Source organism: Triturus cristatus, chromosome 5_1, assembly GCF_964204655.1.
Source record: "Triturus cristatus chromosome 5_1, aTriCri1.1, whole genome shotgun sequence".
NCBI classification, from domain to species: Eukaryota; Metazoa; Chordata; class Amphibia; order Caudata; family Salamandridae; genus Triturus; species Triturus cristatus.
In genome coordinates, this window is record NC_140587.1 from 455,247,891 (window position 1) to 455,392,069 (window position 144,179).

Here is a 144,179-nt window from a genome sequence, read left to right on the forward strand (position 1 = left end):
GCGCTAGCTCCTGCCCTATACCAAAATCATTTTTTGATGGGATGATGAGACACCTCATCATGAGATCACATTAAAATCAATTCCTCAACCGTAGAGGCAATACCCAATAAAAAATGTAGCTAAAAAACAAGTTAGGGAAATCCTAGAAAAACTTGAATACCAAGGTATAACAGAAATGTGCACCTCATCAATGAATGATTTCTTGTTTCCCGTAATGAAACCAGAAAATTCATACCATCTAGCTTTAGACTACCGGCATTAAAACACATCTACTCACACATTCACAGTGCACAATGCACACAGTGCTGCACTACTGAATAACATTATGCGCCAAAAATACAAAACAACACTAGATATCTCAAATGGATTCTTCGGCCAGAATACAGCACCTGAAAGCGGATATTTGACAGCATTTTCAGTGCTAGGTTCACAGAGGCAATACAGAGTTACTTCAAAATTTTGATGAGGAGACATTGTCCTATGTAGATGATATTTATTTGACCAATGATGGATTAGTGGAACACTTGGACAGAGTAGACCGTATAATTCTAGAGATTGCTCACCTGGTATACAAATTTTATTTAAACAAATCAAAAATTTACCATCTCATTGTCGTTTTTTGGGGATATGAGTTGTCAAGTTAAGGTAAAAGCCTGGCGAACCATTTTCTAGAAACATGCACATTGCTCCAACCTCCAACGACTCTGAAAAGACTACAATCCATGTTAGGAATTTAAAATTTTGGCAGAACATACATTTTGGATTACGCAGAACGAGTAAACCCTTTCTATGATGTAATTAGACCTGATTTTTCAATTGACCATTGGGCACAGGAACATACAAACATTTTACGTTCTGTAGAAGCTGATATGATAGCTTCCAAGCATTTACACACACGTGTTAAACACAACCAACCTGGTAATCCGCATAGTCGCTGGACCAACCAGGTACATCTTTATCACTTTCAACGAAGGTGAACAGTACCTATAGCATACAAATCGCATTTGTACACAAACTCAGGACAAACACATTATAGTTGTCACCCCAATACCGACCTTAGGGGACATTACAAAAGCGAGTATTCCAAATACCAAAGCATTACATCCACAATGGATACAATGGACTAACTCTCTTACTGCAACAGATGTAGATTACAGATTTGATTCTACATTACAAGCATTCTTGCAGTATGAGGAAGAATATCCTCTGCCGAATGAAACAATGCCTTTAGATTGATATGATAACATTATCTACACTGATGGATCCGCTCTGCCTGCTGTAGGCACAAGACACCAATATTCTGCGGTATGCACAATCATAAAGGGGCGCAGGTATTACAGAAAGTTTTGTCCTGAAAAAATGCACACACAGTCCCTAAGGGACTGTACAGCACAGCTGGCAGAACTAAAAGCCCTGATACTGGCACTACAAAATACGGATCATGGATTCCCCACACTTATAGTGTGTGATTCATATTACTGTGTCCAGTCCTATAACAAATACCTTCACTATTGGGACCAGAATGGATTTCGAGATTCCAAGAGTTGCACACTAAAGTACAAGCTGCTTTGGGAACAGGTGGAAAAGCTGAAAGAATGTTTACCACAGGCTCATGTTATCCTTACATTAAGTCATCAACATGTTGGCGTTCACATTGCAGGGAGTTTGATGGCTGATGAAGCCGCTAAGGCTACAGTTCTCACTGCTGCTGTTGCTGCAATCACTCGTTCTAGTACAAGATTAGACAGAGACATCATGGTGGCTGTTATTGCTGCTCGCAATGACACACACCTGCTGAAAGGCTTTACACTCAAGCACTCCCACAGCTAGATCCATAGAATATTTCCATATGCTCAGATTCTAGGAGAGGGGGATAGAGTTATACCAAACACTGATCGCAGATTGAGTTTAACACTAGCTTCACATGAGGGTCTGCGTTCAGCACACACATAGATTTCTGCTACAATTTCATTATTAAAGCATCGCTATTAGTGGCTGGTCTAACCAAACAGCCCAAGGACTTCATTCTCAAATGTGACATCTGCCAGCAGATGAAGGGTTCTACCATAGCACGTCCTCTATAGACACCTCTGTTGATTTCAGACAGGCTACTGGCAGTTGGCTATTTGGATCACTGCGGCCCCTTACACTCAGACGGGGCTTACAAGTACATCTTGGTGGCAGTGAATTCATGTTCCAGATTCCTGTGGGTTTGACCACAGTGTCTGGCTGAAGACCAAACTGTTTTAAAGGATTTGCAAGTCTTCAATGGGACATACTCAATTGACAGGCTACATTCTGACCAGGGTCTGGCATTTAGCTCTCAGGCTCACAAAGAAGCCATGGGAAGTTTAGGTGTGACCTTGCAATACTCTTCCCCTATCATCCAGAGGGAAATTCAATTGTTGAAAAGAAAAATCATTACTTGAAGCAGTTCTGAACAGCAAGGGTATTAGGCTTGATTCGCAGTTGGGTCAAACACCTATATGGGGTCAAGCGGGCACGCAATAACTTGCCAAGAAAATTCCTGAGTGGTCGTACTCCATGTGAAATCATGTTTGGAGTGAGAATGTGGGTCTCAGACCTCGATTATGTCAACACAGTGGTGGCGGAAGCACCATTTGACATCAATGAATGATTGGCTGTTTTACAGGAACTCAGTGAATTCCAGGGTGCACAAAACAACGTCCAAGCAAAACACACCGCCACTGGGGAAGTGAAGGTTGTTCCTGCAAGACCTAGCTGGGTCCGCAATATTGGGGATCTGGTCAGGGAAAAAATTGTGAACAAGAAAGAATTTGTGCCATCTTACAGAGCCTGTACCTGTCCTGGCTGTGGAAGGTACCAGAACTGTACTTCTTCTGCCTCTTGCCAGCTGCCAAGACAAAAGATTTGTCTCAAATAATCTGATCAAACCACATTATGTGGCTGATTCTCAACAGTAGGCCGCATGGGCTCCTGGGTAGCCACTGCACACCGCTCGCTATTGTCCATGAAGTTCAGTTGGAAGTTTTAAAAACTAAAGAAGATTCCCCTCTACAAAGAGAAACTGTAAACAACAATAATGTATTTCTTCTTCATGTTGAAACAGCTACAACTGTTTAGTCAATGAGTACAGAAACATAAACTTTAATTCCAAATATTGATGACAGCCATGTGAACATGCCACAGATTGAGTAATTTCCCAGTTCTACAAAACCTGCAGAGCTGCCAAAAATAGACCAAATGGTGTCTTGCTACTATGTGGACTATGACGATTCTCATCAGATTCAACTGAACCTGAGATTCTATTGCCGCCCCCTCTTCCTTTCAAGCTACAAATGTGTGCTCTCTATCTTTTGCTAAAAAAGACATACTTTCTTGCTCCTTGGTTACACCTCTGGATTACAATCGGATTACTATTCCTGTTCCTTTGGATTGGTTTGGTGACTGTCTTTTTCCTGCTTCTGAATGGACACTTTCTCCCAGAAAGGTCTGCAGTACAATTTATGAACTTGGTACTGAAACCACATGCATTATTGCACTGTAAACAAAGGGACTTGCCCTTGGTGAACATTACAGCGGTTCCAGTTCCATAAGGAATTGTGTGGTACAGGGTATTTCATGATGTCTATGGTCCTGCTGATCTTTTAGAAATACCATATTTGTTTAAAATTTCCTTAAATGATATCATCACCTCTAGTACTTTCTCTGATGACTGGGACATTGAAACAGTGCGCAATTTGCTTGGAGATTTAGAACAATCGTCTGCATTTTCTTCTGATGAATTGCATGATTGAACATCTAATTATGGTGATATGTTCTGTTATCAACAGAATGGTCACCGTTTTTTACACAAAGCTGGTATCTAATGTGCTGTTTATAATAACACCCAAAGGGAACACTGCAAAACACCGCCTAAAGGCATATCAAAAACATTTGTGCAAAATTGTGGTTATTTTTCTGGTTTTGACACATCAGATCCATCTTCTTACTACTATAGGCTTGCACCTACACCTGCAAAGAAAAGTATGCTAACAAACACCAAGCTGATATACTCTGCTTCCTTTCTTTCCCAGCTGTCTGTACAGGATTTCAACTTTTGGAAATTCACCATATAAATAAGATCTGTCTGGGGGACTGGGAACTGTGGCATTGTTTAGAGCATGGCTCATAACACATCAAATTATTTTCCTGAATAAAACAGTGCAACAGAATTTCTGTTTTGGAATACCCAAGATGAAGGATTTGAACACACCTTGTATTCCAGCATTATCACGCTTTGAGAACTGGCAGCATTTCACACAATACAGTGAGGATACACTAGATACCTTTAAAAGAAATGGTTCTTACAATTCATCAGACCACAATTGGAAGGGATGATCGGTTTGGCCTGTGGAAACTAATGGGTGTCAGTCTAGATTCCTGGGCAATGCCGAAGGGTTTAGGACCAATAGACCTGACCAGCGATATGTACACTCGGAGGTGGTGACATCATATAGTGTTGAGATGTTGTGCCTTGATTGGCTAAAAACTTCAGCACTTTTTCAAGTGACGCAATACTTGTCCCTTCTTTCTGGTGACATGGATCTCAGGGATTTTTTGTTATGTGCCCAGAACCCACATCAAAAGCGCTTCTTGTATGTAATATACAGCGAGCTGTCAAAAGTTTCTCAACAGGAAGCTGCCGAGAGACTGTGTGAGATTGCTAGTGTTCATCTAGAAAAGGCTTTGGCATTGGCTGACCATGGTATGACCATATTAATATCCAGAATATATTCACTGGGCAACATAGTATCTACTGCAATATACATAATACAAGAGGATATGTCTATCTTAAAGCATGGACAATCACAACTATGGTCCATTGTATTACTAAGCTAGACATTTCCAATGTTACGTTCTGGCCACATGCAGTGGCATTATATCAACAGCACCAGCCTGTTTTCAGCATACGAGCTGACTGAAAGACAGATGTTAATGGCATGAAAAGATGCTAAGTCTACCATGTTGCACATTGAAAAGTTAGATCAATTGCCTTTCACCGTGGCTGCGACACTATCCACACACTGGATTATCCATGGTTACATCACGCTACCGTTCATGACTTTCCAGTTCCAATATTGTCTACAATACCAAGTTGGTAAATATGAAGTGCTAGGGGAAGGTTATGTGCATGAATACTTGGTAATTACCTTTCAGGTTTCAATGCAGGAATGGGGACATATATGTTTTGCTTTGTGGTTCCGAATGGGAGGATGCTTTGATCGGGTCTTTAGTATGCAAGGACATTTCACTTCATGGGGCATGCAATGCTTCAGTTGCGACCATGTCCTGTTATCTGAAGGGTTCTCCGGTTGCTGCAATTCATTTGGTTTTCAAGCTGTTCTCTAATGGGAGCTATTTGATGCTGCATGATCAAGATTGCTGCGGAATGGAACCGGGCATCTCTTATCTGGTAACGGTTAATTCCATAGTCACTTGTTGCACACAAGTACTGTTTCCTCCTGCCCGCACAGTTACGGAGGCAACTCTGTGGCCTTTAATACATGTTTCCACCATACACTTTGATTCTCTGAGCAAATTGAAAGCCAAGCTTTTTCAAACAGATGTGTCCTTACATCAGCCATGGAGATGTTTGATCTGCAGTTTGCAAGTTCCTCGTCTGAGATACAGACGCTAATTTATACTAACTTCCTGCTGTATTTTGGGGAGCTGGTCCACCGTATCTCTAATATGTCTGATACGAAGGGAATAGCACACTTTTAAAAATATATTGTCTCTGGTTGGTTTGCACCTTTACGATAATTTTCGGAGTTATACCATCCTTCATACACTCTGTTTTGGGAAGCGTTTTTTGAGGTCTCCCGCTTGTCCTGCTACTTGTGGTGTGAATTCTGATTTAAAATATTTTCTGCTTTGCAATGGCATCCCAATTCAATCGGGAATGGAGACAGCACTGGCTGTGCTGTGATGCCGTGAGCACATGATACACTGCTTTTGGACATCTCGGCTTTGACAGCTGAATGAGCACTGGCTCTTTTTTTCCAGGCCTGTTAGGCTTCATTACATACAACCTGTATTCCTCTCCCTGCTTTGCAGCCATGAATGAATATTGGATCTATGTCTCAGGTCACAATCGGTTGCGTCACCGGACATTGAAGTACTAATGGACCCCTTAAAGGCCCATGGGTACTGTTGTCCCCAGTGTATTCCATTTCTGATTAATGCATTTTTCGAGCCACCCTGGGATTCTTTGGCTCCTAGTGAACTGGATACCAGCTCTGCAATACGCGTACAGGATGCAGTCCCTCCATCAGCAGCTGCTGTGGGAACTGGCTGGAACCACCTTTGCTCCATAAAGCTGCTTCAAGGTGCACCCCTGAGAACGTCGTCTGGGGTTCCTAGCGACAGCAATGTTGTGACTATCACTCGGAACACATAAACAATTGCCTTTTCCTTTTGGTGGGAACGATTTGGCCTATTTTCTTTTAACAAAATGACTAAAAAACTATATTTTTCTGCTTTTCTAGAAACCATGGCTTTTTGAGTGCTTGGAGTTTTAAACGGTATAATGACTTTTAATTGCTTTTTAAGACTATTTTAAAGGTAAGCTTGCTTTGAGATGATTTTAAAAGTGGTTTTAGACCTTTTTAGTATGAATATTGTTATGGCACGCTGCCCTTTTAGATATCTTTTATAATATCGACCCTTAGTAGGAGTGGGTGTTGTGTGCCTGGGTTAGGCCCATGTAGCAAAGCTGCATGTTTTCTTACATTGTCCTCTTTTGCACAATAACAACAACTGCTGTGACCTTTTGCACATATTTGCGTGTGTGACAATGTTGGATTAGTTTCTTCTAAACTACTTCCGTTTACACATGTGGCTTGCCATGTCATTATCACAATGCCTCAAACACCAAGCACAAGGCCTTTGCGCACAAATATCGTTCTATCTTCATCCACGGGGCGACAGGGCTATCTACATATCCATAACATTGCTAATGTCTACGTACATCACAAGGATGTTTTTTATTATAAATAATCAGCATCTAATAGGATTAGTAGAGGAGGCACTTCAGCTGACACCGAGGGTCCCTGCATGCTGAAACTTCACTACGCAGTGATCTGACATCTCCGTGAGGGGTGTCCAGTTCACGACCAGGACGGGGTCCTACATTGTCTCCCACCAGGTAGTGGGGCTGAAATGCCCCTTGGGGGATTCTTGGCATCACACCTACACACACTCTATGTATACACAGAGTAGGGTTGCATAGTAGCAGTGTGTCTGTTTACTACCTTGTTTTATATGCCTGCATATATACACTGTTTTAGCACCATGGTTAAACTGTATCTACTATTTACTCTTTTGGTGCTTGTAATCACTTTTATCTGCTTCTGTCTACTGATTTTCGCAGCACATGTATTTTATAGAAGAATAACTGTTCAATAAATATATTGAAAACGTCCCAGTGTGTATTCTCTGTATATTTCTCTGAGAACAAAAGAGTATGAGTGACTGAACGAGAGGTTCTGATCTGTTACCACGACGCCTGAGGGGTCAGGGTTGTCATATCCAGTGGTTGCCGGAAACCATTCACTCCCTGGTAGGATTAGGGGAGCTTATGGTGGCACTGTGAGCTAGCTGGTCACTAGGTCAATGTATCTTGTGGGGGTGCTTTGAATTAGTCTAGGCACCTCACCCAAAGTTTATGTTCTCCAACAAACGTGCAGATCGCACAGACTAGTGGGAACTACACAACACCATTTGACATTAAATAGATAGTGTATATAATCATGTATCCCTCTAGTCGAGTTTCCCTCCCTTTTTTCCCTATGTCCTTTTGACTCCAATTGCAAGGCCAGCTGAGTTCCTACCTGGAATGTTGGAGTGCTTATTTGATTCCTTCAATGTCTACGCTACACAAATTCTAGTCCATTTCCTGGTGGTGCAAAGTTTGTTGTGGGAAAATATCTGGGTACTGCTCATTGCTTGAGTAGCTTTACTACTGGATAGTGAGGCACGTTATGCTGAAGGCAGAGTTTGGTTCCTCTTAAGGAAGCAGATTGCTCTATTTACAAAGTGTGACTTAGCACATGTTTGCAATGGATACTTGTAGCCCAATTTGTTTTTTTTTCTTGCCACTGGGATGTGCTTCGTGTGCACCAGTCCCACAGACTGTTGCTGATAAGCAGTGGATACATAGTGTCTGTTTGCCTTTTTGCAGTTACTTTGTTGAATTGAAAGCCTCAAATGTGCTGGGGAAGTTTAGGAAAGCACAAGTACTCTTTTCTATTAGAAAGTGTACTTTCGGGCCCTGTGAGAATTATTTCACTATTTCTTTAGGATTTATTCACAGTATATTTGTATATAATTTTTTCTATTTACAATTAATATTTCTTTTTTAATTGCTTTATCCACATTTACATTTATTTCTTAGGATGTGGAAGTTTGTTACCTCATTTAAAGGAGGTAGTTCTCTCAGAATTATTTTAAGAAATATATTGAATTTGAAATATATTTGGAGTGGGTTCAATCCCCTGAAAAACTTGAGCAAACAGGTCATTATGGAGAATACTAGTGGCAATGGCTAGTGGCGACTGCTCCAGATGCGACTAGGTAGGGTGGTAAAGGGGGGGGCGTCATAAATAAATAAAAAAATATATATATTAAAAAAAGCATGACTTACATGTCTTCCTCCTCTGCTGATCCATGACTGGCACACACTGCACAGGCTCCCAGATGCCAATCTCAGTGCTGCTCTCATACTGGGAATACTATTCTCATTTTCTTCCCCATTATCTGAATGGCCGTTGCCTGCGGCGACTCCTCTGCTATGGCGGAGGAGCATCACCCCTCTGCTGCTACCCAGCAGTGGCTACACTGAAAAAGAAAATGATAATAAAATATTTGTATTTTCATTTTGTTTTTCACCGTTGCCTTTGATGCATAGCCAAGTCACTGGGTGGGGCCGGGCCATTCTCTTGAGGAGGAAGAGTTTTGGGCATAAAACGCCCAACCAAACCATCATGCACACTTAGTAGTGCCCACAACTCCTTCTTCTGAAGCTTAAGAGGATGGCCCAGCCCTGCCCCATGACTTAGCTACCCAGCAAAGGCAATGATGGAAAAGAAAATGATAATAAAATGATTGTATTATTATTTTCTTTTTCAATGTTGCTGCTGCTGGGTAGCAGCAGAAGTGTGATGCTCCTCCACCATAGCGGAGGAGCCGCCCCTGGCAACGGCCATTCAGATAATGAGGAAGATAATGAGAGGACTTGTTAAAGAGAAAGTTATGCAAATTCCTTGATAATCCTGTTTCTAGCTTTATTACTAATGCAGTATTCTCCTCTTTTAAAAATGTGGCCTCTGAGATAGGCAGGTCAAAAAGTAAAGTAAGCACCTAGTACATGATAGGCAAGAGCTTGAAATGTTTGATGATGGTTCAATTCTGAGAGGTACTGCGTACCCCTGGTCAAGCTGAATAGACCTTTTTGGCGGTCAAGTAAGGGTATGGGGAACTCAAGATAAGAATCTATTCACTCCCTGTGCAATTGCTGTGGGCAGGTTGGCTCTCTTTTTACAGGAATGGGAAATATTTCCAAGGATACCTGGGTTCTGCAAACTGTGAGAGGTTTTCAAGTAAACTTTTATGCAAATCCTTTCCATTGCAGTCTTCCCAATCCAAAGAGATTTTTCAAAGGGTACAGAACTTAGGGGCATATGTATCAAACTCCCCTCTAGCGAATCCTAATTTGCGATATTTTGCGATTCGCAAATTCAGATTCGCTAAACGGGATGTAAAAAATAAATCGCTAATCATTTGCGATTACTTAAAAGTCGCAAATAAATCGCAGAATCCCGTATTGCGATTTCTTAATAGTGAAATTTGCAAATTAAGAAATCGCAAAAACGGGAATCTGCAAGCCTGGTGCAGGCTGATGACATCACAAACAGGAAACTGGAGTGATTGCCTGCACCTGCTCACCTGAGCCACACCCAGAGGCTGCTTGTGGAGTGTGAGGAGGCTTTCCTGGAGACAGCAACCAGCAATGGATCCCAAACAACAACAGCAGAGCAAGGCTGCTGAGAAAAGAAAGCGAAAACACAAGTTTTCTGAAAAGGAGCAGGAGGTCCTCATTGAGGAGATGGTCTCCAGCCATGAGCTCCTCTTTGGGAAGAAGGCACTCAAAGTCCCAGAGGCCAGGAAGAGGTAAATCTGGCTCGAAATACAGAGCAAGGTGAATGCTGTTGGAGTCACCACACGTACCATCGAGGAGCTGCGCAAGCGGTGGTACGATATGTGCCAGAGGTCCAAGGAGAGGGTGGCAGCCAGACTCAAGGATGCCAATCAGACTGGAGGGGGACCATCCACTGCAGAGCAGCCAACCCCCCATGAGGAGCTCGTGGAGTCTACCCTCCTGCCTGAGAGCGTTGGTGGTGTGGCTGCAATAGACAGCTCCGACCCCTCATCCAGCAGACAAGGTAAGATGCATGCAAAATCAACCTGCACTCCTCCCCATCCCTTGCACACTCCCCCAAATGCGCATAGTAAACTCCCAAAATGTCAATCCAGGCCAGGTCTTACAGCACACACAGCAATGCATCATGGGACTCGTAGTACTGTGTCTGACTGTGTGTCCATGACACCATCAAAATTAAATGCAACATATGTGTTTTGGGGATCATTGAATGAAAATGTGTCAGAGGTTAGCCGTCAAAGAATTGTAACTTTATTGAGTGCCACATGCAGACAGTAACACAAACTCATGTAGTCCCCTTTACATCCACAGCACATGGCATGCCACAAGAAGACAGCGCAGAGGGAGAGGAGCCTGCAGACCCTGCGGACTCCAGCGATAACACAGACCAGCAGCCAATTCAGTGCAGGAAGCGCGCACATGTGCCCCCACTGCCTCCATTTGACGAGGAATTCCCAGCACCAGGCGATGACACCGATAGGAGAGAGGGGAGTCGGGGTGTGACAGAAATGCCCTGTCATGACGCACAAACATCAAGGCAAAGGGCACAGGCCACATCCAGATCAAGGCCCAGGAGCAGCACTGCAACAGAAGGAGAAGGGTCCGTGTTCTCCAGCTTGGAACAGTGCATGCTGCAGGAACAGCGCCTGCAAAGCAAGGCAATGCGGTCAATAAATCGCCAGCTATGCCGCATACACCAGGACAATAGGAACATGGTAGCGGCAATATATGAGCTCTGTGCCACTTTGAGGGACACCCAAGCTGCCAATGACAGGGCTGGACGACGTGCCAATGCACGCCTACACAATTATACAAAGGCAGTCAACCGCCTCTGCACCACCACCAGCGCACTCACACGCAGAAGCGTAACAATGCAGGTGGACATGGCACATTGCTGCCAGGACATTGCACGAGGGCTTGCGCAGGTAACCACTGCTGTGGAACAGCTGCAGACAGCCAATGCTGGTGGCAGCGCACTAATGGCCTCTGCTGAGAGTGAGGACACATCAAGTCGCAGCAGCATCACTCCAACCTTGCCAGGTGAAAGACGCCACAGTGGCGGACAGGTAGCAGGCCAAGGGAGCACCATGGGGGGCACTCACCCTGGACGGCACCGACGGAGGTGATCATCTGCGGGGACACTGCCTGCAACACGGGTGCATTAACCCGAAAAGGCTGTTTGCCCTATTACTTGTGCCTTCTCTGCACTGTGTGTACAACATGTGCTGGGGACAATTACTATTTCTTGCATGTGAAGTGTGATTAAACACTTGACACATCATCAGGCTTTGTTGTCTCATTTCATCCATACTCACCTAAAAGTAGTTTGTGTGATCTCAGTCCGTCTCTGGCGTCCAGCAGCTGCCCCAACTCCTGGTGCTGGTCTGGCAGGGGCAGCAGGGCGCTCGTCATCCGATGTGTCTGTATCGGTCACATCAATTGTGGTGCCTTTCCTCATTGCCATGTTATGTAGCATTGCACAGCTTGCCACGATTTTACAGCAGGTCTCAGGGCTGTATTGCAGTGCGCCTCCACTTTTATGCAGGCACCTGAAGCGGCTCTTCAGGATTCCAAAGGTTCGCTCAATGACGCAGCGTGTAGATCTGTGTGCCCTGTTGTAGCTCCTCTCACTTGCATTTGCAGGATCCAGGTATGGGATCAGGATGAAGTCGCGCACTGCATAGGCACTGTCACCTGCATGGAAAAAAACACAATAGGTAAGTCAATGTCCCCCTCCTCAAGTGATGTAGTGGATGTATTGATGTGTGCAATGTATTTACCAAGCAGGTACCCCTCCCCAAAGTCTCCAGCACTCAGACGTCTGTGTATTCCACTGTGTCTGAAGATGAAGGAGTCATGTGTACTGCCGGGGTATTTGGCTACGATGTCTGTGATGAGATACTTAGCGTTGCACACAATCTGTATGTTGAGGGAATGGTAGCATTTCTGATTCCTGTAGACATATTCAGTTTCTGCTGGGGGTGTGATGGCCACATGGGTCCCGTCAATGCAGCCAATGACGTGGGGGAAACGTGCAATCTGGTAGAAGTCCAGTATCGTTTGCTGTAATGCCTGTTGGGTGGTGGGGAAGTAAATGTGATGTGAGAGCCTCAGTAGCATTGCATCTAGGAAGGCATGGAAGAAGCGCGAAAGTGCACTCTGTGACACCCCACCAACCTCCGCTATGACCCGTTGAAAACTCCCTGACGCCAGGAGGTGCAGGGAGCACAGGACCTGCACATGTGTGGGAATTGTTTGTGTCCTGCGTGTAGGGTGCTCCAAGTGGGGTTTCAGCTCCTCAATCAGGTCCATTATGGTCTGTGGGTGCAGTCTGTACTTGTCATAGATGTCCTCTTCAGTGTTCTGGAACAGGGTGATGCGCAGCCTGAACATACGTTCCTGTCTCATTCTCCTGTGAGCAAGGGCCCGAATACGCAGCCTCCTGGCTATCACGTACATTGCAGCCATTGTGGGTGTGTTTGTTGCATTGTGGGCTGGTTTATGTACCTTGCACCAGTTTACCACCTGCAAGCAATTGGTGTTAATAGCGATTTCTTAAATTGCGAATTTAGTAAAATCGCAATTAGCGAAATTTTCATACATGTGTTTGCGATTTCTTAGCTTGCGATTTCTTGTTAGCGATCTTCGCTAAGCTAAGAAATCGCAAATTAAGTATTCGCAAGGAAATTCGCTATTTTCATGTTTCGCAGCCTAAGAAATCGCTAATTTAGCGATATCTTATTTTTTTGTGTGGAAGTGTGTCATACATATGAAATAGCGAAAAATCAGTCACAAACGCTGTTTTTTGCGATTTGCAGCGTTTGCGACTAATTTTTCCTTTCATACATATGCCCCTTAGTCTCTGCAGAGGTCAAGGAACCTCTTATGAAAAGTGCAATAGAACATTGTCCCAGAGGATTTGTCAGTAATATTTTTCTGGTCCGAAAGAAGAACAAAGATTCAGGCCAGCGATAAATCTGAAGGAGCTAAATCATTTTGTGTTTTACATCCATTTCAAGATGGAAACAGTGATTTCTTCTTTCGGGGGACTAGATAGCACATCTAAATTTAAGGGATGCCTATTTGACAGTTCCCATACTTCACAGGAAAGATCTCCAGTTCATGTAGCAAGGGGAAATGTACAGATTCAGTTCCTTCCTTTTGGTCTGCCTTCGGCACCTTGGTGTTTCACCAAGCTGCTAAAGCCAGTGGCAGCATTCTGCCTCAGCCGAACACTGTATTTAGTTATTATTTTCTGTTCTGTTCAAGGTTGCCTTCTAACTTAATAATGAATAGGCCATTCTGCCTTTGCATACCTATCCGTATCTCTGCTCCCACGTTAGGAGACACTAAGACCCAGCACGGCAACCTTGAGACTGTGATAGCGTGTAACCATCTAGCAGGTGGTAGCCCATCCTTCTGTGCCTCCTTTGCTCATGTTCGGCCTAAGCCGGTAACTTTCCACTGTGGGCGTGGTTGGAGGTTCCTGGGAGGAATGGTTATGCGTTGCAGACTGTTGGGGGGTCAGTCCCTCGGCAGACATCTTAGGGTGCTGGTCAGATTGGACTCCTCTGCAGAGTATCGCTATAAACAACTGTTTGCATTCTCTGCTGTCTGACTCTTCATTTTTGTAGAAGGCGAGTAGGAGGTTGTAGATAACACTGGTGGCCCTTAAGGGCCACTTCCTTCAATTCCTCAGATTAAAGGGTCTGAGAATGATGATCTATCTAGATGATGTATTTTCCTGAATCAGGAAAGAATTCTATTAGATCAAGGGAAAGAGGCAGTGAACCTAGTTCAAAGATGTAGCAGTTAATAATAAACAAAGAGAAATCAAAATTAACGCCACCAGGAAAGATGTTTTTTTGGGGGTTCCTGGTAGATTCAAAGAAAAGTGTGTTCACTGCATACGCTTACAGAAGCAAAGTTGAAGGTAATCAGAAAGGAGTCAAAAGTAGTTTTAGCCTCTTCACAGGCACCCCCTCTAGCATACTGGGTCACTGGATTGCACATTGCAAATGGGCAACAGCCCCATCCACAGAGCAAACTTCATGGTGGCCATCTTTGGTACACAAGGCCACAAACTTACACAACGTACATGGAAGACGGCCAGATCAGCAAACTTCATAGCAGCCCCCTTTGTCATACGGGTGGCTGATTTACACACTGCACTCGGATGATGGCCTAATTGGCAAGCAAACCTCATGGTTGCCGACTTACTCATCGTACATGGGTGAGAGCCCGCTTGGCATGGCAAACTTCATGGCAATCCCCACAGGTATACGAGATCACCAATTTACACACCGTACATGAGCGCCTCCCTTTGGCATATGGGGTCACCTACCTGCACTCTGCACGTGATCTGAGGCCTAATTGGCATGGCAGTGATGATGACCACAGCTAACTTCACGGGGGCCCCCACTAGCATACTGGGTCACCGATTTGAACCTATACACGAGCAACACCCTGATAGGTGCAGCAGCCGTTTTCTTACACCTCGCTAAAGGTATCCACTCACCAGGATCCCTGACTGGACCTCACTCCCAGCAATGTCCTCTTCCTCACAGGGCAGACTCATCTTGGTAAGTAAGCAGTTACTGGTGCTTCAGGCTCCAGGGGCAAGTGGTCCTGGATGTCCCTGGGTGCTATCCTCTCACCCAGCTAGGACATTGGAAGGCCTTAACTTCCAGCCCTGCTCACCGGCAGAAGTCTTACAGAGCACTCCCTGCTCACACAGCCCGTGTGGCTGCTTGCCATGTTTGAATTTAGGCGCCTCTGCCTCCCCTTCTTATAGCCCATTTCCAGATACTAATAGTGATTTAGGGTCTGAGACTTTGAAGTTTGTGTTAGGAAGATGCTTCCTTTTGAAGTGTCCACTCCTCTGCCCTACCCTTCCTCCAGAAATCAATCTGTCAAAGCAGGAGTGAATTCAAATCTTGTAGCCCCATGACACAGGCCAAGGGAGTGACTAGAGGGCCGCACCTGGATGTCAGTCCCAATGGCATGTGTATTAAAAGTTTACTACAGGGAGTCAGCCCTCTTGTTTATGATTCCCTCATCAGCCTCACCTCTTTCCTGAGACATGTCCATGGCCCCTTCCAGTGTCCTCTCTCTGAATCAAAAAGTCTGGCTCGCCTTCGTCCAGCGTGTTTCCCTCCTAGCTCACAGGAATGCAGCAATACACAGATCTGTCTAGTGGGATGCCTCTAAGGCCTCATGCTTTTCTAGTCAACCCTGGGTCTCCCAAAATGGAACTCAGAATTGCTCATGTATTGTACCATGTACAGGCTCACATACACCCAGCACATTCATACAGCACACATACACTGCACAGCACTACATCCTAATTTGATGTAGGCCAAGGTTCAGTTAAGACCACAGCAGCGGAACTTTACATGAATGAGCCTGTAGTCCGCACTCCAGTGGCGGAGGAAAAAAAGAGCCTGTTCACTTCATGGTATGGTGCATCCACTGCTTAACTCCTGGCAAAGGCAGTAACCTTTAACACATATGAGAGTAGAGTTGTGAGTGCCCCTCCAGGTCCGACAAGACTGAAATACCTGATACAGATATATGTCATGGCGCACACGCATAATCTATAAACATAATATTACATGTATATTTGTAAAGAGCACACTCACCCCTGGGCATCTTGGCACTGAATAACAGATGTTTATTGTTATCCAACTCAATGGTACTCATTGTATTGACCTCAGAAGGACAAAAGGCTGAGTGGATCCACTGGGATTTGAACCTGTGATCAGGAGGTCAAACACAGGCCCCTACAGTGGATGCATTAGTCCACTAAGCCACTAGACCCGGCATACCTGTGTTAGCCCAATGCAATAAAAATCAGATTCAGGACTCCTGACTGTGGTGCAGGTAGAGCATTCAGGGTAGGGGTACACATCCGTCATAGCACTTTGCTGTCCCAACAGTCAGTTTAGAATTTATTCTTTTGACAGTGCAGTCACAGGAAAGAGTGCAGTCACAGGATGCAGTCTCCACTATTGAAAACAAAAGATGAAACAAGTAATTAAATGATAGGATATTATTTATAAAGCGCACTTATACCCGAGGGTGTCAAGGCGCTATAGCAGACAAACGATGAGAAAAGAAAGAAGCACACCTGTAGCAACCTAACATGAGAAAAGCCAGGTTTTCAGATGCTTTTTAAAAATTGAGTTGGAGTCCGCGTTAGAGGTGGGTAGGGAATTCCATAGCTTGGCGGCCACTACCAAAAAGGAGCGGCCGCCCCATCCGGTCCTGCGAAATCTGGGAATCACAAGTTTTTTCTGTGAGGAGGATCTCAGGAGCCTCCCAGGGGTGTACCATTGAAAAAGAGATTTCAGATGTGGCATACCCTTATTATGCATGGCCTTGAATACCATGCTCATAGCCTTAAAGCAGATACGCTTCCTGATGGGGAGCCAATGCAGGGAACGAATCCCATTCCTGGCTGACTGGCGCTTAGGAATTTTAAGAATCAGCCACGCCGCTGCATTCGGTACCACCTGGAGCTTATTAAGGGAGACTCCATTGATGTTCAGGTACAGAGCGTTGCAATAGTCCAGCCGAGAGGTGACTAGAGGGATGATGGTCGACTGGTGTAGTTTGGACAGAATAAAAGGCAAAGTCTTTCTCAGAATCCTCAGAATATAAAAACAAGTACTAACCGTGTGGCTGACCTGTGCGTCAAAGCTCAAACCAGCGTCAAAGATGACCTCCAGATTTTTTGTTGTCCTAACCGGGACAGGGAGGGGACCACAGACTGCCGACCACCAAGTGTTTGACCAGATGGAATTCTGTGAGCCAAATACCAGATCTTTAGTGAGTTGTCCTTCTTCCAACAGATAATGCTGGACATACACTGATTCAACCTGTTTGAAACGGATTGCTGGTCATTCGAGATGAAGATGATAATTTGTGTGCAACAGGATAATTTGAGCATTTTTCTGAAGTGACCAAGCATGAAGAAATGTCTCACCAATACACGAATGAACATATATTGTTGTAAGAGTTAATTGCCTTGAGACAAAGTACACCCAAGTCCCCTGGTCTAATTCTATGGACTGATGAGAATATTTGCCTTTATATAAGTGTTGAATAGCTATATATGTCACCTATACTGGTTTACATAAGAATTATTGCGGTTTGTGGTACGTATACAGGTGTGGGATGAGTGAGATTGCCTGGTTGAGGATTGAGCGAATGAGTATGAAAGTTATGGGGTAAGAGAGAGAATAGCAAGGAGACAAAAGAGAAAAAAAGAAAAGCCAAAAAAAAAAAAGAGGAAATCTAATATATGTTTTTTGTGCATTTACTGTTCTATAAATTATTTATATTTTTGATATGATATTTAAATGATCCAAAAAATTGCAATAGGACTAACAATATGGTGAAGTGTATTATTGAATTCTCGATCCATTCCGGGTTTGTCAAACCGTTTATATTGTAGTGAGACATTTCTGCTTTCATAAAAGTAATGGCAGGTAGCAAGTTGTCCCCCTGTGTAGGGTGTTTCTTTTGGTTTCATGATAATTTGTTTGTCGTCCGCATAAGAGAGCACCTGAAATCCGAAGGACTGCTCCAGATCGGCCAAGGGAGTCACATAGAGATTGAAAAGGGTGGGGCTCAAAGATTAGCCTTGGGGCACCCCACAAAGAAGACTAACGATCTTGGTTCTAAAGCTTCCACAGCTGATGATATGGGCCCGATTTGACATAAAAGAATGGAGACACTGCAAGGCATTCCCAGTGATTCCTACTTGCCGTAAGCGCTGAATCATATGTACTGGGGAAACAGTGTTGAGTGCTGCCGATAGGTCGAGCATTATCTAAACCGCTGCCACACCCTGATCAACCTGCACACTGATACAGTCAGTAGCCGCAACAAGAGAGATCCAAGATCTCCTGGGATTCAAAATATTTCATCAGGTCTTTATTGATAAATTTCTCCAGGATCTTAGCATGGGCATGGAGAAGAGAAATTGGGTGAAAATCTTTCAGATCCATGGAGCCAGCATTAGGTTTTTTGAGAAGCGGTGGAACAATGGATTCCTTCCAGATGGCTGGATAACTATCAGATTGGAGTGTGTTGTTAAACACAATGCACAAGAATTTGGGCATTGGGTCTGGAGCCAATTTAACTATGGAGGCGTATAAGGGCCCGATTGAGCACCCAATTTTAGGCCCAGCAAAAGTTCCTTCATTTGCTGAACCATGATCTGTGGAAAGGTGGTGAGGAGATTCTTCCCGGAATCCTGAATTAAGTCTACAAAGACCGGTTCCTCCCCTTCAGAGTGGATGAGGTCTTGAACAATCTCAAGGACCTTGTCCTGAAAATAGACTGCAAGCTTTTTTCTTTTTTTAAAAACCTTTATTTTCCATTTTTTAACAACAACTGAGCGGGTGAGCATACATGAAAACAGCATTTGATCCATATAAGTTTCATCAGCCGGAATACACCAGTGACACATGAATTACCAATCTCTGTAAATGTCAACATACAGTACCATACACTTACAGTTCAATCGGCCACCAAGGAGGCACGCCCTCAGAGGTATCATACTTCAACGCAGCCCCTACTACTTATCTCGCTATCACTTGCATTTGATTCACTTTGTTCGGTTTTAATTACGTCTGTGTTGAGAAGCTCCCTACATAATTCTCTCCAGTTACTAATATTATCTTCCAGTTTCTCATCTTTTCTACTTGCTTTCATGTGTATCTCTTCTGCCAGAGACCACTCACACATATCTCTCAATCAGCTATCTACAGTCATTTTAGGCTTCTTGGGCCTGGGTACTTGGCCCAGCAGAGCTAGCCTCCACTGGTATGCCAGTTCCCGCACTCACTGTCTCAATCACTCGTAACAAGTATTGATGTACCTCCGCATATCCCCATGCTAAATGCATAAAACCAGCTTAACCCCTGTTACATCTAGGGCATTCTTGTGGGCGGTTGGGGTCAATACGATGTAATCTCACAGGGGTCAAATACACCCGCTGTAGGAAGTTAAAATGGATTAGTTTTAGATGAGCATTACAGGACACAGTGCATGTTAAGGTGCATGCCCCCTTCCAAGTCTTATCCCCCATGGGTGTCTACAGATCTTCATCATATTCAGCCCGCACTTTAAGAGGAGGAGACCCTGAATCCGCCCTCATGGCCTTGTATAATAATTACACCAATCGTCGCCCACTCCCACATGTAGGCAATACATCCAGTGTTTCAGTTGTCTGCGGAGCGTTTGGATACATAGGCCACGTTGTTCTGACCAGTTCTTTGAGGCCGGTATATTGGAGATACTGCCCTTGTCCCAAATTAAACCCATCACATGCCCGTTCAAATGTGATGAAGGTGTCGTTAGAGTACAGGTCCGCCAATACCCGGCAGCCACCCTCTTTCCAAGACTAATATGTAATGTTTTCAACCAATGTTTGTACTGGGCTAGAATTCAAATGCATAATTACCGATGAAATGGTGCATACTAGAGTATGCTCTCTATGAACGTTTGCCAATGAAATGCTGTCTGTTTAACGACAAATGGTAAGTCTGTGGGCCCGTCGCTTGCATCAGGATTTCTGGTAGGCTATCTGGCTGTACTCCTCCACTGAGTAAACGCTTTTCCCAATTATTCCCCTCATCCAGCCACCGAGCTGCATGTTGCAGCTGTGCCGCAAGATAGTATAGGTCTAGTTTGGGTGCCTATGGGCCCCCCTCCTCATATGACCTGGACAGGACCTGCAACACCACCCTACTATGCTTGCCTGCTCAGTACAGAGATACCAACACTGAGTTCAGTTGTCTGAAGACTGTCATGGGTATATTACACAACGAGTGTTGCAGCATATAGAGACACTGAGGCAATACCACCATTTTGGCCACGGCACTCTTACCCATGAGGGATAGCGGCAGAGTGTTTCAAAAGGCCACAGTATTCTTCAGTGATTCAAGTACCCTATTCATATTTAAGTGTAATACTTGTGCGTCCCTGTGGGTCATCTGTATGCCCAGGTAACTGAAGTTACCTGTCTCCCACCGCAAACCAAGCCTCTGCAGGTCTTCAGTATTTCACGCAGCCAGCCCTGCCAACTGGAAGATTAAGGCACAAACCAGAATAATTAACAAACTCATCTAAGAGCCGGAGGAGTTTGGGGATCGCTATTTGGGGAGACGCAATATAGAACAGCACATCATCTGCATATAACGATACTAGATGAGTACCATTCCCTGCCCGTGCTCTCCTGTGCATAAGATCTCACCTGGCCCACACCACCATGGGCTCTATAGTCAGGGCAACTAGTAGCAGCAAAAGGGGGCATCTATATCGAGTGGCATGCTCCAGTATCAATTTTTTTGATCTACTTTGGCCCAACCGAAACCGAACACTCAGTTCCGTATAGAGGATTTGGACCCATCTACAGAATTGCGTTCCGAACCCTGTCACCCTCAGCACCTCCTGCAGGTAACCCCGATCCACCGTATCGAAAGCTTTTTTGAGATAGATGGTGACCAAAGCCATTTCCTCAGCAGCGGCCTGTGTCTCTTGAATAATGTACGTTAAGCGTCAGATCTTCATGCCTGTGCTGTGACCTGGTATAAACCCACACTGATCGTCGTGGACGAAGTAGTTCATGTGTGGGCCCAGCTGCTTAGCTAACACCTTGCATAGTATTTTGACATCAGAGTTTATCATTGTGAGTGGGCGATACGCTGCAGGGTCCCGATAGTCTCCCCCGGTTTTAGGAGCATGCAGAATTCTCCCTCTTGCATGGATGTGGGCAACTCTCCCGTTTCAAATGCCTCTCTAAATGTTTGCAGCAGGGGCTGCACCAGCTTGTCTGAGTATACCTGATAATTCTCAATTGGAATTCCATCCCTCCCTAGGCTTTGGCTTTAGGTATTTCAGTTATTGCCGCTAGTACCTCCTCTGCAGTCAGCGGCGCCTCTAGTGCCTTCCGAGTCTCCAAGGAGAGTCTCCTCAGTTGGAGCCCCTCCAGGAATGGGATATAGTGTTCCGCCCGAACTGTTGGGTCAGCCGTATACACTTTCTGTAAATGTTGCTGGAATTTCTCCAGTAGTCCCACTCTAGAATACACCATGTTTCCCGCCGTACTACACATACAAGTAATCAATATGGGTATTTGCTCCCTACGTAAAATTCAGGCCAATAGTTGACCGGACTTGTCACCTTCCGCATGTAGCTGCTGCCCAGATTGGGTAATTGTATTTGTCCAGTCTGTCCTAAGTGCCACTAATCTGCTCACGCAGTGTGCGCTCTCATCCCTGTGCATCAGGCAGTCCATGGGTGTCTGTCTGGAGTTCAGCCAGCCTGTCTTCCCTGTGTTGCAGCTCACTCTGCAACTGTCTCCGCACTCTGTATGTTAGTCCCATTCCTGCCCCGTGGATTACCGCCTCCATGGCTTCCCATACTGTACCTCTATTGCCCGTCGTGTTCCAGTTATGGGACAAATACTCAGTAAAGGACCGGGAAAGTGATGTTCTGCCCTCTTGATCTTCTAAGAGATCCATCGACATTCGCCAGTAACGGACTCTCGTCTCCTTGACATTCCACCATACCACGCAGCACATCGGAGCATGGTCCGACAAGAATCTTGCTAAGTGGGTTATCTTGACAGGCAGAAAAGCAGGCAATTCAGTCATTAAGATTCTGTCAGCCTACTGTATGTGTTGTATGTGGGTGTGAAACATGTGCAGATATTCTGTGTCGGGTGTTGCATCCGCCAGACATCCCGTAGCCCCAGATCCCTCATCACACTCTGCAATTGTTTAGTCATATGCGGTTTAGTGCCCGCTCTGGGCGGGTGTCGGTCCTTGTCAGGATGAATGCTACAATTAAAATCACTCAGCCATATGAGCGGTACTTCCAGCTCTGCTGTGATTAGATCCTGCAGCGCTGGGTAAAAGGCAGGCTCATCCATGTTCGGGCATATATGTATTCAGGATGGCTATATATCTGCCATCCAATTTACCACACAGCAGCACATAGCGACCCCCCATATCGGCTTCCATGTACTGGAGTGTGAATGGAGTACCCAGTGCCACCCAAATCAGCGTGCCTCTAGCATATGCAGAGTAGGAGGAGTGGAATACCTGGGCCGCCCTTTTTCACCACCCTTGCAGCCCCTGTGTCATCGAAGTGAGTTTCCTGCAGACATGCAAATTTTATGTTATGTCTTTTTAAAAAGGAAAGGACTCTATGTTGTTTAGTAGAGGTGCCTTGCCCCCGGACCTTCCAGCTAAGAAACGTTACCTCCCGTGCCATGATATCTCTTCTGGTTTCTCTCTCCACCTGTGCCACTTTTTTCACTGCTCAAGTGTCTCTGTCACCCCGCTTTTATACAACCTAGACAAGGACCCAAACTTTCTCTCCCCCCACCCATGGACAATACTCTGCAAACATCATAGTCGATACTGCCCACCTCATGGTCATACCAGGATGTGCACAGCACCTCAATTAGCCCAACAGGGGCAAACACGTAACATTACAGCCCCAGTCTGCCTACCCATTACTGGTCATCAGCTGCTCTTCAAATCTGGGGGAGCCGCAGTTATGCATGCCCCCCTCACAGACATCCGATGCACTTCTTTGAAGGTTCCCACTCATATCCAATCACTCCCATTGACGGCCTGTCTCACACTTCATCATTCACTCTGATCACACTTCGATTGCCTCCTTGTCCCATCAGATCCACTTCACAACTTTACCGTACACAGGTCCGGTTCACAGGCCACAATCTATTCTTCCACAGCTAGTGTCCATCATTTAGTCCCCCCATGTTCAGAAGGCTCATCTATCAATGTTTCTGGTACAGTGTCAATCGTTGGGCCCAAGACCTGAGCCCTCGGCTCCAACTCAGCAGGGGTTACCACCTGTAGGGAGTCCAGAGTTCTGGCAACCCCAGATGTATCTAGCTGAAGCGAACCATCTTCCCCCACTGTAATTCTATGCTTTGTTTGTTTATGCAAATCCTGTGTTCTCGCCTGATCTGTAAGTTGTCGAAGACCTCTGCCATGTCGAGCTCCCCATCCTTGCTTCTGTCCTTGTGGCTCTCATGGCAGGAGACTGTCTCCACGCATTTCCAACCACTCCCAGACTACCTCCGGGGAATAGAAGAAGTGTGCTCTGCCCCCTGTTAGTATCTTCAATTTGTGCCACTCAATAGGGATGTCCCCTTTTGCTGCATGTACTGTAGTTGCAACTCCCGGAGCTTGCGCTTGACACCTAAGAAGGATTTCCGAAGTTCCTGCACCTGCCTTGTGTAGTCTGGGAAGACAGAAACTTTATTATTCTCGTCCTGAAGGTTTTGGTGTTCCCTTGCTGTGCGCAGTATGCAGTCTCTAGCTCGGTAGTTGAGCACTTTAGCTATCATTGCACAGGGCTGCGTACAAGGAGGCAGAGGCGGCACCAGGGCCCTATGAGACCTTTCTATTGTGAACAATGCAGATAGGCCCTTAGGACAAAGTTGCGTTCGGATCCAATGTTCTAGAAATTGCTCAGCCGACCTTGCTCTGCTTTTTCAAGTATACCCAAAATGCAGATGTTACTGCGCCTGGCTCTCCCTTCTGCATCCTCTGATGCCGCTCCAACACCTTTGTGACCATGGTCATCTGTGCTTCTTAATAACGTCCCCCTGCAGATCCACTATATCTGCCTCGGCTGTCGTTACAGCTACTTTCTGGAGATCCACCCTCAGAAAGATGACATCTATAGAGACGGTCTGTATACGATCCTCAAGCGCCTTCCTGGACCCCTGTGTAGCAGCCATGAGTTCCGCTCTGGTGGGCTCAGGACTTACATCTTCTGCTTCCAGCCCTGCTCCCCCGGTTTGCCTGGTCAGACTCTGAGGGGGATGCCTTGGGGTAGTGTACTGGGTAATTGTGTTGGCCCCTGCTGCTTTCATTGCCTTATCTTCGACCATCCTGCCCACTGTTCAGGTTACCCGGTGTGCGTGGTTGCTTGTTGCAAAGTGTGTTGGCTGTCCCCCCTCCATGTCTGGATAATGACTAATTTTGCCTCCAAACCCAGGTGAAGCTCCACTAATGGTGTAACCTCAGTTCTCAATGCCCACAATACGGCAGGGGAGCTCCACAACACACTTCTTCTGCTACTCCCTCTGGGGCCGAGGAGTCTGTCCCTATTCAGGCTGGCTCCGCACTCTGATGCATGGGAGCCCTATCGACCCCTCCAATCACTACAGCCCAGATGTATTGAAGAGTGATGCGGTCCCCGCTCCTGCTGCAACAGTGTGCCCCAGTTGTGACCCGAGCTCCACTCATATCTGCTCACGTTGTGGCACCTGATTTCCAGCGGCACCTGCTTCAGCAGTGCACCAGAGACCTCTGTCCCTATGGTACCGGGTGTGCTCAGTTCAGAGGCCCGACCGCACCGCCTCAGTTCCCCGATCACTGGAGGTCCCTCCGGGATCTGGTGGGGACCGCAGGATTAAGAAGCACAGCTCACTTCGCATACTCCCAGAGAGGCCTCCTCGCTGCCCTCCTATTTTCTTTGTCGAGGAGGCTGTGTATCTCCGACTTAGGGCGGGTCCCACCACCCACCTTATGTGCGGCAGTCAAAGGCTTGCCAACACTGGTCGTTGCAGATTTCGCCTCTGAGGTAAGAGGAGGGGGGAAAGAAGGGGCTCAGCTTCTCCACACTACCCTGATAGCCGTACCCTCTCAGCTAGTGGGTGGATCGTGCACTAGCCTCTGCCCCAGGCCACGCTCACCCACAGGCCTGAGCCGCCACTCCTCGATGCGGCCCAGTTCGCTTAATTCGCTACGGGCTCTCGCTGCTCATTGTATGTCCCAGGATGACTCCGCCACTGCAGGGATCCAGTTCATTACAGTGACACTCGTTTTCAGATGATGGAAGGAGGTGTATGCAGGATCTTGCAGGATGTGCGGGCGAACGGACTGGAAGCTCAAGAGGATCACGTCCTGTCAGCCATGTTGCTTGGCCATGCCCCCCATACTGCAAACTTATCACAGAATTCTTGGTAGGGGTTCAGCAACTGTGTACTCAGTGGCTCAGATATCTCCTTTATGACTTTAAACAGCATACTTGAGGAATTGTCATCCGTCTTGAACTTTTTAGTGAAAAAGCATGATTTGGCCTGGAAAATAGCTTGTTTATATTTCTGCTTTCCTTTTTCACTTGGGCAGGCGCTAGTATGTCATTTCTGTTCTTGTCTTCGGCATTCCCGCTTAAGGGATATGAGCTTTTCCAAGAACCAAGGGTCCGAGTGTTTCATTTTTTTAATTACACAGTTTTTATAGGGAACAACAATGTCTAAGGCCTCATTAATCCATTCACGAAAGCTCTCTGCAGTGGGGGGGGGGGGGGGTGCTATTCCTCAAGTTGGATACCATAGCCAGAGGTGTCTCCCAGTTTCCAGCTGTGATTTCATTCATACCCCTGCAGCGTATATTCTTGGGAGAGGGACCCTTTGCACCACTGATACGGCTTGGTAGAAGAACTTTGAACTCAATCAGCCAGTGATAAGCCCAACTAAGGGCCTGACCTGCCTCAATAACCAGATTCTTGTGGTTAGTGAAAATGCTGTCCAGAGTGTGACCGGATGTATGGGTTGGAGAAAGAACCAACTGCTTCTAACCAAAGGTAGTCATAAGATCTAAAAAGAGAGCTGAATAATTATCTTGACTATTATCAAAATGAAAATTGAAGTCCCCTAGGATGGTATAGTGAGCAATGGTTGCAAACAGTTTCAAGGTTTTACACCAAGTCTCCGCAAACTTAGATCGTGGACCGGGCAAGCGGTATATCAAAATGCCTGAAAAGGTGCAGTTCTCAGATACCTTAATCCCAAACAAGGCTGCCTCCAATAGGATGACTGGGTCATTCTCCACGGGGCTAAGGGTACAATTAAGGCCACTAGGGCCAGACCCCCTCCTCTTTGACCTAAACGGTCCCATCTGAGAATGATATAACCAGGAGGAACTGCGTCTACCAAGTCAGGGCCAGAGTCCTCCCTAGCCCACATCTCAGTGATAAAAGAGCAGTCCAGGTTAAGTGTTTGAATGGTCAAGGCAATTTCAACTCTATGTTTGTGCATGGAACGAGCGTTAATTAAAGCGCCCCGAATAAAGCTAGCCTCAGGCCTCACTTTGGTCTCAGCCCCTGTCAACTCTCTATCCCTGGCCCCTGGGCCCTACTGAAAGAGCCCGGGCAGTGACCACACCATTGATAGGGCTGAGTTGACACAGCTGACAATACTCAGCCTACCCTGTAAGCAAGTCAAACTTCTCAACATATGCCTCATGCTGTGTCTCAAGGCACAGCTGAAGAAGTTGGGCCCTTGAGTAAGTTCTTGTCAAAGCGCCCTTGTCCCCAGAGTTGAAACGGGCAGCATAGCTGACCCCTAGCGCCGTCAAGGCGCAGATGGGAGCAGACGGGCTTGCCTTTGGCATGCCTTTGGCGTGTCAGCGGGGCGCCCAGGATTCCATCGGCTTAAGTGCCCCAAACCCGGAAGTACAGACAAGCTAGACCGCCAACCACCAAAATTGCAGCCAGTTAGGAGGCAAAGTGCGAGTAGAGAGGAACTCTCTCCGCTCAAATGAGAAGAACCCGCAGCAGACCAGAGAGTCGTGAAAAGCAAAGAAGGTAAGATTGCCCCAAGAAGCTAGGAGAATAGAATCACACACCAGCACAATGTAGGAAAAATGAAAGAAGAAATAGAACTGCTGCCAGTCTCAGATGTCAACTAACAAAGTGTTGACCTGAGACGGCTAGAATGTGCTTAAAATATATTTAAAAATGCAAGTGAAAGCTTGTCTTACTCCTGCATGTGTCTGCACTAAAGTAAGCCCACACTACTTTACAGTTTACTGCTTCAAAGACTTTGTTTATTTAATTACTCCCCTCAACATTGCTGTCTCTTTGGACTACCTGAAAATGTAATACTGGAATTATAATATGAATGTGTAACCCTGCATGTACAGAGATTTTGGGAACTTATGAGGGCCCAAATGAGAAGAAGGGCTGGGACAGAAAAAATCAATTCTGCCTGTTGAGTTGGAAGAATTGAGGAACTCCGAGCTATGCGTGTAACACGTAGTTCCCGCTAAATTGTGCCATGTGTTGGAATGTATTTCCTGATGCCATGCGCGAGGCTTGGTTTGGTGCATGCTGGCTAGCGCTACAAGACTTGCTGGCTGCTGACAAGCACGTGCAAGATTTGCTGACTGCTAGTACAACTTTCAGTCGTGAAGGTGCATTCTGGCTCAATTCTAATGATGCTGCCGAGCGCGACAACTGCGGCTGGACCTCAAGCAGATTCTGTACTAGGGAAGCAGCTAAATCTACTCTAAAAGACGTGTTCGAGTGAATATTCTACTCTAACGAACTGTTCAAGTTGTTTTTTAGTTTAAGCAGCCTTTTTTTATGTTGCTTTTTTTTTTCAACAAGAAGGAAGTGCGCCAGAGACGCCAGCTTCCTATTCCCATCCAGGAGGCTCCTCCCACTGCATTGTCCATCTCCTGGTCACTTTTTTGGGGGATTTCGAGGTGGAAGTATCACTATCTTTGTCTGCTGCATATATACCTTTGGATTTTAGGACTTTGTTTTTGTGATATCACAAGTAAGTTCAAAAACGTTTGTGGAAAGTGGTGTTTGTTTGATAGAGGGCATGCACCAATATTTATTTGTACTTTATTCAATTTTTTTATTTTATTGTGGTGGGTGGCCTGAAGTTTCAATAGGGGCCTAGTTATTTATTTGCATGTAATCTTTCTATATTTTGTAAAGGAAAAAGGTTGCGCAGCACATTTTCTCCATGTTTTAAAACATCATCTAGGCCAGGGATGGCACTGGATTAAATAGAAAATGGGGGGTTTATTTTTTGTATTTAATGTTTTTTTTCTGCAAACAGTGTATTTTGGTGGGGTAATATTTGATGCCTTGGGAGAATATGTGTTGTCAAAGTTTTATAACTCAACTTACACCGGTTGTCAAATCGATTCCTGGGACCAATTCCAGAATGTATCCCAATATGTCCTATTTAACAGATGTTATCCTAAAACATAACCATTCCGAATGTTTTGAATATCCAAAGATATTGGAGAAGGCGCCCCACTCACTAAATAGTGACATGCTTCATCATAGGCGTCTTTCCACACCCAGGTAAAATGGTACTACCTGGGTGGACTCAACCAAAAGATGTCATGGGAGTTCTTATATAAATGTTTTCTGGTTATGCAGGGAACCAGTTCAAAAAGAATTTAAAAATACCTACAGGTATACCCCAATGTTTCACTTTATTCGTGGGGTACCTGGGGTATCAGATAAAAATGTATTTAATAGGGTTATTTTGAACTTTTTTGGTTTCAAATATACCCACTTGTAATTGCCAACATGTTTTGGCCCGCGCTATGAGTCCTTACGGATCTGGGGCCTTCTTCAGGGCTATACTATCTGTTCAATGGTTTCCCTGACTATAGTTTAATGTTGAGCTACATCTAAACTTTAATTGGAATGAGGCCTATTGCACTCACCTATCCATTCGGCTTCCAGTAGATTTTCTACTGGTTGGTGCAATTTTGCACCATGCGGGTCTCGTGAGTTAAGGTGTCGTCTTGTAGTCACACATTCGTCAAAGATCCGACACCGTATTTCCACCTGAAAAAATCACTGGGCGGTGTTTTTTCAGGTGGAAATACGGTGTCAGATCTTTACAATGTGTGACTACAAGACGACACCTTAAGTCACGAGACCCGCATGGTGCAAAATTGCACCAACCAGTAGAAAATCTACTGGCCTCATTCCAATTAAAGTTTAGATGTAGCTCAACATTAAACTATAGTCAGGGAAACCATTGAACAGATAGTATAGCCCTGAAGAAGGCCTCAGATCCGTAAGGACTCGTAGCGCGGGCCGAAACATGTTGGCATTTACAAGTGGGTATATTTGAAACCAAAAAATTTCAAAATAACCCTATTAAATATATTTTTATCTGATACCCCAGGTACCCCGCGAATAAAGTGAAACATTGGGGTATACCTGTAGGTATTTTTAAATTCTTTTTGAACTGGTTCCCTGCATAACCAGAAAAAATTTACATAGGAACTCCCATAACATCTTTTGGTTGAGTCCGCCCAGGTAGTACCATCTTACCTGGGTGTGAAAAGACGCCTATGATGAAGCATGTCACTATTTAGTGAGTGAGGCGTCTTCTCCAATATCTTTGGATATTCAAAACATTCGGAATGGTTATGTTTTAGGATAACATCTGTTAAATAGGACATATTGGGATACATTCTGGAATTGTTCCCAGGAATCGATGTGACAACCGGTGTAAGTTGAGGATAACAGTTGCTCTTTGTGTAAACATGATATCTGGGAGACTGCAACTGTTTTGCTTCTCTCACTCTCTTTAGTGATATAAAGTTTTATAACTGACTACATTTTCTTTTTTGGCATTGGTGAATTAATGGTAGCGTTCAGCGTTACCATGCCTCCTTTGTCTCGTAAGTGTGTGTGTGTATGTGTGTGCTTTCCATAGGCCACCATGTGTCTTTGTTCTCCATGCCACATGGCCTGGGCCATTTTGTGTAGTCAGTGTCCATAGGTCTGCATGTCTTCTTTGTTGTGGCCATGCCTCCTTGCTTGCTGTTGTTGTTTGACCATGTGGTCGGTGGCCATTTTGTGTAGTCAGCCAGCCAGTGTCATTTTGCCATATGCCTGCATGTGTTCTTTGTTGTGGCCATGCCTCCTTGTTTGCCGTTGCTGTTTGGCCATGTAATTCATGGTCATTTTGTGTAGCCAGCAAGTGTGCTTTTGCCATAGCCATGCATTTGTTCTTTGTTGTGGTCATACCTATTTGCTTGCTGTTTTTGTTTGACCATGTGGGGGTGGCCATTTTGTGCAGCCAGCCAGTGTGCTTTTGCCATAAGCCTGCGTTTGTTCTTTGTTGTGGCCATGCCTCCTTGCTTCTTGTTGTTGGTTGACCATGTGTATTGCAGCCATTTTGTGAAGCTACCCTTTTTCCAGGTTTCAAAGTCATTTTCTACTGAGATTGATAGGAGCGGGCTATGCCTTTTTGGTTTTGTTCATGTGTTTTACTTTTCTCTGATAGAAGTTTAATAATATGCTTGAGGATCATTGTAGTATATGTATATTATGAAGAGTGTTTTATATTTATGCATTTTTTGCATTTCTCCCCTGCACCTCCATGCCTGCCCAACATGTTTCTCATAGTCCCCTAGTACACCAGCAATTAATGTATTTTAATCTATTTTTTTTATTTTTATTATTATTTGTAATTTATTGCAATTGTTTTTTAAATATTTGTTTTAATTGTTTTTCAACATTTTCCCTCCATCTATCCATCCCCTGCCTGCCAAAGGTGCCTGCTGCACACCAGTATTCATTATTTTATGTATTATTATTCCATTTTCCCCTTGACCCCCTGCCTGCCATAAGTGCACAGTCCATACAACAGCATTCATTTTTAAGGATTATTCAATTTCTCCCTGGAATCCCTGCCTGTCATAAGTGCACACACACCAGCATTCATTTTTTTAAGGATTATTCCATTTCCTCCTGGACTTCCTTGCCTGCCATAGGCGCACAACAGCATTAACCCTTTAGGGATTATTCAAATTTCCCTGCATCTCCCTGACTGCCACAGGTGTCTCCCTTGGATGCACATAAAGCAGACTGAATGTTGTTGTTTGTCTGATTGAAAATGAAATGTTATGTTATGGCTGTGGTGTGGTTTGCTTTACAATGGATACACTATTGTTGTTAATTATTTAGGATAATAACCTAAGTATCCACACTAAATTATATTGTCTTTGTACTAATTCAAACTGCAACAATGCCACATTTCACTAAATGTTTTTCTTGCTTGTTTGCTTTTAAAAGCACAAGAGACATATCCACAGTACTGCCAGACAGAAGGCCTGTACAAAGTTGAGTGACCACACAACTTGTGACGTAAACCCTCCAATCTCTTCCACTTGTGCAGCTAAGTGCCATTGCCAACTGACAGCTTCAAGATGGTCCCACAGAAAGGTGTTGCCAAGAAAGTGGCCAGTGAGGGGAAGAAGAAGCAGATTACCACCACTAGCATTCCGACCAAAACCATTTTCGGTATTCGTGTGCCTGCAGCCCCGGCCTCCTGGGTGCAAGCTTGTCGCATCACTCCAACATCAATGGCACCACCCCACCCCAACCTAAGGCCAATTCCTTGTCTCTCAGTGAGGCAGCTATTGCCATCATGGCGACGCCGAAGAGAAGTTATTATGAATTGGATTTGTCTCTTTCACAAAGCAGTACCCAATCATCATAGGAAATTGAGCCAAGTGGACAAAAGCAGCCGCCTGCAATATTAGATCTTCCTAAATATGGAGCAGAACAGGCGATTGAGCTTCCTGCTGAGCAAGAATCTCCTCTTTTAGAACCACTGGCTTCCAGTTTTTCAACAAGAAAAAGAAAGGGCACACTGCCATCTTCTCCAAGCCCCCGTCTGATGATTTGGATATGGATTTGACCCTGGCTGAGTCCGAGACACACCAGGAGAGACAAGGGAAAAGGAAAGTTCCTGAAAAACCTTACAGTTATGGAGGGGGATGAGGACGGCGAGCCAATCATTGTCATAGATGCTGTCGTACTTTAATATTCGGGACCACGTAGGGGACAGGGCCCTACCCCTGTCTATCTTGGTATTAGCGAACCGCAAATGGTAAATGCGGCATGTACGAGTGCTTTATATATCGTTCTAGCTATGAATGCACTGTGTACACGTTATTCTGCTTCACTACGCGGGTTCCATTTTGGAAGCAGTGGCCATCTTGTCATTGCCCTCACATAGGCTATAATGGAGTAAATACGGGCCTCACAGTACATGGGCTTTCCCTCTGACTTCTCTGTGACCTGGGCAGCTGGCTCTGCTGCCCCAGGTCAGACCGGTCTCACGAGCTCCCCTTCCTCCGTCCACCTGTGATTAGCATCAGGGCTTGACCCGTCATAAAACCCTTTCATTCTACACAATCCCCCGGCTAATCTCTTCCACACCTGCTTGTTCCTGCTTTATGACTTGTTTCCCAAAACAGGAGATGCTCATGTTTATTGGGGGGTCTATTGACATACGATGTGGGATCTGAACCTTACTGTGTAAATCATTGTGGGCTGGCCGAACTGAAATGTGGGATGGTCATCATGACTCTGCTTTTTCGTTTGTAATGTATACCTTTATATGGCCATATCGTAAACCAAGGAATGTGTGCCTGGAGCATGATATTTTGTACTTAAGGAGAAGTCCGTTCCTATGATTTTCAGCAGTCTCCTGAGAACATACACGCTGTTGTACTTCTAGGATACCTGTCATTGGTCTGCAGCCAATAAACGATTCTTTGACTTCACCCAGAAGACTCTGTGTTTCTGTAGGTCCGGAACAGGGTGAACCCAGAAGTCATAGGGTGTGTGTCCCTGCACCGCTGGGTCTAAAATACCCAGTACTTCAGTTTGGCGCCCAACTCGGGACGATTTCAGCGGTACCAGTCCAAGCCAGAGGTTCGTGAGGAGCTTCGTGTGGAAATTCCGGAGGAAGGCCGCCACTTCATCGACCCCTGCATGTCGACGTGGTCCGAAAGTCTTTTCTGCGAGGTTCTCCGCGTCCCGACGGCTACGAAGGACTGCTGCCCTGATTAATCGACCTGTTTTGGACCCTTGACGAGTTTTGAGAGAGCGAAACAATCGAGAGAGTCTTCTGGTGACGCCATCGATCAGCAATATTCAGTTAAGTATAAGTGGAGCGTCTCCTATTTGTTTTTGGTATCCTTCGGGATCGTTTGATTTGGTAATTTGATACTTTGGAGTTTGCAAACGCCAAAACCAGAGGACTCGTGTATTCACGAGAATATCGTATTCGATAATCCTTTGACGTTTGGATCTAGACTAGTGAGCAAAGATGCCTGGTTCTGGACTATTTGGTAGAATATTCTGTTTGGGTTGTGGAAAAGATTTCCAGCTAGAGGAATCATGTCCGGTTCCTCCGGTTGGAACTCCAACTTATGAGCTCTATGTAAAACATGGCGTAGGCCCCATTGCATATAACAAAGTGTGGATCCACTACACCAGGAAAGATGGTGTTTTAAAATGGCCCCAAAATGGGAGTTTTGATACCGATATTTTAGATAATTTGGAAATTAAATTGTTTAAGAAGAAAGCCCGGCCGGCGATGTTTGACTCTTTCCGCTTATGGCGAAAGGAAGCCAAACAAAAGGAAATTAAGCTAGCAAAAAAGAATAAGAGAGAGAGGGGTATGTCAGTAATGCAAGCAGCTGTACAATTTAAAGACAATGAAGAGGAGCAAATGAGTGAGCAATTGCACAGGCAGCATAAGTTAGGGATTGACAAATGTTACCCAGCTTTACCACAGTCTAAGCAGAATGAGTTAGAAGAAAAGGAGAAAGATCCCCTGATGTCACATTTGTTGAGTTCGCCACCCCCGTATGCTCAAACTGCCACGGCGCCTCCCCAGCTTGTAAATATGCCGCCTCCAGTGCATATACTGCAAGCCTTGCCGCAACCGCCAGTTGCTTTGCAGCCGGTTCCTATTCCTGTAGCGCAGCCCTCTCAAGCGCCGCCAGTTGTGCTTCCAACTGCCCCCGCACTTCCTGCGACTTTGCCTAATACAGCAACTGCCTCCCCTCACACTCTTCTTTCCACCACTCCAGTACCCGTCTCTACATCCTCTTTTCTTCCCTCTGTTTTTCCCCCTGTTCTCGCCTCAGCTTCTCCTTCGGCGCGACAGCGCTTAGCTAATGTGGTTACTACATTAATGTCTCCTCTCTTTGAGTCATCTGGTGCGACTCCTGGTTTACAGCGTAAGCAATTGCGTAGTCAGTTGCCTAACCCCGATGAGAAAAAGGTAATAGATCGCATGGCGCGCAGATGGATTGTTTTCCCTTCCCTGTATGATGTGGAGTCAGTGGTTAATGTTTTCCATCAATGGGATGCCCCGAAACAGAGATATGTGTTTGAGAAAATGTGCGAAATTCTTTGTGAAGAATTGGAGGATAGTGGTAAAAATCCGAACCCGCAGGAATTGTGTAGAGTGAGGTTCGATTTTGGAACTGGTATAATTGTGGACCGCGAAGTAGATAAAGCAGTTGCGGTTGTATTGTCCTTAAGGAATGACGATTGCCAACAGTCATTGTTTGAACAAGAGGTCCTTGTGGGGAAAAAGGCAAAAGCGCGACAATACCCTATGAGAGAAGTTCCCCCGGTATGGAAGGAAGCGGTTGCAGCTGCCGGTGGTAACCCCGCTGTGGCAGCGCATTTCCAGCGTGTTTGGGTGCATGTTCCATGGAAGCGCTCTGAGGTGTTAGCGCTTAAGCAGTCCTTGCCTGATCCCCGTAAAAACCCAGCAGGTTACTATAAAGAGTTGTCACAGACGGCAGGGTCATGCATTATGAATCTGGCCGACATAGACATGTTGTTTGGTAATGTTGTTCCACAGCCTCTATGGGGATCAATTCGTAATGTAGATCACAATGCAGAATTAGGGGATACATGGGCTAACATTGTTGCTGCTGATGCTAGACAAACTGGTGGTGCGAAACCAGAACCTTTGGTAGCTGAACTGCCTGGTAGAATCATCACGTATATGAAGACAATAATGCCTGCGATGCGCGTAAATTGGGACAAGTTATCTGCATGCAAGCAGAAGAAAGATGAGACAGTGTCAGACTTCTTTACTAGGTTTGAAGAGACGTTTATTGACCACAGTGGGCAAGATATGAGTACTGAGGGTGGCCAACGGTTATTTGTGGATAAGTTTGTGCAGAATTTACTTCCTGACCTGTGTAAAAAGTTAAAAGATTCAGAAAGTTCTTGGGCTGTTTCTTCTTCAGCGCAAATACTGGCTACTGCACAGTATTATGAAAATAGAGATAAAGACGAGAAAGATAGAACAGAGAAAAAAACGAAGGAACTGAAGACAAAGGTCCTTTTACAGCAGGCCTATCCGCCACGTAGAGGTCAGAATAATTATAGGCAACCCCAAGGTGTCTATCACCAACCCCAACAGTTTCAGAACAACCAGCAAATGAACGGGTATTATCAACCACGTGTCCCTATAGGTCCCAACCAATGTTCATACTGCAAAGAGGAAGGTCATTTTAAATACAGTTGCCCTAAATTAATGCAGCGGAACGGTAATGCGTATGGCGCAAGAGGTAGAGGTGGTCAGCAAGCTCCCAGAGGCAGAGGGCATGGAAGTGTTCCCCAGAACGCGCGTCCTCTGCCGCCTCAAAGTACCATCAATAGGTTTGATCAGCAAGCTAACGCGATTAGTAATACGGCCCAGTATTATAATAATGATTATTATGCAGAGGACGGTGATGCAGAAAATAATGATTACTAGGACAGCCGTAGACAGAGAGAGGGAGTTGTTTCAGTGCCAGTGGATCAGAGTGGACCGTATGTTGAGGTGACTACAGCAAATGTAACGGAGCCTTTTCTGCTAGACACTGGTGCTGCAGAGAGTTCAATCATGCATTCAAAACTCCCTGGCGCACCTTTGTCTGGCGATATAAATGTTTCAGTAGGTTTTTCTGGCGCCCCGGTTAGGAACCCGATTTCCAGTCCCATGTCACTTTCTGTTGGACCTTGCGAGCTGAAAGCACCCCTGATTCTGACAACAGGTTGTGGTGAGAATTTGCTGGGATTAGATTTGTTGAAAAGATTGCACGCTACACTGTATTGTTCTCCTTCAGGAGTACAACTTACATTAGGCAAGAAAGTGATTTCCCCAATGTACTTGTCTAAAAATACAATGCCACCTGAATTGTCATCCCTTCCGGATGCCCTTTGGGCTACTGGTCCCAATGATGTGGGCCTCTTGGAGATACCGCCATACGTGGTGACTTTAAAGGCTAATGTCAGACTGCCACGTATTCCCCAGTACAAGATCTCTAATGAAGGGCAGAAAGCATTGTTAGACATTGTCAGTGACTTGATCAATAAGGGTGTGATTGAAGAGACAAGAGGCAACGTTTGCAATAGTCCGATTTTACCTGTCTTAAAACGAACGGATCCTTCACAGCCACCTGTTTACAGGTTTGTGATTGATCTCAGAGAGGTTAATAAGATTGTTGTGCCACAGTTTCCGGTTGTCCCTGATATAACTGCCTTGTTAACAATGATTCCAGCCTCTGCTGCATGGTTTTCAGTGATTGATTTAAAGAATGCTTTCTTTAGTATCCCAATTGCAGAAGAGAGCAGAGATATTTTTGGTTTTAGTTTGGGAGGCCGAAGCTTCCGCTTCAAACGCGCTCCACAGGGCTACTGTGAGAGTCCATCCATATACAGTCAGGCTTTGAAAGCGCAGCTTGATGCACTTGTTTTACCTAGTGGCGCTATCCTGATTCAGTACGTGGACGATTTACTGATCGCCGCGGATACTGAGAAGATCTGTAAAGAAGCCACATTGTCACTGTTGCGCCATTTATCCGCTTTCCATCACAAAGTGTCTCTCTCTAAGCTGCAATATTGTCGACAAGAAGTGACCTACTTAGGTCATCTCTTATCGAAGGAGGGAAGGAAACTGACCCCAGAAAGAATTCAAGCCATTGCACAGTTGAGTGTGCCAAAAACACAGAGAGAAGTACGTGCTTTCTTGGGCATCACTTCATACTGTAGGCATTGGATCCCTAGTTTTTCTTTATTGGCAAAACCTTTGTTAGCCTTAACATGCAAAGACACACCGAATCCTATCCCATGGTCTGAAGAGTGCCAGAAAAGTTTTGTGGAATTGCGTAATGCATTATGTTCAGCACCTGTGTTGGGTACCCCCGACTACAGTAAGCCTTTTACATTGTATGTTCACGAGAAAGATGGATGTGCGTTGTCAGTGTTAACACAGCCTTTTGGCGACAGACCGCGCCCATGCGCATATTTTTCATCAACCTTGGACCCTGTAGCGAGGGCATTGCTAAGCTGTCTGAGAGCGACAGCTGCTGCAGCGATGTCTATCCGACAATCTGCTGGTTTGGTAATGGACAACACATTGATTGTTATGGTTCCACACGCTGTAGACACATTATTAAATAGGACCAAGACGCAACACTTGACTAGTGCGCGGCTATCAGGTTATGAACTTACACTGTTAGCTAATCACATACACATAAAGAGATGCAACACGCTGAATCCAGCCACATTGTTGCCAATTCCAGCAGACTCAGATGAGATTGAGCAACATGACTGTCTGTTCAGGACAGAAGAAGAGACGAAAGGGAGAGTAGATCTAAAAGATACTCCCCTGACTGAGTGTGATGGCACTTTATGGGTAGATGGGTCATGTTTCAAGCTCCCTAATGGTGACACGACTGCTGCATATGCTATCACAACTTTGCACACGGTCGTGGAAACTGCACGAGTGCCACATAACTCGGCCCAAGCAGCAGAATTAATCGCCCTCACGAGAGCATGTGTGTTGTCTGAAGGAATGAGAGTGAATATATACACAGATAGCCAGTACGCCTTTGGCGTGGCTCATAATTTTGGGCGTTTGTGGAAAGAGCGTGGGTTCCTGACGTCGCATGGAGCTAAAATTCAGAATGGCAAGTTGGTGAATGATCTCCTTGAGTCACTGACCCTACCGTTGCAAGTTGCGATCATGAAATGCAGTGCGCACAGGAAAGTCACAGATGATGTTGGACGTGGGAATGCGTTTGCTGATGAGACCGCGAAAGAAACAGCACAGAATGTGAAGACTAGAATGTATGTTGCAGGTCCCGCAAGATGGGTTAATGATGTGGGAATGTGTGAGAACACAATAGAGAGTGTGAAGTCGCTTCAAGCTGAAGCCACAGAGGAAGAGTTAAGCAAGTGGAGAGAAAGTATGGGTAAGTTGGATGAGAATGGTTGTTGGATTGATCTGACAGAACATAGGCGATGGTTGTTGCCTGATGCATATGTGCTTCCAGTGGTTACTATGGCACATGGAATGGCACATATCAGTACGAAAGGTATATGTAAGTTGTTGGCTCCAGTATGGCAGAATGCTGGGATTCCCAAGTGTGCAGAGAATGTGGTCAAGAATTGCATAGTATGCTTGAAGTACAACCCTGGTAGGGGAACCCCAACTCCAGCTGGTCACTTTGCACCCCCATCATGTCCATTTGAAGTTTTGCAGCTGGACTTTATTCACATGGAAAGATGCAAAAACCTGAAATATGTACTGGTGGTTGTTTGTGCTTTCTCAAAATGGATAGAGGCTTATCCTCTGAAAGATAACACTGCCCTATCCACAGCCAAAGCCCTTGTGAAGGAGTTTTTCCCTAGGTTTGGGATGCCAAGAATGGTGTGGTGTGATAACGGAAGTGAGTTTGTGGGTAAAGTGATGAAGAATGTATGTGAAGGGCTAGGGATAAAGCAGAAGTTCCACGCTGCAAATCACCCCCAATCAGCTGGATTAGTAGAACGCTACAATGGAGCCTTAAAGCTCAAGCTGGCCAAAATCCAGGCGAGCACCGGTCTTAAATGGCCTGACGCTCTGCCTCTAGCACTCCTGTCCACCAGAATGACCATACACTCACGAGTGGGGCTTAGCCCTTATGAGGTCGTCTTTGGCCGCCCGGCTAATGTATGGGGCGTGCCAAGACCGGCGAAATTTAGTGAGATAGAGCATCCAGTACTGCTTGATTACCTGTATGATTTGACTGTTAAACTGCGTGTTTTGCACCAACAGGTACATGATACTCTTCCCCAAGCCTCTGAACCTCCTGGACACCCTATCAACCCTGGTACGTGGGTGCTAGTCCGAAATTTCCAGCGCAAGAGCAACGACGAGCCTCGCTGGATCGGCCCTCATCTTGTTCTTCTTTCGACAAGATCAGCAGTGCGAGTGAAAGGGAAGAAGCACTGGATTCATGGTACCCACTGCAAAGTAGTCCCCTTGCCTCTGCCATATGACCAGTGGGTCAAGGAGGGTATTGCCGACTCAGAGACAGACATTGTACCTCGCTTTGTACCATTCAGTGACGCACGCTTAAGAGGCACAGTTTCAGACCAAGAGAGTGACAATATTCTGCAGGAAGCTGTGCCGCCATCAAATCGACTGGACACCACTGAACCTGAACTTTTGTTTCAAGACCAAACAGCACCTGGCCGTCTCCGCTATAATTTGAGACCAAGGCCCATGGACAAATAAAGATTTTCTCACTATTTCCCTTTTGACATTTTTTGCTCTCCCATCTGAAGGACTTTCTTGATTTTTGTTTTTCGAACCACCATCCGGGTTCTGCCGCAGGGTCGCGGTGCCAAGACTTTGGGGTACAGGCCGAAGACGCTAGGTCAACGGTTCTGGTTGGTCTAGGGCGTTCCCCTGGACTGACAGGCGTACCCCTTAGCAGAAGAAACTCATCCACCGCGAGCGGCCCGAGTAGAGGATGGAGTTTTTTAAGATGGAGAGACCAATTGAGGAAATGAACTTTAACGCAAGGATGTGTAAAATTATGAAAAGTAAATGTTTTGTCTTTTTGTGTCTTTTTATACTGTGTAGTATCATAATGTTTATTGTAGGATTTGTGTTTTTCTCCGCTCAAAAGCCCATTGCACCCACTCAACAGCCTATACCTCTTTCTACTGCCTCCTCTCACTCTTTTCACCCTTTGCCTGAGCACGAACAGACCAGACGATCAGAGTTCGTAAATAACTCGTTTATCCAGCTCTTGCACCAGCACCAACTGGTAATGAATACGACCAATTGCTGGGTGTGTGGGTTAATGCCACATACCATTAACAAGGGTATTCCCTACCTGGTGCTGCCGTACAGTTACAATGGATCGTCATGGGCATTCCAAACCATGTTTCTCTATGCTCTAGATACATATTCCCCTCGCCAACCGCGTTCCATCAGACCTATCACCAATAATAAGGCTTTGATGAAAGGAGTTGCCGATATGAGTAGGGATATCAATGCATACTCATCCATTCCCAAAGAAGAGTTGAGACCTTATGTAGGATGGAACGCGACGGGGTATAGTATTAGTCTGGGTGAAAGACAGCGAAAAATCTCATCTCCAATCTGGGTCGTACCCCACATGGGTCGGTTCTGCTTACAGGGTAATGGTCAGAATCCTAGAGCTCAACTGGGAAGAAGTGACTGTACTGAAACGTACACCTTCCCGTCACAGTTTTCCCCTGCGTTTTTGGCTGCTAAGGGCACATATTTCATCTGTAATGACCGAGCATATACATGGCTGCCCCCTGATTTCTCGGGCACATGTTATATTGCGAACTTGCTACCGCCGACATTTACTGCTGCCTCTGACTATCACAAGACCAGAGTTGTGAGAGGTGTGATTAGTAAGGAGGACACTGCCGGTCAGGAAGCGGGAGACTTCTTCTTGGGTTTCCTGCCGTTTTGGGGACCTATGGTCAATAGTAGGAACCTGAGACAACTGACTCGTGTGGTTGAATCCACTGTCAATGTAACGGCTGGTGCCCTAAGTAATCTGACAGCTGAGCTCCAAGCGGATCGCCTTATGACTTTGCAGAACCGCATGGTTCTAGACGTTATTCTTGCAGACCGCGGTGGGGTATGCAAGGTCATCCAATCCAGTTGCTGCATTTTCATACCAGATAATGCTCCAACAGTGTATCAAGCCATCTCCAAACTCCATAAAATATCTGAATCCATACACGTGGATAAGGGAGATTGGTCACTGGTGGGGTGGTTCTGGGAATTGATATCTGCCTGGGGTTGGAAAGTTCTGATGGTCATTGGAATGATCTTAGCCATTCTTTTCCTGTTCTGTCTGTGTATACAGTGTGCTCCTGCAATATGTGGCCTCTGTGCTACCTTATGTGTAAGGAAACCTGTATCGAGGGACGAACTAAGTAATAGGATGATGCTACAGCAACATCTCCATGACTTTGCGGACATTGACCTAGACTCGGATTAAGATGAGTATAGTGATTGCCTATGTAAGGGCAAAAGGAGGGTCTGTCGTACTTTAATATTCGGGACCGCGTAGGGGACAGGGCCCTACCCCTGTCTATCTTGGTATTAGCGAACCGCAAATGGTAAATGCGGCATGTACGAGTGCTTTATATATCGTTCTAGCTATGAATGCACTGTGTACACGTTATTCTGCTTCACTACGCGGGTTCCATTTTGGAAGCAGTGGCCATCTTGTCATTGCCCTCACATAGGCTATAATGGAGTAAATACGGGCCTCACAGTACATGGGCTTTCCCTCTGACTTCTCTGTGACCTGGGCAGCTGGCTCTGCTGCCCCAGGTCAAACCGGTCTCACGAGCTCCCCTTCCTCCGTCCACCTGTGATTAGCATCAGGGCTTGACCCGTCATAAAACCCTTTCATTCTACACAATCCCCCGGCTAATCTCTTCCACACCTGCTTGTTCCTGCTTTATGACTTGTTTCCCAAAACAGGAGATGCTCATGTTTATTGGGGGGTCTATTGACATACGATGTGGGATCTGAACCTTACTGTGTAAATCATTGTGGGCTGGCCGAACTGAAATGTGGGATGGTCATCATGACTCTGCTTTTTCGTTTGTAATGTATACCTTTATATGGCCATATCGTAAACCAAGGAATGTGTGCCTGGAGCATGATATTTTGTACTTAAGGAGAAGTCCGTTCCTATGATTTTCAGCAGTCTCCTGAGAACATACACGCTGTTGTACTTCTAGGATACCTGTCATTGGTCTGCAGCCAATAAACGATTCTTTGACTTCACCCAGAAGACTCTGTGTTTCTGTAGGTCCGGAATAGGGTGAACCCAGAAGTCATAGGGTGTGTGTCCCTGCACCGCTGGGTCTAAAATACCCAGTACTTCAATGCCCGCTCAGAGGACACTGGTATGATCCCTCCTTTTCACCCAGGTCTGGGGCATGTGGCACGGATATCATCACCACCACCACCACCAGTTCCTACATTTGTTAGGCCCTCACAGAGACCTGCATCCACCACTACCTCAGTTTAAGTACGCACGGCAGAGAGGCAATCTACAACACGCACCTACCTCCTGTTCTTCTTCAGACATTGGCATTGACAGTGGCACACTAAGAAAGTTTTCCTCCCCAGTTTGGGACTTTTTCATGATTACCAAGCAGGAGGATAACATTGTAATATGCTTCATTTACCATCTGAGTGTTCATCAAAGTAAGCCTGGTTCACACTATTGTACTGGAGGTCAAATGACCCATATGAAAAATCATCAAGCAATCCGCTGGAAGGCGCACCTTTAAATAACTGCTGCAGGTGGTGTTGTCAAGGTGAGGAGAGCAGGGTATCAGCTCCAATCATGGTGGCACATGGAGGTGATGAAGAAGAAGAAGGTGGCAGCTGTAAGCAAAGCAGCCTTTGCCCCAGCAGTATGCCAGTATCATCCATTTCAGCAACCTCAAAATAGCACAAGTGTCAGATGGAGACACCACAGCATACGCTGACTGATGCAAGATGCACATAGAGTCTACCATCTACTAGTTCTCTCTGGAAGGCGCCTTAGTTAGTGGCACCATAAAAAAAAAATCTAGACTACTATTACGGTCATATTTAGGCAGGAAGGGCCCTATGCAACTATCCAACGGCACGTTTGTACAATGGGAAGCTGGCTAAAATGTTAGCACTGGACCTCCTTCCTTTTTCTTTTATGGAAAGTGTGGGATTTTTTTAATTTGTGGCAGCCATCTGCCTGAAATGGAAGGTTCCCAGCTGGACATATTTTGCCATAGTTGCTGTTTCAGGGCTCCATCACGATGTGCTGCAATTGGTTGGACAAGCTTTGCAGCAGAGTGCTGCTCACAATATCCATCTGATGACAGACCTGGACTAGTTGTCAAGCCACTGATTACATGTGTATCACTGAACACTGGATCTCTTTTGTGGGGAGGCACCAGCTATCTACGGGTCTCAGTGCTGAAGACACGCTTAAGGGCATTTGGCAGCATGCAACCGTAGCCATGTTTGCCATGGAGAAATCCCCAACAGCTGCAAACATCTTGGAAGACCTTAACAGCAAGGTGTTTGAATGACTGCAACACAGAGGTCTTAAAATTAGATTATGTTGCCATGGACAGTGGGAATACTATAGTTAAGGCCACGACAGATGGTGTCTATTTTAGAGTCCTGTGTTTGGCAAATTGCATCAACCTGATTGTTCAGGACTTAATCAGCAACTCACAGATCACTTGCAGAAACATCTGCGCTCAGCCATTCTTTTAAATCCAGAAGCAGCTCAGGATCATTCAGCATGCTAACAGAGTACCAATTAAAGCCCTCATGCAGGAGGTTCCAACACGTTGGAACTCAGCCTTTTACATGTTACAATGTCTGTTTTGGCAGCACAAATCAATCAATGACTTGTAATTCAAAGAGGATGGGATGCAACTGGGAAAAGCATGATCATTTATGTGGACAAATGGGGCCTAGTCAAATGCCTGACACAGACGCTACTTCCTTTTGAGGTTTTCACAAGAGAAGTCAAGAAGGAGGACAGTACAGGACCAATTAAAAAAAGAGTCTGAAAGGTTTGCAGATGTGAACAAAAACACAGAAGCATATGGCTTGGTGGAGAGATTAATCCTTTGGTTGGCTGTTAATACAAGGCTGCAAAGGGACATTGTGTCATTCAAAGTGTATATCTGTGCCACAGTACTTGATTCAAGGTACAAAATAATTCTGGCCACTTCCATTCCATTTTCAGAAGGGGACGCCTCAAAATACAAGACGTGGAATGTTGAGGAAGTCAGAGACCTGGAAGAAGAACGACTGGAAATTAGAGTCCCTCTCCAGTGCAGATGTTGTGGGGTGCTGCTTTCAAGATCCAGAAAGGGCATTGTGGTTGACTCACAGCTGCCAACATCAGCAACAAGAACACCGGAAACAACAAAAATAAGGAACAGAAAAATCGGCCCCAACCTCTGCATTGGCATGATTTCAAGTGGCAGGTCTTAAGTCCAGTGCAGAGCTGAAGGCAATAGAGGTCGTGCAAGTGGCAGCACCAATGACCATTTAGATGATGCTCCAGGATTATCTGGATGACCCAAGAGAGGTCTATGTGTATCAAAACCCATTACTGTATTGGCACAGGAAGATGCGCCAAAGGCCAGAGCTCAGCAGGCTGTCAATAAAGAATCAGGCCTGTCTGGTAGCCAGGGCATCTGCTGAGCATGTGTTCAGTGCAGATGGCACACTTGTGATAGTGAGAAGGACCACTCTGTCACCTCAAAATGTGGAGAGATTGACCATGATCAAAACACAATTATACTGTTCCTAAAATACCACAGGAGGAGGAGGAAGAGGATGATGAGGATGATTGGTCAGTCTCAAGTGTGTTAGCTGACCAACGTCTGGTTGAATTCCCTGAGTTTGAGGATGCACTCTAATTCCCTGACTGATTAGGCCACCATAGAACTTTTTAATTATTTATCATCAAACTGTTGGTGGAACATTAAGTTTGTGTCTGGCTTATGCAGCCCCACCATTTTTAGACATGTATATGGCTGTAATAGAGTTGGAATAGTGTGTAGTGAAGAAGCCTCCCCATTCACTTCAGCACATTGGAGACAATACCTTCCTCCCTCCCATGTCTATCCTTTATTTTTTTGTCACCTAGCAGAACAAACCCAGAAGATCATTTGATTTACCAGACTGCCAAATTCCAATGTGTTGCTTGCATTAAAGAAGAGATGCAATTGTTTACCTACCACCATGCTTGAATTGTAACTGGTAACTATTACACAAATGAGTGCTATATTATTGAGAATGATGATTGATAAATCATGTGGTGGCAGACAGTGAAGGACGGTGCTCAATAATTTGCAAAAGTTGATTTCGATGATTTGCAATGTTTTGGCCCCAATGAGTGATCATTTTTCCTGAAGGTCATTGGCCCTTTCACCCTTAGCAAGATTTACTTGCAGAGTCCACTCCTTTTTTCTGGTTCTTCATAGACCAGACAAGTCACTTTAGTTAATAAACACAAATCTACACAAAATTCTCAAATTCTGTTTCTCTTCTTGTTCATCAACAGCAGTGCACTACAGGTCTATCTCACTCGGGTCGGGATGGAGTTGGACTGAATCATTAATCAGTGTCAGGAGGAAGATAGAAGGGCTCAGGGAAAGACTATCTCAACAGACTAGAAGAAGAAAGTTATCGACTTCAAAGGGAAACCATGATTATGATGACTCTGAGGCCTACTCAGCTCTGTGGACTGGAGAGAGGTGCGTTGATTTAGGAAATGCTGCTGAGTGTGTGAAACTCCTCTTATGTGGTTGTGGTCGGGGGGCTGTTGCTTATAACTTGAGGAAATATGAATTTTGTGATCAGTTATGTCCCCTATCGTAGACCCCAACGGCTCCATGTGCATGCTATAAGTACATGTATCTTCCCTCCAGTTCCAGTTTTGAAGACGCAAATACATGTGCGTCCACCGTCAACATGTCCTCTTTCAGATCCGCCATGAATGGGTCAGATATTCCATTCCTAAGTATGAAAGGCCACCGACTTTATGTGGTTCACTTTCCACATTTTACAGATTCAGGCGAGTAGGCCCAGAATTCTGTCATCAAGCCTTTTCCTGCCTTCTGCCTCTGAAAGCTCCAGTCTGAGCCTGCATCTGTATCCATGAACTTTGTCCTACTCCCTGCGCGGCTAACGGTGCCTGATCCAGCCTGTTGCCTGCCAAAAACTGTATTTCACCTTCAAGATTATCTGTTCCGCTCCTCATCCGATGCATTCCTGTCTAGTAGTTTAGGTAAACATTCCTCCAGCTACCGTGCAAAGGGCCAGGCCTCGCTGTCCTCATGCAAATAATTCATAGCCCCCGTTACCATGGAATATTCCTACCCCCTCGCATCTCATGTAGACACTTAGACGCTTGTACACGCACTAACAGTCAGTATAGAATAGATTCTATCCTAGAGACCTTTCCTTTTGGATAACACAGTTCTTTAAACATAAGATATTAGATATGATTTAGGATTAGGTTGACATGACCCCCCAGACTTCTGTCTCCACATGTAGAGCTAAATGTCAAGTCCCCTTCACCCTCTAGTTGCACGTCAATCACACGTCATGCGGCTGCGCGCGCATCTCTGCCAAATATTTCTGCTGACATTGCAGGATTCTCTTATGGATCCACCCACTTGTGACATCATGTATAATGACGTTATCTAAGTTACGCCTATATGTCCGTCTCTATTAGTTACGTATGCACATTTTATCTGTATTATCAGCTGTTACGCCTCCTGCATCTGTTTCACTGTAATGCATTTCCTATAAAACTGATTATCTGTCAATAATGTATGCCCTTCCTTCCTGAACTTTCGTGGTGATGGAATAGAAGCCTGCAATTCGAATTGTATTCCTTTGTATAGGAATAAAGCCTTTTAGAACCTCTAATACCACGGATTCTGCCTCTTATATTGACTGAGTTATTCTTACTAGACTTTACCGCATAAAAAATAGTACCGGTAATGAAATATTTACCACATAAATTGGCGCCCGAATAGGGACACTTTCTCATCTCACGCGCCGGAGGTGCGTTGCAGGCCCGGTCTCCTGCCACAGCTGAACGGACAAAAACACGTACCTGCAGGATTTCCTGTATCTCCCTCCGGCCAAGCGGGGGCGACTGAGGCTGCGATCAACACCCAGACGAGGCGGTGAGAAGTGCGAAGTATCCCGACCAGAGCCTAGCTGAGAGAGCAAGATCCGAGGTATACAGAGGCCCACCAGGTTCCGAAGTTCCGAGTCCAATCGAGTCGAGTCCAGTCCGGTCCAGTTTCAGTTCCGTTCCGAGGCCTTCCGTTCCGAGCTACCCGGTGAGTACCATTACCGGGGAGGCATTTAACGTGCACATAGTCTGTGCCGGTCAAGACGGGTTTGGGTACACAAATCCGGTCTGCACTGTTTCAGCAGTGTATCTGTACTGTTTAGCAGTATATATAGTATGTCTTGCATATAAATAAGTATTATCTAGTGTCAGTATTATGTCAGTAACTAGTTTTCTATTAGTTATCATCATTCGTTAAACTGTTAAGTGTTAAATGTTTTAATACGTTTTATATATATTGTGGTGTGAATGACTGTTCATTATTGTGTTTATTGTATAAAGTGTGTTCTAGTAATAAGGTCTAAAAATGCCGCTCTTTTCGAAATTAAGACAGATCAAAACTAGAAAAGGGGTACTCGAAGAAGCTGTTCCCATCCCACCTAGGGACACTCCAGGGTACTTTATGTATCATAAGCATGGCCTAGATGCCGTATTATTTCTTGATTTATGGGTGGACTACACCAAGGATTTGCCAGAAAATCAGAGATGGCCCGCAGCGGGGACCTGGGATGCAGATTGCATCATGAGAGTAGAAGAAGAATTATGGAAAAAGAAAGCCAGACAGTCACAGAAAGATGCCATTGAATTATGGCGTAAAGAATCATATAGACGTACAGAAAAAGCGCTCAGACAGGAAGAGAAAGGTAGACAGAATTCAAATAAAACCCGAGAAAATCTATTAATTGAGGAAGGTACCCGAGTAAAATCAGAACAAGTAGATAGACAAAGAAACACTCTTATGAATGGTATGTATCCTCTTTTGGCCGAAGGGTTACCTAAGGCTACCCCGGAAATACCAAAAGACTTAACTCCTCCATTGCTCCCGATAAAAGCACATCCCAAAACACATCCCAAAACAGCAAAGGACGTTTTCCTTTCCTCCTATTTAGATGACGTAGCTCCCGAGTATGCTAATACCATACCACACACACCACTTGCCGATGGTGTTCAACACCAAGAGCATCCGTCTGTATCCCCGCAACTACAAACTCCTACACAAGTTCCCACAGGTCCGTCCGTTTCTACAGTTTTTCCCGCATCTACAATCTCTATCCTACGTCCAACGAATCCTTTCTTGCCCAGCACCTCAGATGGTGCTACAGGAGGTACGACAGACATGTTTGCCACACCGCCGCGAAATAAACAGACCCTTAGAGATTTAGCACTCCAACGTACACCTCAACTAGCGACATCCGACATGTTTAAAGAACAGCTTGTGGATTGTAGATACGATCCAGTGCCAGGTAGACAGGACAAATTGCTCATATCATCACTACGTATACGACGAGCTACATTGTATTTAATGACGATACCAGGAATGGTTGAACACCTGGACAATATATATCGCTTTGTCCAAACAGGGCGAGGTCCAGAAAGTATTAACGAAGCTATGGAATACCAGAAAGTGGATGTACAAAGACAACTACTACGTTTCTTCATAAATTGCGTGATTAGGAACCAAGACAGGCCTGGGGCAGATCATGATACCATGCAAAAACTTGCCAAATGGGGTCAGAACATATCAGAAGAGAAACATGATAGGCAGGCGTGTATAATCGCCATGTATCGAAAGATCCGCAAGGAAGTAGAACGAATACATAAAGAAAGACGAGAAGCAGACAGAGTTGAATCAGAGGAAGAGGAGGAGCAAGAATCAGAACAATTAGATACGATAGCTTATGTAGGTAGAGGAAGACCCCATAATAATACCAGAGGTTTTAATGACCCGATACGTCCGAGACGTCCAGAATATAATCGACATTTTCAAACCCCTATGTTGAATACAAGGTCCCCCGATCACCTATTCCAAGCCGCTGATAAATTACTCCGAGATCGAAGGGGGTACCACATGCTCGATTCCATGGACGAACAAGAATTAGCCAGGTCAGCAGTCCAATGGGCTGATAGTCCCAGCGAATACAATGATGATGCACTAGCACACACGTTTCTGAATCTTGACCCATACGAACAGCGTTTAGCTAGTATATACATGATTCAACACCTCCTTATATTATATAAAAGCCAACACTCTGATCCAGGACCCTTACCTGACATATTGACAGAACTATTCACGAATAAATGGAGAGGGTCAGGTACTGATTTAATTAATGAAATTCTAGAATTCCGAAACCAGTATATAACTTTCGTATGCCCAGAACACGTTCCAGTTCCCATTATGGGAAGAAAAATGTATCACATAGATAGACAGAATCCGTTACGCGAAGTACACCCAATCAGAGGTGAAGGTAATAACTTTACACGCGTGTTTGTGTACACGCCTATAACTAAAATTGAATTATTAGAAATGAAGAAAGTAGTACCCAGCCATGACAAGGATCCAGCAGGTTTCCACCGTGAGATAAAAGACATGTTACTCATGGGAGAGTATACCTACCCCGACATTATGAAAATATTAAAAGTCCTATTACCCGCCGGTGTTTACGAGAAACTGAAAGAAAAGGAATGGGAGGTGGGAGACCAAAAGATAGATTGGACAGCATTGGAAAACGAAGAAAGGGCCCGAGCTGCAGGAGCAGGGCTTGGGGAAAAGACTACAGCATTACCAGGATTACTAGTACAGGTACTGCCACGTTTATTAACTACGAAGAAGGAAGACTGGGGTGCAATATCAGCCTGTAAACAAAAGCAAGATGAAGACACTAGTGATTTCTATTCCCGATTTGAAAAATGTTTTGGTATAAATAGTGGCATAAAAGCAAGTAGCGAGTCATATCCACATCTGTTTGTGACAAAATTAGTTGAAAATTCCCTACCACAAGTCAAGAATAGAGTATTGAAATTCGAAAGTACCTGGCAAGGTAATACCCCGTCACAGATGTTACAGATGTTACAATATCACCACAATAGAATTAGAGAAGAACAAGAACACGAACAAAGACGTATGAAAGATACAAAAATGAAAATGCTTGTTGCTCAGTCAGTTCCAGCTGATGGTCATCAAAAGGGTGATTCCGCAGGTCCAACGAAAGGGACATGCAACTATTGTAAACAACAAGGTCATTATATACACGATTGTCCAGTCCTGAAACATAATATTGCCACAGGTAGAACCCAGGAAAGACCACGTCCCCCTAGACAGGATCAGAATCAACAACAAATCCCTCAGCATACACAACCTAGGTTAGCTCCGCAACAACTAGCTCCGCAACAGGCAGCTCCACAACAGACCGTAGCACCACCACAAGCGCAGCCTATTGCTGCAACACAAGCAACAACACAACAGATGTATCAGTATGCACAAGCAGATTATCCCGATTATCAGCGATATACATGAAATAGCCTAGAGAGGGAAGTTGGCTTACCCCTTATTGAGGTTCCTGTAGACCAAGAGGGACCTTATGTACATAGTGAACTATTAGGGGAAGACAGAAAGTTTTTACTTGATACAGGGGCAAGCAGAACAACTATAAGACGCAGTGAAGTTCCAGGGGCACCCCTCTCAGGCTCACAGAATATTTCCCTTGGATTCTCAGGAAAACCTATCATTAATGAAGTAACACAACCTCTTCCACTGACGGTTGGTCCATTGACACGTACTACAGATTTATTGCTTACTAAATCATGTCCAGAAAACTTGTTAGGTATAAAAACATTGAAAGCTCTAGGAGCTATAATATGTTGTTCTCCGGAAGGAGTACGATTATTTTTGCGTGACTTTAAAGGTCACTACGTGTCTAGAGACATAGATCACCGGCTGCAGAATTTACCTACACATTTATGGGCACAAGGCCCCACTGATGTTGGTTGCATGAACATTACACCATATCGAGTCACACTGAAAACAGGAGTAGTACTACCACGAATGCGACAATACAAGTTACCACCAGATGCTGTTGTGGCTTTGCTGCAAATCATTGACGAGCTCATTGCAGAAGGAGTGGTTGTCGAAACCGACTCCAATGTATGTAATTCCCCGATAATTCCGATTCTTAAAAGAACGGATCCAAAAGCACCACCAGTATATCGATTAGTTATTGATCTGCGCGAATTAAATAAATGTATTGTACCACAATACCCTGTGGTCCCAGATATCTCTTCATTACTAACAGCTATTGACTCGGAAGCAACGTTCTTCACTGTAATTGATCTCAAGAACGCTTTCTTTAGCGTCCCAATAGATCCGGAAAGTCAATATCTGTTCGGATTCAGTTTAAATGGACGAAGTTTTAAATTCACACGCGCACCTCAAGGATTTACAGAAAGCCCCAGCATCTATAGCCAAGCACTGAAACGAGAACTTGACAGTATCCACATGCCAGTTAACACTGCCTTGCTTCAATATGTCGATGATCTGCTGATCACCGCCCGAAGCGAACCTGAATGTGAAACAGCGTCACTGACGGTTTTGAAATTTCTGGCCGACAAGGGGCACAAGGTGTCCCCTTCTAAGCTGCAATTCTGTGTCCAGCGAGTTGTTTACCTTGGGCACTCGCTGTCCAAGGAGGGAAGGCAGCTTACACCCGACCGCATCCAGTTAATTGCTAACATGTCACCACCCAAGACACAAAAGGAGGTGCGGGCTTTTATAGGTCTCACTTCATACTGTAGGCAGTGGATCCCTCAATATGCATTTCTAGCAAAGCCACTCATCCAGTTGACAACACAGGAGGCAGCCACATCGACTGTCCTCCCTTGGACTCAAGAACATACACACGCCTTTGAAAGCTTAAAGAAAGCTTTATGCCAAGCACCTGTTTTAGCAACACCATGTTACAGTAAACAGTTTACACTCTTTGTTACAGAACGCGAAGGTACTGCCTTGTCAGTACTCACTCAGGAACAAGCAGGATCACACAAACCATGTGCTTATTTCTCTAGTACATTAGATCCAGTAGCTCAGGCTCTTCCTGCGTGCCTGAAATCGGTGGCAGCAACAGCTTTAGCAATCAGACAAAGCGATGCCATAGTGTTAGGACACCAATTGACAGTACAAGTACCACACGCAGTAGAGGTTCTCTTGAACCGCACACAAACACAACACTTGACTATAGCGAGACTCACTGGTTACGAATTGACATTGTTTCAGCCACACATAGAAATCAGACGTTGTAATACGTTAAATCCTGCCACACTGTTACCAGTGGGCGGAACAGATCCATTGGCACATGATTGTGTCGAAGTCATTACTATCACGACGAAACCCAGACAAGACTTGACAGATATCCCTTTGTCAGATCCAGACTTGACATTGTATGTAGATGGGTCATGTATGAGAACAAGTACAGGAGAGTTAGTGGCCGCTTACGCAGTCACAACAGACACTGAAGTCATTGAAACAAATTGTATTAACACTTTGTCAGCTCAAGCAGCAGAGCTCATCGCTCTGACACAAGCCTGTATTCAAGCCAAAAATAAGAAAGTCAACATATACACAGATTCACGTTATGCATTCGGAGTCGTCCATGACTTCGGCGTACTGTGGCGAGAGAGAGGTTATTTAACTTCTCACGGTGCCCACATCCAACACGGACCCCTCATTCAAGCCCTATTAGACGCGATTCATCTACCTACTGCAATATCGATTATGAAATGCAAAGCCCACACAAAAGTTACCGATATCATTTCTCAGGGTAATGACCTAGCTGACAGAACAGCTAAACAGACTGCTCAGAATCAGACTCACACAACTGACATGACAAAGACAATAGTTCCGACACCAACACATTACATGACAGTTAAGGATCCCACCCTTGATGTAATTGACATACAGACACATGCTACACCAGAAGAAATAAAGAAATGGACTGAATTAGGAGGGATCCAAACGGATCAAGGATGGATGACGAAGGAAAAATCTATATGGTTTCTTCCCGACTCCATGGTTCAAGTCATCATTAACACAATACATAGTCCAGCGCACCTAGGAGAAAAAGCTATGCTAGACAGCATTCAACACATTTGGTTCAACAAACACTTGCGAGCAGCAGCTAAACAAAAAGTTCGTACCTGTATGATATGTTGTCAGTTTAATCCAGGTAAAAGCATCCCCGTAGAGCAGGGTGGATTTCAACCTCCCGATCATGCTTTTGAAGTCCTCCAGATGGATTATATCCAGATGGAACGATGTCGAGGATTCAAATATGTTCTCGTAGTTGTCTGTGCTCTTTCCCGTTGGACAGAAGCCTACCCGGTTTCAGATTACACTGCCCCGACTACTGCCAAACAGTTAGTTCGAGAATTCTTCCCACGGTACGGTTTACCACGTGTTGTCTACTCAGATAACGGCCAGCCGTTCTCCTCCGAACTGATGAAACACGTTTCCCTTTTGTTAGGCTACCAATGGAAATTCCACTGTGTCCGACATCCCGAGGCAGCAGGTCTCGTGGAACGTCATAATCAAACCCTGAAAATTAGATTGTCCAAAATATGTAGAGAAAAAGGTGTCGATTGGATAGTAGCCTTACCAGTTGCGCTCTTTTACATGAGAATGGTAGCACATTCTCGAACAGGGCTATCCCCGTACGAGGTGATCTTCGGTAGACCACCAAATATGTGGGGGACGCCTATACCTCGCAAAATCACTGATGTTGACTGTAATATGCTGACAGATTACCTGGCTTCCTTGATGTCTGCACTACAATCTTGTCGTTCACAGGTAGCTGCAGCTTTTCCTGATAACACTGAGGTGAAGCCCCATGACGTGGTTCCAGGCGACCTGGTTCTGGTCCGGAATTTCGACCGGAAGACCCAACTGGAGCCTAGGTGGAAATCGCCAAAATTGGTTCTACTAACCACAAGGACAGCCGTGAAGATCGAGGGACGTAAAGGGTGGTTGCACTCGAGTCATATCAAGAAATTTTATGGACTACCATCTAGTGTGAACGCTCAGCCCTGCATTCCCTCACAGACAGACTCAAAGCTCCCCTTGGTTGAACCAACAAACACTGAACTTTATAAACTGAAGTTAAGGTCTAGTAAGTCAGACAATTTGATTGTTTAAGTCCTCTCCAAGGTGAATCGGTTGAATTTGTCTCTGACATGTATCCTCTAGACCAGAATAGAGAAAGAAATCAACAGATGCAGCTTAAAAAGCATGCGTATTGTAAATCACTTCGTAGTCACTGCACAGTAACATTATTAATTTTGTTTTTTCTAAGTCTTCTGATCATCATTTCCAGCATACTATTGCACATGTATTACCCTATTCTTAAGCGTGCTTACAATGTAACTGCAGAACATTCTTTTAGCGAATTACCTCCGCATGAGTTGTCCTATAGATTTGCGCTGCGCAACAACACATTCATTAGTATGTTACATCATTCCCATCAGACCAGCAATGCCACAAATTGTTGGATATGTGGCCGACTCCCTCCCTATCAGAACTATAAGGGAGTTTTGCCCCTCTTTCCCTATCCGTTCACACACAATGGCTCCTGTGGAGCATGGTTTAGTTTGATTAATTCCCTAGATTCAAATTCCGCAGTTTATCAAGAAAACTGGGTATGGGGAAACCTGAACCTAGTTTTGCTTAAAGTCTGCTACCCTAACAAGGAGGGACTTCCCAAAAGAACAGGAACTGATCTAGAAAATGAAGTATATGGATTAGGTAATTTTACACTTAACCTCATGATCCTGAACGTTGAATCTGAAGCTACACCAATCTTGCCCGCCATGTCAGTATTCCCAGTAAAAGGGGAATTATGTGTAAGGAAGAATGGTTCCATACACATGGGCCATAGTAAATGCACCACTGTAATAAAATTCAGTGATCAAGGCAAGTCTACATTTAGAGCTTCCCATCATTCCTACTTCATATGTGGCCAGACCGCATATATACGTCTACCTCTAGATTGGGATGGTACCTGTTACATAGCATTCCTTCTGCCACCTGTTTTTCTAGCCCCTCCTGATTATCACAGAAATACCCATTTAGTACACAATAGACAGCAGAGAGATCTCCCAATTGTCGATTACACTGAAACAGCATGGGAGCAATACACAGATTTCAATAAAGGTTTCTTTCCCTATATAGGTACAGTCACTAATAGTAAGCTGATACGTAGATTAACCAGAACCCTTGAAGCAGTAGTGAACGAGACTACTTCCGCTTTAGGCAATTTAACAGAAGAGCAGTCTGCTATGCGGATTGTTGTGCTTCAAAATCGTCTTGTCCTTGACGTCATCCTGGCCGATAGGGGCGGAGCTTGTAGGGTCATCGGATCAAGTTGCTGCGTTTTCATACCAGAAAATTCGCCGTCAGTATATAAAGCCATAACTCGCCTTCATAAGATTATGAGCCAGATACACCAGAGTCCAGGCACCTGGACTTGGTCCGGTTGGTTTTGGAGCGTATTGTCAGCCTGGGGATGGAGAATCCTATCCTTCCTAGGTATTGGCTTTCTCATACTATTCAGTTGCTGCTTATGTCTACAATGTGGGCCAGCGATTTGTGGTCTGTGTGCCACATCGTGTATCCCACATCCAAGTTTTCGTTCAAGATCCCGGAAGAAGAAAGAAGAACAAATGATGCTATATGAACAGATCGATGGATTGATGAAGATCGAGATTTCCTGAGGGTCCGTAGGGGACAAGGAGGGAATGAGGAAATATGAATTTTGTGATCAGTTATGTCCCCTATCGTAGACCCCAACGGCTCCATGTGCATGCTATAAGTACATGTATGTTCCCTCCAGTTCCAGTTTTGAAGACGCAAATACATGTGCGTCCACCGTCAACATGTCCTCTTTCAGATCCGCCATGAATGGGTCAGATATTCCATTCCTAAGTATGAAAGGCCACCGACTTTATGTGGTTCACTTTCCACATTTTACAGATTCAGGCGAGTAGGCCCAGAATTCTGTCATCAAGCCTTTTCCTGCCTTCTGCCTCTGAAAGCTCCAGTCTGAGCCTGCATCTGTATCCATGAACTTTGTCCTACTCCCTGCGCGGCTAATGGTGCCTGATCCAGCCTGTTGCCTGCCAAAAACTGTATTTCACCTTCAAGATTATCTGCTCCGCTCCTCATCCGATGCATTCCTGTCTAGTAGTTTAGGTAAACATTCCTCCAGCTACCGTGCAAAGGGCCAGGCCTCGCTGTCCTCATGCAAATAATTCATAGCCCCCGTTACCATGGAATATTCCTACCCCCTCGCATCTCATGTAGACACTTAGACGCTTGTACACGCACTAACAGTCAGTATAGAATAGATTCTATCCTAGAGACCTTTCCTTTTGGATAACACAGTTCTTTAAACATAAGATATTAGATATGATTTAGGATTAGGTTGACATGACCCCCCAGACTTCTGTCTCCACATGTAGAGCTAAATGTCAAGTCCCCTTCACCCTCTAGTTGCACGTCAATCACACGTCATGCGGCTGCGCGCGCATCTCTGCCAAATATTTCTGCTGACATTGCAGGATTCTCTTATGGATCCACCCACTTGTGACATCATGTATAATGACGTTATCTAAGTTACGCCTATATGTCCGCCTCTATTAGTTACGTATGCACATTTTATCTGTATTATCAGCTGTTACGCCTCCTGCATCTGTTTCACTGTAATGCATTTCCTATAAAACTGATTATCTGTCAATAATGTATGCCCTTCCTTCCTGAACTTTCGTGGTGATGGAATAGAAGCCTGCAATTCGAATTGTATTCCTTTGTATAGGAATAAAGCCTTTTAGAACCTCTAATACCACGGATTCTGCCTCTTATATTGACTGAGTTATTCTTACTAGACTTTACCGCATAAAAAATAGTACCGGTAATGAAATATTTATCACAAACTGGAGACAGACTTGTGAGATGCCACATCACATGATGCACCACTCGGCTAAATACTATGATGACAGTTGTGAGATTGATCAGCTCGGTACATGCAGTTATTTGTCCCTGATTGGTTGTAAATTTGTCTCACTTTTCAGTTAGTTGATCACACATGAGTCATAGAATGAAATGAATGATTTTAGCAGTCTGTGCTCATACTCTGAGGCTTCTTTGTATATTTCTCATGAAGCTTACTTTCTGTCCTTGACTCTACAATATAATTTCTGATTTACAATACGCAAGCCTTCGTGTCTCCTGCATGAAAGACGAAAGCTCAGTAACAGTCCTGCTTACCTTACCGAACCGGTTCAGCCAGGCACCAAATAAGGACATTAATTTCTGAGGAGAATCCAGACGCACTGCCCAATTTGGCAATATAGTATCATTTTTCTTTTAACAATCACAATTTTTAGAATATCTGGGTTCACTTCTTCATCATTTTCATTTTTTAAACCTAGATGACAGAACATTTAGATATAAAACAATGCGGGTATCTGGGGCTGAATGACTATTTGCAATGCATTTAACGGAACTTACTCATTCCTTCATTTCCTTCCACAACAGATTGATGATGATGTGATCCTCATCGCCTGATGAATATTGTTGTTATGTAGTTGTTTTTGTCACCCCTTTCCCCAACTCAACTTTCCCTCCATTCATCAAACCCCAAACCCTCTTTCCCCCAAGTTGTGTGATTTATTGAGTTGTGTGGCTTAATTTTACACCATAAATGGATCACCAACTTGGTGGAGTGGATGTAGTGAAAGCGACACTAACTCATTGTGAGATCTTCTTATCCGAACAATACAAGAGCCCACACCAGCCCCACTTACCCACCCAGGCATGAAATGGATAATGTAAGTGCAGAAGAGTGAGAACAGTATCTGGATCTGTTCCAGTGACCCACAATAGTGCAAACTAGTACCATAGTTTTACATTTTTGTTATTGAAGGTCTGGTGGTTAACCCACTAACCCTGTGTTTACTTTTCTTTCAGTGTAATTGCCAGTGATGAATAATCTTTCTGATGACTCTGACACTTGCAGTTCACCTCAGTGAAATAGGTGGGAGTGGGATCTGACTTTGATGTCTTCCCTGGTAGCAAAAGAAGAGAAGATAACACTAATATATCCACCATTAATAAGAAATCCCTCTTTTGAAATACTGCAATAAGGTTTTGGAAGATCTTTTAAAGGTACCATTCCCTAATCAATTCAGGTAAGGAAAAACTAGTTAACTTACTACTTAAGTTGTTCTTTGGAAGGGGAGATAAATTACAATTTGTATCATGTTCCAGACCCCTTACTGAGCAAATCGTTACAGACAGTAGGGAAAAGGATGTTAGTTATTATACTAACTACAACTATACTATACAGTAGAACCGATTGGTGGCTAGGTGCTGGAGAAAACCTCATCAAGTGAAATAGATTTAAATTAACCAGTTTTGTATTGGCAGACAGTGCCACACTGGTGGCGGGATATAACTTGACTGAAGGAAGAGGTAAATAACCTACTGAAGTATAACACGTCAGGAGACTTCAGGTAGGGAATGTTTAGGGGGAACAACAGTGCACTCGATAAAGCTATAATAAATTGTACTATGTCAACTAGCATTAGAAAGACAGATAGTGAAAGATGTCACAAAAAGGTAAAACCCATCTATGTTTACAAGAACACACAACACACTCTCTCCACCCACAACAGGCTCGCCCTCTCCCCAATCCAAAATCTCCCAAAAAGTCCAAAGTAAAGTCCAAAAGTCCAATGTAAGTAATAAACCCTTTCCCCAACTTGGTCCGCCCACCCTCTTCACCCACAATATGAGGGCATTAACTTCATGGGCCAGTTTCTGCTGACCTTACTGCAGCAGTGTCATCTCCATTGTCAGGTGAGTTAGCCATCGGAGGGCATGGTGGAAGAGGCGGTGTATGACAAAATCTATGGAGGAGAGGGTGGTGGTAGTACCAGTGGCAGAGGGTTCTAGCTGCAGGCTGTGATGTTGGCATGGTCTAGGTAGAGGCGGGCCTGGCTGGTGGCCTGAGGTCCCCTGCTGTTTCTGGGCCTCTACCTCCTGCTCCACAACTTCAAGGGCCACCAGTCAGTGATATTTGGCAGCCACTTCCCCCAACTTTTGCTGCCGCACCTGGGAAGCTATCTCTTGCTGGGTTGGTGGGTGATGATACCTGTCGGCATACACACCAGCAGGAGTAGCTATATCAAGAAAGAAAGAGAAGAACAAGATACAAAAACACAAAGTACGATGTTGCTCACCTCTAACACTGGTTTATACTGTAGTACAGTGTCAGAACATTGCTGTTCCTCTAGGGCCGTTAGAATTTTATTGGGGTGTGATCATTGATGATATTGGTCGTGGTATTAGTTAGGGGTGGGCGGAATTTGCATAATCGCGTTACGCAAATCTTTGCGAAACGGTAAAAAATCTCCGCGAACACGCAGATATTCCGTGAACACGCGGAATTGCTTGTTCGCGATGCTTTTTTCCTGTTCACGATCGCTGTTTGCGTGCTCGGGGAGAAATATCTCGCGAACACGCATTTTGAGAACGCGAACAAGCAAAAAATTTCGCGAAGTTGCGGAAAGCAGAATTTTGGCCAATTTCGCGTTCTCCGCGGAACGCGAAATTACCCAAATTCCGCAAATTCCGTGAGCGGAATGGAAGTTACTGCCCAGGCCTAGTATTAGTCAGTCACACACGACCTGGGCCAAGTCTTTTCCACCCAGGCATCACATCATAACTAGGTAATCATCAATCATAGCACTGACTGAAAGGAATAATTTTAAGCCAAAACACCAACACATAATCAAAAACAAACAAAGGAAATGTTATTTTTCAAAAGGCTTTAATTTCATAATGAAACAGAACACACACTTTGTGTGCTAAGACATTTGGATTATATTACCTGCCATTAATTAGCAAGGCATAGAAGTATGTATGCTGCACAATTAACACATTACTATGCAACATAACAGAGCCGTGCTGGCTGGTCTGGTTACTCTCTACTTCAGCATCTTGTGGGACAGCCCAGCTGTAGCACGTTATAGGAACTTATAATTCAAATGGCCCTGCTCTTCTCCAACTCCCTCCTCCATTCTACTACCCAAACTTTGGTAATAACTTATAGTATTAGGCTGATTGTTTGGCAGATGGGACACAATTGTAGGATAACGCCTATCCCATCCACTGTATTACAGTAGACAGTGCATAGAAGAATGTGATGGACTATTGTGAAGAGAGCTGGATATTTTATTTGTCACAGAGTATCACATCACCCAAAATCTAAATCGGTCCCCTAGTCCCACATTCAACACACAGGCCTCCAACACAGATTATTCTCAAGAAATACCTTCACTTGGCAGTGGGAGAAATGTAAATTAGTCTATAGGTAGGTAAGTTTAAGGATGGACTAGGTAGAGGTTTAGCTATGGAATGCTTGGTTGGGTGTCAATAAATGATCATGCACAATGGATTGATGGTTCAAATAGTTTTTCTCTGATCACTCAATGTGAAGAAGAAATTCAAAATCACATTGATTGAAGGGAGGTAAAATATTGGAGTGGTCAATCTGTAATGGAAGATAACTTAACTTGAGCAGAGAAATGTGACACAAAAATCATATGGTGAGATAGAATTCCCTTTTTTATGTAGGCTGGGTCAGAATGACTGAATGATGAAGTGAAGCACTAGTAGGTGACTGAGTGGGTACTGGCAAACATGCCTTGTCTTCGGTTTGTGCATTGCAGACTTAGTTCTTCTGTGCCGCTGTGCCACCGCAGGCACACATTAATTCAATCACTGCCTGCACTCACTGCAGCAGCAGCAGCACCAGAAGCACCAGAGATTACACTGAGCTGCAGTTTTAGGTGGTGAAATGGCAAGAGCAGAGACTGGACTCTGGAGGTGAGGTGATAGGCAGGATTAGGATATCTGTCTCACCTCACCAGTACAGTACTTTGTCAAAGCAAAGTGACTTGCCACTTGTCCCTGCCACTACTGGGACATGTCCCTCTCCCTCGTTCTTTCACCTCCACCGACATCTCAGCTTTCACAGCACTGCTGCTGGTGGTGGTCTCTGCGCCTAATGCAAAATATAATGCACCCTTTTTCGATACCAGATAGCCACCTAAGTATTTATTTTGCACAACAGCAATGCCTCACTACAGTCAGGTTAGCTATCTATCACCATCTTCTTTGTCTATCAAAAGTAATCAATTGGGGAGGTTTGATTTATTTATTGCATTAAACATTTTAACAACCAGGTATCCATTGTGTCAACCAGAAAAAAACTATTCTCCTAATGGAGTGATAGGTATTAGGAGGATTCAGGAATAAGGGAAGGGCATAAGGTATGGCTAGGGTACGATTCTACAAATGGATAAGGGGTAGAAGGGACTACAAAAGACATATGGTATTGATTGTGAATGCCATGGTTTCTCATTCCTGCCATGCTGCACAGTTTATTTGATGAATCTGTTTATTACAGTTTTTCCATTTGTGTATTACAATAGTAGAGTGAATGACAGGTATTACAGCAGACAATGGTGAATGTAAGGACATACAAAGCCAGCAGGATATTGTGGTAAGCATGGAATGTCTGCATCACAGTCATAGTAGTGAGTAAATCTCGAGAATCCCTTATGATTTGATAAACATTAGGCTTTAGTGCCAAGTTAGGACTACTGTCTGAGGGGCAAAGTTAATATGACATCTGCATGATAAAATAGCAGATAGGTGATACACTAGACAAATCCCAGCTGACAATGGGAACAGATTCAAATATTATGATAACCAGACAACAAAAAACTTGAACAGCAAAGAATTGTATATATCCTTATGTAGTTTCACAAATGCAGCAGTGAGATAGAAGAAATCTCATCAACAAAAGAGCATACCCGTCCCACTCGGGGTGTATGACATTGTTCTGCATTCTGTCCATCACTGTTTTTTTTGTATTTGTCACCCCGAGTGGGAAGGGTATCCCCAGACATGGGTCCCGTGCTCTCCATGCCACTGGAATCAAGCTATCCTGGCTGAAGAGGGGTGAAACCCCGAAACCGGTCCTAGGATGCTTGTTTCCAGTCCAGGGAGGACCTGGCTTGGCAGTTCGGGCTGAACTGTACCCATGAGGCACAGGGTCAAGACTGATTTGCACATGGCTGGGTTCTAGCTGGAACGGTATGGTGAGCAAAAAAACGATGGATTTAGGCCCAGATCTCTGTAGTGGGGTGAATGTATGACATTGTTCGGCATTCTGTCCATCACTGTTTTTTTTGTATTTGTCACCCCGAGTGGGAAGGGTATGCCCAGACGTGAGTCCCGTGCTCTCCATGCCACTGGAATCAAGCTATCCTGGCTGAAGAGGGGTGAAACCCTGTAACCGGTCCTAGGATGCTTGTTTCCAGTCCAGGGAGGACCAGGCTTGGCAGTTCGGGCTGGACTGTACCCATGAGGCACAGGGTCAAGACTGATTTGCATATGGCTGGGTTCAAGCTGGAACAGCATGGTGAGCAAAAAAATGATGGATTTAGGCCCAGATCTCTGTACTGGGGTTAATGTATGACATTGTTCAGCATTCTGTCCATCACAGTTTTTTTTGTATTTGTCACCCCGAGTGGGAAGGGTATGCCCAGACGTGGGTCCCGTGCTCTCCATGCCACTGGAATCAAGCTATCCTTGCTGAAGAGGGGTGAAACCCCGAAACCCGTCCTAGGATGCTTGTTTCCAGTCCAGGGAGGACCTGGCTTGGCAGTTCGAGCTGGACTGTACCCATGAGGCACAGGGTCAAGACTGATTTGCATATGGCTGGGTTCAAGCTGGAACAGCATGGTGAGCAAAAAAACAATGGATTTAGGCCCAGATCTCTGTACTGGGGTGAATGTATGACATTGTTCAGCATTCTGTCCATCACTGTTTTTTTTGTATTTGTCACCCCGAGTGGGAAGGGTATGCCCAGACGTGGGTCCCGTGCTCTCCATGCCACTGGAATCAAGCTATCCTGGCTGAAGAGGGGTGAAACCCCGAAACCCGTCCTAGGATGCTTGTTTCCAGTCCAGGGAGGACCTGGCTTGGCAGTTCGGGCTGGACTGTACCCATGAGGCACAGGGTCAAGACTGATTTGGATATGGCTGGGTTTAAGCTGGAACGGAAAGGTTAGCAAAAAAACGATGGATTTAGGCCCAGATCTCTGTACTGGGGTGAATGTATGACATTGTTCTGCATTCTGTCCATCACTGTTTTTTTTTGTATTTGTCACCCCGAGTGAGAAGGGTATGCCCAGACGTGGGTCCCGTGGTCTCCATGCCACTGGAATCAAGCTATCCTGGCTGAAGAGGGGTGAAACCCCGAAACCGGTCCTAGGATGCTTGTTTCCAGTCCAGGGAGGACCTGGCTTGGCAGTTCGGGCTGGACTGTACCCATGAGGCACAGGGTCAAGACTGATTTGCATATGGCTGGGTTCAAGCTGGAACGGCATGGTGCGCAAAAAAACGATGGATTTAGGCCCAGATATCTGTACTGGGGTGAATGTATGACATTGTTCTGCATTCTGTCCATCACTGTTTTTTTTGTATTTATCACCCGAGTGGGAAGGGTATGCCCAGATGTGGGTCCCGTGCTCTCCATGCCACTGGAATCAAGCTATCCTGGCTGAAGAGGGGTGAAACCCTGAAACCGGTCCTAGGATGCTTGTTTCCAGTCCAGGGAGGACCTGGCTTGGCAGTTCGAGCTGGACTGTACCCATGAGGCACAGGGTCAAGACTGATTTGCATATGGCTGGGTTCAAGCTGGAACAGCATGGTGAGCAAAAAAACAATGGATTTAGGCCCAGATCTCTGTACTGGGGTGAATGTATGACATTGTTCAGCATTCTGTCCATCACTGTTTTTTTTGTATTTGTCACCCCGAGTGGGAAGGGTATGCCCAGACGTGGGTCCCGTGCTCTCCATGCCACTGGAATCAAGCTATCCTGGCTGAAGAGGGGTGAAACCCCGAAACCCGTCCTAGGATGCTTGTTTCCAGTCCAGGGAGGACCTGGCTTGGCAGTTCGGGCTGGACTGTACCCATGAGGCACAGGGTCAAGACTGATTTGGATATGGCTGGGTTTAAGCTGGAACGGAAAGGTTAGCAAAAAAACGATGGATTTAGGCCCAGATCTCTGTACTGGGGTGAATGTATGACATTGTTCTGCATTCTGTCCATCACTGTTTTTTTTTGTATTTGTCACCCCGAGTGAGAAGGGTATGCCCAGACGTGGGTCCCGTGGTCTCCATGCCACTGGAATCAAGCTATCCTGGCTGAAGAGGGGTGAAACCCCGAAACCGGTCCTAGGATGCTTGTTTCCAGTCCAGGGAGGACCTGGCTTGGCAGTTCGGGCTGGACTGTACCCATGAGGCACAGGGTCAAGACTGATTTGCATATGGCTGGGTTCAAGCTGGAACGGCATGGTGCGCAAAAAAACGATGGATTTAGGCCCAGATCTCTGTACTGGGGTTAATGTATGACATTGTTCAGCATTCTGTCCATCACTGTTTTTTTTGTATTTGTCACCCCGAGTGGGAAGGGTATGCCCAGACGTGGGTCCCGTGCTCTCCATGCCACTGGAATCAAGCTGTCCTTGCTGAAGAGGGGTGAAACCCCGAAACCCGTCCTAGGATGCTTGTTTCCAGTCCAGGGAGGACCTGGCTTGGCAGTTCGAGCTGGACTGTACCCATGAGGCACAGGGTCAAGACTGATTTGCATATGGCTGGGTTCAAGCTGGAACAGCATGGTGAGCAAAAAAACAATGGATTTAGGCCCAGATCTCTGTACTGGGGTGAATGTATGACATTGTTCAGCATTCTGTCCATCACTGTTTTTTTTGTATTTGTCACCCCGAGTGGGAAGGGTATGCCCAGACGTGGGTCCCGTGCTCTCCATGCCACTGGAATCAAGCTATCCTGGCTGAAGAGGGGTGAAACCCCGAAACCCGTCCTAGGATGCTTGTTTCCAGTCCAGGGAGGACCTGGCTTGGCAGTTCGGGCTGGACTGTACCCATGAGGCACAGGGTCAAGACTGATTTGGATATGGCTGGGTTTAAGCTGGAACGGAAAGGTTAGCAAAAAAACGATGGATTTAGGCCCAGATCTCTGTACTGGGGTGAATGTATGACATTGTTCTGCATTCTGTCCATCACTGTTTTTTTTTGTATTTGTCACCCCGAGTGAGAAGGGTATGCCCAGACGTGGAAGCCGTGGTCTCCATGCCACTGGAATCAAGCTATCCTGGCTGAAGAGGGGTGAAACCCCGAAACCGGTCCTAGGATGCTTGTTTCCAGTCCAGGGAGGACCTGGCTTGGCAGTTCGGGCTGGACTGTACCCATGAGGCACAGGGTCAAGACTGATTTGCATATGGCTGGGTTCAAGCTGGAACGGCATGGTGCGCAAAAAAACGATGGATTTAGGCCCAGATATCTGTACTGGGGTGAATGTATGACATTGTTCTGCATTCTGTCCATCACTGTTTTTTTTGTATTTATCACACGAGTGGGAAGGGTATGCCCAGATGTGGGTCCCGTGCTCTCCATGCCACTGGAATCAAGCTATCCTGGCTGAAGAGGGGTGAAACCCTGAAACCGGTCCTAGGATGCTTGTTTCCAGTCCAGGGAGGACCTGGCTTGGCAGTTCGAGCTGGACTGTACCCATGAGGCACAGGGTCAAGACTGATTTGCATATGGCTGGGTTCAAGCTGGAACAGCATGGTGAGCAAAAAAACAATGGATTTAGGCCCAGATCTCTGTACTGGGGTGAATGTATGACATTGTTCAGCATTCTGTCCATCACTGTTTTTTTTGTATTTGTCACCCCGAGTGGGAAGGGTATGCCCAGACGTGGGTCCCGTGCTCTCCATGCCACTGGAATCAAGCTATCCTGGCTGAAGAGGGGTGAAACCCCGAAACCCGTCCTAGGATGCTTGTTTCCAGTCCAGGGAGGACCTGGCTTGGCAGTTCGGGCTGGACTGTACCCATGAGGCACAGGGTCAAGACTGATTTGGATATGGCTGGGTTTAAGCTGGAACGGAAAGGTTAGCAAAAAAACGATGGATTTAGGCCCAGATCTCTGTACTGGGGTGAATGTATGACATTGTTCTGCATTCTGTCCATCACTGTTTTTTTTTGTATTTGTCACCCCGAGTGAGAAGGGTATGCCCAGACGTGGGTCCCGTGGTCTCCATGCCACTGGAATCAAGCTATCCTGGCTGAAGAGGGGTGAAACCCCGAAACCGGTCCTAGGATGCTTGTTTCCAGTCCAGGGAGGACCTGGCTTGGCAGTTCGGGCTGGACTGTACCCATGAGGCACAGGGTCAAGACTGATTTGCATATGGCTGGGTTCAAGCTGGAACGGCATGGTGCGCAAAAAAACGATGGATTTAGGCCCAGATATCTGTACTGGGGTGAATGTATGACATTGTTCTGCATTCTGTCCATCACTGTTTTTTTTGTATTTATCACCCGTGTGGGAAGGGTATGCCCAGATGTGGGTCCCGTGCTCTCCATGCCACTGGAATCAAGCTATCCTGGCTGAAGAGGGGTGAAACCCTGAAACCGGTCCTAGGATGCTTGTTTCCAGTCCAGGGAGGACCTGGCTTGGCAGTTCGGGCTGGACTGTACCCATGAGGCACAGGGTCAAGACTGATTTGCATATGGCTGGGTTCAAGCTAGAACGGCATGGTGAGCAAAAAAACGATGGATTTAGGCCCAGATCTCTGTACTGGGGTGAATGTATGACATTGTTCTGCATTCTGTCCATCACTGTTTTTTTTTGTATTTGTCACCCCGAGTGGGAAGGGTAAGCCCAGATGTGGGTCCCGTGCTCTCCATGCCACTGGAATCAAGCTATCCTGGCTGAAGAGGGGTGAAACCTCGAAACCGGTCCTAGGATGCTTGTTTCCAGTCCAGGGAGGACCTGGCTTGGCAGTTCGGGCTGGACTGTACCCATGAGGCACAGGGTCAAGACTGATTTGCATATGGCTGGGTTCAAGCTGGAACAGCATGGTGAGCAAAAAAACGATGGATTTAGGCCCAGATCTCTGTACTGGGGTGAATGTATGACATTGTTCTGCATTCTGTCCATCACTGTTTTTTTTGTATTTGTCACCCTGAGTGGGAAGGGTATGCCCAGACGTGGGTCCCGTGCTCTCCATGCCACTGGAATCAAGCTATCCTGGCTGAAGAGGGGTGAAACCCTAAAACCGGTCCTAGCATGCTTGTTTCCAGTCCAGGGAGGACCTGGCTTGGCAGTTCGGGCTGGACTGTACCCTTGAGGCACAGGGTCAAGACTGATTTGCATATGGCTGGGTTCAAGCTGGAACGGCATGGTCAGCAAAAAAACGATGGATTTAGGCCCAGATCTCTGTACTGGGGTGAATGTATGACATTGTTCTGCATTCTGTTCATCACTGGTTTTTTTTGTATTTGTCACCCATAGTGGGAAGGGTATGCCCAGATGTGGGTCCCGTGCTCTCCATGCCACTGGACTCAAGCTATCCTGGCTGAAGAGGGATGAAACCCAGAAACCGGTCCTAGGCTGCTTGTTTCCAGTCCAGGGAGGACCTGGCTTGGCAGTTCGGGCTGGACTGTACCTATGAGGCACAGGGTCAAGACTGATTTGCATATGGCTGGGTTCAAGCTGGAACGGAAAGGTTAGCAAAAAAACGATGGATTTAGGCCCAGATCTCTGTACTGGGGTGAATGTATGACATTGTTCTGCATTCTGTCCATCACTGTTTTTTTGTATTTATCACCCCGAGTGGGAAGGGTATGCCCAGATGTGGGTCCCGTGCTCTCCATGCCACTGGAATCAAGCTATCCTGGCTGAAGAGGGGTGAAACCCTGAAACCGGTCCTAGGATGCTTGTTTCCAGTCCATGGAGGACCTGGCTTGGCAGTTCGGGCTGGACTGTACCCATGAGGCACAGGGTCAAGACTAATTTGCATATGGCTGGGTTCAAGCTAGAACGGCATGGTGCGCAAAAAAACGATGGATTTAGGCCCAGATATCTGTACTGGGGTGAATGTATGACATTGTTCTGCATTCTGTCCATCACTGTTGTTTTTTGTATTTATCACCCTGAGTGGGAAGGGTATGCCCAGATGTGGGTCCCGTGCTCTCCATGCCACTGGAATCAAGCTATCCGGGCTGAAGAGGGGTGAAACCCTGAAACCGGTCCTAGGATGCTTGTTTCCAGTCCAGGGAGGACCTGGCTTGGCAGTTCGGGCTGGACTGTACCCATGAGGCACAGGGTCAAGACTGATTTGCATATGGCTGGGTTCAAGCTGGAACGGAAAGGTTAGCAAAAAAACGATGGATTTAGGCCCAGATCTCTGTACTGGGGTGAATGTATGACATTGTTCTGCATTCTGTCCATCACTGTTTTTTTGTATTTATCACCCCGAGTGGGAAGGGTATGCCCAGACGTGGGTCCCGTGCTCTCCATGCCACTGGAATCAAGCTATCCTGGCTGAAGAGGGGTGAAACCCCGAAACCCGTCCTAGGATGCTTGTTTCCAGTCCAGGGAGGACCTGGCTTGGCAGTTCGGGCTGGACTGTACCCATGAGGCACAGGGTCAAGACTGATTTGGATATGGCTGGGTTTAAGCTGGAACGGAAAGGTTAGCAAAAAAACGATGGATTTAGGCCCAGATCTCTGTACTGGGGTGAATGTATGACATTGTTCTGCATTCTGTCCATCACTGTTTTTTTTTGTATTTGTCACCCCGAGTGAGAAGGGTATGCCCAGACGTGGGTCCCGTGGTCTCCATGCCACTGGAATCAAGCTATCCTGGCTGAAGAGGGGTGAAACCCCGAAACCGGTCCTAGGATGCTTGTTTCCAGTCCAGGGAGGACCTGGCTTGGCAGTTCGGGCTGGACTGTACCCATGAGGCACAGGGTCAAGACTGATTTGCATATGGCTGGGTTCAAGCTGGAACGGCATGGTGCGCAAAAAAACGATGGATTTAGGCCCATATATCTGTACTGGGGTGAATGTATGACATTGTTCTGCATTCTGTCCATCACTGTTTTTTTTGTATTTATCACCCGAGTGGGAAGGGTATGCCCAGATGTGGGTCCCGTGCTCTCCATGCCACTGGAATCAAGCTATCCTGGCTGAAGAGGGGTGAAACCCTGAAACCGGTCCTAGGATGCTTGTTTCCAGTCCAGGGAGGACCTGGCTTGGCAGTTCGGGCTGGACTGTACCCATGAGGCACAGGGTCAAGACTGATTTGCATATGGCTGGGTTCAAGCTAGAACGGCATGGTGAGCAAAAAAACGATGGATTTAGGCCCAGATCTCTGTACTGGGGTGAATGTATGACATTGTTCTGCATTCTGTCCATCACTGTTTTTTTTTGTATTTGTCACCCCGAGTGGGAAGGGTAAGCCCAGATGTGGGTCCCGTGCTCTCCATGCCACTGGAATCAAGCTATCCTGGCTGAAGAGGGGTGAAACCTCGAAACCGGTCCTAGGATGCTTGTTTCCAGTCCAGGGAGGACCTGGCTTGGCAGTTCGGGCTGGACTGTACCCATGAGGCACTGGGTCAAGACTGATTTGCATATGGCTGGGTTCAAGCTGGAACAGCATGGTGAGCAAAAAAACGATGGATTTAGGCCCAGATCTCTGTACTGGGGTGAATGTATGACATTGTTCTGCATTCTGTCCATCACTGTTTTTTTTGTATTTGTCACCCTGAGTGGGAAGGGTATGCCCAGACGTGGGTCCCGTGCTCTCCATGCCACTGGAATCAAGCTATCCTGGCTGAAGAGGGGTGAAACCCCAAAACCGGTCCTAGCATGCTTGTTTCCAGTCCAGGGAGGACCTGGCTTGGCAGTTCGGGCTGGACTGTACCCTTGAGGCACAGGGTCAAGACTGATTTGCATATGGCTGGGTTCAAGCTGGAACGGCATGGTCAGCAAAAAAACGATGGATTTAGGCCCAGATCTCTGTACTGGGGTGAATGTATGACATTGTTCTGCATTCTGTTCATCACTGTTTTTTTTTGTATTTGTCACCCCGAGTGGGAAGGGTATGCCCAGATGTGGGTCCCGTGCTCTCCATGCCACTGGACTCAAGCTATCCTGGCTGAAGAGGGATGAAACCCTGAAACCGGTCCTAGGCTGCTTGTTTCCAGTCCAGGGAGGACCTGGCTTGGCAGTTCGGGCTGGACTGTACCTATGAGGCACAGGGTCAAGACTGATTTGCATATGGCTGGGTTCAAGCTGGAACGGAAAGGTTAGCAAAAAAACGATGGATTTAGGCCCAGATCTCTGTACTGGGGTGAATGTATGACATTGTTCTGCATTCTGTCCATCACTGTTTTTTTGTATTTATCACCCCGAGTGGGAAGGGTATGCCCAGACGTGGGTCCCGTGCTCTCCATGCCACTGGAATCAAGCTATCCTGGCTGAAGAGGTGTGAAACCCTGAAACCGGTCCTAGGATGCTTGTTTCCAGTCCAGGGAGGACCTGGCTTGGCAGTTCGGGCTGGACTGTACCCATGAGGCACAGGGTCAAGACTGATTTGCATATGGCTGGGTTCAAGCTAGAACGGCATGGTGAGCAAAAAAACGATGGATTTAGGCCCAGATCTCTGTACTGGGGTGAATGTATGACATTGTTCTGCATTCTGTCCATCACTGTTTTTTTTTGTATTTGTCACCCAGAGTGGGAAGGGTATGCCCAGATGTGGGTCCCGTGCTCTCCATGCCACTGGAATCAAGCTATCCTGGCTGAAGAGGGGTGAAACCCCGAAACCGGTCCTAGGATGCTTGTTTCCAGTCCAGGGAGGACCTGGCTTGGCAGTTCGGGCTGGACTGTACCCATGAGGCACAGGGTCAAGACTGATTTGCATATGGCTGGGTTCAAGCTGGAACAGCATGGTGAGCAAAAAACCGATGGATTTAGGCCCAGATCTCTGTACTGGGGTGAATGTATGACATTGTTCTGCATTCTGTCCATCACTGTTTTTTTTGTATTTGTCACCCTGAGTGGGAAGGGTATGCCCAGACGTGGGTCCCGTGCTCTCCATGCCACTGGAATCAAGCTATCCTGGCTGAAGAGGGGTGAAACCCCAAAACCGGTCCTAGCATGCTTGTTTCCAGTCCAGGGAGGACCTGGCTTGGCAGTTCGGGCTGGACTGTACCCTTGAGGCACAGGGTCAAGACTGATTTGCATATGGCTGGGTTCAAGCTGGAACGGCATGGTCAGCAAAAAAACGATGGATTTAGGCCCAGATCTCTGTACTGGGGTGAATGTATGACATTGTTCTGCATTCTGTTCATCACTGTTTTTTTTTGTATTTGTCACCCCGAGTGGGAAGGGTATGCCCAGATGTGGGTCCCGTGCTCTCCATGCCACTGGACTCAAGCTATCCTGGCTGAAGAGGGATGAAACCCCGAAACCGGTCCTAGGCTGCTTGTTTCCAGTCCAGGGAGGACCTGGCTTGGCAGTTCGGGCTGGACTGTACCTATGAGGCACAGGGTCAAGACTGATTTGCATATGGCTGGGTTCAAGCTGGAACGGAAAGGTTAGCAAAAAAACGATGGATTTAGGCCCAGATCTCTGTACTGGGGTGAATGTATGATATTGTTCTGCATTCTGTCCATCACTGTTTTTTTGTATTTATCACCCCGAGTGGGAAGGGTATGCCCAGATGTGGGTCCCGTGCTCTCCATGCCACTGGAATCAAGCTATCCTGGCTGAAGAGGGGTGAAACCCTGAAACCGGTCCTAGGATGCTTGTTTCCAGTCCAGGGAGGACCTGGCTTGGCAGTTCGGGCTGGACTGTACCCATGAGGCACAGGGTCAAGACTGATTTGCATATGGCTGGGTTCAAGCTAGAACGGCATGGTGAGCAAAAAAACGATGGATTTAGGCCCAGATCTCTGTACTGGGGTGAATGTATGACATTGTTCTGCATTCTGTCCATCACTGTTTTTTTTTGTATTTGTCACCCCGAGTGGGAAGGGTATGCCCAGATGTGGGTCCCGTGCTCTCCATGCCACTGGAATCAAGCTATCCTGGCTGAAGAGGGGTGAAACCCCGAAACCAGTCCTAGGATGCTTGTTTCCAGTCCAGGGAGGACCTGGCTTGGCAGTTCGGGCTGGACTGTACCCATGAGGCACAGGGTCAAGACTGATTTGCATATGGCTGGGTTCAAGCTGGAACAGCATGGTGAGCAAAAAAACGATGGATTTAGGCCCAGATCTCTGTACTGGGGTAAATGTATGACATTGTTCTGCATTCTGTCCATCACTGTTTTTTTTGTATTTGTCACCCAGAGTGGGAAGGGTATGCCCAGACGTGGGTCCCGTGCTCTCCATGCCACTGGAATCAAGCTATCCTGGCTGAAGAGGGATGAAACCCCGAAACCGGTCCTAGGCTGCTTGTTTCCAGTCCAGGGAGGACCTGGCTTGGCAGTTCGGGCTGGACTGTACCCATGAGGCACAGGGTCAAGACTGATTTGCATATGGCTGGGTTCAAGCTGGAACGGAAAGGTTAGCAAAAAAACGATGGATTTAGGCCCAGATCTCTGTACTGGGGTGAATGTATGACATTGTTCTGCATTCTGTCCATCACTGTTTTTTTTTGTATTTGTCACCCCGAGTGAGAAGGGTATGCCCAGACGTGGGTCCCGTGGTCTCCATGCCACTGGAATCAAGCTATCCTGGCTGAAGAGGGGTGAAACCCCGAAACCGGTCCTAGGATGCTTGTTTCCAGTCCAGGGAGGACCTGGCTTGGCAGTTCGGGCTGGACTGTACCCATGAGGCACAGGGTCAAGACTGATTTGCATATGGCTGGGTTCAAGCTGGAACGGCATGGTGCGCAAAAAAACGATGGATTTAGGCCCAGATATCTGTACTGGGGTGAATGTATGACATTGTTCTGCATTCTGTCCATCACTGTTTTTTTTGTATTTATCACCCGAGTGGGAAGGGTATGCCCAGATGTGGGTCCCGTGCTCTCCATGCCACTGGAATCAAGCTATCCTGGCTGAAGAGGGGTGAAACCCTGAAACCGGTCCTAGGATGCTTGTTTCCAGTCCAGGGAGGACCTGGCTTGGCAGTTCGGGCTGGACTGTACCCATGAGGCACAGGGTCAAGACTGATTTGCATATGGCTGGGTTCAAGCTAGAACGGCATGGTGAGCAAAAAAACGATGGATTTAGGCCCAGATCTCTGTACTGGGGTGAATGTATGACATTGTTCTGCATTCTGTCCATCACTGTTTTTTTTTGTATTTGTCACCCCGAGTGGGAAGGGTAAGCCCAGATGTGGGTCCTGTGCTCTCCATGCCACTGGAATCAAGCTATCCTCGCTGAAGAGGGGTGAAACCTCGAAACCGGTCCTAGGATGCTTGTTTCCAGTCCAGGGAGGACCTGGCTTGGCAGTTCGGGCTGGACTGTACCCATGAGGCACAGGGTCAAGACTGATTTGCATATGGCTGGGTTCAAGCTGGAACAGCATGTTGAGCAAAAAAACGATGGATTTAGACCCAGATTTCTGTACTGGGGTGAATGTATGACATTGTTCTGCATTCTGTCCATCACTGTTTTTTTTGTATTTGTCACCCTGAGTGGGAAGGGTATGCCCAGACGTGGGTCCCGTGCTCTCCATGCCACTGGAATCAAGCTATCCTGGCTGAAGAGGGGTGAAACCCCAAAACCGGTCCTAGCATGCTTGTTTCCAGTCCAGGGAGGACCTGGCTTGGCAGTTCGGGCTGGACTGTACCCTTGAGGCACAGGGTCAAGACTGATTTGCATATGGCTGGGTTCAAGCTGGAACGGCATGGTCAGCAAAAAAACGATGGATTTAGGCCCAGATCTCTGTACTGGGGTGAATGTATGACATTGTTCTGCATTCTGTTCATCACTGTTTTTTTTTGTATTTGTCACCCCGAGTGGGAAGGGTATGCCCAGACGTGGGTCCCGTGCTCTCCATGCCACTGGAATCAAGCTATCCTGGCTGAAGAGGGATGAAACCCCGAAACCGGTCCTAGGCTGCTTGTTTCCAGTCCAGGGAGGACCTGGCTTGGCAGTTCGGGCTGGACTGTACCTATGAGGCACAGGGTCAAGACTGATTTGCATATGGCTGGGTTCAAGCTGGAACGGAAAGGTTAGCAAAAAAACGATGGATTTAGGCCCAGATCTCTGTACTGGGGTGAATGTATGACATTGTTCTGCATTCTGTCCATCACTGTTTTTTTTGTATTTGTCACCCAGAGTGGGAAGGGTATGCCCAGACGTGGGTCCCGTGCTCTCCATGCCACTGGAATCAAGCTATCCTGGCTGAAGAGGGATGAAACCCCGAAACCGGTCCTAGGCTGCTTGTTTCCAGTCCAGGGAGGACCTGGCTTGGCAGTTCGGGCTGGACTGTACCCATGAGGCACAGGGTCAAGACTGATTTGCATATGGCTGGGTTCAAGCTGGAACGGAAAGGTTAGCAAAAAAACGATGGATTTAGGCCCAGATCTCTGTACTGGGGTGAATGTATGACATTGTTCTGCATTCTGTCCATCACTGTTTTTTTTTGTATTTGTCACCCCGAGTGAGAAGGGTATGCCCAGACGTGGGTCCCGTGCTCTCCATGCCACTGGAATCAAGCCATCCTGGCTGAAGAGGGGTGAAACCCCGAAACCGGTCCTAGGATGCTTGTCTCCAGTCCAGGGAGGACCTGGCTTGGCAGTTCGGGCTGGACTGTACCCATGAGGCACAGGGTCAAGACTGATTTGCATATGGCTGGGTTCAAGCTGGAACGGCATGGTGCGCAAAAAAACGATGGATTTAGGCCCAGATATCTGTACTGGGGTGAATGTATGACATTGTTCTGCATTCTGTCCATCACTGTTTTTTTTGTATTTATCACCCTGAGTGGGAAGGGTATGCCCAGATGTGGGTCCCGTGCTCTCCATGCCACTGGAATCAAGCTATCCTGGCTGAAGAGGGGTGAAACCCTGAAACCGGTCCTAGGATGCTTGTTTCCAGTCCAGGGAGGACCTGGCTTGGCAGTTCGGGCTGGACTGTACCCATGAGGCACAGGGTCAAGACTGATTTGCATATGGCTGGGTTCAAGCTGGAACGGAAAGGTTAGCAAAAAAACGATGGATTTAGGCCCAGATCTCTGTACTGGGGTGAATGTATGACATTGTTCTGCATTCTGTCCATCACTGTTTTTTTTTGTATTTGTCACCCCGAGTGAGAAGGGTATGCCCAGACGTGGGTCCCGTGCTCTCCATGCCACTGGAATCAAGCTATCCTGGCTGAAGAGGGGTGAAACCCCGAAACCGGTCCTAGGATGCTTGTTTCCAGTCCAGGGAGGACCTGGCTTGGCAGTTCGGGCTGGACTGTACCCATGAGGCACAGGGTCAAGACTGATTTGCATATGGCTGGGTTCAAGCTGGAACAGCATGGTGAGCAAAAAACCGATGGATTTAGGCCCAGATCTCTGTACTGGGGTGAATGTATGACATTGTTCTGCATTCTGTCCATCACTGTTTTTTTTGTATTTGTCACCCTGAGTGGGAAGGGTATGCCCAGACGTGGGTCCCGTGCTCTCCATGCCACTGGAATCAAGCTATCCTGGCTGAAGAGGGGTGAAACCCCAAAACCGGTCCTAGCATGCTTGTTTCCAGTCCAGGGAGGACCTGGCTTGGCAGTTCGGGCTGGACTGTACCCTTGAGGCACAGGGTCAAGACTGATTTGCATATGGCTGGGTTCAAGCTGGAACGGCATGGTCATCAAAAAAACGATGGATTTAGGCCCAGATCTCTGTACTGGGGTGAATGTATGACATTGTTCTGCATTCTGTTCATCACTGTTTTTTTTTGTATTTGTCACCCCGAGTGGGAAGGGTATGCCCAGATGTGGGTCCCGTGCTCTCCATGCCACTGGACTCAAGCTATCCTGGCTGAAGAGGGATGAAACCCCGAAACCGGTCCTAGGCTGCTTGTTTCCAGTCCAGGGAGGACCTGGCTTGGCAGTTCGGGCTGGACTGTACCTATGAGGCACAGGGTCAAGACTGATTTGCATATGGCTGGGTTCAAGCTGGAACGGAAAGGTTAGCAAAAAAACGATGGATTTAGGCCCAGATCTCTGTACTGGGGTGAATGTATGACATTGTTCTGCATTCTGTCCATCACTGTTTTTTTGTATTTATCACCCCGAGTGGGAAGGGTATGCCCAGATGTGGGTCCCGTGCTCTCCATGCCACTGGAATCAAGCTATCCTGGCTGAAGAGGGGTGAAACCCTGAAACCGGTCCTAGGATGCTTGTTTCCAGTCCAGGGAGGACCTGGCTTGGCAGTTCGGGCTGGACTGTACCCATGAGGCACAGGGTCAAGACTGATTTGCATATGGCTGGGTTCAAGCTAGAACGGCATGGTGAGCAAAAAAACGATGGATTTAGGCCCAGATCTCTGTACTGGGGTGAATGTATGACATTGTTCTGCATTCTGTCCATCACTGTTTTTTTTTGTATTTGTCACCCCGAGTGGGAAGGGTATGCCCAGATGTGGGTCCCGTGCTCTCCATGCCACTGGAATCAAGCTATCCTGGCTGAAGAGGGGTGAAACCCCGAAACCAGTCCTAGGATGCTTGTTTCCAGTCCAGGGAGGACCTGGCTTGGCAGTTCGGGCTGGACTGTACCCATGAGGCACAGGGTCAAGACTGATTTGCATATGGCTGGGTTCAAGCTGGAACAGCATGGTGAGCAAAAAAACGATGGATTTAGGCCCAGATCTCTGTACTGGGGTAAATGTATGACATTGTTCTGCATTCTGTCCATCACTGTTTTTTTTGTATTTGTCACCCAGAGTGGGAAGGGTATGCCCAGACGTGGGTCCCGTGCTCTCCATGCCACTGGAATCAAGCTATCCTGGCTGAAGAGGGATGAAACCCCGAAACCGGTCCTAGGCTGCTTGTTTCCAGTCCAGGGAGGACCTGGCTTGGCAGTTCGGGCTGGACTGTACCCATGAGGCACAGGGTCAAGACTGATTTGCATATGGCTGGGTTCAAGCTGGAACGGAAAGGTTAGCAAAAAAACGATGGATTTAGGCCCAGATCTCTGTACTGGGGTGAATGTATGACATTGTTCTGCATTCTGTCCATCACTGTTTTTTTTTGTATTTGTCACCCCGAGTGAGAAGGGTATGCCCAGACGTGGGTCCCGTGGTCTCCATGCCACTGGAATCAAGCTATCCTGGCTGAAGAGGGGTGAAACCCCGAAACCGGTCCTAGGATGCTTGTTTCCAGTCCAGGGAGGACCTGGCTTGGCAGTTCGGGCTGGACTGTACCCATGAGGCACAGGGTCAAGACTGATTTGCATATGGCTGGGTTCAAGCTGGAACGGCATGGTGCGCAAAAAAACGATGGATTTAGGCCCAGATATCTGTACTGGGGTGAATGTATGACATTGTTCTGCATTCTGTCCATCACTGTTTTTTTTGTATTTATCACCCGAGTGGGAAGGGTATGCCCAGATGTGGGTCCCGTGCTCTCCATGCCACTGGAATCAAGCTATCCTGGCTGAAGAGGGGTGAAACCCTGAAACCGGTCCTAGGATGCTTGTTTCCAGTCCAGGGAGGACCTGGCTTGGCAGTTCGGGCTGGACTGTACCCATGAGGCACAGGGTCAAGACTGATTTGCATATGGCTGGGTTCAAGCTAGAACGGCATGGTGAGCAAAAAAACGATGGATTTAGGCCCAGATCTCTGTACTGGGGTGAATGTATGACATTGTTCTGCATTCTGTCCATCACTGTTTTTTTTTGTATTTGTCACCCCGAGTGGGAAGGGTAAGCCCAGATGTGGGTCCTGTGCTCTCCATGCCACTGGAATCAAGCTATCCTCGCTGAAGAGGGGTGAAACCTCGAAACCGGTCCTAGGATGCTTGTTTCCAGTCCAGGGAGGACCTGGCTTGGCAGTTCGGGCTGGACTGTACCCATGAGGCACAGGGTCAAGACTGATTTGCATATGGCTGGGTTCAAGCTGGAACAGCATGTTGAGCAAAAAAACGATGGATTTAGGCCCAGATTTCTGTACTGGGGTGAATGTATGACATTGTTCTGCATTCTGTCCATCACTGTTTTTTTTGTATTTGTCACCCTGAGTGGGAAGGGTATGCCCAGACGTGGGTCCCGTGCTCTCCATGCCACTGGAATCAAGCTATCCTGGCTGAAGAGGGGTGAAACCCCAAAACCGGTCCTAGCATGCTTGTTTCCAGTCCAGGGAGGACCTGGCTTGGCAGTTCGGGCTGGACTGTACCCTTGAGGCACAGGGTCAAGACTGATTTGCATATGGCTGGGTTCAAGCTGGAACGGCATGGTCAGCAAAAAAACGATGGATTTAGGCCCAGATCTCTGTACTGGGGTGAATGTATGACATTGTTCTGCATTCTGTTCATCACTGTTTTTTTTTGTATTTGTCACCCCGAGTGGGAAGGGTATGCCCAGACGTGGGTCCCGTGCTCTCCATGCCACTGGAATCAAGCTATCCTGGCTGAAGAGGGATGAAACCCCGAAACCGGTCCTAGGCTGCTTGTTTCCAGTCCAGGGAGGACCTGGCTTGGCAGTTCGGGCTGGACTGTACCTATGAGGCACAGGGTCAAGACTGATTTGCATATGGCTGGGTTCAAGCTGGAACGGAAAGGTTAGCAAAAAAACGATGGATTTAGGCCCAGATCTCTGTACTGGGGTGAATGTATGACATTGTTCTGCATTCTGTCCATCACTGTTTTTTTTGTATTTGTCACCCAGAGTGGGAAGGGTATGCCCAGACGTGGGTCCCGTGCTCTCCATGCCACTGGAATCAAGCTATCCTGGCTGAAGAGGGATGAAACCCCGAAACCGGTCCTAGGCTGCTTGTTTCCAGTCCAGGGAGGACCTGGCTTGGCAGTTCGGGCTGGACTGTACCCATGAGGCACAGGGTCAAGACTGATTTGCATATGGCTGGGTTCAAGCTGGAACGGAAAGGTTAGCAAAAAAACGATGGATTTAGGCCCAGATCTCTGTACTGGGGTGAATGTATGACATTGTTCTGCATTCTGTCCATCACTGTTTTTTTTTGTATTTGTCACCCCGAGTGAGAAGGGTATGCCCAGACGTGGGTCCCGTGCTCTCCATGCCACTGGAATCAAGCCATCCTGGCTGAAGAGGGGTGAAACCCCGAAACCGGTCCTAGGATGCTTGTCTCCAGTCCAGGGAGGACCTGGCTTGGCAGTTCGGGCTGGACTGTACCCATGAGGCACAGGGTCAAGACTGATTTGCATATGGCTGGGTTCAAGCTGGAACGGCATGGTGCGCAAAAAAACGATGGATTTAGGCCCAGATATCTGTACTGGGGTGAATGTATGACATTGTTCTGCATTCTGTCCATCACTGTTTTTTTTGTATTTATCACCCTGAGTGGGAAGGGTATGCCCAGATGTGGGTCCCGTGCTCTCCATGCCACTGGAATCAAGCTATCCTGGCTGAAGAGGGGTGAAACCCTGAAACCGGTCCTAGGATGCTTGTTTCCAGTCCAGGGAGGACCTGGCTTGGCAGTTCGGGCTGGACTGTACCCATGAGGCACAGGGTCAAGACTGATTTGCATATGGCTGGGTTCAAGCTGGAACGGAAAGGTTAGCAAAAAAACGATGGATTTAGGCCCAGATCTCTGTACTGGGGTGAATGTATGACATTGTTCTGCATTCTGTCCATCACTGTTTTTTTTTGTATTTGTCACCCCGAGTGAGAAGGGTATGCCCAGACGTGGGTCCCGTGCTCTCCATGCCACTGGAATCAAGCTATCCTGGCTGAAGAGGGGTGAAACCCCGAAACCGGTCCTAGGATGCTTGTTTCCAGTCCAGGGAGGACCTGGCTTGGCAGTTCGAGCTGGACTGTACCCATGAGGCCCAGGGTCAAGACTGATTTGCATATGGCTGGGTTCAAGCTGGAACGGCATGGTGCGCAAAAAAACGATGGATTTAGGCCCAGATATCTGTACTGGGGTGAATGTATGACATTGTTCTGCATTCTGTCCATCACTGTTGTTTTTTGTATTTATCACCCTGAGTGGGAAGGGTATGCCCAGATGTGGGTCCCGTGCTCTCCATGCCACTGGAATCAAGCTATCCGGGCTGAAGAGGGGTGAAACCCTGAAACCGGTCCTAGGATGCTTGTTTCCAGTCCAGGGAGGACCTGGCTTGGCAGTTCGGGCTGGACTGTACCCATGAGGCACAGGGTCAAGACTGATTTGCATATGGCTGGGTTCAAGCTGGAACGGAAAGGTTAGCAAAAAAACGATGGATTTAGGCCCAGATCTCTGTACTGGGGTGAATGTATGACATTGTTCTGCATTCTGTCCATCACTGTTTTTTTGTATTTATCACCCCGAGTGGGAAGGGTATGCCCAGACGTGGGTCCCGTGCTCTCCATGCCACTGGAATCAAGCTATCCTGGCTGAAGAGGGGTGAAACCCCGAAACCCGTCCTAGGATGCTTGTTTCCAGTCCAGGGAGGACCTGGCTTGGCAGTTCGGGCTGGACTGTACCCATGAGGCACAGGGTCAAGACTGATTTGGATATGGCTGGGTTTAAGCTGGAACGGAAAGGTTAGCAAAAAAACAATGGATTTAGGCCCAGATCTCTGTACTGGGGTGAATGTATGACATTGTTCTGCATTCTGTCCATCACTGTTTTTTTTTGTATTTGTCACCCCGAGTGAGAAGGGTATGCCCAGACGTGGGTCCCGTGGTCTCCATGCCACTGGAATCAAGCTATCCTGGCTGAAGAGGGGTGAAACCCCGAAACCGGTCCTAGGATGCTTGTTTCCAGTCCAGGGAGGACCTGGCTTGGCAGTTCGGGCTGGACTGTACCCATGAGGCACAGGGTCAAGACTGATTTGCATATGGCTGGGTTCAAGCTGGAACGGCATGGTGCGCAAAAAAACGATGGATTTAGGCCCAGATATCTGTACTGGGGTGAATGTATGACATTGTTCTGCATTCTGTCCATCACTGTTTTTTTTGTATTTATCACCCGAGTGGGAAGGGTATGCCCAGATGTGGGTCCCGTGCTCTCCATGCCACTGGAATCAAGCTATCCTGGCTGAAGAGGGGTGAAACCCTGAAACCGGTCCTAGGATGCTTGTTTCCAGTCCAGGGAGGACCTGGCTTGGCAGTTCGGGCTGGACTGTACCCATGAGGCACAGGGTCAAGACTGATTTGCATATGGCTGGGTTCAAGCTAGAACGGCATGGTGAGCAAAAAAACGATGGATTTAGGCCCAGATCTCTGTACTGGGGTGAATGTTTGACATTGTTCTGCATTCTGTCCATCACTGTTTTTTTTTGTATTTGTCACCCCGAGTGGGAAGGGTAAGCCCAGATGTGGGTACCGTGCTCTCCATGCCACTGGAATCAAGCTATCCTGGCTGAAGAGGGGTGAAACCTCGAAACCGGTCCTAGGATGCTTGTTTCCAGTCCAGGGAGGACCTGGCTTGGCAGTTCGGGCTGGACTGTACCCATGAGGCACAGGGTCAAGACTGATTTGCATATGGCTGGGTTCAAGCTGGAACAGCATGGTGAGCAAAAAAACGATGGATTTAGGCCCAGATCTCTGTACTGGGGTGAATGTATGACATTGTTCTGCATTCTGTCCATCACTGTTTTTTTTGTATTTGTCACCCTGAGTGGGAAGGGTATGCCCAGACGTGGGTCCCGTGCTCTCCATGCCACTGGAATCAAGCTATCCTGGCTGAAGAGGGGTGAAACCCCAAAACCGGTCCTAGCATGCTTGTTTCCAGTCCAGGGAGGACCTGGCTTGGCAGTTCGGGCTGGACTGTACCCTTGAGGCACAGGGTCAAGACTGATTTGCATATGGCTGGGTTCAAGCTGGAACGGCATGGTCAGCAAAAAAATGATGGATTTAGGCCCAGATCTCTGTACTGGGGTGAATGTATGACATTGTTCTGCATTCTGTTCATCACTGTTTTTTTTTGTATTTGTCACCCCGAGTGGGAAGGGTATGCCCAGATGTGGGTCCCGTGCTCTCCATGCCACTGGACTCAAGCTATCCTGGCTGAAGAGGGATGAAACCCTGAAACCGGTCCTAGGCTGCTTGTTTCCAGACCAGGGAGGACCTGGCTTGGCAGTTCGGGCTGGACTGTACCTATGAGGCACAGGGTCAAGACTGATTTGCATATGGCTGGGTTCAAGCTGGAACGGAAAGGTTAGCAAAAAAACGATGGATTTAGGCCCAGATCTCTGTACTGGGGTGAATGTATGACATTGTTCTGCATTCTGTCCATCACTGTTTTTTTGTATTTATCACCCCGAGTGGGAAGGGTATGCCCAGATGTGGGTCCCGTGCTCTCCATGCCACTGGAATCAAGCTATCCTGGCTGAAGAGGGGTGAAACCCTGAAACCGGTCCTAGGATGCTTGTTTCCAGTCCAGGGAGGACCTGGCTTGGCAGTTCGGGCTGGACTGTACCCATGAGGCACAGGGTCAAGACTGATTTGCATATGGCTGGGTTCAAGCTAGAACGGCATGGTGAGCAAAAAAACGATGGATTTAGGCCCAGATCTCTGTACTGGGGTGAATGTATGACATTGTTCTGCATTCTGTCCATCACTGTTTTTTTTTGTATTTGTCACCCCGAGTGGGAAGGGTATGCCCAGATGTGGGTCCCGTGCTCTCCATGCCACTGGAATCAAGCTATCCTGGCTGAAGAGGGGTGAAACCCCGAAACCGGTCCTAGGATGCTTGTTTCCAGTCCAGGGAGGACCTGGCTTGGCAGTTCGGGCTGGACTGTACCCATGAGGCACAGGGTCAAGACTGATTTGCATATGGCTGGGTTCAAGCTGGAACAGCATGGTGAGCAAAAAAACGATGGATTTAGGCCCAGATCTCTGTACTGGGGTAAATGTATGACATTGTTCTGCATTCTGTCCATCACTGTTTTTTTTGTATTTGTCACCCAGAGTGGGAAGGGTATGCCCAGACGTGGGTCCCGTGCTCTCCATGCCACTGGAATCAAGCTATCCTGGCTGAAGAGGGATGAAACCCCGAAACCGGTCCTAGGCTGCTTGTTTCCAGTCCAGGGAGGACCTGGCTTGGCAGTTCGGGCTGGACTGTACCTATGAGGCACAGGGTCAAGACTGATTTGCATATGGCTGGGTTCAAGCTGGAACGGAAAGGTTAGCAAAAAAACGATGGATTTAGGCCCAGATCTCTGTACTGGGGTGAATGTATGACATTGTTCTGCATTCTGTCCATCACTGTTTTTTTTGTATTTGTCACCCAGAGTGGGAAGGGTATGCCCAGACGTGGGTCCCGTGCTCTCCATGCCACTGGAATCAAGCTATCCTGGCTGAAGAGGGATGAAACCCCGAAACCGGTCCTAGGCTGCTTGTTTCCAGTCCAGGGAGGACCTGGCTTGGCAGTTCGGGCTGGACTGTACCCATGAGGCACAGGGTCAAGACTGATTTGCATATGGCTGGGTTCAAGCTGGAACGGAAAGGTTAGCAAAAAAACGATGGATTTAGGCCCAGATCTCTGTACTGGGGTGAATGTATGACATTGTTCTGCATTCTGTCCATCACTGTTTTTTTTTGTATTTGTCACCCCGAGTGAGAAGGGTATGCCCAGACGTGGGTCCCGTGCTCTCCATGCCACTGGAATCAAGCCATCCTGGCTGAAGAGGGGTGAAACCCCGAAACCGGTCCTAGGATGCTTGTCTCCAGTCCAGGGAGGACCTGGCTTGGCAGTTCGGGCTGGACTGTACCCATGAGGCACAGGGTCAAGACTGATTTGCATATGGCTGGGTTCAAGCTGGAACGGCATGGTGCGCAAAAAAACGATGGATTTAGGCCCAGATTTCTGTACTGGGGTGAATGTATGACATTGTTCTGCATTCTGTCCATCACTGTTTTTTTTGTATTTATCACCCTGAGTGGGAAGGGTATGCCCAGATGTGGGTCCCGTGCTCTCCATGCCACTGGAATCAAGCTATCCTGGCTGAAGAGGGGTGAAACCCTGAAACCGGTCCTAGGATGCTTGTTTCCAGTCCAGGGAGGACCTGGCTTGGCAGTTCGGGCTGGACTGTACCCATGAGGCACAGGGTCAAGACTGATTTGCATATGGCTGGGTTCAAGCTGGAACGGAAAGGTTAGCAAAAAAACGATGGATTTAGGCCCAGATCTCTGTACTGGGGTGAATGTATGACATTGTTCTGCATTCTGTCCATCACTGTTTTTTTTTGTATTTGTCACCCCGAGTGAGAAGGGTATGCCCAGACGTGGGTCCCGTGCTCTCCATGCCACTGGAATCAAGCTATCCTGGCTGAAGAGGGGTGAAACCCCGAAACCGGTCCTAGGATGCTTGTTTCCAGTCCAGGGAGGACCTGGCTTGGCAGTTCGAGCTGGACTGTACCCATGAGGCCCAGGGTCAAGACTGATTTGCATATGGCTGGGTTCAAGCTGGAACGGCATGGTGCGCAAAAAAACGATGGATTTAGGCCCAGATATCTGTACTGGGGTGAATGTATGACATTGTTCTGCATTCTGTCCATCACTGTTGTTTTTTGTATTTATCACCCTGAGTGGGAAGGGTATGCCCAGATGTGGGTCCCGTGCTCTCCATGCCACTGGAATCAAGCTATCCGGGCTGAAGAGGGGTGAAACCCTGAAACCGGTCCTAGGATGCTTGTTTCCAGTCCAGGGAGGACCTGGCTTGGCAGTTCGGGCTGGACTGTACCCATGAGGCACAGGGTCAAGACTGATTTGCATATGGCTGGGTTCAAGCTGGAACGGAAAGGTTAGCAAAAAAACGATGGATTTAGGCCCAGATCTCTGTACTGGGGTGAATGTATGACATTGTTCTGCATTCTGTCCATCACTGTTTTTTTGTATTTATCACCCCGAGTGGGAAGGGTATGCCCAGACGTGGGTCCCGTGCTCTCCATGCCACTGGAATCAAGCTATCCTGGCTGAAGAGGGGTGAAACCCCGAAACCCGTCCTAGGATGCTTGTTTCCAGTCCAGGGAGGACCTGGCTTGGCAGTTCGGGCTGGACTGTACCCATGAGGCACAGGGTCAAGACTGATTTGGATATGGCTGGGTTTAAGCTGGAACGGAAAGGTTAGCAAAAAAACAATGGATTTAGGCCCAGATCTCTGTACTGGGGTGAATGTATGACATTGTTCTGCATTCTGTCCATCACTGTTTTTTTTTGTATTTGTCACCCCGAGTGAGAAGGGTATGCCCAGACGTGGGTCCCGTGGTCTCCATGCCACTGGAATCAAGCTATCCTGGCTGAAGAGGGGTGAAACCCCGAAACCGGTCCTAGGATGCTTGTTTCCAGTCCAGGGAGGACCTGGCTTGGCAGTTCGGGCTGGACTGTACCCATGAGGCACAGGGTCAAGACTGATTTGCATATGGCTGGGTTCAAGCTGGAACGGCATGGTGCGCAAAAAAACGATGGATTTAGGCCCAGATATCTGTACTGGGGTGAATGTATGACATTGTTCTGCATTCTGTCCATCACTGTTTTTTTTGTATTTATCACCCGAGTGGGAAGGGTATGCCCAGATGTGGGTCCCGTGCTCTCCATGCCACTGGAATCAAGCTATCCTGGCTGAAGAGGGGTGAAACCCTGAAACCGGTCCTAGGATGCTTGTTTCCAGTCCAGGGAGGACCTGGCTTGGCAGTTCGGGCTGGACTGTACCCATGAGGCACAGGGTCAAGACTGATTTGCATATGGCTGGGTTCAAGCTAGAACGGCATGGTGAGCAAAAAAACGATGGATTTAGGCCCAGATCTCTGTACTGGGGTGAATGTTTGACATTGTTCTGCATTCTGTCCATCACTGTTTTTTTTTGTATTTGTCACCCCGAGTGGGAAGGGTAAGCCCAGATGTGGGTACCGTGCTCTCCATGCCACTGGAATCAAGCTATCCTGGCTGAAGAGGGGTGAAACCTCGAAACCGGTCCTAGGATGCTTGTTTCCAGTCCAGGGAGGACCTGGCTTGGCAGTTCGGGCTGGACTGTACCCATGAGGCACAGGGTCAAGACTGATTTGCATATGGCTGGGTTCAAGCTGGAACAGCATGGTGAGCAAAAAAACGATGGATTTAGGCCCAGATCTCTGTACTGGGGTGAATGTATGACATTGTTCTGCATTCTGTCCATCACTGTTTTTTTTGTATTTGTCACCCTGAGTGGGAAGGGTATGCCCAGACGTGGGTCCCGTGCTCTCCATGCCACTGGAATCAAGCTATCCTGGCTGAAGAGGGGTGAAACCCCAAAACCGGTCCTAGCATGCTTGTTTCCAGTCCAGGGAGGACCTGGCTTGGCAGTTCGGGCTGGACTGTACCCTTGAGGCACAGGGTCAAGACTGATTTGCATATGGCTGGGTTCAAGCTGGAACGGCATGGTCAGCAAAAAAATGATGGATTTAGGCCCAGATCTCTGTACTGGGGTGAATGTATGACATTGTTCTGCATTCTGTTCATCACTGTTTTTTTTTGTATTTGTCACCCCGAGTGGGAAGGGTATGCCCAGATGTGGGTCCCGTGCTCTCCATGCCACTGGACTCAAGCTATCCTGGCTGAAGAGGGATGAAACCCTGAAACCGGTCCTAGGCTGCTTGTTTCCAGACCAGGGAGGACCTGGCTTGGCAGTTCGGGCTGGACTGTACCTATGAGGCACAGGGTCAAGACTGATTTGCATATGGCTGGGTTCAAGCTGGAACGGAAAGGTTAGCAAAAAAACGATGGATTTAGGCCCAGATCTCTGTACTGGGGTGAATGTATGACATTGTTCTGCATTCTGTCCATCACTGTTTTTTTGTATTTATCACCCCGAGTGGGAAGGGTATGCCCAGATGTGGGTCCCGTGCTCTCCATGCCACTGGAATCAAGCTATCCTGGCTGAAGAGGGGTGAAACCCTGAAACCGGTCCTAGGATGCTTGTTTCCAGTCCAGGGAGGACCTGGCTTGGCAGTTCGGGCTGGACTGTACCCATGAGGCACAGGGTCAAGACTGATTTGCATATGGCTGGGTTCAAGCTAGAACGGCATGGTGAGCAAAAAAACGATGGATTTAGGCCCAGATCTCTGTACTGGGGTGAATGTATGACATTGTTCTGCATTCTGTCCATCACTGTTTTTTTTTGTATTTGTCACCCCGAGTGGGAAGGGTATGCCCAGATGTGGGTCCCGTGCTCTCCATGCCACTGGAATCAAGCTATCCTGGCTGAAGAGGGGTGAAACCCCGAAACCGGTCCTAGGATGCTTGTTTCCAGTCCAGGGAGGACCTGGCTTGGCAGTTCGGGCTGGACTGTACCCATGAGGCACAGGGTCAAGACTGATTTGCATATGGCTGGGTTCAAGCTGGAACAGCATGGTGAGCAAAAAAACGATGGATTTAGGCCCAGATCTCTGTACTGGGGTAAATGTATGACATTGTTCTGCATTCTGTCCATCACTGTTTTTTTTGTATTTGTCACCCAGAGTGGGAAGGGTATGCCCAGACGTGGGTCCCGTGCTCTCCATGCCACTGGAATCAAGCTATCCTGGCTGAAGAGGGATGAAACCCCGAAACCGGTCCTAGGCTGCTTGTTTCCAGTCCAGGGAGGACCTGGCTTGGCAGTTCGGGCTGGACTGTACCCATGAGGCACAGGGTCAAGACTGATTTGGATATGGCTGGGTTTAAGCTGGAACGGAAAGGTTAGCAAAAAAACGATGGATTTAGGCCCAGATCTCTGTACTGGGGTGAATGTATGACATTGTTCTGCATTCTGTCCATCACTGTTTTTTTTTGTATTTGTCACCCCGAGTGAGAAGGGTATGCCCAGACGTGGGTCCCGTGGTCTCCATGCCACTGGAATCAAGCTATCCTGGCTGAAGAGGGGTGAAACCCCGAAACCGGTCCTAGGATGCTTGTTTCCAGTCCAGGGAGGACCTGGCTTGGCAGTTCGGGCTGGACTGTACCCACGAGGCACAGGGTCAAGACTGATTTGCATATGGCTGGGTTCAAGCTGGAACGGCATGGTGCGCAAAAAAACGATGGATTTAGGCCCAGATATCTGTACTGGGGTGAATGTATGACATTGTTCTGCATTCTGTCCATCACTGTTTTTTTTGTATTTATCACCCGAGTGGGAAGGGTATGCCCAGATGTGGGTCCCGTGCTCTCCATGCCACTGGAATCAAGCTATCCTGGCTGAAGAGGGGTGAAACCCTGAAACCGGTCCTAGGATGCTTGTTTCCAGTCCAGGGAGGACCTGGCTTGGCAGTTCGGGCTGGACTGTACCCATGAGGCACAGGGTCAAGACTGATTTGCATATGGCTGGGTTCAAGCTAGAACGGCATGGTGAGCAAAAAAACGATGGATTTAGGCCCAGATCTCTGTACTGGGGTGAATGTATGACATTGTTCTGCATTCTGTCCATCACTGTTTTTTTTTGTATTTGTCACCCCGAGTGGGAAGGGTAAGCCCAGATGTGGGTCCCGTGCTCTCCATGCCACTGGAATCAAGCTATCCTGGCTGAAGAGGGGTGAAACCTCGAAACCGGTCCTAGGATGCTTGTTTCCAGTCCAGGGAGGACCTGGCTTGGCAGTTCGGGCTGGACTGTACCCATGAGGCACAGGGTCAAGACTGATTTGCATATGGCTGGGTTCAAGCTGGAACAGCATGGTGAGCAAAAAAACGATGGATTTAGGCCCAGATCTCTGTACTGGGGTGAATGTATGACATTGTTCTGCATTCTGTCCATCACTGTTTTTTTTGTATTTGTCACCCTGAGTGGGAAGGGTATGCCCAGACGTGGGTCCCGTGCTCTCCATGCCACTGGAATCAAGCTATCCTGGCTGAAGAGGGGTGAAACCCCAAAACCGGTCCTAGCATGCTTGTTTCCAGTCCAGGGAGGACCTGGCTTGGCAGTTCGGGCTGGACTGTACCCTTGAGGCACAGGGTCAAGACTGATTTGCATATGGCTGGGTTCAAGCTGGAACGGCATGGTCAGCAAAAAAACGATGGATTTAGGCCCAGATCTCTGTACTGGGGTGAATGTATGACATTGTTCTGCATTCTGTTCATCACTGGTTTTTTTTGTATTTGTCACCCCGAGTGGGAAGGGTATGCCCAGACGTGGGTCCCGTGCTCTCCATGCCACTGGAATCAAGCTATCCTGGCTGAAGAGGGATGAAACCCCGAAACCGGTCCTAGGCTGCTTGTTTCCAGTCCAGGGAGGACCTGGCTTGGCAGTTCGGGCTGGACTGTACCTATGAGGCACAGGGTCAAGACTGATTTGCATATGGCTGGGTTCAAGCTGGAACGGAAAGGTTAGCAAAAAAACGATGGATTTAGGCCCAGATCTCTGTACTGGGGTGAATGTATGACATTGTTCTGCATTCTGTCCATCACTGTTTTTTTGTATTTATCACCCCGAGTGGGAAAGGTCTGCCCAGATGTGGGTCCCGTGCTCTCCATGCCACTGGAATCAAGCTATCCTGGCTGAAGAGGGGTGAAACCCTGAAACCGGTCCTAGGATGCTTGTTTCCAGTCCAGGGAGGACCTGGCTTGGCAGTTCGGGCTGGACTGTACCCATGAGGCACAGGGTCAAGACTGATTTGCATATGGCTGGGTTCAAGCTAGAACGGCATGGTGAGCAAAAAAACGATGGATTTAGGCCCAGATCTCTGTACTGGGGTGAATGTATGACATTGTTCTGCATTCTGTCCATCACTGTTTTTTTTTGTATTTGTCACCCCGAGTGGGAAGGGTATGCCCAGATGTGGGTCCCGTGCTCTCCATGCCACTGGAATCAAGCTATCCTGGCTGAAGAGGGGTGAAACCCCGAAACCGGTCCTAGGATGCTTGTTTCCAGTCCAGGGAGGACCTGGCTTGGCAGTTCGGGCTGGACTGTACCCATGAGGCACAGGGTCAAGACTGATTTGCATATGGCTGGGTTCAAGCTGGAACAGCATGGTGAGCAAAAAAACGATGGATTTAGGCCCAGATCTCTGTACTGGGGTGAATGTATGACATTGTTCTGCATTCTGTCCATCACTGTTTTTTTTTGTATTTGTCACCCCGAGTGAGAAGGGTATGCCCAGACGTGGGTCCCGTGCTCTCCATGCCACTGGAATCAAGCCATCCTGGCTGAAGAGGGGTGAAACCCCGAAACCGGTCCTAGGATGCTTGTCTCCAGTCCAGGGAGGACTTGGCTTGGCAGTTCGGGCTGGACTGTACCCATGAGGCACAGGGTCAAGACTGATTTGCATATGGCTGGGTTCAAGCTGGAACGGCATGGTGCGCAAAAAAACGATGGATTTAGGCCCAGATATCTGTACTGGGGTGAATGTATGACATTGTTCTGCATTCTGTCCATCACTGTTTTTTTTGTATTTATCACCCTGAGTGGGAAGGGTATGCCCAGATGTGGGTCCCGTGCTCTCCATGCCACTGGAATCAAGCTATCCTGGCTGAAGAGGGGTGAAACCCTGAAACCGGTCCTAGGATGCTTGTTCCAGTCCAGGGAGGACCTGGCTTGGCAGTTCGGGCTGGACTGTACCCATGAGGCACAGGGTCAAGACTGATTTGCATATGGCTGGGTTCAAGCTGGAACGGAAAGGTTAGCAAAAAAACGATGGATTTAGGCCCAGATCTCTGTACTGGGGTGCATGTATGACATTGTTCTGCATTCTGTCCATCACTGTTTTTTTTTGTATTTGTCACCCCGAGTGAGAAGGGTATGCCCAGACGTGGGTCCCGTGGTCTCCATGCCACTGGAATCAAGCTATCCTGGCTGAAGAGGGGTGAAACCCCGAAACCGGTCCTAGGATGCTTGTTTCCAGTCCAGGGAGGACCTGGCTTGGCAGTTCGGGCTGGACTGTACCCATGAGGCACAGGGTCAAGACTGATTTGCATATGGCTGGGTTCAAGCTGGAACGGCATGGTGCGCAAAAAAACGATGGATTTAGGCCCAGATATCTGTACTGGGGTGAATGTATGACATTGTTCTGCATTCTGTCCATCACTGTTTTTTTTGTATTTATCACCCTGAGTGGGAAGGGTATGCCCAGATGTGGGTCCCGTGCTCTCCATGCCACTGGAATCAAGCTATCCTGGCTGAAGAGGGGTGAAACCCTGAAACCGGTCCTAGGATGCTTGTTTCCAGTCCAGGGAGGACCTGGCTTGGCAGTTCGGGCTGGACTGTACCCATGAGGCACAGGGTCAAGACTGATTTGCATATGGCTGGGTTCAAGCTGGAACGGAAAGGTTAGCAAAAAAACGATGGATTTAGGCCCAGATCTCTGTACTGGGGTGAATGTATGACATTGTTCTGCATTCTGTCCATCACTGTTTTTTTGTATTTATCACCCCGAGTGGGAAGGGTATGCCCAGACGTGAGTCCCGTGCTCTCCATGCCACTGGAATCAAGCTATCCTGGCTGAAGAGGGGTGAAACCGCGAAACCGGTCCTAGGATGCTTGTTTCCAGTCCAGGGAGGACCTGGCTTGGCAGTTCGGGCTGGACTGTACCCTTGAGGCACAGGGTCAAGACCGATTTGCATATGGCTGGGTTCAAGCTGGAACGGCATGGTGAGCAAAAAAACGATGGATTTAGGCCCAGATCTCTGTACTGGGGTCAATGTATGACATTGTTCTGCATTCTGTCCATCACTGTTTTTTTTTGTATTTGTCACCCCGAGTGGGAAGGGTATGCCCAGACGTGGGTCCTGTGCTCTCCATGCCACTGGAATCAAGCTATCCTGGCTGAAGAGGGATGAAACCCCGAAACCGGTCCTAGGCTGCTTGTTTCCAGTCCAGGGAGGACATGGCTTGGCAGTTCGGGCTGGACTGTACCCATGAGGCACAGGGTCAAGACTGATTTGCATATGGCTGGTTTCAAGCTGGAACGGAAAGGTTAGCAAAAAAACGATGGATTTAGGCCCAGATCTCTGTACTGGGGTGAATGCATGACATTGTTCTGCATTCTGTCCATCACCGTTTTTTTGTATTTATCACCCCGAGTGGGAAGGGTATGCCCAGATGTGGGTCCCGTGCTCTCCATGCCACTGGAATCAAGCTATCCTGGCTGAAGAGGGGTGAAACCCTGAAACCGGTCCTAGGATGCTTGTTTCCAGTCCAGGGAGGACCTGGCTTGGCAGTTCGGGCTGGACTGTACCCATGAGGCACAGGGTCAAGACTGATTTGCATATGGCTGGGTTCAAGCTAGAACGGCATGGTGAGCAAAAAAACGATGGATTTAGGCCCAGATCTCTGTACTGGGGTGAATGTATGACATTGTTCTGCATTCTGTCCATCACTGTTTTTTTTTGTATTTGTCACCCCGAGTGGGAAGGGTATGCCCAGATGTGGGTCCCGTGCTCTCCATGCCACTGGAATCAAGCTATCCTGGCTGAAGAGGGGTGAAACCCCGAAACCGGTCCTAGGATGCTTGTTTCCAGTCCAGGGAGGACCTGGCTTGGCAGTTCGGGCTGGACTGTACCCATGAGGCACAGGGTCAAGACTGATTTGCATATGGCTGGGTTCAAGCTGGAACAGCATGGTGAGCAAAAAAACGATGGATTTAGGCCCAGATCTCTGTACTGGGGTGAATGTATGACATTGTTCTGCATTCTGTCCATCACTGTTTTTTTTGTATTTGTCACCCCGAGTGGGAAGGGTATGCCCAGACGTGGGTCCCGTGCTCTCCATGCCACTGGAATCAAGCTATCCTGGCTGAAGAGGGGTGAAACCCCGAAACCGGTCCTAGGATGCTTGTTTCCAGTCCAGGGAGGACCTGGCTTGGCAGTTCGGGCTGGACTGTACCCTTGAGGCACAGGGTCAAGACTGATTTGCATATGGCTGGGTTCAAGCTGGAACGGGATGGTGAGCAAAAAAACGATGGATTTAGGCCCAGATCTCTGTACTGGGGTGAATGTATGACATTGTTCTGCATTCTGTCCATCACTGTTTTTTTTTGTATTTGTCACCCCGAGTAGGAAGGGTATGCCCAGACGTGGGTCCCGTGCTCTCCATGCCACTGGAATCAAGCTATCCTGGCTGAAGAGGGATGAAACCCCGAAACCGGTCCTAGGCTGCTTGTTTCCAGTCTAGGGAGGACCTGGCTTGGCAGTTCGGGCTGGACTGTACCCATGAGGCACAGGGTCAAGACTGATTTGCATATGGCTGGGTTCAAGCTGGAACGGAAAGGTTAGCAAAAAAACGATGGATTTAGGCCCAGATCTCTGTACTGGGGTGAATGTATGACATTGTTCTGCATTCTGTCCATCACTGTTTTTTTTTTGTATTTGTCACCCCGAGTGAGAAGGGTATGCCCAGACGTGGGTCCCGTGCTCTCCATGCCACTGGAATCAAGCTATCCTGGCTGAAGAGGGGTGAAACCCGAAACCGGTCCTAGGATGCTTGTTTCCAGTCCAGGGAGGACCTGGCTTGGCAGTTCGGGCTGGACTGTACCCATGAGGCACAGGGTCAAGACTGATTTGCATATGGCTGGGTTCAAGCTGGAACGGCATGGTGCGCAAAAAAACGATGGATTTAGGCCCAGATATCTGTACTGGGGTGAATGTATGACATTGTTCTGCATTCTGTCCATCACTGTTTTTTTTGTATTTATCACCCCGAGTGGGAAAGGTATGCCCAGATGTGGGTCCCGTGCTCTCCATGCCACTGGAATCAAGCTATCCTGGCTGAAGAGGGGTGAAACCCTGAAACCGGTCCTAGGATGCTTGTTTCCAGTCCAGGGAGGACCTGGCTTGGCAGTTCGGGCTGGACTGTACCCATGAGGCACAGGGTCAAGACTGATTTGCATATGGCTGGGTTCATGCTAGAACGGCATGGTGAGCAAAACAACGATGGATTTAGGCCCAGATCTCTGTACTGGGGTGAATGTATGACATTGTTCTGCATTCTGTCCATCACTGGGTTTTTTTGTATTTGTCACCCCGAGTGGGAAGGGTATGCCCAGATGTGGGTCCCATGCTCTCCATGCCACTGGAATCAAGCTATCCTGGCTGAAGAGGGGTGAAACCCCGAAACCGGTCCTAGGATGCTTGTTTCCAGTCCAGGGAGGACCTGGCTTGGCAGTTCGGGCTGGACTGTACCCATGAGGCACAGGGTCAAGACTGATTTGCATATGGCTGGGTTCAAGCTGGAACAGCATCGTGAGCAAAAAAACGATGGATTTAGGCCCAGATCTCTGTACTGGGGTGAATGTATGACATTGTTCTGCATTCTGTCCATCACTGGGTTTTTTTGTATTTATCACCCCGAGTGGGAAGGGTATGCCCAGATGTGGGTCCCGTGCTCTCCATGCCACTGGAATCAAGCTATCCTGGCTGAAGAGGGGTGAAACCCTGAAACCGGTCCTAGGATGCTTGTTTCCAGTCCAGGGAGGACCTGGCTTGGCAGTTCGGGCTGGACTGTACCCATGAGGCACAGGGTCAAGACTGATTTGCATATGGCTGGGTTCAAGCTAGAACGGCATGGTGAGCAAAAAAACGATGGATTTAGGCCCAGATCTCTGTACTGGGGTGAATGTATGACATTGTTCTGCATTCTGTCCATCACTGTTTTTTTTTGTATTTGTCACCCCGAGTGGGAAGGGTATGCCCAGATGTGGGTCCCGTGCTCTCCATGCCACTGGAATCAAGCTATCCTGGCTGAAGAGGGGTGAAACCCCGAAACCGGTCCTAGGATGCTTGTTTCCAGTCCAGGGAGGACCTGGCTTGGCAGTTCGGGCTGGACTGTACCCATGAGGCACAGGGTCAAGACTGATTTGCATATGGCTGGGTTCAAGCTGGAACAGCATGGTGAGCAAAAAAACGATGGATTTAGGCCCAGATCTCTGTACTGGGGTAAATGTATGACATTGTTCTGCATTCTCTCCATCACTGTTTTTTTTGTATTTGTCACCCAGAGTGGGAAGGGTATGCCCAGACGTGGGTCCCGTGCTCTCCATGCCACTGGAATCAAGCTATCCTGGCTGAAGAGGGATGAAACCCCGGAACCGGTCCTAGGCTGCTTGTTTCCAGTCCAGGGAGGACCTGGCTTGGCAGTTCGGGCTGGACTGTACCCATGAGGCACAGGGTCAAGACTGATTTGCATATGGCTGGGTTCAAGCTGGAACGGAAAGGTTAGCAAAAAAACGATGGATTTAGGCCCAGATCTCTGTACTGGGGTGAATGTATGACATTGTTCTGCATTCTGTCCATCACTGTTTTTTTTTGTATTTGTCACCCCGAGTGAGAAGGGTATGCCCAGACGTGGGTCCCGTGCTCTCCATGCCACTGGAATCAAGCTATCCTGGCTGAAGAGGGGTGAAACCCCGAAACCGGTCCTAGGATGCTTGTCTCCAGTACAGGGAGGACCTGGCTTGGCAGTTCGGGCTGGACTGTACCCATGAGGCACAGGGTCAAGACTGATTTGCATATGGCTGGGTTCAAGCTGGAACGGCATGGTGCGCAAAAAAACGATGGATTTAGGCCCAGATATCTGTACTGGGGTGAATGTATGACATTGTTCTGCATTCTGTCCATCACTGTTTTTTTTGTATTTATCACCCTGAGTGGGAAGGGTATGCCCAGATGTGGGTCCCGTGCTCTCCATGCCACTGGAATCAAGCTATCCTGGCTGAAGAGGGGTGAAACCCTGAAACCGGTCCTAGGATGCTTGTTTCCAGTCCAGGGAGGACCTGGCTTGGCAGTTCGGGCTGGACTGTACCCATGAGGCACAGGGTCAAGACTGATTTGCATATGGCTGGGTTCAAGCTGGAACGGAAAGGTGAGCAAAAAAACGATGGATTTAGGCCCAGATCTCTGTACTGGGGTGAATGTATGACATTGTTCTGCATTCTGTCCATCACTGTTTTTTTTTGTATTTGTCACCCCGAGTGAGAAGGGTATGCCCAGACGTGGGTCCCGTGCTCTCCATGCCACTGGAATCAAGCTATCCTGGCTGAAGAGGGGTGAAACCCCGAAACCGGTCCTAGGATGCTTGTTTCCAGTCCAGGGAGGACCTGGCTTGGCAGTTCGGGCTGGACTGTACCCATGAGGCACAGGGTCAAGACTGATTTGCATATGGCTGGGTTCAAGCTGGAACGGCATTGTGCGCAAAAAAACGATGGATTTAGGCCCAGATATCTGTACTGGGGTGAATGTATGACATTGTTCTGCATTCTGTCCATCACTGTTTTTTTTGTATTTATCACCCTGAGTGGGAAGGGTATGCCCAGATGTGGGTCCCGTGCTCTCCATGCCACTGGAATCAAGCTATCCTGGCTGAAGAGGGGTGAAACCCTGAAACCGGTCCTAGGATGCTTGTTTCCAGTCCAGGGAGGACCTGGCTTGGCAGTTCGGGTTGGACTGTACCCATGAGGCACAGGGTCAAGACTGATTTGCATATGGCTGGGTTCAAGCTGGAACGGAAAGGTTAGCAAAAAAACGATGGATTTAGGCCCAGATCTCTGTACTGGGGTGAATGTATGACATTGTTCTGCATTCTGTCCATCACTGTTTTTTTGTATTTATCACCCCGAGTGGGAAGGGTATGCCCAGACGTGGGTCCCGTGCTCTCCATGCCACTGGAATCAAGCTATCCTGGCTGAAGAGGGGTGAAACCGCGAAACCGGTCCTAGGATGCTTGTTTCCAGTCCAGGGAGGACCTGGCTTGGCAGTTCGGGCTGGACTGTACCCTTGAGGCACAGGGTCAAGACCGATTTGCATATGGCTGGGTTCAAGCTGGAACGGCATGGTGAGCAAAAAAACGATGGATTTAGGCCCAGATCTCTGTACTGGGGTGAATGTATGACATTGTTCTGCATTCTGTCCATCACTGTTTTTTTTTGTATTTGTCACCCCGAGTGGGAAGGGTATGCCCAGACGTGGGTCCTGTGCTCTCCATGCCACTGGAACCAAGCTATCCTGGCTGAAGAGGGATGAAACCCCGAAACCGGTCCTAGGCTGCTTGTTTCCAGTCCAGGGAGGACATGGCTTGGCAGTTCGGGCTGGACTGTACCCATGAGGCACAGGGTCAAGACTGATTTGCATATGGCTGGGTTCAAGCTGGAACGGCATGGTGCGCAAAAAAACGATGGATTTAGGCCCAGATATCTGTACTGGGGTGAATGTATGACATTGTTCTGCATTCTGTCCATCACTGTTTTTTTTGTATTTATCACCCGAGTGGGAAGGGTATGCCCAGATGTGGGTCCCGTGCTCTCCATGCCACTGGAATCAAGCTATCCTGGCTGAAGAGGGGTGAAACCCTGAAACCGGTCCTAGGATGCTTGTTTCCAGTCCAGGGAGGACCTGGCTTGGCAGTTCGGGCTGGACTGTACCCATGAGGCACAGGGTCAAGACTGATTTGCATATGGCTGGGTTCAAGCTAGAACGGCATGGTGAGCAAAAAAACGATGGATTTAGGCCCAGATCTCTGTACTGGGGTGAATGTATGACATTGTTCTGCATTCTGTCCATCACTGTTTTTTTTTGTATTTGTCACCCCGAGTGGGAAGGGTAAGCCCAGATGTGGGTCCTGTGCTCTCCATGCCACTGGAATCAAGCTATCCTCGCTGAAGAGGGGTGAAACCTCGAAACCGGTCCTAGGATGCTTGTTTCCAGTCCAGGGAGGACCTGGCTTGGCAGTTCGGGCTGGACTGTACCCATGAGGCACAGGGTCAAGACTGATTTGCATATGGCTGGGTTCAAGCTGGAACAGCATGGTGAGCAAAACAACGATGGATTTAGGCCCAGATCTCTGTACTGGGGTGAATGTATGACATTGTTCTGCATTCTGTCCATCACTGTTTTTTTTGTATTTGTCACCCTGAGTGGGAAGGGTATGCCCAGACGTGGGTCCCGTGCTCTCCATGCCACTGGAATCAAGCTATCCTGGCTGAAGAGGGGTGAAACCCCAAAACCGGTCCTAGCATGCTTGTTTCCAGTCCAGGGAGGACCTGGCTTGGCAGTTCGGGCTGGACTGTACCCTTGAGGCACAGGGTCAAGACTGATTTGCATATGGCTGGGTTCAAGCTGGAACGGCATGGTCAGCAAAAAAACGATGGATTTAGGCCCAGATCTCTGTACTGGGGTGAATGTATGACATTGTTCTGCATTCTGTTCATCACTGTTTTTTTTGTATTTGTCACCCCGAGTGGGAAGGGTATGCCCAGATGTGGGTCCCGTGCTCTCCATGCCACTGGAATCAAGCTATCCTGGCTGAAGAGGGGTGAAACCCTGAAACCGGTCCTAGGATGCTTGTTTCCAGTCCAGGGAGGACCTGGCTTGGCAGTTCGGGCTGGACTGTACCCATGAGGCACAGGGTCAAGACTGATTTGCATATGGCTGGGTTCAAGCTGGAACAGCATGGTGAGCAAAAAAACGATGGATTTAGGCCCAGATCTCTGTACTGGGGTGAATGTATGACATTGTTCTGCATTCTGTCCATCACTGTTTTTTTTGTATTTGTCACCCTGAGTGGGAAGGGTATGCCCAGACGTGGGTCCCGTGCTCTCCATGCCACTGGAATCAAGCTATCCTGGCTGAAGAGGGGTTAAACCCCAAAACCGGTCCTAGCATGCTTGTTTCCAGTCCAGGGAGGACCTGGCTTGGCAGTTCGGGCTGGACTGTACCCTTGAGGCACAGGGTCAAGACTGATTTGCATATGGCTGGGTTCAAGCTGGAACGGCATGGTCAGCAAAAAAACGATGGATTTAGGCCCAGATCTCTGTACTGGGGTGAATGTATGACATTGTTCTGCATTCTGTTCATCACTGTTTTTTTTTGTATTTGTCACCCCGAGTGGGAAGGGTATGCCCAGACGTGGGTCCCGTGCTCTCCATGCCACTGGAATCAAGCTATCCTGGCTGAAGAGGGATGAAACCCCGAAACCGGTCCTAGGCTGCTTGTTTCCAGTCCAGGGAGGACCTGGCTTGGCAGTTCGGGCTGGACTGTACCTATGAGGCACAGGGTCAAGACTGATTTGCATATGGCTGGGTTCAAGCTGGAACGGAAAGGTTAGCAAAAAAACGATGGATTTAGGCCCAGATCTCTGTACTGGGGTGAATGTATGACACTTTTCTGCATTCTGTCCATCACTGTTTTTTTGTATTTATCACCCCGAGTGGGAAAGGTATGCCCAGATGTGGGTCCCGTGCTCTCCATGCCACTGGAATCAAGCTATCCTGGCTGAAGAGGGGTGAAACCCTGAAACCGGTCCTAGGATGCTTGTTTCCAGTCCAGGGAGGACCTGGCTTGGCAGTTCGGGCTGGACTGTACCCATGAGGCACAGGGTCAAGACTGATTTGCATATGGCTGGGTTCAAGCTAGAACGGCATGGTGAGCAAAAAAACGATGGATTTAGGCCCAGATCTCTGTACTGGGGTGAATGTATGACATTGTTCTGCATTCTGTCCATCACTGTTTTTTTTTTTATTTGTCACCCCGAGTGGGAAGGGTATGCCCAGATGTGGGTCCCGTGCTCTCCATGCCACTGGAATCAAGCTATCCTGGCTGAAGAGATGGTGAAACCCCGAAACCGGTCCTAGGATGCTTGTTTCCAGTCCAGGGAGGACCTGGCTTGGCAGTTCGGGCTGGACTGTACCCATGAGGCACAGGGTCAAGACTGATTTGCATATGGCTGGGTTCAAGCTGGAACAGCATGGTGAGCAAAAAAACGATGAATTTAGGCCCAGATCTCTGTACTGGGGTAAATGTATGACATTGTTCTGCATTCTGTCCATCACTGTTTTTTTTGTATTTGTCACCCAGAGTGAGAAGGGTATGCCCAGACGTGGGTCCCGTGCTCTCCATACCACTGGAATCAAGCTATCCTGGCTGAAGAGGGATGAAACCCCGAAACCGGTCCTAGGCTGCTTGTTTCCAGTCCAGGGAGGACCTGGCTTGGCAGTTCGGGCTGGACTGTACCCATGAGGCACAGGGTCAAGACTGATTTGCATATGGCTGGGTTCAAGCTGGAACGGCATGGTGCGCAAAAAAACGATGGATTTAGGCCCAGATATCTTTACTGGGGTGAATGTATGACATTGTTCTGCATTCTGTCCATCACTGTTTTTTTTGTATTTATCACCCTGAGTGGGAAGGGTATGCCCAGATGTGGGTCCCGTGCTCTCCATGCCACTGGAATCAAGCTATCCTGGCTGAAGAGGGGTGAAACCCTGAAACCAGTCCTAGGATGCTTGTTTCCAGTCCAGGGAGGACCTGGCTTGGCAGTTCGGGCTGGACTGTACCCATGAGGCACAGGGTCAAGACTGATTTGCATATGGCTGGGTTCAAGCTGGAACGGCATGGTGCGCAAAAAAACGATGGATTTAGGCCCAGATATCTGTACTGGGGTGAATGTATGACATTGTTCTGCATTCTGTCCATCACTGTTTTTTTTGTATTTATCACCCTGAGTGGGAAGGGTATGCCCAGATGTGGGTCCCGTGCTCTCCATGCCACTGGAATCAAGCTATCCTGGCTGAAGAGGGGTGAAACCCTGAAACCGGTCCTAGGATGCTTGTTTCCAGTCCAGGGAGGACCTGGCTTGGCAGTTCGGGCTGGACTGTACCCATGAGGCACAGGGTCAAGACTGATTTGCATATGGCTGGGTTCAAGCTGGAACGGAAAGGTTAGCAAAAAAACGATGGATTTAGGCCCAGATCTCTGTACTGGGGTGAATGTATGACATTGTTCTGCATTCTGTCCATCACTGTTTTTTTGTATTTATCACCCCTAGTGGGAAGGGTATGCCCAGACGTGGGTCCCGTGCTCTCCATGCCACTGGAATCAAGCTATCCTGGCTGAAGAGGGGTGAAACCGCGAAACCGGTCCTAGGATGCTTGTTTCCAGTCCAGGGAGGACCTGGCTTGGCAGTTCGGGCTGGACTGTACCCTTGAGGCACAGGGTCAAGACCGATTTGCATATGGCTGGGTTCAAGCTGGAACGGCATGGTGAGCAAAAAACGATGGATTTAGGCCCAGATCTCTGTACTGGGGTGAATGTATGACATTGTTCTGCATTCTGTCCATCACTGTTTTTTTTTGTATTTGTCACCCCGAGTGGGAAGGGTATGCCCAGACGTGGGTCCTGTGCTCTCCATGCCACTGGAATCAAGCTATCCTGGCTGAAGAGGGATGAAACCCCGAAACCGGTCCTAGGCTGCTTGATTCCAGTCCAGGGAGGACATGGCTTGGCAGTTCGGGCTGGACTGTACCCATGAGGCACAGGGTCAAGACTGATTTGCATATGGCTGGGTTCAAGCTGGAAAGGAAAGGTTAGCAAAAAAACGATGGATTTAGGCCCAGATCTCTGTACTGGGGTGAATGCATGACATTGTTCTGCATTCTGTCCATCACTGTTTTTTTTTGTATTTGTCACCCCGAGTGAGAAGGGTATGCCCAGACGTGGGTCCCGTGCTCTCCATGCCACTGGAATCAAGCTATCCTGGCTGAAGAGGGGTGAAACCCCGAAACCGGTCCTAGGATGCTTGTCTCCAGTACAGGGAGGACCTGGCTTGGCAGTTCGGGCTGGACTGTACCCATGAGGCACAGGGTCAAGACTGATTTGCATATGGCTGGGTTCAAGCTGGAACGGCATGGTGCGCAAAAAAACGATGGATTTAGGCCCAGATATCTGTACTGGGGTGAATGTATGACATTGTTCTGCATTCTGTCCATCACTGTTTTTTTTGTATTTATCACCCTGAGTGGGAAGGGTATGCCCAGATATGGGTCCCGTGCTCTCCATGCCACTGGAATCAAGCTATCCTGGCTGAAGAGGGGTGAAACCCTGAAACCGGTCCTAGGATGCTTGTTTCCAGTCCAGGGAGGACCTGGCTTGGCAGTTCGGGCTGGACTGTACCCATGAGGCACAGGGTCAAGACTGATTTGCATATGGCTGGGTTCAAGCTGGAACGGAAAGGTGAGCAAAAAAACGATGGATTTAGGCCCAGATCTCTGTACTGGGGTGAATGTATGACATTGTTCTGCATTCTGTCCATCACTGTTTTTTTTTGTATTTGTCACCCCGAGTGAGAAGGGTATGCCCAGACGTGGGTCCCGTGCTCTCCATGCCACTGGAATCAAGCTATCCTGGCTGAAGAGGGGTGAAACCCCGAAACCGGTCCTAGGATGCTTGTTTCCAGTCCAGGGAGGACCTGGCTTGGCAGTTCGGGCTGGACTGTACCCATGAGGCACAGGGTCAAGACTGATTTGCATATGGCTGGGTTCAAGCTGGAACGGCATGGTGCGCAAAAAAACGATGGATTTAGGCCCAGATATCTGTACTGGGGTGAATGTATGACATTGTTCTGCATTCTGTCCATCACTGTTTTTTTTGTATTTATCACCCTGAGTGGGAAGGGTATGCCCAGATGTGGGTCCCGTGCTCTCCATGCCACTGGAATCAAGCTATCCTGGCTGAAGAGGGGTGAAACCCTGAAACCGGTCCTAGGATGCTTGTTTCCAGTCCAGGGAGGACCTGGCTTGGCAGTTCGGGTTGGACTGTACCCATGAGGCACAGGGTCAAGACTGATTTGCATATGGCTGGGTTCAAGCTGGAATGGAAAGGTTAGCAAAAAAACGATGGATTTAGGCCCAGATCTCTGTACTGGGGTGAATGTATGACATTGTTCTGCATTCTGTCCATCACTGTTTTTTTGTATTTATCACCCCGAGTGGGAAGGGTATGCCCAGACGTGGGTCCCGTGCTCTCCATGCCACTGGAATCAAGCTATCCTGGCTGAAGAGGGGTGAAACTGCGAAACCGGTCCTAGGATGCTTGTTTCCAGTCCAGGGAGGACCTGGCTTGGCAGTTCGGGCTGGACTGTACCCTTGAGGCACAGGGTCAAGACCGATTTGCATATGGCTGGGTTCAAGCTGGAACGGCATGGTGAGCAAAAAAACGATGGATTTAGGCCCAGATCTCTGTACTGGGGTGAATGTATGACATTGTTCTGCATTCTGTCCATCACTGTTTTTTTTTGTATTTGTCACCCCAAGTGGGAAGGGTATGCCCAGACGTGGGTCCTGTGCTCTCCATGCCACTGGAACCAAGCTATCCTGGCTGAAGAGGGATGAAACCCCGAAACCGGTCCTAGGCTGCTTGTTTCCAGTCCAGGGAGGACATGGCTTGGCAGTTCGGGCTGGACTGTACCCATGAGGCACAGGGTCAAGACTGATTTGCATATGGCTGGGTTCAAGCTGGAACGGCATGGTGCGCAAAAAAACGATGGATTTAGGCCCAGATATCTGTACTGGGGTGAATGTATGACATTGTTCTGCATTCTGTCCATCACTGTTTTTTTTGTATTTATCACCCGAGTGGGAAGGGTATGCCCAGATGTGGGTCCCGTGCTCTCCATGCCACTGGAATCAAGCTATCCTGGCTGAAGAGGGGTGAAACCCTGAAACCGGTCCTAGGATGCTTGTTTCCAGTCCAGGGAGGACCTGGCTTGGCAGTTCGGGCTGGACTGTACCCATGAGGCACAGGGTCAAGACTGATTTGCATATGGCTGGGTTCAAGCTAGAACGGCATGGTGAGCAAAAAAACGATGGATTTAGGCCCAGATCTCTGTACTGGGGTGAATGTATGACATTGTTCTGCATTCTGTCCATCACTGTTTTTTTTTGTATTTGTCACCCCGAGTGGGAAGGGTAAGCCCAGATGTGGGTCCTGTGCTCTCCATGCCACTGGAATCAAGCTATCCTCGCTGAAGAGGGGTGAAACCTCGAAACCGGTCCTAGGATGCTTGTTTCCAGTCCAGGGAGGACCTGGCTTGGCAGTTCGGGCTGGACTGTACCCATGAGGCACAGGGTCAAGACTGATTTGCATATGGCTGGGTTCAAGCTGGAACAGCATTGTGAGCAAAACAACGATGGATTTAGGCCCAGATCTCTGTACTGGGGTGAATGTATGACATTGTTCTGCATTCTGTCCATCACTGTTTTTTTTGTATTTGTCACCCTGAGTGGGAAGGGTATGCCCAGACGTGGGTCCCGTGCTCTCCATGCCACTGGAATCAAGCTATCCTGGCTGAAGAGGGGTGAAACCCCAAAACCGGTCCTAGCATGCTTGTTTCCAGTCCAGGGAGGACCTGGCTTGGCAGTTCGGGCTGGACTGTACCCTTGAGGCACAGGGTCAAGACTGATTTGCATATGGCTGGGTTCAAGCTGGAACGGCATGGTCAGCAAAAAAACGATGGATTTAGGCCCAGATCTCTGTACTGGGGTGAATGTATGACATTGTTCTGCATTCTGTTCATCACTGTTTTTTTTTGTATTTGTCACCCCGAGTGGGAAGGGTATGCCCAGACGTGGGTCCCGTGCTCTCCATGCCACTGGAATCAAGCTATCCTGCCTGAAGAGGGATGAAACCCCGAAACCGGTCCTAGGCTGCTTGTTTCCAGTCCAGGGAGGACCTGGCTTGGCAGTTCGAGCTGGACTGTACCTATGAGGCACAGGGTCAAGACTGATTTGCATATGGCTGGGTTCAAGCTGGAACGGAAAGGTTAGCAAAAAAACGATGGATTTAGGCCCAGATCTCTGTACTGGGGTGAATGTATGACATTGTTCTGCATTCTGTCCATCACTGTTTTTTTGTATTTATCACCCCGAGTGGGAAAGGTATGCCCAGATGTGGGTCCCGTGCTCTCCATGCCACTGGAATCAAGCTATCCTGGCTGAAGAGGGGTGAAACCCTGAAACCGGTCCTAGGATGCTTGTTTCCAGTCCAGGGAGGACCTGGCTTGGCAGTTCGGGCTGGACTGTACCCATGAGGCACAGGGTCAAGACTGATTTGCATATGGCTGGGTTCAAGCTGGAACAGCATGGTGAGCAAAAAAACGATGGATTTAGGCCCAGATCTCTGTACTGGGGTGAATGTATGACATTGTTCTGCATTCTGTCCATCACTGTTTTTTTTGTATTTGTCACCCTGAGTGGGAAGGGTATGCCCAGACGTGGGTCCCGTGCTCTCCATGCCACTGGAATCAAGCTATCCTGGCTGAAGAGGGGTTAAACCCCAAAACCGGTCCTAGCATGCTTGTTTCCAGTCCAGGGAGGACCTGGCTTGGCAGTTCGGGCTGGACTGTACCCTTGAGGCACAGGGTCAAGACTGATTTGCATATGGCTGGGTTCAAGCTGGAACGGCATGGTCAGCAAAAAAACGATGGATTTAGGCCCAGATCTCTGTACTGGGGTGAATGTATGACATTGTTCTGCATTCTGTTCATCACTGTTTTTTTTTGTATTTGTCACCCCGAGTGGGAAGGGTATGCCCAGACGTGGGTCCCGTGCTCTCCATGCCACTGGAATCAAGCTATCCTGGCTGAAGAGGGATGAAACCCCGAAACCGGTCCTAGGCTGCTTGTTTCCAGTCCAGGGAGGACCTGGCTTGGCAGTTCGGGCTGGACTGTACCTATGAGGCACAGGGTCATGACTGATTTGCATATGGCTGGGTTCAAGCTGGAACGGAAAGGTTAGCAAAAAAACGATGGATTTAGGCCCAGATCTCTGTACTGGGGTGAATGTATGACATTTTTCTGCATTCTGTCCATCACTGTTTTTTTGTATTTATCACCCCGAGTGGGAAAGGTATGCCCAGATGTGGGTCCCGTGCTCTCCATGCCACTGGAATCAAGCTATCCTGGCTGAAGAGGGGTGAAACCCTGAAACCGGTCCTAGGATGCTTGTTTCCAGTCCAGGGAGGACCTGGCTTGGCAGTTCGGGCTGGACTGTACCCATGAGGCACAGGGTCAAGACTGATTTGCATATGGCTGGGTTCAAGCTAGAACGGCATGGTGAGCAAAAAAACGATGGATTTAGGCCCAGATCTCTGTACTGGGGTGAATGTATGACATTGTTCTGCATTCTGTCCATCACTGTTTTTTTTTTTATTTGTCACCCCGAGTGGGAAGGGTATGCCCAGATGTGGGTCCCGTGCTCTCCATGCCACTGGAATCAAGCTATCCTGGCTGAAGAGGGGTGAAACCCCGAAACCGGTCCTAGGATGCTTGTTTCCAGTCCAGGGAGGACCTGGCTTGGCAGTTCGGGCTGGACTGTACCCATGAGGCACAGGGTCAAGACTGATTTGCATATGGCTGGGTTCAAGCTGGAACAGCATGGTGAGCAAAAAAACGATGAATTTAGGCCCAGATCTCTGTACTGGGGTAAATGTATGACATTGTTCTGCATTCTGTCCATCACTGTTTTTTTTGTATTTGTCACCCAGAGTGAGAAGGGTATGCCCAGACGTGGGTCCCGTGCTCTCCATACCACTGGAATCAAGCTATCCTGGCTGAAGAGGGATGAAACCCCGAAACCGGTCCTAGGCTGCTTGTTTCCAGTCCAGGGAGGACCTGGCTTGGCAGTTCGGGCTGGACTGTACCCATGAGGCACAGGGTCAAGACTGATTTGCATATGGCTGGGTTCAAGCTGGAACGGCATGGTGCGCAAAAAAACGATGGATTTAGGCCCAGATATCTTTACTGGGGTGAATGTATGACATTGTTCTGCATTCTGTCCATCACTGTTTTTTTTGTATTTATCACCCTGAGTGGGAAGGGTATGCCCAGATGTGGGTCCCGTGCTCTCCATGCCACTGGAATCAAGCTATCCTGGCTGAAGAGGGGTGAAACCCTGAAACCAGTCCTAGGATGCTTGTTTCCAGTCCAGGGAGGACCTGGCTTGGCAGTTCGGGCTGGACTGTACCCATGAGGCACAGGGTCAAGACTGATTTGCATATGGCTGGGTTCAAGCTGGAACGTAAAGGTTAGCAAAAAAACGATGGATTTAGGCCCAGATCTCTGTACTGGGGTGAATGTATGACATTGTTCTGCATTCTGTCCATCACTGTTTTTTTTGTATTTGTCACCCCGAGTGAGAAGGGTATGCCCAGACGTGGGTCCCGTGCTCTCCATGCCACTGGAATCAAGCTATCCTGGCTGAAGAGGGGTGAAACCCCCAAACCGGTCCTAGGATGCTTGTTTCCAGTCCAGGGAGGACCTGGCTTGGCAGTTCGGGCTGGACTGTACCCATGAGGCACAGGGTCAAGACTGATTTGCATATGGCTGGGTTCAAGCTGGAACGGCATGGTGCGCAAAAAAACGATGGATTTAGGCCCAGATATCTGTACTGGGGTGAATGTATGACATTGTTCTGCATTCTGTCCATCACTGTTTTTTTTGTATTTATCACCCTGAGTGGGAAGGGTATGCCCAGATGTGGGTCCCGTGCTCTCCATGCCACTGGAATCAAGCTATCCTGGCTGAAGAGGGGTGAAACCCTGAAACCGGTCCTAGGATGCTTGTTTCCAGTCCAGGGAGGACCTGGCTTGGCAGTTCGGGCTGGACTGTACCCATGAGGCACAGGGTCAAGACTGATTTGCATATGGCTGGGTTCAAGCTGGAACGGAAAGGTTAGCAAAAAAACGATGGATTTAGGCCCAGATCTCTGTACTGGGGTGAATGTATGACATTGTTCTGCATTCTGTCCATCACTGTTTTTTTGTATTTATCACCCCTAGTGGGAAGGGTATGCCCAGACGTGGGTCCCGTGCTCTCCATGCCACTGGAATCAAGCTATCCTGGCTGAAGAGGGGTGAAACCGCGAAACCGGTCCTAGGATGCTTGTTTCCAGTCCAGGGAGGACCTGGCTTGGCAGTTCGGGCTGGACTGTACCCTTGAGGCACAGGGTCAAGACCGATTTGCATATGGCTGGGTTCAAGCTGGAACGGCATGGTGAGCAAAAAAACGATGGATTTAGGCCCAGATCTCTGTACTGGGGTGAATGTATGACATTGTTCTGCATTCTGTCCATCACTGTTTTTTTTTGTATTTGTCACCCCGAGTGGGAAGGGTATGCCCAGACGTGGGTCCTGTGCTCTCCATGCCACTGGAATCAAGCTATCCTGGCTGAAGAGGGATGAAACCCCGAAACCGGTCCTAGGCTGCTTGATTCCAGTCCAGGGAGGACATGGCTTGGCAGTTCGGGCTGGACTGTACCCATGAGGCACAGGGTCAAGACTGATTTGCATATGGCTGGGTTCAAGCTGGAAAGGAAAGGTTAGCAAAAAAACGATGGATTTAGGCCCAGATCTCTGTACTGGGGTGAATGCATGACATTGTTCTGCATTCTGTCCATCACCGTTTTTTTGTATTTATCACCCCGAGTGGGAAGGGTATGCCCAGATGTGGGTCCCGTGCTCTCCATGCCACTGGAATCAAGCTATCCTGGCTGAAGAGGGGTGAAACCCTGAAACCGGTCCTAGGATGCTTGTTTCCAGTCCAGGGAGGACCTGGCTTGGCAGTTCGGGCTGGACTGTACCCATGAGGCACAGGGTCAAGACTGATTTGCATATGGCTGGGTTCAAGCTGGAACGGCATGGTGCGCAAAAAAACGATGGATTTAGGCCCAGATATCTGTACTGGGGTGAATGTATGACATTGTTCTGCATTCTGTCCATCACTGTTTTTTTTGTATTTATCACCCTGAGTGGGAAGGGTATGCCCAGATGTGGGTCCCGTGCTCTCCATGCCACTGGAATCAAGCTATCCTGGCTGAAGAGGGGTGAAACCCTGAAACCGGTCCTAGGATGCTTGTTTCCAGTCCAGGGAGGACCTGGCTTGGCAGTTCGGGCTGGACTGTACCCATGAGGCACAGGGTCAAGACTGATTTGCATATGGCTGGGTTCAAGCTGGAACGGAAAGGTTAGCAAAAAAACGATGGATTTAGGCCCAGATCTCTGTACTGGGGTGAATGTATGACATTGTTCTGCATTCTGTCCATCACTGTTTTTTTGTATTTATCACCCCTAGTGGGAAGGGTATGCCCAGACGTGGGTCCCGTGCTCTCCATGCCACTGGAATCAAGCTATCCTGGCTGAAGAGGGGTGAAACCGCGAAACCGGTCCTAGGATGCTTGTTTCCAGTCCAGGGAGGACCTGGCTTGGCAGTTCGGGCTGGACTGTACCCTTGAGGCACAGGGTCAAGACCGATTTGCATATGGCTGGGTTCAAGCTGGAACGGCATGGTGAGCAAAAAAACGATGGATTTAGGCCCAGATCTCTGTACGGGGGTGAATGTATGACATTGTTCTGCATTCTGTCCATCACTGTTTTTTTTTGTATTTGTCACCCCGAGTGGGAAGGGTATGCCCAGACGTGGGTCCTGTGCTCTCCATGCCACTGGAATCAAGCTATCCTGGCTGAAGAGGGATGAAACCCCGAAACCGGTCCTAGGCTGCTTGTTTCCAGTCCAGGGAGGACATGGCTTGGCAGTTCGGGCTGGACTGTACCCATGAGGCACAGGGTCAAGACTGATTTGCATATGGCTGGGTTTAAGCTGGAAAGGAAAGGTTAGCAAAAAAACGATGGATTTAGGCCCAGATCTCTGTACTGGGGTGAATGCATGACATTGTTCTGCATTCTGTCCATCACCGTTTTTTTGTATTTATCACCCCGAGTGGGAAGGGTATGCCCAGATGTGGGTCCCGTGCTCTCCATGCCACTGGAATCAAGCTATCCTGGCTGAAGAGGGGTGAAACCCTGAAACCGGTCCTAGGATGCTTGTTTCCAGTCCAGGGAGGACCTGGCTTGGCAGTTCGGGCTGGACTGTACCCATGAGGCACAGGGTCAAGACTGATTTGCATATGGCTGGGTTCAAGCTAGAACGGCATGGTGAGCAAAAAAACGATGGATTTAGGCCCAGATCTCTGTACTGGGGTGAATGTATGACATTGTTCTGCATTCTGTCCATCACTGTTTTTTTTTGTATTTGTCACCCCGAGTGGGAAGGGTATGCCCAGATGTGGGTCCCGTGCTCTCCATGCCACTGGAATCAAGCTATCCTGGCTGAAGAGGGGTGAAACCCCGAAACCGGTCCTAGGATGCTTGTTTCCAGTCCAGGGAGGACCTGGCTTGGCAGTTCGGGCTGGACTGTACCCATGAGGCACAGGGTCAAGACTGATTTGCATATGGCTGGGTTCAAGCTGGAACAGCATGGTGAGCAAAAAAACGATGGATTTAGGCCCAGATCTCTGTACTGGGGTGAATGTATGACATTGTTCTGCATTCTGTCCATCACTGTTTTTTTTGTATTTGTCACCCCGAGTGGGAAGGGTATGCCCAGACGTGGGTCCCGTGCTCTCCATGCCACTGGAATCAAGCTATCCTGGCTGAAGAGGGGTGAAACCCCGAAACCGGTCCTAGGATGCTTGTTTCCAGTCCAGGGAGGACCTGGCTTGGCAGTTCGGGCTGGACTGTACCCTTGAGGCACAGGGTCAAGACTGATTTGCATATGGCTGGGTTCAAGCTGGAACGGCATGGTGAGCAAAAAAACGATGGATTTAGGCCCAGATCTCTGTACTGGGGTGAATGTATGACATTGTTCTGCATTCTGTCCATCACTGTTTTTTTTTGTATTTGTCACCCCGAGTAGGAAGGGTATGCCCAGACGTGGGTCCCGTGCTCCCCATGCCACTGGAATCAAGCTATCCTGGCTGAAGAGGGATGAAACCCCGAAACCGGTCCTAGGCTGCTTGTTTCCAGTCTAGGGAGGACCTGGCTTGGCAGTTCGGGCTGGACTGTACCCATGAGGCACAGGGTCAAGACTGATTTGCATATGGCTGGGTTCAAGCTGGAACGGAAGGTTAGCAAAAAAACGATGGATTTAGGCCCAGATCTCTGTACTGGGGTGAATGTATGACATTGTTCTGCATTCTGTCCATCACTGTTTTTTTTTGTATTTGTCACCCCGAGTGAGAAGGGTATGCCCAGACGTGGGTCCCGTGCTCTCCATGCCACTGGAATCAAGCTATCCTGGCTGAAGAGGGGTGAAACCCAAAACCGGTCCTAGGATGCTTGTTTCCAGTCCAGGGAGGACCTGGCTTGGCAGTTCGGGCTGGACTGTACCCATGAGGCACAGGGTCAAGACTGATTTGCATATGGCTGGGTTCAAGCTGGAACGGCATGGTGCGCAAAAAAACGATGGATTTAGGCCCAGATATCTGTACTGGGGTGAATGTATGACATTGTTCTGCATTCTGTCCATCACTGTTTTTTTTGTATTTATCACCCCGAGTGGGAAAGGTATGCCCAGACGTGGGTCCCGTGCTCTCCATGCCACTGGAATCAAGCTATCCTGGCTGAAGAGGGGTGAAACCCTGAAACCGGTCCTAGGATGCTTGTTTCCAGTCCAGGGAGGACCTGGCTTGGCAGTTCGGGCTAGACTGTACCCATGAGGCACAGGGTCAAGACTGATTTGCATATGGCTGGGTTCATGCTAGAACGGCATGGTGAGCAAAACAACGATGGATTTAGGCCCAGATCTCTGTACTGGGGTGAATGTATGACATTGTTCTGCATTCTGTCCATCACTGGGTTTTTTTGTATTTGTCACCCCGAGTGGGAAGGCTATGCCCAGATGTGGGTCCCATGCTCTCCATGCCACTGGAATCAAGCTATCCTGGCTGAAGAGGGGTGAAACCCCGAAACAGGTCCTAGGATGCTTGTTTCCAGTCCTGGGAGGACCTGGCTTGGCAGTTCGGGCTGGACTGTACCCATGAGGCACAGGGTCAAGACTGATTTGCATATGGCTGGGTTCAAGCTGGAACAGCATGGTGAGCAAAAAAACGATGGATTTAGGCCCAGATCTCTGTACTGGGGTGAATGTATGACATTGTTCTGCATTCTGTCCATCACTGGTTTTTTTTGTATTTATCACCCCGAGTGGGAAGGGTATGCCCAGATGTGGGTCCCGTGCTCTCCATGCCACTGGAATCAAGCTATCCTGGCTGAAGAGGGGTGAAACCCTGAAACCGGTCCTAGGATGCTTGTTTCCAGTCCAGGGAGGACCTGGCTTGGCAGTTCGGGCTGGACTGTACCCATGAGGCACAGGGTCAAGACTGATTTGCATATGGCTGGGTTCAAGCTAGAACGGCATGGTGAGCAAAAAAACGATGGATTTAGGCCCAGATCTCTGTACTGGGGTGAATGTATGACATTGTTCTGCATTCTGTCCATCACTGTTTTTTTTAGTATTTGTCACCCCGAGTGGGAAGGGTATGCCCAGATGTGGGTCCCGTGCTCTCCATGCCACTGGAATCAAGCTATCCTGGCTGAAGAGGGGTGAAACCCCGAAACCGGTCCTAGGATGCTTGTTTCCAGTCCAGGGAGGACCTGGCTTGGCAGTTCGGGCTGGACTGTACCCATGAGGCACAGGGTCAAGACTGATTTGCATATGGCTGGGTTCAAGCTGGAACAGCATGGTGAGCAAAAAAACGATGGATTTAGGCCCAGATCTCTGTACTGGGGTGAATGTATGACATTGTTCTGCATTCTGTCCATCACTGTTTTTTTTTTGTATTTGTCACCCCGAGTGAGAAGGGTATGCCCAGACGTGGGTCCCGTGCTCTCCATGCCACTGGAATCAAGCTATCCTGGCTGAAGAGGGGTGAAACCCAAAACCGGTCCTAGGATGCTTGTTTCCAGTCCAGGGAGGACCTGGCTTGGCAGTTCGGGCTGGACTGTACCCATGAGGCACAGGGTCAAGACTGATTTGCATATGGCTGGGTTCAAGCTGTAACGGCATGGTGCGCAAAAAAACGATGGATTTAGGCCCAGATATCTGTACTGGGGTGAATGTATGACATTGTTCTGCATTCTGTCCATCACTGTTTTTTTTGTATTTATCACCCCGAGTGGGAAAGGTATGCCCAGACGTGGGTCCCGTGCTCTCCATGCCACTGGAATCAAGCTATCCTGGCTGAAGAGGGGTGAAACCCTGAAACCGGTCCTAGGATGCTTGTTTCCAGTCCAGGGAGGACCTGGCTTGGCAGTTCGGGCTGGACTGTACCCATGAGGCACAGGGTCAAGACTGATTTGCATATGGCTGGGTTCATGCTAGAACGGCATGGTGAGCAAAACAACGATGGATTTAGGCCCAGATCTCTGTACTGGGGTGAATGTATGACATTGTTCTGCATTCTGTCCATCACTGGGTTTTTTTGTATTTGTCACCCCGAGTGGGAAGGCTATGCCCAGATGTGGGTCCCATGCTCTCCATGCCACTGGAATCAAGCTATCCTGGCTGAAGAGGGGTGAAACCCCGAAACCGGTCCTAGGATGCTTGTTTCCAGTCCAGGGAGGACCTGGCTTGGCAGTTCGGGATGGACTGTACCCATGAGGCACAGGGTCAAGACTGATTTGCATATGGCTGGGTTCAAGCTGGAACAGCATGGTGAGCAAAAAAACGATGGATTTAGGCCCAGATCTCTGTACTGGGGTGAATGTATGACATTGTTCTGCATTCTGTCCATCACTGGGTTTTTTTGTATTTATCACCCCGAGTGGGAAGGGTATGCCCAGATGTGGGTCCCGTGCTCTCCATGCCACTGGAATCAAGCTATCCTGGCTGAAGAGGGGTGAAACCCTGAAACCGGTCCTAGGATGCTTGTTTCCAGTCCAGGGAGGACCTGGCTTGGAAGTTCGGGCTGGACTGTACCCATGAGGCACAGGGTCAAGACTGATTTGCATATGGCTGGGTTCAAGCTAGAACGGCATGGTGAGCAAAAAAACGATGGATTTAGGCCCAGATCTCTGTACTGGGGTGAATGTATGACATTGTTCTGCATTCTGTCCATCACTGTTTTTTTTTGTATTTGTCACCCCGAGTGGGAAGGGTATGCCCAGATGTGGGTCCCGTGCTCTCCATGCCACTGGAATCAAGCTATCCTGGCTGAAGAGGGGTGAAACCCCGAAACCGGTCCTAGGATGCTTGTTTCCAGACCAGGGAGGACCTGGCTTGGCAGTTCGGGCTGGACTGTACCCATGAGGCACAGGGTCAAGACTGATTTGCATATGGCTGGGTTCAAGCTGGAACAGCATGGTGAGCAAAAAAACGATGGATTTAGGCCCAGATCTCTGTACTGGGGTAAATGTATGACATTGTTCTGCATTCTGTCCATCACTGTTTTTTTTGTATTTGTCACCCAGAGTGGGAAGGGTATGCCCAGACGTGGGTCCCGTGCTCTCCATGCCACTGGAATCAAGCTATCCTGGCTGAAGAGGGATGAAACCCCGAAACCGGTCCTAGGCTGCTTGTTTCCAGTCCAGGGAGGACCTGGCTTGGCAGTTCGGGCTGGACTGTACCCATGAGGCACAGGGTCAAGACTGATTTGCATATGGCTGGGTTCAAGCTGGAACGGAAAGGTTAGCAAAAAAACGATGGATTTAGGCCCAGATCTCTGTACTGGGGTGAATGTATGACATTGTTCTGCATTCTGTCCATCACTGTTTTTTTTTGTATTTGTCACCCCGAGTGAGAAGGGTATGCCCAGACGTGGGTCCCGTGCTCTCCATGCCACTGGAATCAAGCTATCCTGGCTGAAGAGGGGTGAAACCCCGAAACCGGTCCTAGGATGCTTGTCTCCAGTCCAGGGAGGACCTGGCTTGGCAGTTCGGGCTGGACTGTACCCATGAGGCACAGGGTCAAGACTGATTTGCATATGGCTGGGTTCAAGCTGGAACGGCATGGTGCGCAAAAAAACGATGGATTTAGGCCCAGATATCTGTACTGGGGTGAATGTATGACATTGTTCTGCATTCTGTCCATCACTGTTTTTTTTGTATTTATCACCCTGAGTGGGAAGGGTATGCCCAGATGTGGGTCCCGTGCTCTCCATGCCACTGGAATCAAGCTATCCTGGCTGAAGAGGGGTGAAACCCTGAAACCGGTCCTAGGATGCTTGTTTCCAGTCCAGGGAGGACCTGGCTTGGCAGTTCGGGCTGGACTGTACCCATGAGGCACAGGGTCAAGACTGATTTGCATATGGCTGGGTTCAAGCTGGAACGGAAAGGTTAGCAAAAAAACGATGGATTTAGGCCAAGATCTCTGTACTGGGGTGAATGTATGACATTGTTCTGCATTCTGTCCATCACTGTTTTTTTTTGTATTTGTCACCCCGAGTGAGAAGGGTATGCCCAGACGTGGGTCCCGTGCTCTCCATGCCACTGGAATCAAGCTATCCTGGCTGAAGAGGGGTGAAACCCCGAAACCGGTCCTAGGATGCTTGTTTCCAGTCCAGGGAGGACCTGGCTTGGCAGTTCGGGCTGGACTGTACCCATGAGGCACAGGGTCAAGACTGATTTGCATATGGCTGGGTTCAAGCTGGAACGGCATGGTGCGCAAAAAAACGATGGATTTAGGCCCAGATATCTGTACTGGGGTGAATGTATGACATTGTTCTGCATTCTGTCCATCACTGTTTTTTTTGTATTTATCACCCTGAGTGGGAAGGGTATGCCCAGATGTGGGTCCCGTGCTCTCCATGCCACTGGAATCAAGCTATCCTGGCTGAAGAGGGGTGAAACCCTGAAACCGGTCCTAGGATGCTTGTTTCCAGTCCAGGGAGGACCTGGCTTGGCAGTTCGGGCTGGACTGTTCCCATGAGGCACAGGGTCAAGACTGATTTGCATATGGCTGGGTTCAAGCTGGAACGGAAAGGTTAGCAAAAAAACGATGGATTTAGGCCCAGATCTCTGTACTGGGGTGAATGTATGACATTGTTCTGCATTCTGTCCATCACTGTTTTTTTTTGTATTTGTCACCCCGAGTGAGAAGGGTATGCCCAGACGTGGGTCCCGTGCTCTCCATGCCACTGGAATCAAGCTATCCTGGCTGAAGAGGGGTGAAACCCCGAAACCGGTCCTAGGATGCTTGTTTCCAGTCCAGGGAGGACCTGGCTTGGCAGTTCGGGCTGGACTGTACCCATGAGGCACAGGGTCAAGACTGATTTGCATATGGCTGGGTTCAAGCTGGAACGGCATGGTGCGCAAAAAAACGATGGATTTAGGCCCAGATATCTGTACTGGGGTGAATGTATGACATTGTTCTGCATTCTGTCATCACTGTTTTTTTTGTATTTATCACCCTGAGTGGGAAGGGTATGCCCAGATGTGGGTCCCGTACTCTCCATGCCACTGGAATCAAGCTATCCTGGCTGAAGAGGGGTGAAACCCTGAAACCGGTCCTAGGATGCTTGTTTCCAGTCCAGGGAGGACCTGGCTTGGCAGTTCGGGCTGGACTGTACCCATGAGGCACAGGGTCAAGACTGATTTGCATATGGCTGGGTTCAAGCTGGAACGGAAAGGTTAGCAAAAAAACGATGGATTTAGGCCCAGATCTCTGTACTGGGGTGAATGTATGACATTGTTCTGCATTCTGTCCATCACTGTTTTTTTTTGTATTTGTCACCCCGAGTGAGAAGGGTATGCCCAGACATGGGTCCCGTGCTCTCCATGCCACTGGAATCAAGCTATCCTGGCTGAAGAGGGGTGAAACCCCCAAACCGGTCCTAGGATGCTTGTTTCCAGTCCAGGGAGGACCTGGCTTGGCAGTTCGGGCTGGACTGTACCCATGAGGCACAGGGTCAAGACTGATTTGCATATGGCTGGGTTCAAGCTGGAACGGCATGGTGCGCAAAAAAACGATGGATTTAGGCCCAGATATCTGTACTGGGGTGAATGTATGACATTGTTCTGCATTCTGTCCATCACTGTTTTTTTTGTATTTATCACCCTGAGTGGGAAGGGTATGCCCAGATGTGGGTCCCGTGCTCTCCATGCCACTGGAATCAAGCTATCCTGGCTGAAGAGGGGTGAAACCCTGAAACCGGTCCTAGGATGCTTGTTTCCAGTCCAGGGAGGACCTGGCTTGGCAGTTCGGGCTGGACTGTACCCATGAGGCACAGGGTCAAGACTGATTTGCATATGGCTGGGTTCAAGCTGGAACGGAAAGGTTAGCAAAAAAACGATGGATTTAGGCCCAGATCTCTGTACTGGGGTGAATGTATGACATTGTTCTGCATTCTGTCCATCACTGTTTTTTTGTATTTATCACCCCGAGTGGGAAGGGTATGCCCAGACGTGGGTCCCGTGCTCTCCATGCCACTGGAATCAAGCTATCCTGGCTGAAGAGGGGTGAAACCGAGAAACCGGTCCTAGGATGCTTGTTTCCAGTCCAGGGAGCACCTGGCTTGGCAGTTCGGGCTGGACTGTACCCTTGAGGCACAGGGTCAAGACCGATTTGCATATGGCTGGGTTCAAGCTGGAACGGCATGGTGAGCAAAAAAAGATGGATTTAGGCCCAGATCTCTGTACTGGGGTGAATGTATGACATTGTTCTGCATTCTGTCCATCACTGTTTTTTTTTGTATTTGTCACCCCGAGTGGGAAGGGTATGCCCAGACGTGGGTCCCGTGCTCTCCATGCCACTGGAATCAAGCTATCCTGGCTGAAGAGGGGTGAAACCCAAAACCGGTCCTAGGATGCTTGTTTCCAGTCCAGGGAGGACCTGGCTTGGCAGTTCGGGCTGGACTGTACCCATGAGGCACAGGGTCAAGACTGATTTGCATATGGCTGGGTTCAAGCTGGAACGGCATGGTGCGCAAAAAAACGATGGATTTAGGCCCAGATATCTGTACTGGGGTGAATGTATGACATTGTTCTGCATTCTGTCCATCACTGTTTTTTTTGTATTTATCACCCCGAGTGGGAAAGGTATGCCCAGACGTGGGTCCCGTGCTCTCCATGCCACTGGAATCAAGCTATCCTGGCTGAAGAGGGGTGAAACCGAGAAACCGGTCCTAGGATGCTTGTTTCCAGTCCAGGGAGCACCTGGCTTGGCAGTTCGGGCTGGACTGTACCCTTGAGGCACAGGGTCAAGACCGATTTGCATATGGCTGGGTTCAAGCTGGAACGGCATGGTGAGCAAAAAAAGATGGATTTAGGCCCAGATCTCTGTACTGGGGTGAATGTATGACATTGTTCTGCATTCTGTCCATCACTGTTTTTTTTTGTATTTGTCACCCCGAGTGGGAAGGGTATGCCCAGACGTGGGTCCCGTGCTCTCCATGCCACTGGAATCAAGCTATCCTGGCTGAAGAGGGGTGAAACCCAAAACCGGTCCTAGGATGCTTGTTTCCAGTCCAGGGAGGACCTGGCTTGGCAGTTCGGGCTGGACTGTACCCATGAGGCACAGGGTCAAGACTGATTTGCATATGGCTGGGTTCAAGCTGGAACGGCATGGTGCGCAAAAAAACGATGGATTTAGGCCCAGATATCTGTACTGGGGTGAATGTATGACATTGTTCTGCATTCTGTCCATCACAGTTTTTTTTGTATTTATCACCCCGAGTGGGAAAGGTATGCCCAGACGTGGGTCCCGTGCTCTCCATGCCACTGGAATCAAGCTATCCTGGCTGAAGAGGGGTGAAACCCTGAAACCGGTCCTAGGATGCTTGTTTCCAGTCCAGGGAGGACCTGGCTTGGCAGTTCGGGCTAGACTGTACCCATGAGGCACAGGGTCAAGACTGATTTGCATATGGCTGGGTTCATGCTAGAACGGCATGGTGAGCAAAACAACGATGGATTTAGGCCCAGATCTCTGTACTGGGGTGAATGTATGACATTGTTCTGCATTCTGTCCATCACTGGGTTTTTTTGTATTTGTCACCCCGAGTGGGAAGGCTATGCCCAGATGTGGGTCCCATGCTCTCCATGCCACTGGAATCAAGCTATCCTGGCTGAAGAGGGGTGAAACCCCGAAACAGGTCCTAGGATGCTTGTTTCCAGTCCAGGGAGGACCTGGCTTGGCAGTTCGGGCTGGACTGTACCCATGAGGCACAGGGTCAAGACTGATTTGCATATGGCTGGGTTCAAGCTGGAACAGCATGGTGAGCAAAAAAACAATGGATTTAGGCCCAGATCTCTGTACTGGGGTGAATGTATGACATTGTTCTGCATTCTGTCCATCACTGGGTTTTTTTGTATTTATCACCCCGAGTGGGAAGGGTATGCCCAGATGTGGGTCCCGTGCTCTCCATGCCACTGGAATCAAGCTATCCTGGCTGAAGAGGGGTGAAACCCTGAAACCGGTCCTAGGATGCTTGTTTCCAGTCCAGGGAGGACCTGGCTTGGCAGTTCGGGCTGGACTGTACCCATGAGGCACAGGGTCAAGACTGATTTGCATATGGCTGGGTTCAAGCTAGAACGGCATGGTGAGCAAAAAAACGATGGATTTAGGCCCAGATCTCTGTACTGGGGTGAATGTATGACATTGTTCTGCATTCTGTCCATCACTGTTTTTTTTTGTATTTGTCACCCCGAGTGGGAAGGGTATGCCCAGATGTGGGTCCCGTGCTCTCCATGCCACTGGAATCAAGCTATCCTGGCTGAAGAGGGGTGAAACCCCGAAACCGGTCCTAGGATGCTTGTTTCCAGTCCAGGGAGGACCTGGCTTGGCAGTTCGGGCTGGACTGTACCCATGAGGCACAGGGTCAAGACTGATTTGCATATGGCTGGGTTCAAGCTGGAACAGCATGGTGAGCAAAAAAACGATGGATTTAGGCCCAGATCTCTGTACTGGGGTGAATGTATGACATTGTTCTGCATTCTGTCCATCACTGTTTTTTTTTTGTATTTGTCACCCCGAGTGAGAAGGGTATGCCCAGACGTGGGTCCCGTGCTCTCCATGCCACTGGAATCAAGCTATCCTGGCTGAAGAGGGGTGAAACCCAAAACCGGTCCTAGGATGCTTGTTTCCAGTCCAGGGAGGACCTGGCTTGGCAGTTCGGGCTGGACTGTACCCATGAGGCACAGGGTCAAGACTGATTTGCATATGGCTGGGTTCAAGCTGGAACGGCATGGTGCGCAAAAAAACGATGGATTTAGGCCCAGATATCTGTACTGGGGTGAATGTATGACATTGTTCTGCATTCTGTCCATCACTGTTTTTTTTGTATTTATCACCCCGAGTGGGAAAGGTATGCCCAGACGTGGGTCCCGTGCTCTCCATGCCACTGGAATCAAGCTATCCTGGCTGAAGAGGGGTGAAACCCTGAAACCGGTCCTAGGATGCTTGTTTCCAGTCCAGGGAGGACCTGGCTTGGCAGTTCGGGCTGGACTGTACCCATGAGGCACAGGGTCAAGACTGATTTGCATATGGCTGGGTTCATGCTAGAACGGCATGGTGAGCAAAACAACGATGGATTTAGGCCCAGATCTCTGTACTGGGGTGAATGTATGACATTGTTCTGCATTCTGTCCATCACTGGGTTTTTTTGTATTTGTCACCCCGAGTGGGAAGGCTATGCCCAGATGTGGGTCCCATGCTCTCCATGCCACTGGAATCAAGCTATCCTGGCTGAAGAGGGGTGAAACCCCGAAACCGGTCCTAGGATGCTTGTTTCCAGTCCAGGGAGGACCTGGCTTGGCAGTTCGGGCTGGACTGTACCCATGAGGCACAGGGTCAAGACTGATTTGCATATGGCTGGGTTCAAGCTGGAACAGCATGGTGAGCAAAAAAACGATGGATTTAGGCCCAGATCTCTGTACTGGGGTGAATGTATGACATTGTTCTGCATTCTGTCCATCACTGGGTTTTTTTGTATTTATCACCCCGAGTGGGAAGGGTATGCCCAGATGTGGGTCCCGTGCTCTCCATGCCACTGGAATCAAGCTATCCTGGCTGAAGAGGGGTGAAACCCTGAAACCGGTCCTAGGATGCTTGTTTCCAGTCCAGGGAGGACCTGGCTTGGCAGTTCGGGCTGGACTGTACCCATGAGGCACAGGGTCAAGACTGATTTGCATATGGCTGGGTTCAAGCTGGAACAGAATGGTGAGCAAAAAAACGATGGATTTAGGCCCAGATCTCTGTACTGGGGTGAATGTATGACATTGTTCTGCATTCTGTCCATCACTGGGTTTTTTTGTATTTATCACCCCGAGTGGGAAGGGTATGCCCAGATGTGGGTCCCGTGCTCTCCATGCCACTGGAATCAAGCTATCCTGGCTGAAGAGGGGTGAAACCCTGAAACCGGTCCTAGGATGCTTGTTTCCAGTCCAGGGAGGACCTGGCTTGGCAGTTCGGGCTGGACTGTACCCATGAGGCACAGGGTCAAGACTGATTTGCATATGGCTGGGTTCAAGCTAGAACGGCATGGTGAGCAAAAAAACGATGGATTTAGGCCCAGATCTCTGTACTGGGGTGAATGTATGACATTGTTCTGCATTCTGTCCATCACTGTTTTTTTTTGTATTTGTCACCCCGAGTGGGAAGGGTATGCCCAGATGTGGGTCCCGTGCTCTCCATGCCACTGGAATCAAGCTATCCTGGCTGAAGAGGGGTGAAACCCCGAAACCGGTCCTAGGATGCTTGTTTCCAGACCAGGGAGGACCTGGCTTGGCAGTTCGGGCTGGACTGTACCCATGAGGCACAGGGTCAAGACTGATTTGCATATGGCTGGGTTCAAGCTGGAACAGCATGGTGAGCAAAAAAACGATGGATTTAGGCCCAGATCTCTGTACTGGGGTAAATGTATGACATTGTTCTGCATTCTGTCCATCACTGTTTTTTTTGTATTTGTCACCCAGAGTGGGAAGGGTATGCCCAGACGTGGGTCCCGTGCTCTCCATGCCACTGGAATCAAGCTATCCTGGCTGAAGAGGGATGAAACCCCGAAACCGGTCCTAGGCTGCTTGTTTCCAGTCCAGGGAGGACCTGGCTTGGCAGTTCGGGCTGGACTGTACCCATGAGGCACAGGGTCAAGACTGATTTGCATATGGCTGGGTTCAAGCTGGAACGGAAAGGTTAGCAAAAAAACGATGGATTTAGGCCCAGATCTCTGTACTGGGGTGAATGTATGACATTGTTCTGCATTCTGTCCATCACTGTTTTTTTTTGTATTTGTCACCCCGAGTGAGAAGGGTATGCCCAGACGTGGGTCCCGTGCTCTCCATGCCACTGGAATCAAGCTATCCTGGCTGAAGAGGGGTGAAACCCCGAAACCGGTCCTAGGATGCTTGTCTCCAGTCCAGGGAGGACCTGGCTTGGCAGTTCGGGCTGGACTGTACCCATGAGGCACAGGGTCAAGACTGATTTGCATATGGCTGGGTTCAAGCTGGAACGGCATGGTGCGCAAAAAAACGATGGATTTAGGCCCAGATATCTGTACTGGGGTGAATGTATGACATTGTTCTGCATTCTGTCCATCACTGTTTTTTTTGTATTTATCACCCTGAGTGGGAAGGGTATGCCCAGATGTGGGTCCCGTGCATTCCATGCCACTGGAATCAAGCTATCCTGGCTGAAGAGGGGTGAAACCCTGAAACCGGTCCTAGGATGCTTGTTTCCAGTCCAGGGAGGACCTGGCTTGGCAGTTCGGGCTGGACTGTACCCATGAGGCACAGGGTCAAGACTGATTTGCATATGGCTGGGTTCAAGCTGGAACGGAAAGGTTAGCAAAAAAACGATGGATTTAGGCCCAGATCTCTGTACTGGGGTGAATGTATGACATTGTTCTGCATTCTGTCCATCACTGTTTTTTTTTGTATTTGTCACCCCGAGTGAGAAGGGTATGCCCAGACGTGGGTCCCGTGCTCTCCATGCCACTGGAATCAAGCTATCCTGGCTGAAGAGGGGTGAAACCCCGAAACCGGTCCTAGGATGCTTGTTTCCAGTCCAGGGAGGACCTGGCTTGGCAGTTCGGGCTGGACTGTACCCATGAGGCACAGGGTCAAGACTGATTTGCATATGGCTGGGTTCAAGCTGGAACGGCATGGTGCGCAAAAAAACGATGGATTTAGGCCCAGATATCTGTACTGGGGTGAATGTATGACATTGTTCTGCATTCTGTCCATCACTGTTTTTTTTGTATTTATCACCCTGAGTGGGAAGGGTATGCTTAGATGTGGGTCCCGTGCTCTCCATGCCACTGGAATCAAGCTATCCTGGCTGAAGAGGGGTGAAACCCTGAAACCGGTCCTAGGATGCTTGTTTCCAGTCCAGGGAGGACCTGGCTTGGCAGTTCGGGCTGGACTGTTCCCATGAGGCACAGGGTCAAGACTGATTTGCATATGGCTGGGTTCAAGCTGGAACGGAAAGGTTAGCAAAAAAACGATGGATTTAGGCCCAGATCTCTGTACTGGGGTGAATGTATGACATTGTTCTGCATTCTGTCCATCACTGTTTTTTTTTGTATTTGTCACCCCGAGTGAGAAGGGTATGCCCAGACGTGGGTCCCGTGCTCTCCATGCCACTGGAATCAAGCTATCCTGGCTGAAGAGGGGTGAAACCCCGAAACCGGTCCTAGGATGCTTGTTTCCAGTCCAGGGAGGACCTGGCTTGGCAGTTCGGGCTGGACTGTACCCATGAGGCACAGGGTCAAGACTGATTTGCATATGGCTGGGTTCAAGCTGGAACGGCATGGTGCGCAAAAAAACGATGGATTTAGGCCCAGATATCTGTACTGGGGTGAATGTATGACATTGTTCTGCATTCTGTCCATCACTGTTTTTTTTGTATTTATCACCCTGAGTGGGAAGGGTATGCCCAGATGTGGGTCCCGTGCTCTCCATGCCACTGGAATCAAGCTATCCTGGCTGAAGAGGGGTGAAACCCTGAAACCGGTCCTAGGATGCTTGTTTCCAGTCCAGGGAGGACCTGGCTTGGCAGTTCGGGCTGGACTGTACCCATGAGGCACAGGGTCAAGACTGATTTGCATATGGCTGGGTTCAAGCTGGAACGGAAAGGTTAGAAAAAAAACGATGGATTTAGGCCCAGATCTCTGTACTGGGGTGAATGTATGACATTGTTCTGCATTCTGTCCATCACTGTTTTTTTTTGTATTTGTCACCCCGAGTGAGAAGGGTATGCCCAGACGTGGGTCCCGTGCTCTCCATGCCACTGGAATCAAGCTATCCTGGCTGAAGAGGGGTGAAACCCCCAAACCGGTCCTAGGATGCTTGTTTCCAGTCCAGGGAGGACCTGGCTTGGCAGTTCGGGCTGGACTGTACCCATGAGGCACAGGGTCAAGACTGATTTGCATATGGCTGGGTTCAAGCTGGAACGGCATGGTGCGCAAAAAAACGATGGATTTAGGCCCAGATATCTGTACTGGGGTGAATGTATGACATTGTTCTGCATTCTGTCCATCACTGTTTTTTTTGTATTTATCACCCTGAGTGGGAAGGGTATGCCCAGATGTGGGTCCCGTGCTCTCCATGCCACTGGAATCAAGCTATCCTGGCTGAAGAGGGGTGAAACCCTGAAACCGGTCCTAGGATGCTTGTTTCCAGTCCAGGGAGGACCTGGCTTGGCAGTTCGGGCTGGACTGTACCCATGAGGCACAGGGTCAAGACTGATTTGCATATGGCTGGGTTCAAGCTGGAACGGAAAGGTTAGCAAAAAAACGATGGATTTAGGCCCAGATCTCTGTACTGGGGTGAATGTATGACATTGTTCTGCATTCTGTCCATCACTGTTTTTTTGTATTTATCACCCCGAGTGGGAAGGGTATGCCCAGACGTGGGTCCCGTGCTCTCCATGCCACTGGAATCAAGCTATCCTGGCTGAAGAGGGGTGAAACCGAGAAACCGGTCCTAGGATGCTTGTTTCCAGTCCAGGGAGGACCTGGCTTGGCAGTTCGGGCTGGACTGTACCCTTGAGGCACAGGGTCAAGACCGATTTGCATATGGCTGGGTTCAAGCTGGAACGGCATGGTGAGCAAAAAAAGATGGATTTAGGCCCAGATCTCTGTACTGGGGTGAATGTATGACATTGTTCTGCATTCTGTCCATCACTGTTTTTTTTTGTATTTGTCACCCCGAGTGGGAAGGGTATGCCCAGACGTGGGTCCCGTGCTCTCCATGCCACTGGAATCAAGCTATCCTGGCTGAAGAGGGGTGAAACCCAAAACCGGTCCTAGGATGCTTGTTTCCAGTCCAGGGAGGACCTGGCTTGGCAGTTCGGGCTGGACTGTACCCATGAGGCACAGGGTCAAGACTGATTTGCATATGGCTGGGTTCAAGCTGGAACGGCATGGTGCGCAAAAAAACGATGGATTTAGGCCCAGATATCTGTACTGGGGTGAATGTATGACATTGTTCTGCATTCTGTCCATCACTGTTTTTTTTGTATTTATCACCCCGAGTGGGAAAGGTATGCCCAGACGTGGGTCCCGTGCTCTCCATGCCACTGGAATCAAGCTATCCTGGCTGAAGAGGGGTGAAACCCTGAAACCGGTCCTAGGATGCTTGTTTCCAGTCCAGGGAGGACCTGGCTTGGCAGTTCGGGCTAGACTGTACCCATGAGGCACAGGGTCAAGACTGATTTGCATATGGCTGGGTTCATGCTAGAACGGCATGGTGAGCAAAACAACGATGGATTTAGGCCCAGATCTCTGTACTGGGGTGAATGTATGACATTGTTCTGCATTCTGTCCATCACTGGGTTTTTTTGTATTTGTCACCCCGAGTGGGAAGGCTATGCCCAGATGTGGGTCCCATGCTCTCCATGCCACTGGAATCAAGCTATCCTGGCTGAAGAGGGGTGAAACCCCGAAACAGGTCCTAGGATGCTTGTTTCCAGTCCAGGGAGGACCTGGCTTGGCAGTTCGGGCTGGACTGTACCCATGAGGCACAGGGTCAAGACTGATTTGCATATGGCTGGGTTCAAGCTGGAACAGCATGGTGAGCAAAAAAACAATGGATTTAGGCCCAGATCTCTGTACTGGGGTGAATGTATGACATTGTTCTGCATTCTGTCCATCACTGGGTTTTTTTGTATTTATCACCCCGAGTGGGAAGGGTATGCCCAGATGTGGGTCCCGTGCTCTCCATGCCACTGGAATCAAGCTATCCTGGCTGAAGAGGGGTGAAACCCTGAAACCGGTCCTAGGATGCTTGTTTCCAGTCCAGGGAGGACCTGGCTTGGCAGTTCGGGCTGGACTGTACCCATGAGGCACAGGGTCAAGACTGATTTGCATATGGCTGGGTTCAAGCTAGAACGGCATGGTGAGCAAAAAAACGATGGATTTAGGCCCAGATCTCTGTACTGGGGTGAATGTATGACATTGTTCTGCATTCTGTCCATCACTGTTTTTTTTTGTATTTGTCACCCCGAGTGGGAAGGGTATGCCCAGATGTGGGTCCCGTGCTCTCCATGCCACTGGAATCAAGCTATCCTGGCTGAAGAGGGGTGAAACCCCGAAACCGGTCCTAGGATGCTTGTTTCCAGTCCAGGGAGGACCTGGCTTGGCAGTTCGGGCTGGACTGTACCCATGAGGCACAGGGTCAAGACTGATTTGCATATGGCTGGGTTCAAGCTGGAACAGCATGGTGAGCAAAAAAACGATGGATTTAGGCCCAGATCTCTGTACTGGGGTGAATGTATGACATTGTTCTGCATTCTGTCCATCACTGTTTTTTTTTTGTATTTGTCACCCCGAGTGAGAAGGGTATGCCCAGACGTGGGTCCCGTGCTCTCCATGCCACTGGAATCAAGCTATCCTGGCTGAAGAGGGGTGAAACCCAAAACCGGTCCTAGGATGCTTGTTTCCAGTCCAGGGAGGACCTGGCTTGGCAGTTCGGGCTGGACTGTACCCATGAGGCACAGGGTCAAGACTGATTTGCATATGGCTGGGTTCAAGCTGGAACGGCATGGTGCGCAAAAAAACGATGGATTTAGGCCCAGATATCTGTACTGGGGTGAATGTATGACATTGTTCTGCATTCTGTCCATCACTGTTTTTTTTGTATTTATCACCCCGAGTGGGAAAGGTATGCCCAGACGTGGGTCCCGTGCTCTCCATGCCACTGGAATCAAGCTATCCTGGCTGAAGAGGGGTGAAACCCTGAAACCGGTCCTAGGATGCTTGTTTCCAGTCCAGGGAGGACCTGGCTTGGCAGTTCGGGCTGGACTGTACCCATGAGGCACAGGGTCAAGACTGATTTGCATATGGCTGGGTTCATGCTAGAACGGCATGGTGAGCAAAACAACGATGGATTTAGGCCCAGATCTCTGTACTGGGGTGAATGTATGACATTGTTCTGCATTCTGTCCATCACTGGGTTTTTTTGTATTTGTCACCCCGAGTGGGAAGGCTATGCCCAGATGTGGGTCCCATGCTCTCCATGCCACTGGAATCAAGCTATCCTGGCTGAAGAGGGGTGAAACCCCGAAACCGGTCCTAGGATGCTTGTTTCCAGTCCAGGGAGGACCTGGCTTGGCAGTTCGGGCTGGACTGTACCCATGAGGCACAGGGTCAAGACTGATTTGCATATGGCTGGGTTCAAGCTGGAACAGCATGGTGAGCAAAAAAACGATGGATTTAGGCCCAGATCTCTGTACTGGGGTGAATGTATGACATTGTTCTGCATTCTGTCCATCACTGGGTTTTTTTGTATTTATCACCCCGAGTGGGAAGGGTATGCCCAGATGTGGGTCCCGTGCTCTCCATGCCACTGGAATCAAGCTATCCTGGCTGAAGAGGGGTGAAACCCTGAAACCGGTCCTAGGATGCTTGTTTCCAGTCCAGGGAGGACCTGGCTTGGCAGTTCGGGCTGGACTGTACCCATGAGGCACAGGGTCAAGACTGATTTGCATATGGCTGGGTTCAAGCTAGAACGGCATGGTGAGCAAAAAAACGATGGATTTAGGCCCAGATCTCTGTACTGGGGTGAATGTATGACATTGTTCTGCATTCTGTCCATCACTGTTTTTTTTTGTATTTGTCACCCCGAGTGGGAAGGGTATGCCCAGATGTGGGTCCCGTGCTCTCCATGCCACTGGAATCAAGCTATCCTGGCTGAAGAGGGGTGAAACCCCGAAACCGGTCCTAGGATGCTTGTTTCCAGTCCAGGGAGGACCTGGCTTGGCAGTTCGGGCTGGACTGTACCCATGAGGCACAGGGTCAAGACTGATTTGCATATGGCTGGGTTCAAGCTGGAACAGCATGGTGAGCAAAAAAACGATGGATTTAGGCCCAGATCTCTGTACTGGGGTAAATGTATGACATTGTTCTGCATTCTGTCCATCACTGTTTTTTTTGTATTTGTCACCCAGAGTGGGAAGGGTATGCCCAGACGTGGGTCCCGTGCTCTCCATGCCACTGGAATCAAGCTATCCTGGCTGAAGAGGGATGAAACCCCGAAACCGGTCCTAGGCTGCTTGTTTCCAGTCCAGGGAGGACCTGGCTTGGCAGTTCGGGCTGGACTGTACCCATGAGGCACAGGGTCAAGACTGATTTGCATATGGCTGGGTTCAAGCTGGAACGGAAAGGTTAGCAAAAAAAGCGATGGATTTAGGCCCAGATCTCTGTACTGGGGTGAATGTATGACATTGTTCTGCATTCTGTCCATCACTGTTTTTTTTTGTATTTGTCACCCCGAGTGAGAAGGGTATGCCCAGACGTGGGTCCCGTGCTCTCCATGCCACTGGAATCAAGCTATCCTGGCTGAAGAGGGGTGAAACCCCGAAACCGGTCCTAGGATGCTTGTCTCCAGTCCAGGGCGGACCTGGCTTGGCAGTTTGGGCTGGACTGTACCCATGAGGCACAGGGTCAAGACTGATTTGCATATGGCTGGGTTCAAGCTGGAACGGCATGGTGCGCAAAAAAACGATGGATTTAGGCCCAGATATCTGTACTGGGGTGAATGTATGACATTGTTCTGCATTCTGTCCATCACTGTTTTTTTTGTATTTATTACCCTGAGTGGGAAGGGTATGCCCAGATGTGGGTCCCGTGCTCTCCATGCCACTGGAATCAAGCTATCCTGGCTGAAGAGGGGTGAAACCCTGAAACCGGTCCTAGGATGCTTGTTTCCAGTCCAGGGAGGACCTGGCTTGGCAGTTCGGGCTGGACTGTACCCATGAGGCACAGGGTCAAGACTGATTTGCATATGGCTGGGTTCAAGCTGGAACGGAAAGGTTAGCAAAAAAACGATGGATTTAGGCCCAGATCTCTGTACTGGGGTGAATGTATGACATTGTTCTGCATTCTGTCCATCACTGTTTTTTTTTGTATTTGTCACCCCGAGTGAGAAGGGTATGCCCAGACGTGGGTCCCGTGCTCTCCATGCCACTGGAATCAAGCTATCCTGGCTGAAGAGGGGTGAAACCCCGAAACCGGTCCTAGGATGCTTGTTTCCAGTCCAGGGAGGACCTGGCTTGGCAGTTCGGGCTGGACTGTACCCATGAGGCACAGGGTCAAGACTGATTTGCATATGGCTGGGTTCAAGCTGGAACGGCATGGTGCGCAAAAAAACGATGGATTTAGGCCCAGATATCTGTACTGGGGTGAATGTATGACATTGTTCTGCATTCTGTCCATCACTGTTTTTTTTGTATTTATCACCCTGAGTGGGAAGGGTATGCCCAGATGTGGGTCCCGTGCTCTCCATGCCACTGGAATCAAGCTATCCTGGCTGAAGAGGGGTGAAACCCTGAAACCGGTCCTAGGATGCTTGTTTCCAGTCCAGGGAGGACCTGGCTTGGCAGTTCAGGCTGGACTGTTCCCATGAGGCACAGGGTCAAGACTGATTTGCATATGGCTGGGTTCAAGCTGGAACGGAAAGGTTAGCAAAAAAACGATGGATTTAGGCCCAGATCTCTGTACTGGGGTGAATGTATGACATTGTTCTGCATTCTGTCCATCACTGTTTTTTTTTGTATTTGTCACCCCGAGTGAGAAGGGTATGCCCAGACGTGGGTCCCGTGCTCTCCATGCCACTGGAATCAAGCTATCCTGGCTGAAGAGGGGTGAAACCCCGAAACCGGTCCTAGGATGCTTGTTTCCAGTCCAGGGAGGACCTGGCTTGGCAGTTCGGGCTAGACTGTACCCATGAGGCACAGGGTCAAGACTGATTTGCATATGGCTGGGTTCATGCTAGAACGGCATGGTGAGCAAAACAACGATGGATTTAGGCCCAGATCTCTGTACTGGGGTGAATGTATGACATTGTTCTGCATTCTGTCCATCACTGGGTTTTTTTGTATTTGTCACCCCGAGTGGGAAGGCTATGCCCAGATGTGGGTCCCATGCTCTCCATGCCACTGGAATCAAGCTATCCTGGCTGAAGAGGGGTGAAACCCCGAAACAGGTCCTAGGATGCTTGTTTCCAGTCCAGGGAGGACATGGCTTGGCAGTTCGGGCTGGACTGTACCCATGAGGCACAGGGTCAAGACTGATTTGCATATGGCTGGGTTCAAGCTGGAACGGCATGGTGCGCAAAAAAACAATGGATTTAGGCCCAGATATCTGTACTGGGGTGAATGTATGACATTGTTCTGCATTCTGTCCATCACTGTTTTTTTTGTATTTATCACCCGAGTGGGAAGGGTATGCCCAGATGTGGGTCCCGTGCTCTCCATGCCACTGGAATCAAGCTATCCTGGCTGAAGAGGGGTGAAACCCTGAAACCGGTCCTAGGATGCTTGTTTCCAGTCCAGGGAGGACCTGGCTTGGCAGTTCGGGCTGGACTGTACCCATGAGGCACAGGGTCAAGACTGATTTGCATATGGCTGGGTTCAAGCTAGAACGGCATGGTGAGCAAAAAAACGATGGATTTAGGCCCAGATCTCTGTACTGGGGTGAATGTATGACATTGTTCTGCATTCTGTCCATCACTGTTTTTTTTTGTATTTGTCACCCCGAGTGGGAAGGGTAAGCCCAGATGTGGGTCCTGTGCTCTCCATGCCACTGGAATCAAGCTATCCTCGCTGAAGAGGGGTGAAACCTCGAAACCGGTCCTAGGATGCTTGTTTCCAGTCCAGGGAGGACCTGGCTTGGCAGTTCGGGCTGGACTGTACCCATGAGGCACAGGGTCAAGACTGATTTGCATATGGCTGGGTTCAAGCTGGAACAGCATTGTGAGCAAAACAACGATGGATTTAGGCCCAGATCTCTGTACTGGGGTGAATGTATGACATTGTTCTGCATTCTGTCCATCACTGTTTTTTTTGTATTTGTCACCCTGAGTGGGAAGGGTATGCCCAGACGTGGGTCCCGTGCTCTCCATGCCACTGGAATCAAGCTATCCTGGCTGAAGAGGGGTGAAACCCCAAAACCGGTCCTAGCATGCTTGTTTCCAGTCCAGGGAGGACCTGGCTTGGCAGTTCGGGCTGGACTGTACCCTTGAGGCACAGGGTCAAGACTGATTTGCATATGGCTGGGTTCAAGCTGGAACGGCATGGTCAGCAAAAAAACGATGGATTTAGGCCCAGATCTCTGTACTGGGGTGAATGTATGACATTGTTCTGCATTCTGTTCATCACTGTTTTTTTTTGTATTTGTCACCCCGAGTGGGAAGGGTATGCCCAGACGTGGGTCCCGTGCTCTCCATGCCACTGGAATCAAGCTATCCTGCCTGAAGAGGGATGAAACCCCGAAACCGGTCCTAGGCTGCTTGTTTCCAGTCCAGGGAGGACCTGGCTTGGCAGTTCGAGCTGGACTGTACCTATGAGGCACAGGGTCAAGACTGATTTGCATATGGCTGGGTTCAAGCTGGAACGGAAAGGTTAGCAAAAAAACGATGGATTTAGGCCCAGATCTCTGTACTGGGGTGAATGTATGACATTGTTCTGCATTCTGTCCATCACTGTTTTTTTGTATTTATCACCCCGAGTGGGAAAGGTATGCCCAGATGTGGGTCCCGTGCTCTCCATGCCACTGGAATCAAGCTATCCTGGCTGAAGAGGGGTGAAACCCTGAAACCGGTCCTAGGATGCTTGTTTCCAGTCCAGGGAGGACCTGGCTTGGCAGTTCGGGCTGGACTGTACCCATGAGGCACAGGGTCAAGACTGATTTGCATATGGCTGGGTTCAAGCTGGAACAGCATGGTGAGCAAAAAAACGATGGATTTAGGCCCAGATCTCTGTACTGGGGTGAATGTATGACATTGTTCTGCATTCTGTCCATCACTGTTTTTTTTGTATTTGTCACCCTGAGTGGGAAGGGTATGCCCAGACGTGGGTCCCGTGCTCTCCATGCCACTGGAATCAAGCTATCCTGGCTGAAGAGGGGTTAAACCCCAAAACCGGTCCTAGCATGCTTGTTTCCAGTCCAGGGAGGACCTGGCTTGGCAGTTCGGGCTGGACTGTACCCTTGAGGCACAGGGTCAAGACTGATTTGCATATGGCTGGGTTCAAGCTGGAACGGCATGGTCAGCAAAAAAACGATGGATTTAGGCCCAGATCTCTGTACTGGGGTGAATGTATGACATTGTTCTGCATTCTGTTCATCACTGTTTTTTTTTGTATTTGTCACCCCGAGTGGGAAGGGTATGCCCAGACGTGGGTCCCGTGCTCTCCATGCCACTGGAATCAAGCTATCCTGGCTGAAGAGGGATGAAACCCCGAAACCGGTCCTAGGCTGCTTGTTTCCAGTCCAGGGAGGACCTGGCTTGGCAGTTCGGGCTGGACTGTACCTATGAGGCACAGGGTCATGACTGATTTGCATATGGCTGGGTTCAAGCTGGAACGGAAAGGTTAGCAAAAAAACGATGGATTTAGGCCCAGATCTCTGTACTGGGGTGAATGTATGACATTTTTCTGCATTCTGTCCATCACTGTTTTTTTGTATTTATCACCCCGAGTGGGAAAGGTATGCCCAGATGTGGGTCCCGTGCTCTCCATGCCACTGGAATCAAGCTATCCTGGCTGAAGAGGGGTGAAACCCTGAAACCGGTCCTAGGATGCTTGTTTCCAGTCCAGGGAGGACCTGGCTTGGCAGTTCGGGCTGGACTGTACCCATGAGGCACAGGGTCAAGACTGATTTGCATATGGCTGGGTTCAAGCTAGAACGGCATGGTGAGCAAAAAAACGATGGATTTAGGCCCAGATCTCTGTACTGGGGTGAATGTATGACATTGTTCTGCATTCTGTCCATCACTGTTTTTTTTTTTATTTGTCACCCCGAGTGGGAAGGGTATGCCCAGATGTGGGTCCCGTGCTCTCCATGCCACTGGAATCAAGCTATCCTGGCTGAAGAGGGGTGAAACCCCGAAACCGGTCCTAGGATGCTTGTTTCCAGTCCAGGGAGGACCTGGCTTGGCAGTTCGGGCTGGACTGTACCCATGAGGCACAGGGTCAAGACTGATTTGCATATGGCTGGGTTCAAGCTGGAACAGCATGGTGAGCAAAAAAACGATGAATTTAGGCCCAGATCTCTGTACTGGGGTAAATGTATGACATTGTTCTGCATTCTGTCCATCACTGTTTTTTTTGTATTTGTCACCCAGAGTGAGAAGGGTATGCCCAGACGTGGGTCCCGTGCTCTCCATACCACTGGAATCAAGCTATCCTGGCTGAAGAGGGATGAAACCCCGAAACCGGTCCTAGGCTGCTTGTTTCCAGTCCAGGGAGGACCTGGCTTGGCAGTTCGGGCTGGACTGTACCCATGAGGCACAGGGTCAAGACTGATTTGCATATGGCTGGGTTCAAGCTGGAACGGCATGGTGCGCAAAAAAACGATGGATTTAGGCCCAGATATCTTTACTGGGGTGAATGTATGACATTGTTCTGCATTCTGTCCATCACTGTTTTTTTTGTATTTATCACCCTGAGTGGGAAGGGTATGCCCAGATGTGGGTCCCGTGCTCTCCATGCCACTGGAATCAAGCTATCCTGGCTGAAGAGGGGTGAAACCCTGAAACCAGTCCTAGGATGCTTGTTTCCAGTCCAGGGAGGACCTGGCTTGGCAGTTCGGGCTGGACTGTACCCATGAGGCACAGGGTCAAGACTGATTTGCATATGGCTGGGTTCAAGCTGGAACGTAAAGGTTAGCAAAAAAACGATGGATTTAGGCCCAGATCTCTGTACTGGGGTGAATGTATGACATTGTTCTGCATTCTGTCCATCACTGTTTTTTTTGTATTTGTCACCCCGAGTGAGAAGGGTATGCCCAGACGTGGGTCCCGTGCTCTCCATGCCACTGGAATCAAGCTATCCTGGCTGAAGAGGGGTGAAACCCCGAAACCGGTCCTAGGATGCTTGTTTCCAGTCCAGGGAGGACCTGGCTTGGCAGTTCGGGCTGGACTGTACCCATGAGGCACAGGGTCAAGACTGATTTGCATATGGCTGGGTTCAAGCTGGAACGGCATGGTGCGCAAAAAAACGATGGATTTAGGCCCAGATATCTGTACTGGGGTGAATGTATGACATTGTTCTGCATTCTGTCCATCACTGTTTTTTTTGTATTTATCACCCTGAGTGGGAAGGGTATGCCCAGATGTGGGTCCCGTGCTCTCCATGCCACTGGAATCAAGCTATCCTGGCTGAAGAGGGGTGAAACCCTGAAACCGGTCCTAGGATGCTTGTTTCCAGTCCAGGGAGGACCTGGCTTGGCAGTTCGGGCTGGACTGTACCCATGAGGCACAGGGTCAAGACTGATTTGCATATGGCTGGGTTCAAGCTGGAACGGAAAGGTTAGCAAAAAAACGATGGATTTAGGCCCAGATCTCTGTACTGGGGTGAATGTATGACATTGTTCTGCATTCTGTCCATCACTGTTTTTTTGTATTTATCACCCCTAGTGGGAAGGGTATGCCCAGACGTGGGTCCCGTGCTCTCCATGCCACTGGAATCAAGCTATCCTGGCTGAAGAGGGGTGAAACCGCGAAACCGGTCCTAGGATGCTTGTTTCCAGTCCAGGGAGGACCTGGCTTGGCAGTTCGGGCTGGACTGTACCCTTGAGGCACAGGGTCAAGACCGATTTGCATATGGCTGGGTTCAAGCTGGAACGGCATGGTGAGCAAAAAAACGATGGATTTAGGCCCAGATCTCTGTACTGGGGTGAATGTATGACATTGTTCTGCATTCTGTCCATCACTGTTTTTTTTTGTATTTGTCACCCCGAGTGGGAAGGGTATGCCCAGACGTGGGTCCTGTGCTCTCCATGCCACTGGAATCAAGCTATCCTGGCTGAAGAGGGATGAAACCCCGAAACCGGTCCTAGGCTGCTTGATTCCAGTCCAGGGAGGACATGGCTTGGCAGTTCGGGCTGGACTGTACCCATGAGGCACAGGGTCAAGACTGATTTGCATATGGCTGGGTTCAAGCTGGAAAGGAAAGGTTAGCAAAAAAACGATGGATTTAGGCCCAGATCTCTGTACTGGGGTGAATGCATGACATTGTTCTGCATTCTGTCCATCACCGTTTTTTTGTATTTATCACCCCGAGTGGGAAGGGTATGCCCAGATGTGGGTCCCGTGCTCTCCATGCCACTGGAATCAAGCTATCCTGGCTGAAGAGGGGTGAAACCCTGAAACCGGTCCTAGGATGCTTGTTTCCAGTCCAGGGAGGACCTGGCTTGGCAGTTCGGGCTGGACTGTACCCATGAGGCACAGGGTCAAGACTGATTTGCATATGGCTGGGTTCAAGCTAGAACGGCATGGTGAGCAAAAAAACGATGGATTTAGGCCCAGATCTCTGTACTGGGGTGAATGTATGACATTGTTCTGCATTCTGTCCATCACTGGTTTTTTTTGTATTTGTCACCCCGAGTGGGAAGGGTATGCCCAGATGTGGGTCCCATGCTCTCCATGCCACTGGAATCAAGCTATCCTGGCTGAAGAGGGGTGAAACCCTGAAACCGGTCCTAGGATGCTTGTTTCCAGTCCAGGGAGGACCTGGCTTGGCAGTTCGGGCTGGACTGTACCCATGAGGCACAGGGTCAAGACTGATTTGCATATGGCTGGGTTCAAGCTGGAACAGCATGGTGAGCAAAAAAACGATGAATTTAGGCCCAGATCTCTGTACTGGGGTAAATGTATGACATTGTTCTGCATTCTGTCCATCACTGTTTTTTTTGTATTTGTCACCCAGAGTGAGAAGGGTATGCCCAGACGTGGGTCCCGTGCTCTCCATACCACTGGAATCAAGCTATCCTGGCTGAAGAGGGATGAAACCCCGAAACCGGTCCTAGGCTGCTTGTTTCCAGTCCAGGGAGGACCTGGCTTGGCAGTTCGGGCTGGACTGTACCCATGAGGCACAGGGTCAAGACTGATTTGCATATGGCTGGGTTCAAGCTGGAACGGCATGGTGCGCAAAAAAACGATGGATTTAGGCCCAGATATCTTTACTGGGGTGAATGTATGACATTGTTCTGCATTCTGTCCATCACTGTTTTTTTTTTATTTATCACCCTGAGTGGGAAGGGTATGCCCAGATGTGGGTCCCGTGCTCTCCATGCCACTGGAATCAAGCTATCCTGGCTGAAGAGGGGTGAAACCCTGAAACCAGTCCTAGGATGCTTGTTTCCAGTCCAGGGAGGACCTGGCTTGGCAGTTCGGGCTGGACTGTACCCATGAGGCACAGGGTCAAGACTGATTTGCATATGGCTGGGTTCAAGCTGGAACGGAAAGGTTAGCAAAAAAACGATGGATTTAGGCCCAGATCTCTGTACTGGGGTGAATGTATGACATTGTTCTGCATTCTGTCCATCACTGGTTTTTTTTGTATTTGTCACCCCGAGTGAGAAGGGTATGCCCAGACGTGGGTCCCGTGCTCTCCATGCCACTGGAATCAAGCTATCCTGGCTGAAGAGGGGTGAAACCCCCAAACCGGTCCTAGGATGCTTGTTTCCAGTCCAGGGAGGACCTGGCTTGGCAGTTCGGGCTGGACTGTACCCATGAGGCACAGGGTCAAGACTGATTTGCATATGGCTGGGTTCAAGCTGGAACGGCATGGTGCGCAAAAAAACGATGGATTTAGGCCCAGATATCTGTACTGGGGTGAATGTATGACATTGTTCTGCATTCTGTCCATCACTGTTTTTTTTGTATTTATCACCCTGAGTGGGAAGGGTATGCCCAGATGTGGGTCCCGTGCTCTCCATGCCACTGGAATCAAGCTATCCTGGCTGAAGAGGGGTGAAACCCTGAAACCGGTCCTAGGATGCTTGTTTCCAGTCCAGGGAGGACCTGGCTTGGCAGTTCGGGCTGGACTGTACCCATGAGGCACAGGGTCAAGACTGATTTGCATATGGCTGGGTTCAAGCTGGAACGGAAAGGTTAGCAAAAAAACGATGGATTTAGGCCCAGATCTCTGTACTGGGGTGAATGTATGACATTGTTCTGCATTCTGTCCATCACTGTTTTTTTGTATTTATCACCCCTAGTGGGAAGGGTATGCCCAGACGTGGGTCCCGTGCTCTCCATGCCACTGGAATCAAGCTATCCTGGCTGAAGAGGGGTGAAACCGCGAAACCGGTCCTAGGATGCTTGTTTCCAGTCCAGGGAGGACCTGGCTTGGCAGTTCGGGCTGGACTGTACCCTTGAGGCACAGGGTCAAGACCGATTTGCATATGGCTGGGTTCAAGCTGGAACGGCATGGTGAGCAAAAAAACAATGGATTTAGGCCCAGATCTCTGTACGGGGGTGAATGTATGACATTGTTCTGCATTCTGTCCATCACTGTTTTTTTTTGTATTTGTCACCCCGAGTGGGAAGGGTATGCCCAGACGTGGGTCCTGTGCTCTCCATGCCACTGGAATCAAGCTATCCTGGCTGAAGAGGGATGAAACCCCGAAACCGGTCCTAGGCTGCTTGTTTCCAGTCCAGGGAGGACATGGCTTGGCAGTTCGGGCTGGACTGTACCCATGAGGCACAGGGTCAAGACTGATTTGCATATGGCTGGGTTCAAGCTGGAAAGGAAAGGTTAGCAAAAAAACGATGGATTTAGGCCCAGATCTCTGTACTGGGGTGAATGCATGACATTGTTCTGCATTCTGTCCATCACCGTTTTTTTGTATTTATCACCCCGAGTGGGAAGGGTATGCCCAGATGTGGGTCCCGTGCTCTCCATGCCACTGGAATCAAGCTATCCTGGCTGAAGAGGGGTGAAACCCTGAAACCGGTCCTAGGATGCTTGTTTCCAGTCCAGGGAGGACCTGGCTTGGCAGTTCGGGCTGGACTGTACCCATGAGGCACAGGGTCAAGACTGATTTGCATATGGCTGGGTTCAAGCTAGAACGGCATGGTGAGCAAAAAAACGATGGATTTAGGCCCAGATCTCTGTACTGGGGTGAATGTATGACATTGTTCTGCATTCTGTCCATCACTGGTTTTTTTTGTATTTGTCACCCCGAGTGGGAAGGGTATGCCCAGATGTGGGTCCCGTGCTCTCCATGCCACTGGAATCAAGCTATCCTGGCTGAAGAGGGGTGAAACCCCGAAACCGGTCCTAGGATGCTTGTTTCCAGTCCAGGGAGGACCTGGCTTGGCAGTTCGGGCTGGACTGTACCCATGAGGCACAGGGTCAAGACTGATTTGCATATGGCTGGGTTCAAGCTGGAACAGCATGGTGAGCAAAAAAACGATGGATTTAGGCCCAGATCTCTGTACTGGGGTGAATGTATGACATTGTTCTGCATTCTGTCCATCACTGTTTTTTTTGTATTTGTCACCCCGAGTGGGAAGGGTATGCCCAGACGTGGGTCCCGTGCTCTCCATGCCACTGGAATCAAGCTATCCTGGCTGAAGAGGGGTGAAACCCCGAAACCGGTCCTAGGATGCTTGTTTCCAGTCCAGGGAGGACCTGGCTTGGCAGTTCGGGCTGGACTGTACCCTTGAGGCACAGGGTCAAGACTGATTTGCATATGGCTGGGTTCAAGCTGGAACGGCATGGTGAGCAAAAAAACGATGGATTTAGGCCCAGATCTCTGTACTGGGGTGAATGTATGACATTGTTCTGCATTCTGTCCATCACTGTTTTTTTTTGTATTTGTCACCCCGAGTAGGAAGGGTATGCCCAGACGTGGGTCCCGTGCTCCCCATGCCACTGGAATCAAGCTATCCTGGCTGAAGAGGGATGAAACCCCGAAACCGGTCCTAGGCTGCTTGTTTCCAGTCTAGGGAGGACCTGGCTTGGCAGTTCGGGCTGGACTGTACCCATGAGGCACAGGGTCAAGACTGATTTGCATATGGCTGGGTTCAAGCTGGAACGGAAGGTTAGCAAAAAAACGATGGATTTAGGCCCAGATCTCTGTACTGGGGTGAATGTATGACATTGTTCTGCATTCTGTCCATCACTGTTTTTTTTTGTATTTGTCACCCCGAGTGAGAAGGGTATGCCCAGACGTGGGTCCCGTGCTCTCCATGCCACTGGAATCAAGCTATCCTGGCTGAAGAGGGGTGAAACCCAAAACCGGTCCTAGGATGCTTGTTTCCAGTCCAGGGAGGACCTGGCTTGGCAGTTCGGGCTGGACTGTACCCATGAGGCACAGGGTCAAGACTGATTTGCATATGGCTGGGTTCAAGCTGGAACGGCATGGTGCGCAAAAAAACGATGGATTTAGGCCCAGATATCTGTACTGGGGTGAATGTATGACATTGTTCTGCATTCTGTCCATCACTGTTTTTTTTGTATTTATCACCCCGAGTGGGAAAGGTATGCCCAGACGTGGGTCCCGTGCTCTCCATGCCACTGGAATCAAGCTATCCTGGCTGAAGAGGGGTGAAACCCTGAAACCGGTCCTAGGATGCTTGTTTCCAGTCCAGGGAGGACCTGGCTTGGCAGTTCGGGCTAGACTGTACCCATGAGGCACAGGGTCAAGACTGATTTGCATATGGCTGGGTTCATGCTAGAACGGCATGGTGAGCAAAACAACGATGGATTTAGGCCCAGATCTCTGTACTGGGGTGAATGTATGACATTGTTCTGCATTCTGTCCATCACTGGGTTTTTTTGTATTTGTCACCCCGAGTGGGAAGGCTATGCCCAGATGTGGGTCCCATGCTCTCCATGCCACTGGAATCAAGCTATCCTGGCTGAAGAGGGGTGAAACCCCGAAACAGGTCCTAGGATGCTTGTTTCCAGTCCTGGGAGGACCTGGCTTGGCAGTTCGGGCTGGACTGTACCCATGAGGCACAGGGTCAAGACTGATTTGCATATGGCTGGGTTCAAGCTGGAACAGCATGGTGAGCAAAAAAACGATGGATTTAGGCCCAGATCTCTGTACTGGGGTGAATGTATGACATTGTTCTGCATTCTGTCCATCACTGGTTTTTTTTGTATTTATCACCCCGAGTGGGAAGGGTATGGCCAGATGTGGGTCCCGTGCTCTCCATGCCACTGGAATCAAGCTATCCTGGCTGAAGAGGGGTGAAACCCTGAAACCGGTCCTAGGATGCTTGTTTCCAGTCCAGGGAGGACCTGGCTTGGCAGTTCGGGCTGGACTGTTCCCATGAGGCACAGGGTCAAGACTGATTTGCATATGGCTGGGTTCAAGCTAGAACGGCATGGTGAGCAAAAAAACGATGGATTTAGGCCCAGATCTCTGTACTGGGGTGAATGTATGACATTGTTCTGCATTCTGTCCATCACTGTTTTTTTTAGTATTTGTCACCCCGAGTGGGAAGGGTATGCCCAGATGTGGGTCCCGTGCTCTCCATGCCACTGGAATCAAGCTATCCTGGCTGAAGAGGGGTGAAACCCCGAAACCGGTCCTAGGATGCTTGTTTCCAGTCCAGGGAGGACCTGGCTTGGCAGTTCGGGCTGGACTGTACCCATGAGGCACAGGGTCAAGACTGATTTGCATATGGCTGGGTTCAAGCTGGAACAGCATGGTGAGCAAAAAAACGATGGATTTAGGCCCAGATCTCTGTACTGGGGTGAATGTATGACATTGTTCTGCATTCTGTCCATCACTGTTTTTTTTTTGTATTTGTCACCCCGAGTGAGAAGGGTATGCCCAGACGTGGGTCCCGTGCTCTCCATGCCACTGGAATCAAGCTATCCTGGCTGAAGAGGGGTGAAACCCAAAACCGGTCCTAGGATGCTTGTTTCCAGTCCAGGGAGGACCTGGCTTGGCAGTTCGGGCTGGACTGTACCCATGAGGCACAGGGTCAAGACTGATTTGCATATGGCTGGGTTCAAGCTGTAACGGCATGGTGCGCAAAAAAACGATGGATTTAGGCCCAGATATCTGTACTGGGGTGAATGTATGACATTGTTCTGCATTCTGTCCATCACTGTTTTTTTTGTATTTATCACCCCGAGTGGGAAAGGTATGCCCAGACGTGGGTCCCGTGCTCTCCATGCCACTGGAATCAAGCTATCCTGGCTGAAGAGGGGTGAAACCCTGAAACCGGTCCTAGGATGCTTGTTTCCAGTCCAGGGAGGACCTGGCTTGGCAGTTCGGGCTGGACTGTACCCATGAGGCACAGGGTCAAGACTGATTTGCATATGGCTGGGTTCATGCTAGAACGGCATGGTGAGCAAAACAACGATGGATTTAGGCCCAGATCTCTGTACTGGGGTGAATGTATGACATTGTTCTGCATTCTGTCCATCACTGGGTTTTTTTGTATTTGTCACCCCGAGTGGGAAGGCTATGCCCAGATGTGGGTCCCATGCTCTCCATGCCACTGGAATCAAGCTATCCTGGCTGAAGAGGGGTGAAACCCCGAAACCGGTCCTAGGATGCTTGTTTCCAGTCCAGGGAGGACCTGGCTTGGCAGTTCGGGATGGACTGTACCCATGAGGCACAGGGTCAAGACTGATTTGCATATGGCTGGGTTCAAGCTGGAACAGCATGGTGAGCAAAAAAACGATGGATTTAGGCCCAGATCTCTGTACTGGGGTGAATGTATGACATTGTTCTGCATTCTGTCCATCACTGGGTTTTTTTGTATTTATCACCCCGAGTGGGAAGGGTATGCCCAGATGTGGGTCCCGTGCTCTCCATGCCACTGGAATCAAGCTATCCTGGCTGAAGAGGGGTGAAACCCTGAAACCGGTCCTAGGATGCTTGTTTCCAGTCCAGGGAGGACCTGGCTTGGAAGTTCGGGCTGGACTGTACCCATGAGGCACAGGGTCAAGACTGATTTGCATATGGCTGGGTTCAAGCTAGAACGGCATGGTGAGCAAAAAAACGATGGATTTAGGCCCAGATCTCTGTACTGGGGTGAATGTATGACATTGTTCTGCATTCTGTCCATCACTGTTTTTTTTTGTATTTGTCACCCCGAGTGGGAAGGGTATGCCCAGATGTGGGTCCCGTGCTCTCCATGCCACTGGAATCAAGCTATCCTGGCTGAAGAGGGGTGAAACCCCGAAACCGGTCCTAGGATGCTTGTTTCCAGACCAGGGAGGACCTGGCTTGGCAGTTCGGGCTGGACTGTACCCATGAGGCACAGGGTCAAGACTGATTTGCATATGGCTGGGTTCAAGCTGGAACAGCATGGTGAGCAAAAAAACGATGGATTTAGGCCCAGATCTCTGTACTGGGGTAAATGTATGACATTGTTCTGCATTCTGTCCATCACTGTTTTTTTTGTATTTGTCACCCAGAGTGGGAAGGGTATGCCCAGACGTGGGTCCCGTGCTCTCCATGCCACTGGAATCAAGCTATCCTGGCTGAAGAGGGATGAAACCCCGAAACCGGTCCTAGGCTGCTTGTTTCCAGTCCAGGGAGGACCTGGCTTGGCAGTTCGGGCTGGACTGTACCCATGAGGCACAGGGTCAAGACTGATTTGCATATGGCTGGGTTCAAGCTGGAACGGAAAGGTTAGCAAAAAAACGATGGATTTAGGCCCAGATCTCTGTACTGGGGTGAATGTATGACATTGTTCTGCATTCTGTCCATCACTGTTTTTTTTTGTATTTGTCACCCCGAGTGAGAAGGGTATGCCCAGACGTGGGTCCCGTGCTCTCCATGCCACTGGAATCAAGCTATCCTGGCTGAAGAGGGGTGAAACCCCGAAACCGGTCCTAGGATGCTTGTCTCCAGTCCAGGGAGGACCTGGCTTGGCAGTTCGGGCTGGACTGTACCCATGAGGCACAGGGTCAAGACTGATTTGCATATGGCTGGGTTCAAGCTGGAACGGCATGGTGCGCAAAAAAACGATGGATTTAGGCCCAGATATCTGTACTGGGGTGAATGTATGACATTGTTCTGCATTCTGTCCATCACTGTTTTTTTTGTATTTATCACCCTGAGTGGGAAGGGTATGCCCAGATGTGGGTCCCGTGCTCTCCATGCCACTGGAATCAAGCTATCCTGGCTGAAGAGGGGTGAAACCCTGAAACCGGTCCTAGGATGCTTGTTTCCAGTCCAGGGAGGACCTGGCTTGGCAGTTCGGGCTGGACTGTACCCATGAGGCACAGGGTCAAGACTGATTTGCATATGGCTGGGTTCAAGCTGGAACGGAAAGGTTAGCAAAAAAACGATGGATTTAGGCCAAGATCTCTGTACTGGGGTGAATGTATGACATTGTTCTGCATTCTGTCCATCACTGTTTTTTTTTGTATTTGTCACCCCGAGTGAGAAGGGTATGCCCAGACGTGGGTCCCGTGCTCTCCATGCCACTGGAATCAAGCTATCCTGGCTGAAGAGGGGTGAAACCCCGAAACCGGTCCTAGGATGCTTGTTTCCAGTCCAGGGAGGACCTGGCTTGGCAGTTCGGGCTGGACTGTACCCATGAGGCACAGGGTCAAGACTGATTTGCATATGGCTGGGTTCAAGCTGGAACGGCATGGTGCGCAAAAAAACGATGGATTTAGGCCCAGATATCTGTACTGGGGTGAATGTATGACATTGTTCTGCATTCTGTCCATCACTGTTTTTTTTGTATTTATCACCCTGAGTGGGAAGGGTATGCCCAGATGTGGGTCCCGTGCTCTCCATGCCACTGGAATCAAGCTATCCTGGCTGAAGAGGGGTGAAACCCTGAAACCGGTCCTAGGATGCTTGTTTCCAGTCCAGGGAGGACCTGGCTTGGCAGTTCGGGCTGGACTGTTCCCATGAGGCACAGGGTCAAGACTGATTTGCATATGGCTGGGTTCAAGCTGGAACGGAAAGGTTAGCAAAAAAACGATGGATTTAGGCCCAGATCTCTGTACTGGGGTGAATGTATGACATTGTTCTGCATTCTGTCCATCACTGTTTTTTTTTGTATTTGTCACCCCGAGTGAGAAGGGTATGCCCAGACGTGGGTCCCGTGCTCTCCATGCCACTGGAATCAAGCTATCCTGGCTGAAGAGGGGTGAAACCCCGAAACCGGTCCTAGGATGCTTGTTTCCAGTCCAGGGAGGACCTGGCTTGGCAGTTCGGGCTGGACTGTACCCATGAGGCACAGGGTCAAGACTGATTTGCATATGGCTGGGTTCAAGCTGGAACGGCATGGTGCGCAAAAAAACGATGGATTTAGGCCCAGATATCTGTACTGGGGTGAATGTATGACATTGTTCTG